This window comes from Amblyomma americanum, chromosome 1 (assembly GCF_052857255.1).
Source record: "Amblyomma americanum isolate KBUSLIRL-KWMA chromosome 1, ASM5285725v1, whole genome shotgun sequence".
Lineage (NCBI taxonomy): Eukaryota > Metazoa > Arthropoda > Arachnida > Ixodida > Ixodidae > Amblyomma > Amblyomma americanum.
This window is the reverse complement of record NC_135497.1, coordinates 118,722,733-118,866,911: the sequence shown is the minus strand read 5'-3', so window position 1 is coordinate 118,866,911 and position 144,179 is coordinate 118,722,733. Positions and strand designations below refer to the sequence as shown.

The following is a 144,179-nucleotide window of genomic DNA, read 5'->3' as shown; positions in this document are numbered from 1 at the left end:
CTTTGTGATCAATAGGAACCGGAAAACAAGGGGCGCAATGTTCCCAGCGTCAACTTAGACGCTGATCGAGAATAGTGCGTAGCTCCATCTTCAGAACCCGAAGAGGTTTGCTTACAGATGCGAGGCTTGTGAGAGGCGCATGCAAAGAGGTTTCTAGCGCTACTTTATTAGAAAGAATGGCCCCTCGCGGTGCCTATGCAATGTGCTTTCTTTTGTGCGTGGAGTAAAAGCCATTCCATTCGGAATGAACAGAAAAGCGCTGAAGAGCAAGTGAACCAACACAGTGATTCTTTGAATGCGTGGGCACTGCCTCTGAGTCCCATCAAAGCACGAACTCTTCCCATGCAACAGCACGAGAATGCTGAAAACGGCGAAGACATCTGCACTTTATTTTGGCATTTTGACATTTTCTTTATGTGTAATAATAGAACATTAGCGCTGGAAACTCTACACTTGAGCACTAATTGACTTTGTTTGAAATTTAATGGTTGCGTCCTCTACAAAAGATATTGACAGAACTGTGAGATGGTGATTCCAGTCAAAGCAAAACTTATACTTGGATTCTGTAATTACGAAGTAATTACGTGTAGTTAGAAAGTAATCCGCAGTCAGACCGCAGTCATACGTCTACAGAGGAAAGCTACACGACTTTTTTAGAAGCTTCGAATTTGAAAAAAAAAAAACATTCGTCCTGGTCCGAGGACAGCCCAGGTCTGTGGAAAGTACGAATTTTTTCGCAACTACGAAATTTCTGAAAAAGCTTCAAATCTTTCCGTTGTGGCCGTATTACTGCTTTCAGGTGCATTCTAATGAGCTATTACTCCCTAACTGAAATCTACTCCACCTTGGGTTTCCCCAAAATACACTGGACTATAGGGTTGGTGGGTTGGTGTAAGACAGAGAACCAAAGGTTACACGTTTTATAGGCCAAGCGTTAAGTCTGCACAGTGCCCCTCAGATTAAATTTTTACAGTCGCATCAGCTGTCGCCGTTTCCTAATTTTTTTTTCACAGTCGCATCAGCTGTCCCCGTTTCCTAATTTTTGTCACGCTACGCCAGTGCGATACGACCAAGAAACTATATTCTAGACAGGTCGCAGCAGTGGATGGCTCCGATTGATCCCGACGCACCTGGATTGTTTGACACACACCAAAATCACAGCTCACAAGCTTCTTTCGCATTTCGCGCCTGTGGTAATGCGACCAATGCACCAGGTAGCGAACCTGAGAAGTGATGCTGAGCAGAAAAAAAGCCACAGCCACTGATTCCCAGCGGCGAGCTCCCTTCGGTGCCATCCACTAATGCAGTGAAAGCCATATCCTTAGTGCCGCCTTCTACGTGAAATTCGTCGCCTCAGATCCTTGCGAATGTTCTTGCCGAAAAACAAAGATCTGCACACACCACCTGATACGTATAGCCAAAAAAGTCCTTAATAATTTCGCGGGAGCGTTCATCTACACTTACGAAGGCCAACATTCTTTTATATGAATTTATGAATGCCTTCTTAGTAAGACTGTAAATTTTAATGAAACTTTTGGCTCTCATTTTATCGCAGCAAAGAAAAAGAAGCAAGCTTTAATCGTTATCTTATGGGCAACGTTATACGCGCACTTGCTACAGTTTGACTACTCAGAAAAACACGAGATAAACGCCCTGGTAGAGTAGCCAGAGGTGTGCACCTTGCATAATGACATAGCGTAGCAGGCGACGCTGGAGCTGAGTAAAGCTGAGATTTGGGCGAGTGGGTAAGCATTCATGGTGGGTCAACAGCGCAACAAAGGCGGGACAAAGGCAAGACAAGCGCTGACTAGCAATTGAGTTTATTGAAGAACAAAGAATGGTAATAGATAGTGAACGTAAACAATAAAGTACAAAAAAAAAACCACAAAAAGGGGGTAAACAACCTATGCGATGTGCAAGTCCAGATTTTGAATTTCCTTGCCACTTATGTCACAGAAGAGTTGCTGATGAACTTTTCTCCAAGATTATGAATGTCACATGCTTCCATGATTTCTCGCGTCACCTTGTTCTTATGATAGAACAGCGCTGCTGTCTTCTTGTACAGAGGTTCGCATTTGCATTTTTTGCAGCGAAACTTTGTCCCAGGAGCCGGGCCATTTTTTTCTGGTTTCCTTTTATGTTCTTTTTCTTATGCGTGTTGCAGGTGCAGGTGTTGCAGAAGGTTGCAGGCAGGTACGACGTCGATGTCGTATTTTCTGCCCCTAGCAAACTGAGTGCCATGTGCAAACAAGTTTCGAAAGCACAACCAACAAAGAAGGTCGGTTGCCTGGTACGACATGTGCCACCTTCCGTTGACTGCAAAGAAAACGTTGTATACCAGATACCCTTCAAGTGCGGTGCCGCCTATGTTGGGCAAACCAGCAGATGCCTGAATAAGAGGTTAATGAAGCCCGAATGCGCAAGAGAAAATTACCCTCTTTGCCATGTTGCCGCTCATTGCACTAGGTGCAAGTGAAAACATGAAAAAGAAAGAGAACATAAGAGAAAACCAGAAAAAGATGGCCCGACTCATGGGTCAAAGTTTCGCTGCAAAAAAAAAAATGGAAATGCGAGCCGCTGTACAAGAAGACATCAGTGCTGTTCTATCATAAGAAGGTGACGCGAGAAATCATGGAAGCATATCGCATTCATAATCTTGGAGAAAAGTGCATCAGCAACCCTTCTATGACATTAAGTGGCAAGGAAATTCAATATCTTGACTTGCACATGACATAGGTTGTTTACCCCTTTTTGTCGTTTTTTTTCTGTTTTATTGTTTACGTTCGCTATATATTACCATTTTCGTTTTTCAATAAACTCATTTGCTAGTCAACGCTTGTCTTGCCTTTGTCCCGCCTTTGTTGCGCTGTTCACCCACCATGGACGCTGGAGCTGCGTCATGAACCTTGTGCGCATGCGCGTGCTGTCGTCTGTTTCACTATCCGGCCTACGGCGATAACCTCACTCGAGATTAACAAATAGTTGGCCGGCTGCGCGTGTACTTCGGCTAGTCATGTTGCTGTTGAAAACGGCGCACCTAAAGCAGCCTGCGCCGCATGCCAGCAGTTTCTCGGTCCGCTGTGGCGTGCCGCCTACATTCTGTGCGGTGTTCAGCACTCGCTGCGCTCACTTCCCTACGTTTCCGTCCAGCACCGGGCGGAGGGTGGCTCGTGGACGGGCGCGCTTATCGCTGCGCCCCCTCGGATGCCGCAGAGGAAGCCAAGATCCCAGCCACACCGGAAGGCGGCACGGGCCATTCTCGCCGCGGACGCCGACAATGTGGCCGTCGATGACAGCTGCGCAGAATATCGCGAGCTGCTGCAGATCCGCGGAAGCGTCCCCGCTACGAGCCGCGACGCGCTCGGCCCCCTATACTGCGCACAGGCCATGTAGGCGAACACGGAGTGAGTTTCGGCGTAGCGTGCTTGGCTGAGAGTGCGCTGAGATGGCGCTTTAAGCGAGCATGCTAAGCGAACATGTTTAATTAACGAAGCCATCTAGCGCTCGCTGTTCTGTCTCTCATTTTTACTGTGCGAGTGCATGCTGTGAGATGAAAAAAGCCTGGAAAAATATCCGCGTTTGAAATAGAATAAGGGAGAAGTTTGGACCACTTGGTTATTGTAAGAAAACAAAATCTCTTTGCGTGCACATGCGTTCACCTTATGCGCAATCCAGTGACACCAGTCAAATCGTGCAGAAACGCTCGAACATGCGTTGCGTGCTTGCCTGCAACAAGCTGCAAAGACGCGTTATACGCCATAAACGCAAGCTTTAATTCCCTTCAAAACGTTACATTCGACCGTAAAAAGGTGTTGCTCTGTTTACTCGCGAGGCCCATTCAGAAAAATAGGCTGTTGGATTGCTCAGTTTGTAATTTAAGCAGGCGGCTTCGGAAGCTATTGACTCTGCAAGAAAGAGAGGTTCTAAACAGGGAGAGACGAACTGTACTTTAATACACACGGTCTGGTCTCCAATGGACTACGACTCCTCGCCCAGCGCTTCCTTGGTGTGTCGAACGAAAAAGGGCGCACATATCGTATCGACCGAAGGAACCTCCCCTGGCGTGCTATTGTATGCAAGGGCAAGGAATGTGGGAAGGGACAAAGGGAATGAAGACTGAGTGAGTCGTGAATGTACACTATTTACCCAACCTCGTGTAATCAACAGTGCGCATGCAAAACACAGCGAGATAACGCCAACTCCACCACTCGTGGTTAGAGAGGAAGGGTCTAAGAGCCATTATTTGCTACAGTGGTGCATCATTTACTCTTTCTGTAACCAGCCGAGGAAATCACCTCGTCTATAGCGCTACAGATAAGCTGAAATATTAATTAGCTGTTTCTGAGCATGCTATTGAACGTGTTAGTAAAGACACTACTGTACCGTTTAATTAAAGCTATGCGTATTTATAATGAATGCCTTGGTTGCTGTGAAGTGAAAGTATTTACATAAGCACCATTAAGAGGGTCATTTAGCGCGCAGGAATCGGATCTGCGGGTCCTTGAACTTTACAAACTTTATCATGCCTACACAGCCAATTCACCTTGGCATTAATTTTCGGTCACAAGAATATGCGTGGCTACCTTCGGAGTAAACGACATTTGTGTCACATGGTTTGAGCATCAACGCTCGTACGCAATCGTCATCTTTGGTTTCATTAAATATTAACGCACCGACGGCAGTCTGAGCACACAACTCATTAAACTGTACATTCGTTCTTCTATCACTGCTGGCCAAAGAAGAGGTCACTGACAGATCCATAATCACATCTCAAAATTTCTGCAAGATCGAGAAATTTAAACGCGCTTACAGAAGTTCCTCAGCTAGCCATTTACTTCTAGTTTGTAGCCATTTACTTCGTTTTTTTGTTTCATGAGGTTTAAAGTACAATAGCAACTCAAGCTATGAGGGACACCGTAGTGGAGAGCTCCGCATAATTTCGACCACCTGGGGATCGTGCACTGACATCGCACAGTACCCGAGCCTCTAGCATTTCGCCTCCATCGAAATGCGACCGCTGCAGCCGTGATCGAACCCGCGTCTTTCCGATCCGCAACCGAGCACCACAAACACTGAGCCACCACGGCGACTATTTTTTTTTTACTTCTAGTGAGCACGTGTGGAGAGAGCGGGTATGTTTTCTTTCTGCAGGCACCCTCATTTGATTTGCCCTCCTGTGAGCCTTTGACCAAGTTTATCTTTTTGCTAACCTGACAAATTACGCCTGTGATGTGTCTCAGTGGGTTACATCCCGCTTCACCTCTTTAGCGTGAGCTAAAAAAATGCCATACATGCTACATGTCACAGTATATCATTTGATAAGTTTTTCTTCACATGACCTGCTAGCTCCGACAAAAGTCCACAGTCACCTCACGAAGGAACTGAGTAGGTTCCGAAACGTCGTGCTATTTAATTTTTGGTTGCGTTATTTTCTAACCAAAACAATATCCCTATTCCAACCAGACATACCTCTGTAGAATGTTTTCTTTAGAACCAAGTACTTCCTTTTCACATCACAAGCTCCGATCTTGCACCAAGTAACTGCCAGCGCTTGCAAAAACGAGAAGAAAAGAAACATTGCCTCGTTTTACCCCTGCCTTTTTGCGGCATGTCGCCTACTGTGTATCAAAAGAAGAGCTCAACAGTACAACAAACAGCACCCATACTGCTCTGACCTTATCCCTCAGGCTCAAATAAGATCGTACGTTTTGCTGAAAATACTGCGTGAAGGCAACCTTTCAGCTCCTACTCTTTTTCAAAATGAGTTGGGCTGACATGAGGAAATCGATGAATAACGGACAACCTTTTTTACTCAATGCATTCAGAGAAGGTTATAAACACAGCGATCTGCAGCTCACTATATTTTTATTTATTCCAAAATACTGCAGGCCAGCATTGGCCCAAGCAGGAGGGGCATGAAAAAACACAAATCACACCACCACGTGAAACATTTCGTGCGACACACAGCCAAAACGAAACCAAAAAGATGAACAGAGCAAAGAGAAAAAATACATGCTAAAAAGGAGGAAAAAAATAGTCACTTCCTTTTTAGTTGAGCAAAAAAGTTTTTAGCGCCTGTTCCACTTTAGGAGAGTTAAAAATCGATTCAGAGAGTGCGATCTAATCTGCTATTGTTTGAGAGAAAAAAACTGTGCTTAAATGCGTTTGTTTTGGCAAAAAGAGGCTGTAAGGAGTGCTCCCTACTATGGCGGGTCCTTCGAGCAGTGGAGCGCCTGAGGAATGAAGGGGGAGAAATGCTAAGCTTACCAGCTATAATTTTATGAAGGAAAGAAATACAGTTAACTTTTCTGCGTGTGCGAAGCAACGGAATGTTATTGTCTTTCATGAGCTGTGTTGGAGAGTCAGACCTACTATATTTACGAAAAATGGAACGTACTGCCTACTTCTGGATGAGCTCTAATTGATAGATATCTTTCTTGGTGTGCGGGTCCCAAATTTTCCGAAGCGTATTCAAGTTTGGACCTGACAAAAGTTTTGTAAGCCAAAAGCTTAATATTTTTAGGAGTATGTTTTAATTTACGTATCAAGGAACAAAGCTTAGAGAAAGCGGCTGAACATATCTCAGAAATATGAGTGCCCCAGTTCAATTGGTTGTTAAGAGTAATTCCTAGATATTTATATTGTGAAACCTCTCTAATGTGGCTGTGGTGAAGGCAATATTGATAATGACTAACATTTTTTTCTCGTAACTCTGAGAAGTACTCTTATCTATATTTAAATCCATGTTCCATTCCTTACACCAGTGACATAATTTGAGCAAAGATTCTTGAAGCAACTGATGGTCTCCAATTGATGTTACTTCTTTATATACAACGCAGTCATCTGCGAACAATCTTATTACAGAGACGGAGGAATGGTATGTATTAAATCATTTATATATATTAAAAAGAGCAAAGGTCCTAACACACTACCCTGGGGAACACCGGAAGTAACAGGAAGGGATTCAGAAAGAGTACCAATCACATCAACACACTGAGTTCTACCATATGCTCTGACCTATTCAATAAGATAAAACAGAATACCAAGTAACTGTAATTTATTAAAGAGCTTTGAATGTGGCACCTTATCAAAAACATTAGCCATATCCAAAAAAAAAGAACATCAATCTGTCCCGAGTTATCCAGCACTCTAAGAAAATCATCAATAGTCGTAACTAGTTGAGTGATGATCGACATACCCTTCCTGAATCCGTGCTGAAAAGGTGACAGAATATTTCTTTCATTTAAAAAGTGAATTATTATGCGGGCCACGATGTGCTCTAGAAGCTTAAAGGATGTAGAGATAATAGATACCGGTCGGTAATTAGTTACGAGTAACTTGTCCCCTTTTTTTATGAATTGGCACAACACGAGCCTTCTTCCAACCTTTTGGCGACTCACTAGTTTGTAGAGACAAAGCGAAAAGTTTAGCCAGATGCTCTGAGATCTGGAGCACGTAGCGCTTTAAAAAGGCATCTGGAATGTCGTCCAGACCATGGCCCTTCCGAATATTTATTTTACGCAGCAAAGAGAGAACCCCTTCTGTGGAAATAACAGGAACTTCGTTAGGATCGATGGATTGTTTGGGTGCATCAACGACCATATCTTAAAGGCTCCCGAAAACACTTTGAAAATACCTGTTAAGCTGTTGAGCTATATCCTTCACATCAGTGACGAGGCTCCCATCTTCACTTCTAATTTCTTTGAAGGCTTCCTTTTGATGACCAAGGTATCGCCAAAATTTGCTCGGATCAGTTTTTATGAATGAAGGAAGGGGGACCTTAAAGTAATGCGAGTTTGATGTAGACAGTGCCTGTGCTAATTCATGTTTTAATTTCTGCAAATACTGAGAAGATAAAAAGGGATGTTGCCTAAGACGTTTAAGTCTCCGCTTCATATGAATTATATCACGACTCACTCAGGGGCTCCGACGCTTGTTTCTAATTTTTCGCCGAGGTACAAAATTTTCGGTGCAAAATAAAATGCCCTTCTTGAGGTGTTCCCATAAGCTGTGGGTGTCACCTTCATTGGTACACATCAACACATCATCCAAATATTCAATAATAGAAGTGTCGTCAGAGCGATCAAAATCACGGACATAGGCAACAGACAAATTTCGTGTACTTTTAACGTGATCAGTAGGACAAGAAAAAAACAACAAATGGTGATCCAAAATACCAGGGTCAACTCTCAATTCACCATTAGAGAACAAATCACTGATAAAAAACAAATCCAACAGAGCATTTTTGCGGGTGCAGTCACACAATTTGGTTAAGGTTTAAGGCTAACATAATGTCCATAATTACATCACTATAAACACAGGTCCCGTAAACTAAACTCATTCTGACATGTAAACACTAGGCGTCCCACGCTCATTTTAATCAGAGAGCCTGAGTTGAAATGAACTTAAGCTTTAACATGTGCAGTGCTTTGTATTTTTACCGCGCAGAGCTTCCCGAGAGAGAAATCCAGCGAAGCATCGCCCAAAGCTCACTAAATGGCTCGCCGAAACGTCAACGTAACTATCCGTGTTTCCGCAGTTGTTCAAACAGTTCCGCGAATAATGGCAAGTGTCAGTTTTAAAACAACAAAAATTTAATTTCCAAAACAGCAGCTCAAATAGGCCGGTCTGTTGACGGTCGATGTCGATTTCAGGTTGCTTTCATAAAAGAAAGCAGTGCACAACGTGTTCCACAACCCAGATCGCCTGATTGCGCCACTCTCCAGCGACAGCACTTAGGGTGCCTCGATGTTCAGATTCGCTACTTAGGGCGATGACAACTGCGGCATTTTGTTGCACAGACTTTATTTTGCGACGCAGCAATATTGTTCTGAAAGGCCGAATTTTCGCATGTCTGCACCACGAAATCATCCAGTAGAGCTGCCAGGCTCAGGAGTCTTTTTTTTTTCAGGTAGTAATTTACAAGATGCATGTCGACACCAGAGCCGCACGCAATCTTCGTGAAACAAAATGGCGTCCCACGACCGAACAATGATTGTCATCACCCTAAACGAACGCGCTGACATAAAGGCATCCTAAGCGCACCGAGAGTTGCCCCTTTTCACGAATAGAGTACAGCATGTGGGAAATTTATAGTGTGCCCTGTAGTAACGTGGCAGAAGTTCTGCCAGTGCTGCTTCCCTAGCAAAACCGAGTCAATTGCTGGTTCTAAAACTAAAAATCGTTCCGTATGTAATATGAACGTGTGCATGCTAGCCATGTAGTTGGCCAATCTCTTTGCTCCACGCGCGAATCGCAGCCTGCGCCACACAACTTGCGCTTTTCACAAACATCAGTTCCCACCTAGACCTTAGCATACCTTTGATTCACTGTTTTTAGACTTCGAGAAAGATTTTGTAAGGTTCCCCATAATCGACTTTTCTTGTAACTTTCGCGCCTAAATCTTCAACACCTAGTCTATAACTGATAACGTAGGTTTTTGATGGGCCGTCATTACTTTGTTTTCGCAAATGACCGCTCTTCTCCACTGTCTCCTGTGATATCTGGTGAACCTCAGGGTTCCGTTATGGGCCCACTTCTCTCGTAATCTACATTAATGACTTGTATAATGATATATCTTCTATCATACGTCTATTTGCTGAAGGCTGTGTTATATACCGACCCAATAACGATAGTTCAGACGCCCTCATTGTACAACGCGACCTACAAAGAGCAGAAAAATGGTGTAAAACATGGTTAATAATTTTAAATGTAAGCAAAACGCCATTAATCTATTTCCACCGCCGCCATTCTTACATAGAACCCACGTATTTTTTAGGTAGTTCAGTAATATCCACTGTAACATTTTATAAATATCTAGAACTTATTTTAACAGAATTTTTTGTGGTCCTCTCACATAGTGAAAATATCTAACAAGGCTAACCGCACCCTCTGCTTTCTCCTGCGAAATCTGAAATTTGCCTCCGTTGAATCTATCCAAAACAGCGCAGCTCGATTTATCTGCTATGACTATTCTTCCTATATACTAGTGTCGCAGTGCTAAAAACTAATGCAAATCTTCCCATTCTAAAAACAAGACGTAAAATAGCCAGTTTCATTCTTTATCATAAGTTTTATCACGTTCCACTTGATAACATCGTTATATCTCCTGCTCACCGCCATTCATCCCGGACCACTCATTCTAAGTCAGTATACCATCCGCACGCGCGGACATCATCGCACCTTCACTCATTTTTTCCACAAACATCGAAAGGCTGGAATTATCTGCTTAATTAAATACAAATAATCGAATACTAACTCCGGTGTTATGACGCCAGACTAGCAAGGACGAGCATCTGCTTTGTATTCTTCCTCGCTACATCATATCAGCTTCGCCGCAGCATTAGTGTGCTTGCAGTGGTGCACGCTTTACAAGAAAAATCGATAAGGTTTATTCTGAAGAAAGCGCAAAAGGGACTGGGACAAGGAAGGCACAAGAAAACAACGGAACAGGGAAAGTTGAAGGGAGGCAAGAGTCAACGTCAACAGACTTATCTAAATAGACGAAATCTGAGTGCTGTCTCATGCACCAATTCTACTGTCGCGGCAGCTTGAATGCAGCAGCGGGCAGCAAACTGTGAGTCCTCAGGTGTCTTGAAGTCACCGAAAAGCCAAGGTGAGGGAGCGCTGTCCTCTAGTAGTCAGAGACTTGCCGGTGCGAGTACACGAAACAATTAGCATCAGCGTACACAGCGCGATCCTTGTTAGTAGGGCCAAAATAAAAGGCGTATATCACGTCATTACATAGCTGACAAAAAACTGTTTGACATCGCCTCCTACAGGTATTTTTATCCATTAAAATATATGATCAAATATTCATTTTTGTCATTTTAACGCTTTCATGGTGTTCAGCGAAGCACCTAATTACACAATTTCAGATTTAAAAAGACGCATTCATTCCGATTTCTTTCTGTTTTGTTTTGTCTTGTTTTTCACGCTCTGAAAAACCTAAAGCTGAGGAAAAGCTGGAGAAGCCTGCGACTACCGCTGTTCGAGAGCTTTCGGCTGATTCAGCGTACCTCGACAACAGCCAACAGGAAGCACCGCGAAGCCTGACGCACTCAAAGAGCAAAAGTATCTGAATTTATCGCCTTTATAGCCGCTGTTGGTGAGGAAGTTAGCAGGATAACTAAGCATTTATGTCTCCATAAGCATTCGAATGCTCTCTACTAGGAAAGTTTCTCATGTTCTCAAGAAAATGTTCAATAACTCATCGCGCTTAGTTGCTTATTAAAAATGCACTTTTATTTTCCATTTCTAAACTTCAGCTAAGAAAACACCTTATTATCACTGACCAAGACGCATACCACCTGTACTCGTGTATGCGCATAAACTTTTTTTGGGTGTGTTTGTGTGTGTGGCTATTAAGTGCTTACATGTTAAACTTTAAATCTCGTGCGAAATTAGTCGAATAAAAATAGCGATGACTTTTCAAAAACGAAAATTATTTTTGGAAACTAAAAAACAGCAATCTCCTGATCAACTGGTGGATTTCGTGCACAAAGCAGGGCGAATAAGACACGGTGCAGTAAAAAAAAAAGAAAACACGTCAGACGCTCTTTTCTGTCTGAAGTCCATTTGGCGCCCATCTCGCACTATTGCTTTCATTGCCTGCGCCTCTTAATTCTGCGCTCCATTCCCAGATTTCCTCGACTGATTTTTCTTTCTTTTAAGGCGAATACCTTTAATGGCTCATCGTTGTCCGTCCGTCCGTCCACGAAATCTGTCACACTATGACGCCATCAATGGCATAATTGCTATAACCCATGTACTCTTAGGAATTACTAAGCAATGGGCGATTAGTAATTAGTTATTATTAACAATTAGTAAATAACAAGAACAACAGTAAATAAAAATAAAATGTAAAAATGAAAAAAACACTAAAAAATTAAAAAGAATAGATATAACTAAATAAGTTTAAAAATAAAAATGAGAAAACAACCAAAGTAAGCAAAAAATATAATTCAGAATATAAAAAATAAAAACAACAGAAAAAAATGAAATGCCTACAGACGCCGTGGAAAAAAGAAACGCGTTCTAGAAAGTTCCATGCTTTCACATTCCTGCACGTAAGCAAACTTGAGTGCCCTCACAATTTTTTTTTACACTGACAACCTTCGCTGCCGCTTTCAACTAGGTGTTTCCTCGGATTGACACAGGGACAGGAAAGATTTTGTTGTAAAAGTGTTTCTGCATTCTGTTGATGCGTTCCTGCCACCTCACTCAGTGCATAAGAGTAGCTCAGTGCTTAGAAAAATAGCTATTGCACAAGGCGTGAACGCTTCATCAAGGCTGGAATCCGAAAGTGCACGCGCAAGCCTAAAACATGAGCAAAACTGCGCACACCTAAATAACGCTAGCCGAACAGACTTCACGCACTGCATAACGGCGTGGCGCTTTTGAATAATTCCCTTTGAGAGGGAAAATCAAAACGGTGCGTTACGAGACACAGGGCAGTGAAAGAGTCCGGATAAATTTCGGCCATCTGAGGTTCGACACTCAATATCAGCAGCATGTACTGTAGGAAGCAAAAGTTGTGCGAAAGCACGCCTAGCTTTTTGTGACATCATTAATGTTCTAAATTAATTGCGCCCCTGTCCCGTCGTTCTCTCCTTTTTTTCTGTCTTCGTCTATTAAGCGCACATTTATTTCAAGGGTTGTGCTTACCACTCGAGCTTCGGTCAGACTTCACTGCCACGCCATTTTTTGCTAGCGCCTCCTGTCAAGAAAGGCGACGAGTTGACTGTTTTTATCAGGAGGCGTGTTTTATTTTTTGCTTCGATCTGTGTATGTCCTGTTTGGCGATAACGCTAAAAAACGTCGCAACAGCAACAATGGACGCTGCGGTGCATGGTATACTTTACTTTTGCTCCGGACAGTACATACGCTGGCACAAGTAAGTGGATTACGTTCCACTGTTTTCACTCCAGTCACGCTTGCCCTGTTTGAAATCAGGAGTCAGGATGTGTTCATGCTCGACACCGCCAGCGACACTGTGAAACGTGCGAACGCACACACACCAGCCCTCCCGAATTTGCACTCGGAGGAACGTGACCGCGCCGTGCTACTTGTGTCTGCGCCTGTGCAGTACTTGCAAGAAATTCCCTGTTCCCGACCCGAACGCCCGCAACTGTCGGCGATCCGCGCGATAGGGCTGCTATCAGACTCATCGCACTGTGGAGGATTTACTGCAGTGAATGAGGCTGTACACCGCGAAATATTTGAGCAGCAGTGGCACCACGCGGCTCGCTGATAGTGTCAGTTTCTCGCGAAGTGGCCAGGAACCGTTTGACAGGCACTGCAGTCGTGCAGAGCCTTGCACATTGTACCCTGTCAGACATTTCTCCGGCACGATGCCGTCTGTTCCGTCAAGAAAAGCGTAAGCACAGCTTGGCCCGATCTGCTTTTGTCCGCTTTCTCTCCCCAACATCTGCGCCTGTTCTGCGCTGGGAAGAGCAACGAAAACAATGCTCCTGTAGTGACAGCAGCAATGCCGCGGACTTTCTTCGTATCACTTACTATGTGCGCGTGTAGGGTAATAGCTCTCAGTATGGTTGGAGCACAATAGACTGCAGTGACGTTACATGGGCAAAGAAATCTGCGAAAGGCACAGTCAGAGAGGGGAAAAACAGAGAGAGAAAGAGAGTGCACTTTTCGCGCAAAACGAGGGCTATTTGTCCGGACCGACGTGTGGAGAGCGCTACCAGCGAGTCCCCACTGAAGGGCGAACAAATTTTTCGGCCTCGAAACATTCAGCAAGGCAATCCTCTTCTGTTTCTCCTGGTCTCCGGGGACGCCGAGAGCATTAGGTTCCCAAGTCGCTCATCCCATCTACTGCCCTCGCCGGCCGGTTTCCTTTCCGCCATCTATCGTCTGCTCAGCCCCTTGGCTCCTCGAGCGACGCCGCGAGCCGCAGCGCTCTCTCCCCTGCCCTTGTCCTCTGGTCAGTTCTCCGTCCCGCCCCGCCCTGCATTTTGCTTCACGGAAACGCATCTCTCGTTTTATTTCTTTTGACTATTCTCTTTGCAGATGCTCAGCGCGCTATGGCCATTCGTCCTCGAGTTTTTTTTTTATCCCTCACCGAAGCTCGCCTGCATATGTATGTTTGTGCCCATTACGAAGACCACTAGCGTCTGCCCCCCCCCCCCTCCCCCTCCTTCCTATTTTTTTGTTTGCTTTTGGATCTCCCTGTTACAGAGCGAGCCCGCAGCTTTTGCAGTTTGATGCAATCGTTCTCTGCTACTGTCATTCTTGCAAATCATTCCGAGTCTCTAAGGCTGATTCCTGATCGGCCACATAATTCAGTATTCAATACATTGTTTTATATGTTATTACTTTGCATTGTTCGTTATGACGGCTGCCATATGCCTTCACACTAACCTCCAGATATGCTAGATGTCGCAAGAAAGTACTCTCGTTTTTCAATTTTTGTTTGAAGGTTTTGCATAACCTGAATCTTAGATGCTTAGCACTAGCCTAACGTCCTATTTAATGAACTTTTCATGTCAGTGATGACCGATATGCCCATTTTGTGCAGTTCGAAGAAATCTTTTTGTGTAAAATATGCAGCCTTTGTAATTTCCGTTCGTCTTGAGTCCCCATACCAGCTGGAAGCAGCAAAATCGAGAGGAAAAGTGTGTACTGAAAAAAAAATTACAATAATTTCTGCAGCAGTATGTGGCGATTCCGGTAAATTAAACCTGCAATCTGAGATAGTTGTGTTGTCAAGAAGTTAACGTGAGAGCCCAAGAAAGAGTTTCTTGAAAAAGGACACCAACTTTTTGAAAGAGGAGGCTGTTTCTATAGGAGTAGAATGTAGATATAGTTCTGTATATTTTCACTATTTTTCCATTCCTTCGAAGCAGGGTGCATTTAGCCTTAGATACATTGATTATTAGTTTCTCTGGCCACTATTCAAGCTCATCCAATTTTGAGTTTTCGGTGTCAAATAGGTCCTGAAGACCTTTGAATTCAAAAAAACGGCAGACACTTATGACTGATTACGTGTGGGAATGCGAAAGCATTACTCTCCCTGAGTGCATTGATACCCCCCCCCCCCCCCCCCTCACACACTCGTATGATATCACGCGGAAATCTGTACGACAAACGGTTGCGTCACAATTTTGGTACGAAAGTCTGGGAAGGCATATATTGAAGGTGCACATGTCATTGGTTCGAATCCATGTCGCAAGCTAACCTCGAACTTTACTAGCGCATGTAAAGTGTATGCAACGATAAATTGTGTGACACCACCCGGAACGCTGTACGACAAACGGTTGCGTCACAATTTTGGTACAAATGTCCGAAAAACTGGCGCCACATGGAGGTCGACTCGTGGCGAGTATATATAGACAAACGACATGAATAGGATTGTCTGAAGGGGCGGGCTGTTCTCGGCTTGCTGTGTGCGTTGAGCCGCCATTTGATGACGTAGCCCTATTTCTCTTGCCATCGCTGGGATTTTCTGTACCAACTGCGAGTACACACACTCATAATGGGACTATAGTAATGCTTCCGCACCGTCGCGGTGGCTCGGTGGTTATGGTGCTCGACTGCTGGCCCAAAAGACGCGGGTTCGATCCCGGTCGCAGCGGTCGAATTTCGATGGAGGTGAAATTCTAGAGGCCCGCGTACTGTGCGTTGTCAGTGCACGTTAAAGAACCCCAGGTGGTCGAAATTTCCGGAGGCCTCCACTACGGCGTCCCTCATAGCCGGAGTCGTTTTGGGACGTTAAACCCTCATGGACCATAAACCAGTACTGCTTTCGCATTAAAATGCTGTTATCATCTGCATAAATGATGATTTGTGATATCATTTGATATGCATGCTGAAGAAAAAAGGTCCCAATAAACTACCTTGCGGAACGCCTCTGGAAATTGCAGCGAGTCCGAGAGATAACCACTGATTCAAACCGCCTGACTGCGGTGTTGCATGCAAGACTGTATCAAAGACGCTGCCTTACCCCGAAAACCATATTGTTTCATTTTCAGAATTACTGATTGATGCGATCAAAATATTTAGGAAGATCCAAAAATATTACTAGTACCAGTCTGCCTTCTTCTAAAGATATCAGACTTTGTGTGCGAGTAGCGCAAACTAAGGGATAAGACCTTACCGGAAACCGTTTTTGAAGCGAAAATCCAATCAACAGGCTATGTTTTCATTCAAATTTATTAAAGCGACTCAGAAGGAATGCCTCAAAGGCTTTAGTAAAAATTGATAGTACTGATGTTTTTCTTTATTTCCTCGTGTGGTTTTTGTCCCCTTTCTTAAAACCTGCTTCAATCCTCGCAATTTGAATTTTGTGAAAAAAAAACAGCTACACTGATATCTAAGGTAAATAAAAATATCAGTGCTTGTAGCGAATGTAGCGTTAAAGATATTGTTGGTTTCCAGGTTTTACCTGGAAGCCAACAATATTTTAACGCTACCATTTTTTAATCCCAGTATTAAACTTTCATTATCATTCAGAGGGTCAAGGATAATAAAGCGTTGATTCAATGACAGATTCATTACACCATTTCCATCACAAGTGTTTTCTGTACAACTTAGAAATCATTCATTAAATGCGCCTGCCAGTGGCTTCTGCTCAACTCAGCCTCATTTACTTTTCGTTTATGAATGTTCGTTGGTGGAAGATTATAGTTTATCAAGAGGTCTAATCTTTTCCACTTAACATCTGTTCAGACTGAAGCAGAATTAAAAAATATTCGCGAAATAATCGCACCTTGTTTTCGTTATGTCCTTGTTTAGACGATCTTTTATGTGTTTTAAAGTCCTTGAAAACACCCGGAACAGGTGTCTCTTGTGTGTTGTCTTAAATATAGTGCCTGTGTTTTTCGCGCTAAGAAGATTAATCCAGTAAGCCCATTACCAACTAGCCCAAATAAATATGTGAAAGAAATGTGTTAATGAATCCAGTAATCGTTGAAGAATTTTGGGTCCTTATTTTGATAAAACACACCGTGGGAAAACTCGCTTCGTATTTTGGCTTCAGAATTTGAAGGAACATGTCATAGGTAGAGATGGGATTATCGTGTCCATGAAATCTGGACACTTTTTGGGACAACGTGAGTGCTTTTAAAGTGCTCTTATTTGCATTTAGCTCAAACAGCAGATTGTCTCTATGATGTTTTTAGCACCGAAACGCATTTTTTAGTTTAGTGAGTTGAATAAAACAGTCAGGACTATTTCTAGGCTGTCCTTGCTTAAGCTGTGTTGTTTATCAGTTAAGATATTCTTGAAGTAAGAGAACTATCGCTCCCCTTTTAGATATTTCAGTGCTCGTTTTACGGCCAAATCGTAAGCTCCATTTTGGTTTCTTGGGGAATGCACCCGCCCTAAATTTCTCTCAAGCGACTTGCGAAGCTTCTTTTTTGGCTTGCAATCCAGCTTCCCTGCGACCGAATCCAGAATTTGAAACTGGGCCTCTAGATCTAGTCCCGCCGTTTCTAGTTTAGCAATGGCGCTTTGGAATAAATCCGTACTTCTCGATGATGTACAGCTCACTGGGAAGTGCGCCGCTGGCCGGCGTTTCTTGCAGCAACTTTGGGACAGCAGAAGGCACGTTTAATTTTCTTGCGAAGTCTTCTACCTTGACATTATTTTCCGCATAATATTTCGCTCCTTTTAGGAATGCGCCACATCGGGTCACCAACGGGTCAAGAAAGAGGCAAAGGAAAATTTAAGGTCGATATGAAAAACGAACGTCGCTATGCAGAATTCGACAGCACTATCTTCCTTTCAGACACAAAAGTGTTTACCGTAGGGTGTATATGGCCCGAATCTCTTCTGCAACGCGGTGCAGAGCGTGTGCAATGCGAGTGCACGCTTTAGGTTAGACTACCTGTACCTGAGACTCTGAAACGCGGTTTTCATACGTGAAGCGTGGTCAGCAGTTGCGACAATCAGTCTTTCATACTAGGCCCCGTCGGGCCACAGCTTATAGCAAGCATTCATAAATTCACGTTGAATCGTCGTACTGTTAGTTTCCTCCACAAAGCTGACACTTAGGATCGCAGGCCGACGAAACAATCCGTTCAGGGGAGACACAACTACGTCAACAAATGGCAGGGATTGGTTGTTTCGTCCATTTGGAAGTGAACTAAGACATGACGTCGGGCTAGTCGGACGCGAACGGCCGAGCAACCACTTTCACTCGAACGCTCTCAATGTTTTCTTCGTAAATTGTTTTGATCTCCGACTTCATCAGAGTTGTCCTGTCAGGGCAGTTCTGTCCAGTCCACTTACAAATGAAGTGCTTCACCGCTGGATGATCCAGCTTGTGAAAGCGAATGTTAGTACTCACTAGTGTTGTCGCGACACCATCGTTGTATGAACGCTGACGATCGCAGAGGTTTTGCTCCTTTCGGAAAAAGTCCGGAATGACTACCTGCTTCCCAGAATAACTGGCTTCTTGTTTCTTCCTTTTGTGAAATTGTGTTCCCTCCTGATCTTGGGCCTTGTTTCGATTATACCGTTCTTTGTTGAGGTGATGTAGATAATTCGTGCAATACCTTCATCTCCCCGTGAGTCCTATTTTGTTTCAATACCTGCTTTTTCCCATTCTTTCAATCGTGCTTGCAGAGAAACCACACCAACTGCTGTCTGGCACCGGTACACTTTCAAGCACAGAAGCAAAGCCATCCAGAGCTTCCAGACCATATTTCGAACTGATGATGATAGTATTGATGGTGTATTGAGCGCCGTTATCCGCAAGCTAGTGTTGCCACAGGAGGGAGCATGAAGGAAAAACAAGACTTCTAAGCGTGGGCAAATTGGATGAAATTGTGAAATTGCGTCCATCCGCTGTAAATCAGCTGCTCGGCACTGTCAACTGTCTCTAGGTCACTTCGACGAGCTTCGCGTCATCTTCTAGATTGAAGCCGAGGGCGGCGTGTAACGACGACAAGAGAGTTATCGGGAAAATGTAGCCATTTGTTTCCTCCAGTGTTAACCTGAGGACGCAGGTTGTGAAAGACTCGTGCTTTTGCAGCGGAAAACACGCTTGGCTCGCACGCTCTAAAAGCGTCCAGCATTGGCGAAATTAGCCCCTCGTTTTCTTATGACAGAAATGTATTAGCCATGGCTTAAGAGTGCTTTGGTAGAGGCGTGTCTGTGAAATGAGAAATTTCGGAGAAAATTTGGACAAGCGGGACAATCTAATTTTTCGAGACAATTAGGAACAAGAAAGTTAAACAAAAGCGCTAATATATTGGTAGGTGTCCACTGGTGCATAGAATTACGGTGATCGGGACAGTTACCAAAACCGGCCCATGTCCCAAAAACCCCAGCTCTAGTCATATTATATAGGTCCATATTTTCATCATTATTTTCTACGACACTGTTCCAGGCGGTTTCTGCAGATTTATCACGAAAAACTGAGATAAAACTGAGTTATATATTGCATAACTATTGTCGGGAGTGGTACCATGCTGCGTATATGCGCTTTCGAACTGAAAAATGTGTGAAGGTGGTCACTGAGATCATAAGGGAACATCCCTGATTTAATATTTTCTGCAGAGGTATTTGCCAGGAACAAATCAACAAGAGGGCATTAATTAGTTGTTATGCTTGTTGGAAGCTTAATTACATTTTTACAACCGTTGGTGTTTGAAACAATATCTAACTTGGTTTTTGCGGAATAATTCATGAGATTCAAATTATTATTATTTATGAAAGCAATAAACGTGTATGCAAACAAGAAAGCGCAGGATCATACCCAACAATTCTGTACAAAAGCATTTTTGAAGGAGAAAGAGTTTATGAACGTAATTTTTTCATCTATTGCAAGACTTCACTAGAACGATCAATATATCCACAGACCTCCCGTCGGCAGGCTTGCATTTTTTTTTGCTATTAACTTTTTGCTGTCGTCAAAAGCGTTCCCCAGTGGTTTTCTATGGCAATCTGAACTGCTGGACGCGAGCGTTGAAAAAACTTTAAAAAGAAAATTTTGGAACATATCGGAAGAATGGACCATTACCTTCAATATTTTCATAACAGTACCTCACAATTTTCAATATTCAAAATTTTTGTCCAAGAATGTTAGACACATGGACCAATTGGTAGGCGATAACATGCAACAATCACAGCGTTATTTAGTTTGACTTACAAAGATTCAAAGTCGTTTGCTGTGAAGGAAAATTTGTGCAACAGTTCACATGTATATACAACGTTATGCCCGGCATTTCGCGTACGATATACAGCCTGTAATAATGTTATTACTTATTAGCTTTCGCTGATGCTTGCAAAAGTATGCAACTCCTATCAGTATTGCAAAAGCCGCAACGGCGCATGGTATGGAAAACTTTTGACCCCGACAGCACACGTGCAGACAGAGAGGTAATCGGAAAGTCAAATTGCCGCCTGCTAGAGGTAGAGGATGCCAGCTGAAAGATTATTCATGACAAAGGCTAAGCCTTGGTGAAAAAAACTAAAAATTTCAAAGGATTTACTGCTGCATTGGGAGGTGGTAGAATTATTTTTAATTTTCGTAGTTAATTACTGCATGTAACAAAGTATGCGTGTGCAGTTTTATTGTTCTTAGCTGTACATAAGTCATTATAATTTGGCTTTTATAATCGGGCAGTGATCATATTTTTGTCTAATAAATGTACCAGTTTTGACATTTATGCACTGTACGGACCAACGGGATGCTAGAAGGTCATAACATATGTCTGATGTTTTCATTGTCTGGGCATTACTGGGTTAAGTACGGTAGTAAAGAAACGTCGCATATCCAGTTAGGAAGGACTGAATTCGTTGAACCTTATCTATCTCCAACATCAACATGAGCTAAAAAAATATGGCGTGGTTATGAACCCCACCACAGTGCCTCCATTCGCTTCACAAAAGTGCCACATTACGACTCACGCGTGCCGGCGTGTTTAAGCTATATTCAGGTGTCCTCCAAGTCCATCAATTACTGAGAATCCGTGTTCGAGATCGGTACAGAGAACGCTGCACAGCGAACACAGTCAGTTACCTAGCCAGCTTGGACGAAACGTTATAACATCATGCATTTGTGGTTAATGCTGAAAGAGAGCTGTGCCGCGGCGCGGCCAGTTCTTCGTCCTCGTCAGGAAAGCACCCCCGCCACAGCGCGTGAGCTGGAAGAAAAAGGCGTCTCTCAGTGGCGTTCCGCTGCTCATAGCTGTGGAATATTAGACCATAAATGATGTCCAAGACGTCCCTGAGTAATGAAACAATACTAGAGACACGGAACTTTCTGAAATTAATCGTATTCAAGACGTGAAAGAGATTATACCAAGCGATTGGAGTGCTTTGTTCGACAGGTGTGTCGAGCAAACACGCCATCAGTACGTTCTCCCTCCGCAGGAACTAATGGTGCGAGCAGCAGCGGTAATGCAGGCATTGCGTCAGCACATCCCAATGGGCGCTCTATCTCCCTTATACGTCCTGCGGATGTCCTGAACGGCTGCAGGACGTCCATAGGAGTTTTAATGTCCATTGGGATGTTGCCGCTCTTTCCATCTTCGAGCGCAGTGACATGCTTCCCCAAACCAGCCGTCCACAAGCCTGCAGAGTGCCCGTATACTGCAACTCACAAGTTTTTGCGGTACAGCGAAAACTCTGCAAGCCGGCACAAGCCGACGGCTTTGAGAAAGTGGTACCATTTGCGTCGCATTTCAATATATACCGTTCACTCCGCTGAAGAAACATTTATGATGGAACACAGCTACCAGTTTATTTGATATTCTCAAGAGAAAAGTCCTCGAACTTCGTGAGAAAATGAAAAAAAATCGTCATATTTCGCACGCAGAGGCAAATTTGGCCCGGTTCTCAAGTCGCAACCTTATTCTCGTGGCTTCCAGTGATTCGAGGCCCGAAATGAAGACGTGCTCAATCGGAGCTTCGAAGTTTTGTCCCCGTTTCCTGTGCAGAAAAAGTTCCTTCACCGTGGCGGCCCCGCCTGTTTTGGAGGCGGAAATCACGGCTGCAAGGCTGAAGTCTACTGGAGTCAAAATAATGCTTAGTGTCTTTCCTGCACATTCCTGCAGTAAAGGAATGAAGCCTCGCATAGCAGTCGCTATAAGGGGAAGGGCGGCTGTGCCAAGCTGCTTTTTCTCTGAAGCACGGAAGCTCGCTTTTGGAATTTAGCAAAGGGTTCATGTTGCCCTCAGGGATCTCTGCGGGCAGGGATCGATCGATCGGGCGCACGAGCCGTCTACGCCCAGCTGAAAACCGACTGTACCGCCCCCCCCCCCCCCCCCCCCCCACTGTAGTGAGTAGTGACACAAAAGGTTATCCAAGAAGCTTGCTTATTGAAAATTTTAGAAGTATGCCAAGCATTTCCTTAGAATGATAGAGGATAAAACACGCAAAACTCCTCCTGACGACGCGTGGCTTCTCCTACTGTCGCGTAAAAAACCTGCAAAATTTGCTTCTTGGCGAATTTTTAAGCTGCGGATGCAGCCCTTAATAGCGCCATGGGTCCAGTTATTTTTGGGCACGATAGATGCCCAAGAAGAAGGTGTACAGCCGCTTTGTGACGACGCACACAACGCTGCTGGAGCTGTCAGACTTCCCTTGTATTCCTGACGGGAACGCGCGCGCCGCCGCGTCCCACTAGCCATTTCTTCTTTCCCGCTGATATTTTTTTTTAATTTTGTGAAATGCGTTCCTAAGCTCATAGCCGCCTAACAAATATGATTAAACGCGTATAGGTTCTACTGTGCTACGTTTTTGGCAATCGCTCAGCGGTTGCAACAGGTACCCATTAAATGACAGGCCACCTTTCTATAGGGGTACATCTTTTTTTTTTTTGCGGATGCATCTAATGATGACTTTTTTGGGCTGCTGACATCAATAGTGCTCGAGGCAGTTAGTCTGAATCATACATTAGGTTTTTGATGAATAAGAAAATGGAAATTTTTGCTATTGTAAATGCTAATGTTGGGATAGAGCCAAGCAAATAGAGAGTTTTAGGTCCACCGTACGCTAAACACATCAACTACCGTAACTGCTCCTGTACGGCAATGGTCAGGCAGCCGTAGCGAATGCATAATGAGAATAGATAGACCCTTGATATTCTGTTTTCATTCCTTTCTTTTACCGCTCTCTCTCCCTCCTGTGAGCATCGACAGCAAGCAGCACGAAGCGAACGGGGCATGTACGCTGGAACTCGTTCACCGCCGCACGTGTGGCGCCCTAGACGCTGGGAGCAATACTACGTGTTTGGCTATTTCTTCTTGTTAACGCGTATAGACCAAGTTGTTTACATGTGTTTCTATGGGCCGCGTTCCCGCCCACTTTTTCATGTTCGCACCCTTGTCCGTATACCTGTTCAGAGATGGCTAGTGGTTAGATTCTTTCAGACGTTAGGCAGCTACCATGTATGGCCGCGCTCAGTCAGCCGCATCGCTCTGGCGGGTCAGGAAGCTCAGCCTACTGCGGTGGGGCCGGCAGAAAAGCGTGCAAAAAATGATGAGAAGAGAGGGAAAGGCTTGAAGACGCTGAAATTCAAATTTTGACTACAGATAACTCAGCTTCTACAAAGTGTATCAAAATAATTCATGCTGGAGGATATTCGTGAAGCGGCGCCCTTCAGCATAACCAGGCATACCGCAACTTCATTAAGGCGAAAGCCTTTAATGGCTCATACTCCCTGTCGAGATCCTGTCCGTCCGTTACATCGCCAACTGGAAGTCACGACAACGGAAGTGGCGTCATACCTTCCGTCCATTACGCTCTCCAACTCGATAAGAAAAAAATCTTTGTGCACGATTGGATTCGAACAAGCCGAGCGTGCTAACGACTATACGCTACTTCCTGCCAATGCATATGCAGGTCTCCTTGTCTAGGGCGCTGGAGAGTGTTTGCGGAAAGGCGTCGAATCAGACGGGTGCCTCCCAAATGCCCTCCAGTGTCTCCAGCATTTAAGATTCCCAAACAATTGCGTACTTAACATCTTAACCGCACATCAGTGACACAAGCAGCAACACCGTGCTGAAGGCTTTCGCCTCACCGCACTTTAGGTCAACAAAGTGGCCCCCTGAATTTCTATAGCCCCTTTCAGAGCCCCTTTAAGCACCGGAGCCACGGTCGGTGGAAATAAAAGGGACTGGAAGAGGACAGCGAGGAGAAGGACAGTCGTCAGCATGCCTGTCTAGAGCGCTGGAGCGGTGTGTTGCGGAACAAACTGAAGTCTTCACTCAGCTCATCTATTGCCGATACGGTGCAATTATCAGGGCAAATTGCGTGTATATACTGCTTTGCTCCAGCGCAAGCGTTGTCTCTATAACCGTATACCTGCTTAAAAATGTCCGTTTCTTTGTGCGACAAAGAGGCGTTAGAGCGCTCTCGACAGGAGTGCTGACGACTGCACAGTGGGCAGCGATAGCGAGAGACGACAGGGGAGAGCTGTGTGCACTGTTAGTAAAATAGAAAAGCGAAACTATTTTGCGCCGCTCGCGCGCGAGAGTCCAGGCACTGTCCGAAGTAAAACCGTGCGCAAGCGGTGGCCTAGTCGTTTAAGCATCCGCATCGAAAGGGAGGTGCGGGGTTCGATCCTCAGTGGCGCCGGGAACCCATCGGTGATACAATGGGCACAAGCTTTCTCCTGGTCTGATGCTCGGCTAATTTAGGGTGAAATGCTTGGGAAATGGGTGTCTGACCCCACCTTGAGTAGAAGTAAAAACCTTGTGCCATGGCACTCTTTGGCCACAGATGCCATTGTGCCATAAAAATCCATCATCATAATCATCATATTTATACATTAAAATACACTGTATATACAAAGCAGCGCGGACGCAGCGTCCGCACTTGAAATAATCGTTCGTGCAGCCCACTGGACCAGCGACCCGGGTGGGGCGCCCGGCCGCATATCGTCCGCAGTAGCCCACACGGAGCGTTCACATCACGCGCGCACTATCTGGCGATGAGCAAGCGGGAAGGCAAGCCCACCTTCCCGATGAACGCACAAAGGCTCATCGTTGTTCTGTCACGGGTGCGCACACTGCCGCGCGGCCACAGGAGCTCCTTAAGACTGTCCGGGGTGATGCCCAGCGCCCTTTACAGCGCGAGCATCTCGCGACGCGGCTCTGCGAAAGCGACGTAGTGCAGAAGCACCTGCTCCGACGTCCATCACGGCGCCCGCCATGGCAAGGAGGAGGGCTGACAATCGCAAGCAAAGTCAACTTCAGGGGGCGCTGCGAATTCGTCGTCGATAGTGGTCGAGAGTATTTCCCAGGCTTGTAACTCCTTCAGAGCTTGAAAGAGGTAAGTGTTGAAGAGCTCCACCGTTGTCAATGGCGTAACTGGAGTGTAGATTAAGGCTACAACCGATAAGTGGACGGCAGATATTCGTAAAAGAGATAAGCACGTACCTAGAAAGTTCTGGAACCATCTGAAGGCACATTGGTACCAATTCGAAGGAAACGCGTCGCCATACACAAGATGGCGACGGTAACATATTCGAAAATGAAGCGGCCATGCAATTTAGTTACGAATAGTTAAAGGAGGCTTATAAAGCGCATTATGGCGCCAGCGGTACACAGCTTGATTCAAGCTGCTACCAAGGGGAGGTTTTTGGCGTGGACATAGACCAGTTAGACTGTGAAAAAGCGTAGAAAGGGATCCCATTGTACACAGCAACAGGTTTGCACCAAATACTAATAAGACTAATTTTTATTGCTTGGTAAAGAAACAAGAAGTGTTTTGTATGGTGTTTTCAGTGCCGCATTGAGAACTAAAGAAATCCTAGCAAGCTGGCAAGAGAGTGGAACGAGTCTGATATACAAAGAGAATGGTGACAAATAATGCATTAAAGGGACCCATATATGATTTCGATGGGCATATTCTAGTGTAACAGATCTGTAGAGGTGGTGTTTGAGGAAATTCGAGTCAAATTTGAAAGCACTGCGTGGACCCTGTAATTTAGAATCAATTTTTTTAAAATCTACTCACTACCGATTATCGCGACACACATCACCGCGCCTCCACTACCCCGATGACGTCAGTGGGCCGAAGGGCCTGTCTGTCTGCCTTGCCTTGCCTTGCCCTGCCCTGCCCTGCCCTGCCCTGCCCTGCTTGCTTGCTTGCTTGCTTGCTTGCTTGCTTGCTTGCTTGCCTGCTTGCCTGCCTGCTTGCCTGCTTGCCTGCCTGCTTGCCTGCCTGCTTGCCTGCCTGCTTGCCTGCCTGCTTGCTTGCCTGCCTGCTTGCCTGATTGCTGGAATGCATTGTCGTTCCTTTTTTACTGTGCCGAAATTCGTGTTGTTTTGTATGGTGACAGTCGCGTCTTTGATACTGAACAAGTGCACCATAGGCTATCAGACTGACGTTGTGGAGGAAGCCAAGTGTTCCTGCGTCGTCGATGTCTCGTACGAATGGAAACATGTTGGCACCGCGTGTATCGATTACTACAGGTAAGGACCTTGGCGCCATATAAAATAGGCCACTTCGACTTTTTCAGTTATGTTTATTTTGCTGCGTCAATGTTAACTATTACGGCACCGCATTCCAGATATTGAGAGACTTGATTGCAGAAATGTTAAGCTCATTATAAAGACGCTGTGATTGAGGCAGGAGAACACGGCTGTAAAAATTGAAAACTCAAAGATACTATTGATGTGTACGTTCCCTCTAAGTCACGACGTAAGGCATGAAGCGTAGCTCCAGTGACGGTGCAAAGATTTATATGTGGGTCCATAGCAGCCAACTGACCGTGTCTGTGTATGTGATTGTTGAGTTTTGCATTTTATGTAAGCTCCACTGTAGAGCAAGCCATAACAAATGCTTGCGTGTTATTCCGCACAGCTCCCACACCTTAAGTTTTTTTTTTCCCCTGCTCATAGCCCAACCTCTCTGAAAACTTCCTCCCCGTTTTAGATCTGAGTAGTCTATGACGCTGAGCGGTAACGGAAGCCTCAATCAGCTCCGAAAGAGTATTCGAGACCCCTAGCTTCATTAGTCCGTCAGTGGACGTGTTTGCGGGGAGTCCGAGCGCGACCTTGACACATTTCCTGCGCCCCAAGGAATTCCGGCCGACAGCTAGAAGCGACGGGGGAAATGGGCTTTTCTCCTGGCGTTCATTGACTGGCGTTTCAATAAAGTTGTTTCTCTCTCTCTGCTCAAAGTATTTCATTATTCAGCACAACTTGAACATTGTCATAGATGTAAACTACAAATTTAGAGAAGTGCAAGAAGCGATATTCAAGAGAAACACACGAAACACACGAAAATCTGATGCATGTGTTAGCTTTCTTGTGTAGCCGATGGGCTTCGTCCAACTGAACTCCATGATCATTGCGTTAATTATGTTCCAAACATAGAAACAAATTTATAATGAGTTTTATGGATTTAAAAAGCTTTTTTTTCAAACACGGAGCGCCACGTTCCTGATCGGCACTAGCTGAACAGCAGAAAATAACTTTGTTAGGGTGTCACGTGTCTTTAACAGATATTTGTTGTATGGCAACCAAAATTTTCTTGAAAAATTATCTGTAACTTTACATATATTTTTTTACAGTGCACCGACGACAAAGAAGAACCTGGCACGTGTTGACGTTCGTTCTTTGAGGCAACAACAACAGCAAGAAAGCGGCGCGCTCACGTTCCTCCGCCATTTGCTGAAGGCAGAGCTGCCAGAGCAACAACGATATTCAGACGCCGGCACGAACGCTGACAATAGGCTTCACGTCGCAGTCACTGGTCACAGGGCTGCGACCTCGACGACGTGTTGAGCAAGTCGGACCACAGTGGAACGTCACGGCGGAACACACATCCCTACTCATACGACGTATGCGTGACGAGCTTCAACGATCCTACCGTGTTCGAGCGCTGCGACAAGTGGGAGACCCTGCTTGCACAGAACTCATTTGGATGTCTCCCGTACCGCGCCACTGGCTGCACGGAAGCAGCCGGTTGCCAAGTCCTTGGTTCGCTCCCCTGGCACAATGGTTGCTGTGGGAAATGTCGGATTAGATTATTCCCAGAGGGGCTGGCCAGGCCGCAAAAAGGAACAGAAGCCAGTCTTCAGGAGACAGCTGGCACTGGCTGCTGAACGCCGCCTGCCAGTCGCCATCTACTCCCGCGACGAGACGCACGACACCGCGTGTCTTATCAAGGAGAGGACACACGGCCTGAGGCTTGACGCCTGGGCCTGACGCCCGCGATGGGCTTCCCAGGGAACGACGCTATAGTGTAGGCGGCTCGGCACATCTTTTTTTTCAATCAACTTTATTCAGCATTTTTTGCCCTGAAGAACAGAAAAAAAATGCTAGGGTAGGAGCAAAAAGCCATAAACTCAGTAGCTTGACGAGGCTGCCACCCCTAATTGACAAGGCCAACAGACTGTCACGTTATTACACACACACACACACACACACACACACACACACACACACACACACACACACACACACACACACACACACACACACACACACACACACACACACACACACACACACACACACACACACACACACACACACACACACACACACACACACACACACACACACACACACACACACACACACACACACACACACACACACACACACACACACACACACACACACACACACACACACACACACACGCACGCACGCACGCACGCACGCACGCACGCACGCACGCACGCACGCACGCACGCACGCACGCACGCACGCACGCACGCACGCACGCACGCACGCACACACACACACACACACACACACACACACACACACACACACATACATACATACATACATACATACATACATACATACATACATACATATATATATATATATATATATATATATATATATATATATATATATATATATATATATATATATATATATATATATATATATATACATGCAGGACTTAGAACCAGCGAAAAAAAAAGAAAAAAGTATGCAATGGAATGTGCAGTAAGACAGGTGCTATATCTGAAATAGTTTTGATGTGAGAAATGAACATGTATCTGTGTTAACTCGTCGCAGACTATTTATACATATGAAGATTACAATTCAACGCACAGAAAATGAAAGAAACATATCTAGCAGGAAAACAAAAAAAAATCGCGTCAACAGCTCCAAAGGGTCAAATATAATCGGGTGTACACAAGTTCACATAATAGAAGCAGGAAAATAGACGATGATAAAAAGACACAATACATCCGCAATACAAAAGCAGTTTGTGTCGGAGAAACATAATTAAACTCATATGTCTTCAAGAATAAGGTATTTCTGCCACTTGTATTTGCTAAGGTTATGTATATCTATATTTTTATTTTGTAGGAAATTCAAATATGTAGGCATGTGGTACTGCAGCATGTGCCGACCCTGATTAGTGCGGGAAGAAGGTATAGACCAGTGTTCTCTGTTTCTGAATATGTAGGGCACTTCTAAAGGTCGATGTAAATTACATAAGTTGAGGAAAGTTTCGTTGTTAGTTTGAACACTGTGTTTGTACTTCATGATGAGGTTAAGTTTATGTATGTGGTGTATGGGGAGTACATTAAACGAAGCAAAAAGTTCTCTTGTATGGGCGTCATATGAGGCATTTGCTACATGACGAATTGCTTTCTTTTGTAATAGCATCAATTTGGTAAGGTTGGATTGAGTTGTGTCCGTCCATACAAGACTGCAGTAGTTAATATGGGGAGCGAAAATTGAATTATAAAGGATTAACTTAATTTTATTCGGAAGCATCGTTCTAAACTTACACAGTACGCCACAAGCTCTTGCCAGGTTTCCCGCCACGCGTTCCACGTGGGCATTCCAGTTTAGATGTTGATTGAACGTCACACCCAATGTTTTTATTTCCTTAACGACTTTTATTTGTTCGGAACCGAGTTTTATGTCGATATCCCGACTGATAACATTTTGTACAGGAGTAAATAATATGGCCCTTGTTTCAGCAACGTTATTTTGTAAACTATTTACTTGAGTCCATTGAGAGAATTTTTCAAGTGTAACATTTGCGAAATCAGTGAGTTCTTCAATACTGGCTGACTGGAAAAAATGCTTGTGTCGTCTGCATAAATGATGTAAGATGCAAGTGTGCTGGTGTTTACTATATCATTTATGTAAATATTAAATAAAACCGGTCCGAGTATACTGCCTTGCGGCACACCTGAAGTGACATTTAATAGGGAAGAGTGAGCTTTGTTAATCACGACGCATTGTTTACGGTGGTTTAAATATGACTTGAAAAGGTTACCAGAAACTCCTCGAAATCCATAATGCTCTAACTTTGTAGATAAAATTTTGTCGTCAATTCTGTCAAATGCTTTCGAGAAATCGATCAGAATACCAGGGTCATTTTGTTATTTTCAAACCCTCTAAGTATTAATTCCTTCTGCGTCAACAAAGCTAATTCAGTGGACATACCTCGACGGAACCCGAATTGCTGTGGAGATAAAAGCTTGTGCTTATCACAGAAACTGGTGATTCGCTTGCATATTATTTTTTCTAGACCTTTGGAAAAAAGGGGTAACACTGAGATCGGTCGATAATTTGAAAAGTTATTTTGATCGCCTGATTTATATATCACTCCTACTCTTGCACACTGCATAATATCTGGAAAGGTACCAGTATGTAAACACGTATTGTAAATGTGACAAAGAGCTGGAGTCAGCAGGTCTAAGACGTATTTAACGGGTTTAATTTCAAGATCATCAATGTCCCGGGCTTTACTATTCTTTAAGGACATAAAGGTAGAGTAAATTTCTTCATCAGTAGTCGGTTCAAAAAAGGCAGATTTAGGATTGGGTGCACCTAAATATTTTTTAATTTCAGCGCTGTCTTGTATAAGTGTTCCCGAGGAAAGATTTGTAAAGTATTTGTTAAACTCGTCCGCTAGGTCCTTCCCTTCTAGTGTTTTAGCATTTACTGTTAGTTGAAGTACTTGATTGTTGCGTGTGCCAGTATTCAATATTTTGTTAAGTTCGCGCCATAGAACATCAGTCTGACTAGTTGAATTGTTAAATAAGTTTTCAAAATACGCATTTTTCGTTTTACGCAAAGTGGTTGTGACAGAATTTCTGTATTTTTTTAAAGCTGAGAGGTCATCTAAGCTTCTTGTCTTCACGAACTTTGCGTATAGTTGTTCCTTTCTCTTAATCATTTTAAAGCACTCATCTGTCATCCAAGGCTTGCGTAACTTTTTAGATTTGTTTACAGTTTTCAGCCTAAAACATGTGTGATAGCATGACTTAAATAATGAGAGAAATATTTCATATGCTTGCTGAGCATTTTGGCACGCAAAAACCGGACTCCATTTTATACTGCTTATTTCATTCCTAAACACCTCTAGGGTCCTGGAACTTATATCTTTGACAGTGTACGAATCGGAGTGGCTAATCTTTCTCTTAAGAAATGTATTACATTTGTAGATCATGTATATAGGAAAGTGATCACTTAGTCCCGTAATTATTCGGCCCGACTTAACACAGTCACTCATATTATTAGTCACAAATACATCTAAAAGGCTCTCTGAATGATCGGTGATTCGTGTTGGCTCTGTTATGACATTGCCACAAGATAAAGGAGTAAGCAAAATTTCAAATTCACGCGAGGCAGCAGTGTTACCCAACAGATTAATGTTACAGTCACCACCTATAATGATTTGCAGCTTATTTGTAATTGTGAAATTCAAGAGCGTTTCTAAAAACTTAAAAAAGCGGTTTATGTTCCCATTAGGTGGTCGGTAAATGACAGCAAACAACTTATTTTCACTTTGAGTTGTTATAACCTCGTAATCAGCATTAATTTCAGAAAAGTCTGGCTGTACAGCACATGCGAACTGTTTTGATACCAGCTGTAGTACACCGCCACCACGTCGGTGGGACCTATTCAGAAAAAAACTCTCGTATCCCGGGAGATTCAAAACATCAGCTGTAGAAGAATACCCCGTTTCGGTAACCATAATAACTTGAAACTTGAAACGGAATTCGGCAAGAAAAATAACCAGTTCGTCGTTTTTCTTTCGCGCACTTTGGGCGTTGCAATGCAGAACACTGATATAACTGTTGCCAGAAGGACAGGTAACATCGTTAGGAGCAGCCATCAAAAATAATCAGACAAGTACAAAAAGAGCAGGCCGTAGGCACTCAGGGAGAGGCGGTTGCATTGGGAGAGGCGGTTGCGCTGCGCATCTTATCCAGATCGGACTCACAATCAATTCGGATAACTCGGGACGTTTCCGTTTTCCGTGCGTAAACCCTGCCGTTCTTTACCCATGCGTAACGCCAGCCCACCTCCCGTTTCCTGCCAATTGTCATCCCAAGCAACTTTTTCATTTTTGGGCACAGATGCTCATTAACAAAGACAGACTGTTTCTCTGAGAAACCTAGTTCATCTGCACCGAACCGAATTCTCCGTGCTTTCTGAAGAATGGCATCGCGCTTAGCGCGGTTGTTGAATGTTACTACAATGTTGTTGTTTCTATTCGTGTTTTGCTGCGGCCTTTCTTCGACAGTATCGTCGTCGCCGTCTTTCTGGTCAGCGGCAGTGCTTCGCACAGGCACCCGGTGGCAGACTTCAACATCTTCTTGCGTTATAGATTCGCCAAGTGCGTCACCAAGCCTGCCAAGAACATCAAATTTTCGTTTTCGTTCTCAGGAATGCCTTTAATCTCAAGGTTTTTTTTCCTCGAGTACTGATCCTGTGCGGTGATCCGCACCGAGTTTTCATTTGCCATCTTTTTTAGTTGTTCAAGTTCTTTGATCAGCCCCTCATTTCTCACTTTCAGAGCGGCATTCTCTTTTTTCAGATCAGCACAGTCTCTACGAAAGTCCTCGACATCTTTGTTCATGTGCTCTAGACTAGCCTTCAGTTCCCTTATTTCTTTGCGCATTTCACGCTTGAAATCAGCTATCTCAGTTCCCATGATGAACAACAAACACGTTTACACTGGTCGTAGGTAATAGCAACTGGCAATAGCAACTGGCAGCAGAAGCAACGGGAAAGACTTAGAAATAGTAATGCAACAAAGTTGCGAGAATTCCAACCTGCGAAACAAGCAGAAAATGAGCGTGTGCTCGGTCCGCTGCGTCCGGTGCCAAGTGTCTCTCGAAGCCGCTGCGTCGTCCTTTTCACAGCCTCGGGTGAAGACGATGGTCACGTGGTCAGACGTAGGGGGCGTCTCCGGCGTCCAGCACAGTCGCACCAGTTCGTCAGTATCAGCTGTTTTGTTTCCCGCTGGCTTGCACTGGATATGAGGCGTATGTGTTCACGTGCGCCTGCGAAACAAGCAGAAAATGAGCGTGTGCTCGGTCCGCTGCGTCCGCTCCTGCGCAGGACTCCTGCGCAGGAAGTGGCCGGGCTTCGTTGGTTTCATCCCGCCATGGTTGTGCTCGTGGCGGTTCGACTCTCACGCATCCAGAGCCTTCCCGAGGAGGACATTGTAGCCGTCGTTCGCGGGAACACTCGGCGCACCTGCGGTGTGCAACTTTACCAAAATGTGTGTACTGTGTGCTGTATTTGCATATGATGTTGCTTGTTAGTTTATGCTTATACATGTTCAGTAAATGGCGCAATTTGATGAGAGAAGAGATGGTGTGACTGCTGCGTGATAGAGATTTATCACAGTAATAGCTGGGAATTCTCAGCCGCCTGGCGCGCAACGCCGTTTTTTGGTAGTGCACCCTCTCTGATCTCGGGCTTGGATTTACAGCTGGTTCTTTGCAGCAGAGTCACAGCTACTTGAAGCTTCAAAAGGCGATTTCGCGAATCACAAGTGTGTTCTTACGCTCTCAGAAGCCGACCAATCATTTTTGGAAGACGTCACCTCAACACTAGCCACGGTTCGTGTTGAGACATTGCATTACGGCACTGTACATCCCCCGTCCGTGCAGCTAAATTCTTTCGAAAGCGCGATTATGCTTCGCTGTGTGGCGCAACGAATTCAGTGCATTTCCAGGCGTAAAAAACAAAACCGCGTATAATCACGGCCGGTTCATAAGCAACGCACCTCGCTTTGCATCAAGCCGCCGTGGCATAATGTAGCTGCGAGTACGTGCAACCATGACCACAAGTACATTCAACTAGGATAGACAATGTAGCGGACAGATGTCTCCGCATGATCTCAGTGGCGCCGCCAGTAGCGGGCCGCTTTCAAGAATCCCCTATAGCCGCAACGCAAGTTTCCAATACGAACTCGGGAGTGTCATGCCATGGCAACAAAAGCTCGTTCAAGAGTAGGCGACTGCAGCGCCGCCACTTCGTTCGCCAGTGGTGGGGACAAGCGCCTAATGCGTTATCCCTGCATGCCGCGCGCTGCACTCCCTTTTATAGTACGCTGTACAACAAGTACACATCGCTCGGCGAGGAGGTCGCGCGGCACGCGCCACATGACCTTACCAGCGCGTATGGTGTTTCCCTCTCGAGCATGAAAAAGAAAGAATACCCCCGTAGAAACTCCGCCCTTACCCCTGGCCGCATTTCTCTATTTCCCTTTTACACCCACTTTTCCCTCTCCCTCAAATGAGGTTTGCCAACCGGAATACCCACTCCCACTGAACTGTCTGCCTTCCTTTCTTTTAAACGTGAATTATGCCTCACAAATGGTTTGTGCAAAATCATTTTTATTTGAAAACAGCCAATGAACAACTGCAAACATGATGCTTTGAAGTGATTTTGGTGCCCTGTCAGCTGCGCATGCATGGCACCCATATTCCACAGGCAGCCGCAAGCCTGCGTGGCCGCTTCCCGACATTAGTGTCAAGGCATCACGTGATGGGTCCAGCAACTCCTTATTTGGTCCAGTGCCTCCTAGAGTGCAGTGCCTGCAGCGTCGGCAGCCGGTCTGTCATCGTTACCCTCCTCTTTTTTTTCTTTCCCTCACTCCCACGACGCCAAACTACCCTAGACGCTCGGCGGCCGCGTTTCTATGGAGCCGAAGATCAAAAGGCGCACTTGTGCTGTGCGATGTCAGTGCACGCTAAAGATACCCAGGTATTGTACTTAGAAACAGCGCGAAGAAATTTTATGTCACGGATGTCATGTAATCGCCAAGCCAGCGGGATGAAAGCGATATTAAATAACGTCGGCGACAATACTGATCCCTGGGGCACGCGGCAGAGAGAAACAAATGATCCGACCGCTTCGCCGCTGAGGCTTAGTGCAAATTTTCTGCCTTCCAAAAATGATTGGACAAAACTACGCACTCTCAGAGGGAGATGAAGCATGTCACTGGAGTTCAGAACTTCTGCATGACTGATGTTGTCATATGCCTTTTCAACTTCCATTGCTAAAACAGTACGCACATTGCGACTGCGGGTAGATGACAAAACTGCAGATGCTAAGACAGCCAATCCGTCCTTTGTACCAATATATGGACGAAAGCCGATTTGTGCTGGGTGATAAAAACCGTGCTGCTCTAGCCACCATGACAATCGTGTGGCTAGGATTTTCTCCGCCAGCTTGCACAGCGTAGGAGTTAAGGAGATAGGTCGCAAGTTGGCAAGGTCCGTCGGAGGCTTTCCTGGTTTCGGGATAGGAATCACGAAAGCGGATTTCCAGCTCTCGGGCACTACGCCATCCAACCATACTTTGTTTATGGTGTCAAGTAGTTGAGGGAGTGCAGCGCTACTCACGTTCTTGTACACCTCGTACTGATTATTGTCCGGGCCGGGCGCTGTTTTCCGTTTCGCATCATTTATTGCAGCCAGCAACTCAGGCATATAGAATGGACACGCAATTCCATCTACGTCGACATCAGACGGCATTTGATATACATGCGCTGGGATGCCTGCCATATTTAAACTAGCGGATGAAGAAGGCACAGCATCGTATTTTGCGGAAAAATTTCGCGCTGCTTCTTTGGCGAAATCATCTGGCGACAAGTTAGCCGCGAAGCATGCGGTTGCCGCTTTGTCAGTCGAACGGTGACCGCGTTCCAGTGTACGGAATGTTCGCCAGAAAGATGCATTCGAGGATTTTGCAGAAAATTGTTCGCACCGCGCATGCCACTGCCGCCGAGAAAGGTCGCGTTCATATTTGCGTACCTTAGCTGTAAGATAGTGCAATCGCGTACGTGCCTGCGACGAAGTAGGGTCTCGCGTAGCAGCCAGCTTGGCATGACGGCGTGCCGCCCACAAGTTAAGAAGGCTGAGGTCTGGTGCCGGTCGACCAACATCAGTCCAGGTGGCAGTTGTAGCACTGTTGAGCGCTATTTGTATGCGCTCAACAAGGACTGGCGAAGAATCTGAGGAGAGATTGTCCATACAGGAGCGAAAACTGTCCCAGTTGATCACAGAACATTTGTAGCGTAAAGGTCGGAAATGTGAGGTGTGAAGACCGATGATGATAGGGTGATGATCACTTCCCCAGCAGTCTGGCTCTATGTGCCAGGAGGGAGTGCCCGGACCCGACCACCACGTCAAGTCTGGAGCATAGGAAGCACGGCGAGTTTGACGCACTGGCCGTGTTGCTGTCCCAGGATGGTTGAGCAACACAAATTGGGCATCCGTGAAGGCGTCCCGCGCACGCCTGCCACAAGGGCTTGAAGTGGGGTACCCCCCATCCTGGTGAGGGGCGTTAAAGTCGCCCACTACTAAAATCGGACACATGGGATACTGCCGACGGACACTTGTTAACCAACGAAGATTAATACGGGAGGAAGCACCACCGGCTGGTATAACGTAAAATGAAACGACCACAATCGTTCCCTTCTTAAGTTTCGCAGCCACTGCCACTACCTCTTGATACGACGTGCACCAGTTTTCGAGCGCAAGGCGTACATGCGGAAAACGTGAGTCCACATACACCTCCGCCTTTCCCGGGGGAGCAGCAGTTTGTACACGACGGTCTATCATTGAAGGAGACATGCAGGCACTGAAGCCTGGAATCGATGGCAAGGTGTTTGTTTCCTGTAGCAGCATGGCCCATACCTGGAGCTTGTGAATTTGTAGTCGGGTCTTGAGCTCTCCCACCTTCGTGGAAATGCTTCTGCAGTTCCACTGCAGCACACCAGCACGACTGGAACTTGCCATTTCTAGTTACTAGCCCAAGCGCTGTAGTATCACGGACGTCAGGTTGGGCACTGGTTGACCATAAACTGGAGCAAAGAAGTCGCAGAGTTGTCCAGTGGCATAGAGATAATCTGGGAAGAGGCGGCAGGAAATGACACTGGTGGGCGGCAGGAAGGCGATGTTGCTGCGCCATTGACAGATGTGGCGGATGGTTCCGCTGCCCGTCTACGTCGAGCGAGCAGTTCACGGTGTTGCCGGAGCTTGGTGACCTCCGCTAAAAAACGTGCGATTTGTTCGTCGACTGCGGCCATATCGTCCTGCGGTAGTTCAGGCACACTGAGCTGCCTTGTTGGCTGTTTTCGGAGGCGTTCTTTTTGCACAGCACCGTTAGAAGGCTGCTGAGCTGAAGGATCAAGCGAGGTGTGCTTAGGGAGCTCCGGCCGCTCGTCGTCATCCCACTAGAGAGCTGCGAACCAATTGGATGTCTGCAATGAAGTTATACTGTCTTGTATTGGCCAATGCTTAGTCATTCGACGACGAGCCTGTTGTGTTGCCTTTTGTTTTGTCGGACAGCTTGGAGATGCTATCTCGTGGTCGTCTGATTTACATAGGCCGCATCGATAAGCCACTTTCCCTTCCGATGTACTTTCACCGGTGGGAACGCCGTAAACTTGCTGCAAGTCCAATCCGTCTTTGTCTATCAGGCACCCCCTACAGGAAAGTCTGAGTGTAAAAATCATTGGCTTAGTGGTTCACCAATCAGGATCAGCGACTGCATGGCTTTCTCAGGCAAAAAGGCAAGCTATTCAGACTTTGGGTTTGATTAGAAGAATTGCCCCCAACACTGGTGGCGCAGGCACGTTCGTTGCACAGCAGTTGGTGAGGGCAGTTCTGCGGCCACGTATTGTTCATCAAGCCCAGTTTCAACATCTTACAAGAGCCCAATGGGATCGCCTTGAAGCCGTGAACCGAGAGGCTATGAGGACCATTACGTGCCTTCCACGCATCACACCGGTCATAGCTTTACAAGAGAATGCGCAGCTCAATACCACTGATGAGCTGGTGCAGCAGCGCCGTGAAGCGCGCAGCCTTAAGGCCAGTCTGTCGCACTCCACATATGCACTGAAGACTTATGCAACGTCACACTCCAATCTTCAGCCGCCAACGCCAGTTCTTCCCCCATGGAAGTTTGTACAGCTCAGCGACAACAAGCCAACAGATAATGGCCGGCCAAAATCTGCTCATTCGGCATCGTTGCTTCGCCAGAAATTTGAGGAACAAGATGCTTGCCTGTCTGAAGGATCCATTGTTGTCTACGCAGACGCAAGTATACAAGACTGCAAAGCAACAACAGCTATCTACTGCACGTGCAGACCTGCCCTGAATCAAACCTCTTGGTTTCAGCTTACGGAACCCCCTTCGTCCTTTTGTGCTGAGCTCGTTGCAGTTCAAGAAGCACTCTTCTCCGTGGCCGACATAATTATGCTCCCTGCGGGCAGCGTTGTCATCCGCACTGACGCCCTTCAAGTTGTCCGGTTGCTACGACGTGTTAGCCGCTGTCCAACGATATGTCAGGACATCCACCGGCTCGCGGCAGGCATCCCGCAGCCAGTACGTATTGAGTGGGTCCCACGGGATCTGCTGATCTATCAAAGCCAGGCAGATTTAGCGACCCGCCTTGCGAATACAAACTCATCACCGCCTCGGCAAACCTCCCCCCCCCCCCCCTTCCGCGGTCTTACCCGTGCAGAGGAGGTTGCGCTTAGGAGGATCCGGGTCGGGGTTGCCCTCCCACCAGCCATCACTCGGAAGTGGCCTCAGTACCGAGAATTGTTTCCTCGGCCAGGGTGTCCGATATGTAAACACGAGGACATTGAGGCCGACATTCATCACTTAATGTGGGACTGCCCAGCTCTCAAGCCTACAAGGATCCGGCACCTGATGGTAGCAGGTTTTTCACCAAGCAACCCTGCTTCATACATTGCCTGTCCGCAGGGACCGCACCATCGTTCTCTACTGGACTTCATCAAGTCAGCTAACCTTTTTCCATTCATTTAATCTCTACTACAACATTCATCACACCTTCATCCATCATTGATGCCCTGGGGCAATAAATTTCGCTTTAAAAATAAAACAGCGCGAAGAAACGCGGACACCACGATGACACGACACACACGAGCGCTGACTCACAACTGAATTTTTATTTTGAAGGAAAGATGCTTAAATAGAAGACATGAGAGGGTGGTTAACACGGCTGCTGCAGCGATAACCGGCAATCAGTGTGGTCGCGTCACAAAATTTCAAAAACAGGAACGAACGAAGCAAGCGACAAAAAGACGGTGTAAAGAGCCGCAAAAAGGTGGTCAGGTGACAGTAACAAAGACAAAACCAATGAAAAATTCCCCAAAAGAGGGGAGAATGCGTTAAAACCATGAGCGACACGGACGGGAAAATACAAGTGAATACATAAAAAAATGAAAGACGTAAAAGCTTTAAAAACGTGCCAAAAAAGGGGGATTAAAAGCGTTTAAATCTTATACGGCGCTGAGGAGGATAAAACAAGATAAAGGCACTACCAACAAGGGATATAATTGAATCTTTAGCTGTAGGTGGCACAAAAGAAACCTTAAGTGTTCATCAAGCCACCCAGAAAATTAAGCTCTTTTTCCGACAAGGAGAGGGATGCAGTGCGCACGCATTGTTCACCAGCATGATGAATTTGGAGGGCTTCGACGATTTCCCTCATCAACATATCTCGTCCTCGGCCGATAGTGGTGCAGCGATTAAATTCAGGGGTGCAGATTCTTTCAGAGTTGTTTTCTGTGGTTTTGCACTTCTTACAGAGCTTAGCCAGGTGCCCAGAAATGGCTGTACTTTTTACGTCGTTTTGATGTTCTTGGAGACGGGTATTGATGCACCTTACCGTTTGACCGATATACCTTTTCCCGCATGACACTGGGGCGGAGTAAATTATTTCTGAATCACAGCGGGCATATTGGCCAGAGTGTGTCACTCTACATCATCGGGTTTCCGGCGGGTTATTCACTTTGGAACAGAGGGCGGAAAGCTTGTTGGGAGCCGTGAAGACGACATCCACGACGGCGCGCTGTGCGACTTTCTTTAGGCGATGGCTGATTGTGTGGAGGTAGAGCATTACCACAACATTTCTGCGGTTATCGTTTGAAGCAGCAGGTCCGACGTGCGGCCGGGGCTTCTTGATCATGGAGCCGGCTACGGATACACTTAAGTAGATGCAAAGGGTAGCCTGCTGTCAAAAGGCTATTGGTCTGGTTGTTGAAGCTGTCGAGGAAGAGATGCTCACATGATTTTTGCAGTGCGTTTGAAGCTGTCCAGGAAGAGATGCTCACATGATTTTTGCAGCGCGTTTTGGCAACCCAGTTTTACTATGCCCCGCTTGACAAGTTTTGTGTGGGCTGACGCGAAGGGCAGGAGTGGCTTCTGGTAAGACCAGCAGGTGTGGTTATCGGAAAATCGGAGGTTCAGGTCAATAAATCTGATTGACTGATCGTTGGGTGTTTCATGCATCAAAGGGAGAGGCAATCATCATGTGAGAATCTCTTCCTGGACATCTTGAACAACCAGACAAATCGCCTTTTAACAGCAGGCTACCTTCTGCATCTACTTAAGTGTATCCGTAGCCGGCTCCATGATCAAGACGTCCCGGCCGCACGTCGGACCTGCTGCTTCAAACGATAACCGCAGAAATGTTGTGGTAATGCCCTACCTCCACACAATCAGCCATCGTCTAAAAAAAGTCGCACAGCGCGCCGGCGTGGATGTCGTCTTCACGGCTCCCAACAAGCTTTCCGCCCTCTGTTCCAAAGTGAATAACCCGCCGGAAACCCGAGGGTGTAGGGTGGCACACTCTGATCATTATGTCCCCTGTGATTCAGAAATAATTTACTCCGTCCCAGTGTCATGCGGGAAGAGGTATATCGCTCAAACGGGAAGGTGCATCAATATCTGTCTCCAGGGACATCAAAACAACGCGAAAAGTACAGCCATTTCTGGGCACCTGGCTAAGCTCTGTAAGAAGTGCAAAATCACATAAAATAACTCTGAAACGATCTGCACCCCTGACTTTAATCGCTGCACCCCTATCGGCCGAGGACGAGATAGGCTGACGAGGGAAATCGTCGAAGCCCTCCAAATTCATCATGCTGGTGAACAATGCGTGAGCACTGCATCCCTCTCCTTGTCGGAAAAAGCCGAATTTCCTGGGTGGCTTGATGAACACTTAATGTTTCTTTTGTGCCACTTACACCTAAATGATTCAATGATATCCCTTGTTGGTAGTGCCTTTATCTTGTTTTATCCTCCGCAGCGTCTTATAAGATTTTAACGCTTTTAATCCCCCTTTTTTGGCACGTTTTTAAAGCTTTTACGTCTTTCATTTTTATGTATTCACTTGTATTTTCCCGTCTGTGTCGCTCATGGTTTTAACGCATTCTCTCCTCTTTTGGGGAATTTTTCATTGGTTTTGTTTTTGTTACTGTCACCTGACCACCTTTTTGCGGCTCTTTACACCCTCTTTTTGTCGCTTAATTCGTTCGTTCCTGTTTTTGAAATTTTGTGACGCGACCACACTGATTGCCGGTTATCGCTGCAGCAGCCGTGTTAACCACCCTCTCATGTCTTCTATTTAAGCATATTTACTTCAAAATAAAAATTCAGTTGTGAGTCAGCGCTCGTGTGTGCCGTGTCATCGTGGTGTCCGCATTCCTTCGCGCTGTTTCTAAGTACAATGCATTACCAACTAGCCCGGAACCTTGCTCTTCTGATACTCAGGTAGCCGAAATTATCCCGGAGTCCACCACTATGGCGCCTATTCCTTTCCTCTTTTACTCCAACCTTCCTCGATCCCTTCCCTCACGGCGCGGTTGAGGTCCCCACCATGAAACTAGTCACTGCGCCAATTCCCTTCATCAGAACCAAGTTTAAATTTTGGACCAACTTCGCATAGACCTTTTGCGCACTTTCTATCACTGGAAGAATTTTCAGCATTGCTGAAAAACTATCCGCGTTAAAATATTTATAAATATCAATCTTCTTAAAGGCAAAACTAAAGGGTGGGGCACATGGTGGGGAAATGTAATAGCTCGCGCCACCACACGGTCCAGAAGATGAGGTTTCGTATTTGGCTCCATGGTATTTGGCTTGGCTATTGGTGGGTGTGAAACGTGATTTCAGCCATAACAATACGGCTCTTCTCACGGCAAACGAAAGAGTGAGACTGAAAATTTCCATAACAGTTTAACACTTGCATGTTAAATTTGCTAAAATGCAGAACGGCAGCGAACCAAGGGACCGCAGAGCACAAAAATAATATTAATAATTAGTGTGTTACGTTTCAAATGTGAAAACAGATTTATGAGGCACAAGCATTTTAATTTTTTTCTAAAACGGAGTGCTGCGCACGTGATCCTACATGATTGGAATGATCGAGGAGGAGGAGGAGATGATTATGATGATGATGATGCCGCCGCAGCACTTCCGTCTTCGTTTTGCAAAAGTCCTATAGCCTAGTGCAGCACGAGTTCTTGGCTGGTTTGCACTCTCCGAAGTCGAAGTGCAGCTGTAGTGCACACTATGGGGGCGCCCATGTGTAGGTCGGAGAAGCGAAGGAGATATGACAGTAGTCTCTTAATAAGATGATAGCAGTCCTTTTTTCAGATGAAGAGGTAACTGTTCGTGGCGTCATAACTGTAAACATAAGCGGTCAAGTATGCGTCGGAATGCGCTTTCCAGTACATATTTTTTTTTTTCTGTGAAACGATGATTTCCTCGAGCTGGTTCATTGCAACACTTGACTGCGATTTTCTGCTTGAAAATTCTTTGCGTGGTTCGGGATTCTGACGCCCTTTGATGCCGGCGGCACGCAGTTGGCTGTAATTTGGTGGCGATGCCAAGGCTAGCAGCCGATCAGGCCTGCACTCGACCATTCGTTTTGGAAGCAGTGAGTGCCAAGCTGCGCTTGAACTGCCTGAACATGTGCATTCTGGCGGCACTGCCGCGAAACTGGACGAAACTAGTGCAACGAGTGCAGCCAAATCGAAGAGACCTTATGGCTCTAACAGCAGAAAATGACTTTTTTCTCGTCATGGGTCTTTAGCAAATATTTGTTGCACGACAAACGACAGTTTCTAAAAAACAAACTGTAATCTTACATATATTATTTACAATGGAACGACGACAACGAATAATCTGCCACGCGATGACGTTCGCTCGAAGAAAGCCTAGCTTAGAGCAGAGTCCGCCTTGCTATGCGCAAGAAAGAAGTATCAGCGTTAGTGACCCTTGACATTGCTAAAGCGTACGACAGTGTTGAATATTCGATCCTTCTCTCTAAATTGGCATTATTACACCCGCCGTACTACATTTATGCATGGATCCGCGAATTTTTAACAGGACGGCAGTTCTTTTGCTCTGACGGTTCCTTCACCTCAAACACCTATGCCCAGACCAGAGGCGTGCCACAAAGTTCTGTACTTTCGCCACTTCTATTCAATCTGCTGATGTGCGACATTCCTGTACACCCTGATGTTACAGTATATGTTTATGCAGATGACATAGCCTTCTTTGCTTCTGCAGCAGACATTCATGCCTTACATCGTTCTCTCCAGGATTACCTCAATGCACTCGAGGTTTGGCTGGATACATTAAATTTGGTATTAAATGTGCACAAAAGCAGCGTGCTGGTTTTGAAAACCAACATGCCTATATATATATATATATATATATATATATATATATATATATATATATATATATATATATATATATATATATATATATATATATATATATATATATATATATATATATACACTATCCCTCGGACTGCATACCTCGGGTAGAATCGTTGAGGTATCTAGGCGTCATTTATGATGCACGTATGGATTGGCGGCCCCACATCAAGACTAACGTTGAGAAAGGTGAGCGTGCACTAGGTAGGCTACTACGAATAAGTAATAGGAAATTTGGCATGCGCCGGGACACGTTTGTACTTCTCGACAAAGCCTATATGTCAGACGCATTTCGGAATTTGGCTGCATACTTTTTTCTGGCTCCTATAAATATAAGCTTCATCCGTTGCTGCTGTCAGAAAGGCGCGCACTGCGTGTCTGCCTAGGCCTCCCTCAATCAGTTTCCGCCGCAATTCTGTACCTGGAGGCTCGTATTCCCTACCTTAACTCCCGTTTTCACCTTTTAACTGTCAGGACTTTTTTGCGGGCATTTGAGTCGGCTCCTGGTGTGGCTACACCTATTTTCGTCTCGCACCCAACCCTCTTGCTCACTCCTCATTGGCCAAGGTTCCGCTTCCCTCAGGTTGTATTTACTCAGAACCTTTTATCAAACATTGGTGTGGATCTAAATTTGTATGCGGAGTTGGTAGGGCGCGTCCCCTGTGGATATTGCTTTTGATTATGTTTTCCCACCAAATGCGAAGCGTCTGCCTGCAAGGACATTAACTGGACTCCTCTTTGATCACCTTGCCCAGTACCCGCAACATACTGCGATTGCTACAGATGCGTCGGGGTCCGACCGGAAGGCAGGGGTTGGTATTTTTTCAGAGTCTCTCTCGTGGAGCTTTTCGGTTAGAGTCCCGGATTACACAACCATATTTCTAGCAGAGTTTATGGCTCCTGGGCTGGCCGCTTTGAAAATTCCCACAATTGTTTCTCAGGTGATATCCCTCTCAGATTGTCTCTGTTTTTTTGGCGCTGGAGTCCACACGAAACGCTTTTTTGAGACGCTCACTAAAGTTTTTTTATTTCTGGATGGGTGAAAGAGGTGCGCTTCATTTGGATACCAGCTCACTGCGGTATTGAACAGAATGAAGCAGCAGAGTTTTTGGCAAAATCAGCTCTAAATGCACCAGTTGCCTGTAGCATCCCTAATCTTGTTCTTTTCGGTATGACTCGATTTCAGCGTTTTCAGTTAATAACCGTCACGTGCAACGATCCCTTACTCTCTGCTGTTGACTACGAACGTATCATGTACCCATGGAAGGCTCGTGCGCATAAAACCCGGCAGTGTGAGGTAGCGATGACACTCATGCGGTGCAGGAGCCCCCGTTTAAATCTACTTATGTATGCGGGTTCAGTCCCACAAACCTTTGTGCAACTTGTGTTAAAGTCGAGACATTGGAGCATTTCCTACTCTCTTGCCGGAGGTTTGCACATCACAGGAGAGCACACCTAGAAATTCCCATTACAAAGTTGGGTCTCACTTTGTCGGTTCCCCTGCTCCCCTCTTTCGACGCGAGCGCCAGGGGTTTTGCATTGCATCAAGTTTGCTACAATTACATAACAGCTACCGGCAGATTCCCTTGCTAATTGTTTCCAAAATTTCCGCATTCAAAAGAGCGTTTGGGTATTTTTATATATTTAATTATATAATTCTCAGCTATTCTCTCCCGATAATTTTGTTTCTTCATTTTCTTTTAAATTACTCTGAAATTTAACCCAAGGCGCAATCATTAGCTTGACACCAGTTTACACTATTCTATGGGTCTCCCCACTGAACCCTGGCCAATCACCCGTCGTGGGTATGTGCCATGTCACCAAGGCAACAACAAGAAAGCGGCTCGCACTCGTTCCTCCGCCATTTTCCGAGGGCAGAGCTGCCAGAGGAACAGTGACGTCCAGCGTGTGCAATACGTCGCAGTCACCGAGTGACAGGGCTCCATCATCATTTTCCATGCAGCTTGCTGTCGAAAGGGCGCTGCACTACACAACTTCCTGGGAACTGGGCGTAGTGGACGCATTCTACGACCACGACGACGTGTTGAGCAAGTCGGACCACAGTGGAACGTGACGGCGGAACACACATCCCTACTCATACGACGTATGCGTGACGAGCTTCAACGATCCTACCGTGTTCGAGCGCTGCGACAAGTGGGAGACCCAGGGTGCTTGCACAGAACTCATTTGGATGTCTCTCGTACCGCGCCGCTGGCTGCACGGATGCAACCGGTTGCCAAGTCCTTGGTTTGTTCCCCCGGCACAATGGTTGCCGTGGGAACTATCGGACTGACGCCCACGCTGGAGTTCCCAGGGAACGGCGGTCTAGTATAGGCGGCTCGGAACATCCCCCTGGACCGAGTCGAACGCGCCGCACTACTTGCCTGCGCAAGAAGAGGCCAGACTTCGTTGGCTTCACCACGCATGAGTCGTACACGGGGCGGTTCTACCGTCACTGATCCGGAACCTGCCCGCGGAGGACTTTGTAGCCGTCGTTCGCGGGAGCACTCAGCGTACCTACGGTGTGCGAGCCGGCCGATGCGGTTTGCAGTTAGTCGACATGTGTATCCTGTACAGCACAGTCGTGAGCAAAAGTGGAGAGACCACGGCTCCGGGCGCTGCTATCTCGCGCCGCACGCTCGCGGCGAGAGTGCACCGACTGACGACAAACTTCACCCTCGATCGCTCTCGCGCGGGTGCTTATCACGCTTGATAAATTTCTAGTACGGCGTTCAGCTACTCTGCAGCTGACGGTCGCGACGAAGGGGTGCGTGCATCGCAAACCGCCTAGTCTCTGAAGGGAAAGTGGGGGGATGCTCCCCTCTTCCTCCGTTTTAGGCGCGCCTTGACGGTTAAGCGTCGATGCCGTGCCTGAGTCGGCATGCTGTTGGAAGACACGCACGGCTTCTGCTCGACGCCCGAATCATTAGGTAGAGACGCATACATCGAGGCGTAAAATGGCAAGGCACTGTGGATCCTCGTTTCCAGCACCCCCTTCAAATAAGTATTAAGAATGTTTGGCACTCACAGGCTCATTATAGCCGTGAGAAAGCAACTATCTGAACGTAACAACCAACTAATACTTAGTGAAGTTGCCATTAACCGCACTTACACCAGCAGCTCGACGCGGCATCGAATCCAGTGATGACACAAAGTCGGGGCGAGCACGAAGTCTGCCATTCTTTTTTTACGGCAGTCTACAGTTGATGACCTGTAGCGGTGCGGAGATCCAGGGCCGCAAGTTGCTTCTTCATCAGCCCCCACACGTTTTCGATGCGGTTCAGGTCTACACCTACTGGTGGCCACTCCAGCCTGTGGTCTGGCCAGGTGCGCTGTAAATGTGCATGGTATCAGAGGCAAGGATGGCCTGGACCCCCTTGTGCGCATTGAAGGCTTCCTTCCTTCCTGCTGCTGCTTCCTTTTCCAGCAGGACCGTACCCTGTTCACACAGCTCGCCTCATGGACACACTGCTGGAAGAGCTGGGCATCCGCACGCTGGAGTGGCCACCAGTAGGTGTAGACCTGAACCCCATCGAAAACATGCGAGGGCTATGAAGAAGCAACATGCGGCACTGGATCTCCGCACCGCTACAGCTCATCAACTGTGGACTGCCGTAAAACAAGAATGGCAGACTTCGTGCTCGCCCCGACTTTGTGTCATGACTGTGTGATTCGATGACGCGCCGAGCTGCTGGTGTAAGTGCGGTTAATGGCAACTTCACTAAGTATTATTTGATTGTTACGTTCAGATAGTTGCTTTCTCACGGCAATAATGAGCCTCTGAGTGGCAAACATTTTTAATACTTATTTAAAGGGGTGTTCGAAGCGAGGATCCACAGTGCCTTGCCATTTTACGCCTCGATGTATTTGTCTCTACCTAACAATTCGGGAGTCGAGTTGAAGCCGCACGTGTCTTCCAACAGCATGCCGACATAGGCACGGCATCGACGCGTAACCGTCAAGGCGCGCCTAAAACGGAGGAGGAGGGGAACAGCTGGCTCCGCTTTCCCTTCAGAGACTATGCGCTTTGCGATGCGCGCTCCCCTTTGTCGCGACCGTCAGCTGCAGAGTATCCGAACGCCGCACTAGAAATTTTTCAAGCGTGATAAGCACCCGCGCGAGAGCGAGGTTGAAGTTTGTCGCCACTCCGGACACTCTCGCAGCGAGCGTGCGGCACAAGGCACCCTATGGGGAACTTGCGCTGAAGTTAGCGGTGCTGATTCTCTTTTGCACGCACGGGATGCAGCCAAACTCAGTGGAGCCCTGGACTGAGGGACCACCCTTTGCTGAAGAAGCCTTCCCTGCAGCGCAGCGTGAAGACAGCGACACGCGAAGCAAGCAAGAAGACTTCTGATCGCCTAAATACTTATGATTCAATAAAAGTTTTCCTATCCTAGCGGTGCTGATTGCAGCGCCATAACACACTGCCTACCGAGAAGAGAAAGCAGTTTTGGGTAGTACTATTAGTACTTTTCCGCGCCACCTTCAGGCGCTTATTGGCGTGAGCCTCCGCGCTCTGTCGAAGGCGCACGTGCCGTGCGCCAACTATCTGGGCTACGCCGAGAGAAGCTAGGCAATGAATGCTATCTAATCGCGCAGAATGTGTTCTCGCGTTTGCAGCGGCCCAACCGGCTGACAAAAGCAGTTTTGAGTCACCGAATGGAACTGCAGTGCCACCTTGGCAGCGCAGGTTCCCAATGTGGCGCTAGTGTTCCTGTATATGCACAGGAACACTATGCAGCACTAGTGTTCCTATATATACAGGAACGCTATGCAGCACGAGATAGCAGCGCCGCGGTGCGGCCCCGCAGCTGCTCCCGCGCCCACAGCCGTGGTCTCTCCCCTTTTGCTCACGTCTGTACATGTGCATCGTATTGGCTTTACGTTCAGTAATTAAATGACGCGATTCGAAAAAAAAACAAGGTATGGCGTGATTGCTGCACGAGATATTTATCGCAATTTTTAGTCTAAAGCACTGCCGCAGTACTGACTATGCAAATGAAAAAGATATTTCGTCGTTCCATGCACTAAGCACGCGGCGCAACGCAAGTTACCAATTCTGTTAGCACATCTACGAACTCGGGTTTGCCACAGCATTGCGTTCATGAGTGGGCGACTGCAGACGCCTCTCCATCTGCCAGTCGTGGGGCAAGCGCCCAATGCGTAATCCCGGCTGCGCGTTACGCTGCTGTACAAGTACAGTGGTGATCAGCCCTGTCAAGAGCGCGCCGACGGTGCTCTGCGGAGCAGGTCAGCGCCATCTAACGTTGCTTGAGTTATGCGTCCCGTGTGCATGAGCGGCAAAAACAGAGGGATGCCTGCGCATCGCTTCCCTGTCCAGCCCCCGCCTTGCGAGTTCGTTTCGTGCTGCCAGGGCCACGCTGCCTGCATTTCTGACGTTGTGACGGTGGCCAGGGCGTCGCCATGTTTCACGAGTGTAACGAGCCGGCCAGGCAATCAGGCGCGAGTGGTTGAGCGTTTCTGGATCCAAGTTCCTAGATCTGTACGCATGCCAAATGCGGTGTCACTTGAAGCTGATAACACAGCGCGAAGACACGCCATTAAACAACGCCTGCCACGCATGGTGCGTGGCGGCAACGCGCTAAGCTTATACGGACAAGAGGAAAACATACACCGAACAGCCAACTAGGCCACATTCTTGCACTCTTAGCCTGGTGCGTGTTTGAAACGCGCTATAATCTGTTATCATTCCCACTTGCATTTGAAACGCGCGACCACCCGATATCACTTGCACTTGCTTGCCTAGCCGCTTCGCGATTCGCGCGAAACGCGTTGGTTTCCCGGCCGCTGTTACACAATATTCAGCGCAGTCCTGGCGGCGTGAAACGCAAACACTAAGAGGAAATGAGGCCGAGAGCCTATGAGCAGGCACTTCTTTATTTTGGCTGCGCATCCGCACGGGACGCATAACCGAGAGCTTAACGTTAGATGGCGCTGACTTACTCCGCAGAGCACCGTCGGCGTGCTCTAGACAAGGTTCCTCACCACTGTACACACCGCCCGGCAACGGGGTCGCGTGACATGCGCCACATGACCTTATGTGCGTATCTGGTTTCTCTTGAGCATGAAGAAAAAGACAGGTCCCCACATATCGTCTCCGCCTGGTGCCCTTAACCCTGACCACGTCTCCTTACTTTTATGCCCACTCTAGGCTAGCCAATCGGAATACTGTCGTGCCTCGTTAACATGGACACTTAGGTTCCCGCGCAAAAGTGCCCATAAAGCGAGTCATCCGTAATAACAAATCATGAATAAAAAAATTTTGAGAAAAAAAAAAAACGCTTTATGGTTAGGGACTGCTTCTCTTCTGCATAGTGGGGGCAGTGAAGTGGAAGTTGCACATCTTGGAAAGTCCGAGTGCATTATTCTCGCCGCCATTTTATTTAAAATCATGCAGTGCAGGTTTTAGCACTTTTTGGAATCCCTAGTGGTCAATGAAATGTGTAATGGCACCTTAGTGTGATGAAATCGTTCACATCCCAAGAACTCTGCACTCTCTCAGTTGATGGCTGCTGAATGTGGTTTTCAACAAAGCGCACAATTTTTTTCGCAGCCATTCATGGAATGTGGCAAATGGAAAAACTTGTTGACCGGGCACCTTGAAATCGCACACATACAAAAAGGCCATTACTACAGCATTTGCTCTTTCGCACTGTTCTTCACTGGTGTTCTGCACCCAAATTGCAAAGGCAGAACATATCTGGCAGAGGCACTCGGAATTTGGTTCTCAATGCTGTCCACATTAGCTGGACAAAAATGCATCCCAAAGGGCTCTATGCAATTTCAACCCACCCACTGTCCGGACGGCGAGTTTTCATATTAGCAAGGCATAAATACATTGAAAAAGTTATTAACACAGCACCACTGTACAATTATTAATATGCCTGCCTTCCTTTATTTAAATTTGCATTTTGCCTCACAGATGGTTTATTTGAGGAAAACAGCCAAGCATGACACCCATATTCTTAAGGCAGTAGCAAGCCTGTACGGCGGCTTCCCCACATCAGAGTCTGGCAATCACTTGATGGGTCCAGCAACTCCTTACTCAGTCCAGTGCCTGCAGCTACGGCGGTCCGTCTGGGCTCAATACACTCTCCTGTTCCCTTTCCTCTCATGCCCCTGGCACTAAACTACCCTCGATCTAAGACGTATGCTTGGCGGCCACGTTTTGATGGAGGCGAACCACATAAGGCCCAATGTGCTGTGCGATGTCAGTGCATGTTAAAGATCCCCAGATGGCCGAAATTATTATGTAGCCCCCTACGAGAGCCCCTAGCTCTTTCTCTGTTTCCCCCCTGCCTGACTCGCTTCCCTCACAGGGGGTTGTGGTGTCCACCTAGAAGTTAGACACTGCACCATTTCCTTTCCTAAAAAAAAAACACAAATTTCAAACTCGGCACACGGGGGCGCCTTTTGCGTGTAGATTCCATCGGAAAAGGCACCTGTGTGCTGTGCGATGTCAATGCACGTTAAGAGTTCTTCAGGTGGTCGAAATCATTCCGTACTGAAGCCGACCACTAGGGCATCTTTTTCTTTTCTTGCTCTCCCACCTTCCTCTCTTCCCTCACGGCACAGTTGAAGTGTCCACCATGAAATGAGACAGCTGCTGCGTCATTTCCTTCCATCAGAACCATAAAATAGAAGGATTAGAACCAAGTTTCAATTTTCCACCAGCTTTGCAGAAATCGACCATGCAGTTTCTACCTTGGAGGTATTTTTAGCATTCGTGAAAAACAACCTGCATTAACAACATTTATAACTACTAATCCTAAAGCTAAAGCTTATGGAGCCACAGCATAGTCCGGGAGAATAGGTTTCGTATTTGGCTTGGCTTGGCTACTGTTGGGCATGAAATGTGAATTTAGCCATAATAACATGGCTCTTCGCAAGGAAAACTATGAAGTAATGCTGTGAAAGTTTCCATTAGCCAAAGTGAAAGCTTGGTAAGAATAATGGAACAAGAAAAGCTGTTGTGCCATACATATTAACGATTATGGAAAGGTATGGGGAGAAAATTCTAATTGCTTGCAAGTCTCACTACCACAAAATGTAGTATGACGCAACTGCGCTTTGTCCCTACCAAATGAAACTTATTAACAAAGAATTTTCATCATTGCTTTTATCGTACTTTGAATTTCAGTCTTAAAATCAGGGTTCTAAAGCAGTTATACTTCCTATATGACTCTAGGCGACTGGAGCAGCAGCAATCGAGCTACTCTGAAAATGTACCGCTATATCGCCAAGTATTGCCACTTTTTACGAGTGTACTAGCGGCGGCGGTAAGCGACGACCGTCATCGTATATTGCGCCAAGAGGAACATGATTTCATCAAGTTACTGCTTAACTGTGCCTTTGAGCAGTAAGTGGATACTTTACTGGCAACGTCAGCGACGCCATTTAGCCCAGAAAAATACCAATGTGCCGTAGACAAATAACGATAACACTGAATAGTCCACCCAGTAGGAGCAGGCCACCTCCCATTAGCACAGCTGTACACGTTGAATGACACTTCAACAACAAAACTTTTTGTGAACAGAAAGCGTCAAGGAGTAGAAGCATTTTACTGTCATGGCAACCCCAACTCTTATAAAATGTGTGCAAACTCTAATGCATTACATGTATGGTATCACCCCATCATCATGCTTTGAATTACGTTAATTTCATCAAGTGCTGCAGAAACTGTAAACAGTCACTGGCTGAGAATTGAAAATAACAGTTTATTATTCAGATAGGCCATTGGGTGTGTTATGTGGTATTACATTAACACAAGTACACACACGTGGCTGCATGCACTCCTTAGCCCTGTGGTTTTGGTGCGAACAGCCAGAATTCCCTGCGCTGATCCCAGACAAGAATTTCATTTCCGAAAATCTAATAACTGATACGGCCACCAGAAATGGCAAACTACAAATCCCCAATTACAATGAGGTGCTTAACTAATAGCTAAATGTTGACTACTACAGTTTAACAATCTTAACAACAATAACAACAGCTGTATTCTGAAGCATGCCACCAGTGCGAATATGTCAAAGAGAACACCCTTCCAACTTAAGAATTTTTTTATATATTACTAGCATCCCTTGGTGAAAACACCTTGCATGTGCTTTGCACAACTAGAAAGACTGTTCATTATGTCTGAGACATCCTTTTTGTTTAAACCTCTAAAGCACTGGCAATTAGCAACAGAAGTCTTACACACACAGTATAGTAGTTTCGACACTGCTCTGGTCATACACATGGCCTGGGAACTTCCAACAAGCACTGTATACAGCAAGTCACATGGAATAAACATTGTCTCATGAGAAAGGCTCGTTTATTCAAGCAAACCAAAGCTTTGATCAAGCTGGAACCATGGCCACAAACTTTTTATTAACTGATAAATTTTATGTACACAATTTTATACTAAAAAAAAAAACCCCTACCATGCAAAGTCCTATTCATGTGCAGATACAGCAAGGCAGCATTTTTAGATAGCAATCAGCTTGTGTCTGGATATCATGCAGATAAGCTTTCCTCTGGCTCAACTCTTGCAGCTAACCAACAAAGGTGACTGAACCATTCCAGTGACAGTTGCCAGGGTCAAGGAATATTACTCCTGAAAAAGAATAGGACAAGGTCGATTAACTTATTACTATGGACAGGAGCAGAAAAGAAAACAACAAAGCTCTCACTAAACAGGAATTTCTAGTTCAGACAGCAAGACAGATACACCACTTTGTAACAACATAGCTTCATATGTAAGCCAGCGAAAAGTATCCATTTTGGAGGACACAAAGAAACAAAGCATGGTAAAACACCATGGTCCTAAGCAGCCTAATGCAAGAATGAAATGAGTGAATGATGCACTGCATAAATATGTACAAGTGACATTTATGATATAAACATAAATCGAAAAAATTAGGTCGCATTTCAAGCATTCACAATTTAATAAAAATTTTGATTCGTAGGCTATGCTGCTTCACACAGAAGAAACAAAAATACAACTGATGGATTCTTGCCCTGCAATACAGGCAAACAATTGCTGAAAACAGATGCAATAACAGTCTAAAATGTAAATGACAGAATGAAAGGTACAACATCGTCACATATGAGAAATGCCACAATGCAAAACATCACACCCATGTCAGGTGCAAGCTTTCCAAGAAAACTAAGAGAAGGAAATGGAATTCAGTGACAAATAATTCCATGCTAAGCTAGCTTTTAGATCATAAATCTAAAATAAGCAACTGGAATCCTCCTAAGAATGCTAAAAATGACAGACAATGCTGCACCCAACTGGTGCAAGAAATTGTATTACTAAAATCAAATTCACAAAATTACGCGAGTTTTGCTATGAAATGCTCCAACTGCTTTGATGCACATTGCTGCCATGCCAGGCACATCTGGTCACATGTGATATGTCCATATGCTGAAAGGTTGTTAAGTGGCCTTTCTGTTAAACAAATGCAATTGGATACCACTCTTCAAAACAGTAGAATGAACTGGGCCAGCTGGCACTTTGATTTAATAAAAAGAAACAGCACATGTCCAGCTAAACATCTGAGGACAAAACAAACAAACAAAAGGAGATAAATGTAAAAAAAGGCTAACACATTAGGCTTTGTGTTATAAAATGCAGCAGTGACACATGACAAAGCTTTGGCAGTGAACAGCAAGCATTTTATAATTTTGCAGGTGCACGGGTCAGGACAATTTGTGACCATGCTGACTCAATTACATGTAAGGCTGCACCAACAGGCCTACCAATGAAGCAACAGATTATCACAAGGTTTCAGCTGAACACTATTAACCTTATCTCTGAGGTGATATAGTCAAGAATTGTATCTCTGTTATAAGCAAGACCAGCTTGTCACAACTCTATATGTCCCAGACGATGTTAATTACCCACGCCAAAACAGACGTATGATAAATATATTTTTCCTGCAGCAGAGTCTCCATGGGAAGCCATTTAAGTTGACCTTCCGAACGACGGGGCAATAGCGTGAACAAGACAAGGGACCAAGAACGAGTAGACACACACAGCACTAACTTCCAACAACTTTATTAGAAAAAAGCACAACAATTTATACATGCAAATATTGCCGTGCCATCACAATGCATGCGCAAAACTGAGTGCGAACGCAGGAATGCAACTTCTTTTTTTGAGAGTCTGACAGAAGGAGTGCGTACACAAGCGCTTCCTAACCTGGCTACCTTTCTGCTTCAATAATCTCTAGTGCGCTTGTCCTTACTTTTCCCAACTAAAAAACACTTGTCGAGTAACGGCCTGCACTTTACACATGCGTTGCTATGTTTCACAAGTTATCCATCATGTTCGTTTTTATTGCTTACGCCGACATACTGTCGCCCACATGAGAGCGAAATCTGGTACCCTACCCCTGCCTTGCATTCAACAAATGGAGTTTGATGTTTCTTTGTGCATTCTTTGGACAAAGGACGAACACATCTGTTAACCTTGCATAGGCTGTTTAACTTTTCAGGGGCAGAAAAAACAACTGACACGTCTATCCGTTTAGCAATGTGCTTAAGATTGTGAGATATGGTACGCAAGTATGGAATAACTGCCATTTTTTTTCTTCTGTCTCTCCAAGGGTAAATGTGCACCAGGTTGCAGCTCAGTGTTCAGCTTTCTGAGCAAACTTTCTGCTACTGAAATCTGAAGGTGACCAGGATAGCCAGCATGCGATAGCCTACTGCACTGTTGTTGCAAACTTATATACATCAAATGCAGACAGGATTTTCGGAAGCTTCTCGTCGACTCCAGCAATTCCTCCACATCTCTGCTCGCACCACCGAGTTCATCTGGATCATGCAGTTGAACTAGCTTCAGAATGCAGTCAAGCTGCAGCCGCAAACAGCTAAGAACCCAATTCATGCCCTCGAACCCCTGGACCTACTTCCCGTTGTCTCATGTCCTCTCTCTAGGGCCGAAGTTCGCAGCTCAGCCTAAGCGTTCGCCAACGGAACTTCTCTCGTTAGTGCACAGCATATCTTGGCATGCACCCCCCAGTGAGTATGATCGCTGCATCTCGGAAGGCGCTGACGTTCTTTCCCGCTCCAATACAGCCCCATCCAGACAACCAGTCAAGCAGGTCCGAACCTTCCTCGAGGAGAGTGGTCTCACGGTGATTCCCGCCGATAAAGAAGGTGGATTTGCAATTTCATCCCCTGAACTCTTCAAGTCAAAAGCTGATAATGCTGTGCCTTCCGTATTTGCTTGCCATGAGGGCATTAAGGTAGCTAAAGTTAAGAGGCAAGCGATACAATTATGTAACAAGTTCAACCTGTGTAGCCTGTCTAAGAGCATTTCAGACGCAGAACAAGACTTTCTTCATGTATTTTTTAGTGCAAAAACCCATAAACCTCAGAGGCCTTTTAGACCTATCGTGTCTGAACAAGGCAAGTGGCAAAGACAGGTGTCACGTTTCTTGCAATGTAAGCTGAGCCTGCTTAAAACAGAAGACCCGTATTTAGAAAAAAATTCTAGCGAAATTCTTGATTTTATGCAGTGGGGTAAATGTGATAACCTTCGTGCTTTCGCCGTCGACATCAAAGACCTGTACACTGATCTGATGCACACTGCTTCATGATAAGTTACTAAAATGTGTTGAGTGTATTGACCAGTTTGGAATCACTGGTTTTCAAAACTCAGCAGGTATTAACGCTAGCAGCTTTTTAGAATTTTTAGCTGAGGTCCACCTTTATCTTGTGGAATGATCAGCCTCATCTTCAGAAGAGTTGAGTTTCGCATAGGCGACTAAGGCTGGCATGCGCCAAGCTCAAGGTATAAGAAATTGTTTTCTGTAGATATTTACAAAGGTATAAAAAAATATGGCAGTGTAGAATGCCTGAAAGGTTATACCCTTGTGCCCAGTATTGAGAGCGAAACAAGATTCACAAATGGCCAATATTAAAGGTTTCAAAGGAGGCTGGGTACCCTCATCAGCCGTCCTTGGCTGGGCAAGGACTGGAGGCCCCCAACCAATAAAAAAAAAAGCCTGAGCCCTTTTCTCAGGAATGAGAAAGTGGATGAGGTGCATCAGGCAAAGTACTGGGTCATGTTTTACATATATTTAAGAACACCAGCTTCTGTTAAAATCTAAAAACGCAGGACATGTCCACAATTGCATTTTCACCTAAGAGCAGTGATGGATGAAAAGGGATGCATTGGTAATAAAACGGAGAGAAGCACTTTTTCCGTACCATTTCCAGTTTCAAACATGAAATTAAAATGTGACTGACTGTAAGTTCATCTCCACATGCACAAACTGGTTTGTCTTCTTTTGTTAGCAGAAAGTTGTGAGTAATGTGTGTGTGGCCTATACGGAGGAGGCAGAGAATGACTTCGTTGAAACGTTTCTGATGCACACATGACTTCCATTCACCAGCACTGGTTTTATTAAGTGTAGCTTGTTATTTACTTCGCTGTCCCAAGTGGAGTGCCAAATTTTCCTTGCCTTACATTGTAGTAATTTCATGCAATCTTTATAGAGCACATTTGCATTCTTTATTTGCTTGCCACAAGCTTGAGCAGCACACAAATCTGCTCTTTCATTGCCCTTTACGCCGACGTGACTTAGTACCCAGCAGAGTTTTATGTTTTTTCTTTGAGCTAGGGCTATTGTAATGTTGTGTATGAGGCCGCCAAGCAGCGGGGTTGTTGCATTTCTAGAATGAACGGCTGTGAGCACACTTAGCGAGTCTGTGTAAATAACACTGTTGGCAAGGTTCTAATTTACTATTTTTTCTATGGCTACACAGACCGCGTAACATTCCACAGTGAAGATGGAAGCACACTGTGGAAGTCTTACTATTTTATTCCAATTCCCGTGTACCACTGCACTTCCAGTGTAAGCGTCTGTTTTTGAACCATCTGTATAAAAGGCTGCGTAATTACTGTAGTTTTCTTCAAGTGTGAGGAATTCTTGTACTATATGTTCTTGCGGAATTTGTTTTTTACGGAAGTCTGTAAGAGTGAGATCACAGATTTCCGGAAAGTTGTACCATGGCGGTAGTGGACCTCGCCTTCGAGAAATGCTTGGCAATACGTCTAGTACGCCAAGGTTCTGGCACATGTCTTCGAATAGCAAGAGCAGTGGATGGTTAGCTTGCGGTTTATTGTTAAAGAGTACTCTAGATGGGCACTCTGTAGCGATGGGGTAACAAATATGTTTGTGTAGTGAACGGATTTTTAGAATCATTGTATAAGCATGTGAGCATGGCTGTTCTGTCTGTAAGTGACGGCTCGTTGGTTTCAACATAAAGACTGTTTATAGGCGACGTCCTGTAAGCACCAGTTGAAAGGCGTAAACCTAAATTGTGCACTGGGTCGAGTCGTTTCAAATACAATGGCCTTGCTGAAACATATACTATACAGCCATAGTCTAAGCAGGATCGTACCACAGGGCGGTAAATTTTTAGAAGACTTGCCTTGTCAGAACCCCAGTGTTTATGTGAAAGGACTGAGTATATTCAGTGATCCGGAAGTTTTCTTTTTTCATGCATTAATATGAGGCAGGAAAGTGAGTTTTTTGTCAAAAGTTATACCTAAAAATTTGTGCTCATTTTTTACGGGCAACTCGCTTTCGTTCAGATGTAGGGTCGGATCTGCCTGTAATCCTCGTTTGAGTGAGAAAATAATGGCTACTGTTTTCTGTGCAGAAAACCGGAAGCCATTTCTGTCTGCCCATGATGCCAGTTTGTTAATTAAGGAATTTGTATTGTCTCCAGTATAGCCCCGATCCTAAGTGACCTCTTTTTAGCCAAACTTGACACAGCCCTCATTGACAGATTAGACAATATGTAGGTTGCCAAAGTTTTTAGATACGTTGATGATTTCTTAATTTTTATTCACAGTGATCCCGATTCCTTTGAATCTAAGGCTTTTAACATACTGCAACTATGCTAAGACAAAGCTTTACACCTCTTGTTCTAACTTTTGAACTGCGGTCTAATGACAAGCTTAGATTTCTTGACATTAGCATCCTCTTTCACCCAGGTCATACATGCTGGGCCTACGAACCTCGCAAAAGCAAGCCTCTCCTGCCCTTCAAATCTGCCCACTCAAAACTGGTAAAAAGAGTGATTGTGAACCTGTGCTTTCAAAATGCCCTCCGAAAATCCTGTCCGCATTTGATGTATATAAGCTTGCAACAGTGCAGTAGGCTATCGCATGCTGGCTATCCTGGTCACCTTCAGATTTCAGTAGCAGAAAGTTTGCTCAGAAAGCTGAACACTGAGCTGCAACCTGGTGCGCATGTGCCCTTGGAGAGACAGAAGAAAAAAATGTCAGTTATTCCATACTTGCATACCATATCTCACAATCTTAAGCGCATTGCTAAACGGATAGACGTGTCAGTTGTTTTTTCTGCCCCTGAAAAGTTAAACGGCCATGCAAGGTTAACAGATGTGCTCGTCCTTTGTCCAAAGAGTGCACAAAGAAACATCAAACTCCATTTGTTGAATGCAAGGTAGGGGTAGTGTACCAGATTCCGATCTCATGTGGGCGACAGTATGTCGGGTCAAACTGGTCGATGCCTCAACGACCGACCGCCTCCGTGAGCACAATCGCAATGTAAGCAATAAAAACGAAGATGACGGAGAACTTGTGAAACATTGCAACACAAGTGTAAAGTGCAGGCCGTTACTCGACAAGTGTTTTTTAGTTGGGAAAATTAAGGACAAGCACACTAGAGAGATTATTGAAGCAGAAAAGATAGCCAGATTGGGAAGTGCTTGTGTAAGCACTCCTTCTGTCAGACTCTCAAAAAAAGGAATTGCATTCCTACGTTCGCACTGAGTTTTGCGCATGCATTGTGATGACACGGCAATATTTGCATGTATAAATTGTTGTGCTTTTTTCCAATAAAGTTGTTGGAGGTTAGCGCTGTGTGTGTCTCTTGTCCTTGGTCCCCTGTCCTGTTTGCGCTACTGCCCCGAAGTATGAACCAACAAGCCCGAATTTCAATGTTTCAAACGAGTCTCACATCAGTGTGCACCGTCATGAACATGAGGTATGACCACCAACCCTGACCTGTCAACCTTTCTGTTTTATGGCTTTTCCCAAACAGAATTCAATCCTCTGCCAGAATCACAAGAATGTCCAACAAAAAGCCAGCAGTCGTTGGTGTGCAGACGTGACTTTGCAAGCCAGGTTTATCAATATGGCTTCACATCACTGGCTTTAGAATAAACTCTACATCTTCATTCATAAACTTCGCTAAGTTTACTAAGAAAAAATAAAATAAACAAAACCTTCAGCAGTAAGCTAACACTTGTGTTGTCTTTTCTTCTTTTGTCCTGTTTATGCACAATTCATTTACTTTATTTCAAATCGGTTTACTTCTTTCACAAAAGCTTCCACCTTGCGCACACATTTATTTACTTCGAAGGTTCGTAATACAGACGACTCCCGATAATTCAAAGCCGCTTAAATGGAATTTTCGGATAATTAGAAGTGAAGAGCTGGTCCCGTCAGTTTTGCATGTAATCCTATGGAAGAAATCGCTCGATAATTTGAAGTCCTCATCCAGTAATATTGTTTATTTGGAAAATAATTTTCAGCCGGAATCCTTGAGATGACCGTCATTCTTTGGTAGAATGTCAAATTTTTCAAGTGCTACAATAGCTCCGTGCTCCGCGTTGGTGTCATCACCATCGCAGCCATCCACAGTGCCGCCATTCTTGGAGCGGCGCGATTATTCATTGCTACGGCTGCCGTGGTTTCTATGATCAGCTCCAGCGGGAGGTGAAGCGGCTGCCGCGCGTGCCCTCCGCGATCAGCTCCGGCCACGCGGGTGTCATAGGTGCACGCAGCGCTGAATACTGGCAGTGGCGAGATTGTGTGAGATTAGGCTTGCAGCGTGCGCAGCGTATGTCGAGGTGTGTGTTGGTCGAGCGCCTTTGTTGCATTGTGCGGATAGCTCGTTGGCTAGGTTGTTCCGGGGGTGATCGTATGCTTCGGAATTGACTCTATGTAGTCGCACCGTTGATAGCCATGGCAAACCGCGGCTCTTATCGCATGCTCGACCTGGCAACAAAAGTCGAGGTTTTGAAGGAAGTTGAGAAGGGAGGTGCTGCCAAACAAGACATTGCGCGGAAGTACGGAATCAAGCCGAACACACTCTCAAACTTCGTCAAGAACAAGCGCACAATAATGGATGCATTTGAGAACGACAAGTTCACGACGTCTTGGAAGCGAATGCGCACCGGCGCTTACCCAGAGTTGGAGAAGGCTCTGCTGGTTTGGATTAGGGAGGCCCGGAGCAACAACAACAAACTTCCTCTCAGCGGAGACATCGTTGCGATGAAAGCCCGAACGCTTGCAGCAATGTTGGGGATCGATGACTTCGTTTCGTCAGATGGATGGCTGACGCGCTTCAAACATCGCCATGACCTCGTTTTTAAGAGCATGTGCGACGAAAAAGCGTCCGTTAACCAGGAAACGTGTGCCACGTGGAAGGACGAAAAGCTGCGTGAATATCTCAGCGAATACAAGCCAGCAGACATCTTCAATGCAGATGAGACTGCACTCTTCCATCGGCTCCTACCAGAGAAGATCCTGACATTCAAGGACGGAGACTGTGCAGGGGGAAAACGCAGCAAGGAGAGGGTGTCAGTGCTGATCGTAGCTAACATGGCTGGCATGGAATGATGTCGCTTAATTGTGATCGAGAAAGCCGCCAAGTCGAGATGTTTTAAAGGCATAAAGATGCTGCCTGTGGACTATGAGTCGAACAAGAAAGCATGGATGAGAGCCGAAATCTTCAAGAGCTGGATAACCAAATTGGACCGCAAGTTTGCTTCTTCGAACCGCAAGGTGTTGTTCCTTGTGGATCACTGCAGTGCACACGTGGATGTGCCAGCCTTGAGTGTAGTACTCCTTGTATTTTTGCCTGCAAACACAACAGCTGTTTTGCAGCCAATGGACCAAGGCATCATAAAAATGTTAAGGTCCTGTACAGGCGGCACCTCCTCGAGCGCATGATTTTGTGTATGGACAACTCCACAAAATACGAGGTGAGCCTGCTCAGTGCCATCCACATGTTAGCGCGGGCATGGGATCGTGTGAAACAAGAAACAATCGCAAACTGCTTCAGGGCTTGCGGTTCTGCGGCAGGTTCTTCGGAGGATGCCTCTGCAATTTCATCGGAGGAAGCGTCAAAAAGCGACTTGACGGCACTGATTTTGGTGATGCTTTCGGGGACGTTAATTTTGAATATTACGTCGCCGTAGACAAGGCGGTCGAAACATGCGGTGCACTGACGGATAACGAGATTGTGGAGATTATTCGGCCCCAGGAAGCGACGATGACTTTGAAGACGAGCCGCAACCTAAGGCTGCCGATGCAGCTGCGGGCCTTGCTCTCGTGGAGCGCTTCTTTGCCGCTGAAGGCGATGCGGAAGAAGCATTCTGCCACATCTACAGCCTGCAGAACTTGCTTTCAGCAGCGCGATTCAGCAAGAAGCAGCAGAAAAAGATGACTGACTATTTTTCTTAGAGAAAATACCTTATTTTGCTACAAATAAAGTGCTGTTTTTGTGTTTTGTGCTTAATTAGAAGTTCGTTTAATTCGAAGTTTTTTGCGGTCCCCGTGAACTTCGTATTAACGGGAGTCGACTGTACGTCAATTGTTGCAAATTGTTGCAATTGTTGCACAGCACTTTGAAACAATTGTTTGCAACAATGTAAATGTTCAACTTTGATTTAGTTGCAATGCCACTGAGTTCAATGTATGCCGTATGGATACAGGCACTTTATAAAAATCCCGACAACCATCAAGCAGGATCAGATAGATCTACTAAGACAGTAATGTACAGTGGCTTGGCCACTTGATGCAAAGCGAGGTGTGGCCAGCAACGTGACGCCGCCGACAATGGGCGAGCGCGTCCCGGTGGAGTTTCGTTGCGACTGCCGTTTTTGGTGAGGGTACCACTGTTCGAAGCGCGCATTGCTTCGTGTCCGAGAGCGTTTGCCTCGTGTCTGCCGTGCACGCTTTGGGCTTTCTGTGCACATGTGTGTGGCAGCCAGTGACTTGTATGGGGCGCGATGCCGTGCAACTGCTGTGCGTCACTGTGTGTCATGAATGCCAGAAAGGACTCAACCGTGAGGTATCACGAGTTCCCCTGAGAACTACAGCGTCGAGAAGTGTGGCTGAAATTTCACACTCCCTCAAAAATGTTGGGAAAAAAGTAGGCGTTGATGCTGTGTGTTCTGCACCTGATCGTCTGGATAGCTTGTGCCGAGCTGTGAATGAAGAAAATGGCAATGTGGCTAAGTGCACATTAAAGCACCAACAGCGCTTCGTCCCTGGTGATAAGAGGGTCGCTTATAAGACTGCTCTGCCCTGAGATGGCCAGTATATAGGGCAGACTGGATGCTGTATGAATGAAAGACTAAAAGAACACTGCTATAAAGTTTCAAAAGTAGTTCCTGGAAACCTCAGAATTCACTGCCAGGATTGTGAATGGGCAAAAAAGAAGGACAAAATGGTGCATGCCGCTGTACCATGAAACAGCAGTGATCGCAAAAAACTGCGACAAAACTGCAAGGGAAATAAATAATCGAGGCAAACATGATATTGAAGCAGGGATATGCATGTGTCAGGCCCCTTCGTCAGCACTGTTGCAAAAAGAGTTGCGACTTCTGGGGGACTGATAATATCTGTTGATTTCCCGAGTATCTCTGTTGTTGTCACATTTTTTTTTTCTTTTTTGCACGCTGTGTATCTTTCCACACTGGTGTCATCTATGTATTTATACTTAGTGGCACAGAAATAAACCTTCAGTTGATAGCGCTGTGTTAGTCTGTTTCCTTCTCTCTTGTGCTTGTCTGTGTCCGCACTGTTCGATACTGAATGTTTTTTTCCCTTTTTCTAGACTACAATAACTTACAACGCATATACAGATTTATATAAAGAGCCAATGTTCAACATGACGCGAAGCGGAAATCTACTGAACATTATAGGAAACAATAACCAGTTCTTGCGATCGCAGGAAAGTTAGTTGCATAACTGGGAAACTCGATAAGAGCTCTTCACAGAAAGATTGTAAACCAGAGAACGTACATGGGCCGTGTGTAGCACCGGGTGTGTCCATCTCATTCCCCGTCCTTGTATCTGCTACAACTGGGAAACATACATGGGTTTGCGAGAAGTGAATAAAAGTTGATCAAAAGCTTCAGGCACACTTACGTACCATATTGAAGCAGAGCCGCTCGCCTGATCGTGCATCGTGTAAACAGCTGTAGCGTTCAGGCGTACACTAAAAGGGGGATTTCCACCTGCTGTGGTGATTTGTGACTTAATTGGCCCTTTCAACGGCGGCTTAAAAATGCAGAATTTAAAGGGAGCTATACAGCGCACTATTTAAGCCCTCAAACAGTCAGCACTGGGTATAACGACGCAGCTGTTGAAGCATTTCCCTGCAAGCAGTTGTCCCCGAGCAGTGGCACCGCGGCGAGCGCACGGAGAACTAGGCCCAAGATGCCGTTTCTGCGAGACCTTGTGCGATGCGTATCAACCGGGCGTGACAGTGGTTTTGAGAACACGGAACATGCAACAAAGCTGCACTTCCTTGTTGGTTAGAGGCATCGCTTGAGATTGAGGGGCACATAGGGAAGGTGGTGCCGGGGAGTGCACAGCATACCCATTCTGTTTGCAAGTGCATTCTAGGCTTCCAAACTATTAGGCTACTATATATGAATTTCGCATTCCAAAAACTATGGTGCCGAACTGTACATTTTCGTGTGCATAAAATGTCAAATTGCTAAGAAGCGCTCATATGCACAAACAAACCAGCGGTGTACGAAGATACAGAAAGAGGAGATGAATGCCATAGCTACAGCAGCCCCCAGCACTGCTTTCACCATTTTAATGAAGGCAAAACTGCACTTCAGCAAGGATAGTAAGGATGAACTAAATAATATTTACCAGTGATAAACTAGCTAATGAGGAAAGAGACAAGCAAGACATCTGTGAAACATTCTGCTTGTGGGCATGAGGCTAGAAGGGTTTCCAAGGTCCTTGATAAATCTTGTCATACTCCACTTTTTCACTGCCCTGGGGAGATTTAACAAAGCAATAGCACAATAAAAATAAATCCTAATCTAAGTGGTAGAGAACAATTAAGACATCTAGCTAACAAATATAGCATTTAAACAGGTAAAGCTCAGCAAACACTGTCTAAAATTATCAGCTATGAACTGAAGACATACAATAAAACAGACTTGGTATAGTAAAACCTGGTTAATTCGAACTCTGTTTATTCGATATCCTGCGTAATTCGAAGGTTTTTGGCGGTCCCAACAGTTTGCATGCAAATTTTGCCGGATAATTTGAACAGCCAGCGCGCCCCTGTCCGTATAGTACGTCAGTTTAAACCATGGCCTCCGTGAATTTTCTGTGCCTCCGTGATCAGCACAAAAAGTACAGTTGCCAGTCTCTGAGGCCAGTATAGTTGCCGGAGTGGCAGCGAGGTGGCCCTTTAAATAAACTTTCTGTTTCCAGTGCTTTGTTGTGCCTCAGCCATCTGCACAGTGCAACCACAGGTTTTGGAGGCTACCTTTAGTTGACAAAGTAACAACCAGGTGCCATTAGGTCAAACTTTTTCTGGTTCCGTTTCCGTTGTTTGTTTGTCTAGCTTGTGGCAGGCACTGCTTGTAGCGTTTTGATCGTTCGGTGCCGCGAACAGACGTGTTCTGTGCTCTGCTAGTTACTCTTGGCCACATGCGCGATGTTGGTGTTAAGAAAATGCCGAAGTACAGAACTCTGACTCTCTGCCAGAAAGTGTGCCTAATTGAGGAGGCTGAAAAATGAACGAGCTCCAAAACATAGCTGGCGGAAAATCACAAGGTGCCTTTATTGACACTTTCGACGACATTGAAGAATAAGACAAAGATCCTCGAGGCCTACGGGAATACGCATTCGACGAAGCGGACAAGGATTCGTTTTCCTACGTATCCGGACGTTGAAGACGCCAGATAAAGTGGCCTCAGCATGCAAATGCAGCACACCTGCCTGTGAACGGCACGCGATGCGTGAAAAGGCCTATGAGCTTGCACTGTGGCTGGGCCATGCAGCATTTTCAGCAACGGCTGGTTGTCCAGATTTAAACATTGCAATAACCTCACGTTCGTGACAGTGTGCGGTGAAAGCAGGAGCATCGACCCAAATGTTGTCGAGAATTGAAAAAAGCACACATTGGCTCCGCTGCTTCAGCAGTACGTAGAACCTGATGTTTACAACATGAACGAGGCCGCATTGTTTTATAAAATGCTGCCAACGAAGATGTTTGCCCCAAAGGATGCGGTAGTCACGGGAAAAAAACAACCCAAGGACAGAACGGTGCGAATATGTCTGGCAGTCACAAACTCCCGCTGCTGATCATCGGAAAAGTGGAGAAGCCTTGCTGCTTCAAGAACGCACGACTTCGTCCTAAGGATGACGTGCTGTACAGAAGTAACAAAAAGGCTTGGATGACGGCAGCGCTGTTCGAGGAGTACGTGAGGCACCTGGACTGTAAGTTTGCTGCACCGGGGGACGAAAAGTTGTTTTTGTTGTTGACAACTGCCCAGCCCACGGCGACATCCAGAACTTGAAAGCAGTTAGGCTTGCCTTCCTGCTGCCGAATGTTACAGCTGTATCGAAGCCTATGGACCAAGGCGTTATTCTGCAAGCGAAGAAGATTTATTCCTGCCATTTGCTTAAAAGGATTTTATTGTGCTATCAAAATGGCAAATAATATTCCGTGGACCTGCTGGATGCCATTTGCCTAATAGTGTACGCCTGGAAGCAGGTGGAGGGAGAAATGATCAGGCGTTGCTTTACACACGCCGGTTTTCCCAAGCAACAAGATGGCAGTTCTGAGGATGCATCTGATGGCAGCTGCACACTGGATGATGAAGGAGAGTCATTGTGTGCGCGCATGACCGACTTCGACGAAGAAAACGGCGGCGGGGGCAACGGATTGAACTTTGCGGACTATTTGAGCACTGAACCTGATGTCCAAACGTCTTATGCCAACTTGGAAGGAGAAATATGTAGCAATGGGCCTTCCAACGAAGGTAAAGGCAATGTTGAGCCCGCCCGAGGACCAGCTTTAGCTGCAGTCATTGAGTCGCTGAACGTTGTGCGCAGTTTTGTGGAATGTAGCGGCGGTAACAGCGAATTGCTGCGCACTGTAAGCAGACTGGAGGACGCAGCCTACGGTGCGGCTAACTACCGCGCCAAGCAGTCACGCATCGATGACTACTTCAAGTGACTGTTTTTCAGGTGAAATAAAGGTGCAGTGTTGATACAGCCACGTTTCGGACATTTATTTCTCATTTTTCGTCCGTTTTTGATAAATAGAAAACCCGGTTAATTCGATGATTTTTCGCAGTCCGACGGACTTAAATTAATGAGGTTCCACTGTACAGTGGAATTCCATTCACTTGAATTCCACACAGATAGCAAATGTGCTCAAAAACTCAAAGTTTAAATGAAAGAGTTGCTCCTGAAATCTTGTATTTGAGGTTGGCGCATATATACAGTCGAACCTCGTTACAATGAAACGGTTTTAAAGAAACAATGTATGTAACGAAGAAATGACGATTCCACTTGGAAGCTCGGTGAACACGGGCTATAACGAGGTTACGGCTGTAATGAAGTAATCACTGAGACCCTTCAACTTTGTTATAACGAGGTTCAACTGTAAAATTTTCCATAGGCCGAGTCAGTAGAATGAAAGGTATGCTACCTCCAAATTCTTGCATCTAAACATGGCTTTTCGTAGATCTGCCAGTTTCATGAATGAAAGTACTTATCAAAGAGCGATGTGCAAGTCCGAGATGTCAGCCCTAAAATTTAGGCTATCATAACACTGCAAAGAGCAAGGCACATCCCTGATGATGGCTCGACAGTACACCGAAACTAGTTGCCAAGCCAGACTGTGTGCCAAACTTCACAAGTAATGACATCACATACTGTAGTCTGACTGCTATTTGGGTTACACTGAGGGCATCATGAAAGAAAATTGCATATATATTAACCCCAGGTGGATGATGTTCAGCACTGCAGGTAAGTAGTTATTCTTCCTGCTTAGCAAAATGGAAGCAGCATTCAATGAACTACAACGAGGTTGATGGAACAGTGCTCAAGAAAAGTGGTGAATCAATTGTGGCCAGTGAAGAATTGCACCAGTGCCCAAAGGTGCTGAAATTCAACAGTGGTGTCACTACCAGTCCTTCAGCTTTACAATACCCTCCAACTTGCCCCAGTTCTGTTCTCAGTAAAAGTGACACATTCTTTTTATCTCAGCACTAATTTATCCCTTTGGCTTTCTCACAAGCGAAGCAGCCACTTTTGAAGGGGCTTGTTACGTTTCGCCTACGACGCGCGGTATAGCCGGCGCGGATGCAACGGACGCCGGGGCTTCGTTCAAAGTGGCGGTCATTTTGGGCCCGTTCTTCGCTGCCGCAACGCCTCCCGCCAAGCGCGTCCAGGCAGGTTTCAATGCCACGTGTCGTCGTGTGTGCGTGTGTGTGTGTGTGTGTGCATGTTGGTGCCCACGCTTGTCAAAGCGCGGCAGCCGGGGAGAGGAGCTCCCCAACTGGGAGGCGAGGAGGTCTGACCGGCGCCGGCCTGGCGGACGCGCACGTCACGTCTGAACATGTCAGAGCGTCGCCGTATCGGGCGCCTCATCCCAAGCCGTTCCTTCTTGCCCTCGACTCCATGGTTATAAAGGGAGCTGCCCCGGACGCCAGAGAGACTTCGATTTCTTCCTTCGAGTAACGTGGTCGCCCTGACCGGCTGCTCTTTTGCGATGCCAGAATAAACAAGTTGTTCTGTTGCCAGTCGACTCATCCTTTGCCGGGACCTTCGGATGTTTCCAGCTTTGCCCCAGGCCGCCAGGCCAATGCTACCCTTGGGGCTTGCAACCCATTTGCAACAACTGGTTGCCAGCGGTGAGATCCCGACAACGGAGGCCAGCAGCAAAGATATGCGGTCAACTGTATGCTGAGCAGCACAACGACCATCCGGGAGCAGTGCAACGAGCCCTGTGTGATGACTGGTTGCCTGCAGCGGAACGACTGCGCTGAATTCTTGGCCGCGAGGTTTGGTGAGTGCGGGACTTTCTTCTTCTGAGTTTTGCCAGGCTTTTGTTAGTGTCAGAAACAGAGCTGGTAACTGTGTTGTCGTTGCTGCCGGGTTAGTTTGCGGCAAGACAATAGTAGGCAGTAGAGAAAGCAGCATTCGGAGCAGCCATGGATTTGAAGTCGTTGCGCAAACCGAAATTGCTGGAGCTTGCAAGAGAGTTGGGTCTGGATGTCTCAGACAAAATCAGAAAACCAGAACTGCTAAGGGCTATTCTTGAGTTGGAGGCTGAGGATGACGAGCTGTCGGAATGCCTTGAGACCATTGAGGAGAGGGAGCAAAAAGAGAAAGACGAGCGCGAACGTAAAGAGCAAAAAGAGAAAGACGAGCGCGAACATAAAGAAGAGCGCGACCGTCAACACGCTTTGGAAATGAAGCGTCTCGAGGTAGAGATGGAACGCGCTCGTAATGGAAGTCAGGCACACGGTGCAGGAGAACGGGTATCGTTCAAAATGACTGACCTGATGCGGCCGTTTAAGCTTGGAGAGGACATTGGTTTGTTCCTGGTTAACTTTGAGCGAACGTGCGAGAAGCAGGGGTTCTCTCAGGAAACGTGGCCACAGCGCTTGCTCACTTTGTTACCCGGCGAGGCGGCCGACGTAGTCGCTCGCTTGAAGAGAGAGGAGGCAGAGGATTTCGACCAAGTGAAATCGAGTCTGCTAAAAAAGTACAGGCTGTCAGCGGAGGCGTTCCGTCGGAAGTTTCGGGAAAATGAAAAAGGCAGAAGTGAGTCATATACAGAGTTTGCCTACAGGCTTATGTCAAACATGCAGGAGTGGCTCAAAGAAGAGAAAGCGTTTGGTGACCACGAGAAAATTCTGCAGTGTTTCGGGCTAGAACAGTTTTATAGTCGGTTACCTGAGAACGTGCGGTACTGGGTCTTGGATAGGCCAGACGTTAGTACAGTGGCTAAAGCCGCCGAGCTAGCCGAGGAGTTTGTGACGCGTCGGGCTCGCGGAGCTAAGGACGGTCAAAAGGGTGAATTTGGCTCCAAGTCTGAGAGGCCGAAGTTCACACCCATGAGAGCAAGGGGGGACACACGTAGTGCGGATGCGAGTGAAAGCAGTCCGACCGAACGTAAGGAGACGGCGGCAGCCGAAGCCGAACGCAGAAAGCGGTTCGAGACGAGGCAAGCGCGCGTGTGTTATACGTGCCAGAAGCCGGGCCACTTTTCGGCGCAGTGTCCAGAAACAAAAACAAAAGTTGTGTGTTTGTCATTATGTAGCACTGACGAGAACATGAAGCTTCTCGAGCCTTACATGCGAGACTTCCTCGTGAACGGGAAAGAGTGCCGAGTGCTTCGTGATTCCGCAGCTACAATGGATGTAGTTCACCCCTCTTACGTAGAACCCGATATGTTCACGGGCGAGTGCGCATGGATCAAGCAAGCCTTGGAAGCTCATAGCGTGTGTCTGCCCGTAGCAAAAGTGCTTATTGAAGGACCTTTCGGAGCACTTGAGACGGAGGCCGTAGTGTCATCTATGCTGCCCCCCCAGTACCCGTACCTATTTTCGAACAGGTCCGATCACCTCCTGCGCGAGAAGGGGCTTTTGTTTGGTGAGGCTAGCGTTCAGGCCTTAACCAGATCGAGAGTTCGGGAGCTCGCTGCAAAGGCGGTAGTTGCGGGGCCGACGTTGTCGAACAATGAAAAAGGGTCGGAGGCGCAGCAAGCTGATATTCCGAGCACGTCAGAACTGGATAAAATTGAGCCTGTAACGTTGAAGGCATCAGGTACTGGAGAGGAAATGCCCGACACGGGAAAGTTAGAAGAGCTTCCGGTCGAGCTTCCGGGACTAGGCTCAGTGACGAACAGGGAAGACACTGATCAGGTCATTAGTGACTTAATAATTAAAGCACTGCTGTCGGCTGAGCAGAAAACCGAACTACACCAACTCTTACAAGAGTTTCAAGGTCAGTTCTCTGATAGGCCTGGTAGGACTTCTGTCCTTACTCATGATATAGAACTTACCTCCCCAGAGCCAGTACGATCCAAGGCGTACCGGGTGTCACCCCGCCAGCGCGATATTATGGAGGCTGAGGTAAAGAAAATGCTACAGCTCGGTGTTATTGAGGCGGGTGAGAGTGATTATACCTCCCCTTTGATTTTAGTTGAGGTACCGGGCAAGGAACCTCGTCCTTGCGTCGACTACCGCAGGCTTAATTCCATTACTAAGGATCAAATTTATCCGATCCCTAACATCGAGGAGCGCCTTGAGAAAGTTAGTAGCGCTCAGTTTATTTCCACCCTAGATCTTGTCAGGGGTTATTGGCAGGTTCCACTTACAGAAGAGGCTAGTAGGTATGCGGCGTTCATCTCACCAATGGGAACATTCCGTCCTAAAGTTTTGAGTTTTGGTTTGAAGAACGCGCCATACTGCTTTTCAAGCCTCATGGACAAAGTGTTGCGGGGACAGGAAGAATTCGCTTTACCGTATTTAGACGACGTAGCGATATTCTCCGCATCCTGGTCTGAGCATATGGCACACTTGCGGGCAGTGCTAACCCGGCTGCGCGAAGCGGGCTTGACAGTCAAGGCTCCCAAGTGCCAATTAGCACAGGCCGAGGTTGTCTACCTCGGTCACGTGATTGGACAGGGTCGTCGCCGCCCCTCTGAAATAAAGGTGGCCGCTGTGCGAGACTTCCCGCAACCGCGCACGAAGACCGATATTCGGTCGTTCTTAGGTGTCGCCGGCTACTATCAGAGGTACATCCCCAGGTACTCCGATATCGCGGCTCCCCTGACGGATGCTCTAAGAAAAACAGAGCCCCAAACAGTCGTCTGGGGCAAGACAAAGGAAAGAGCTTTTAGCGCCCTAAAGAGCGCCCTAACAAGCCAGCCTGTGCTACGATCGCCAGACTACACAAAAGGGTTCGTTGTTCAGTGCGATGCTAGTGAGCGAGGCATGGGCGTTGTACTGTGCCAAAGGGACAATGGAGAAGTGGAACACCCCGTCCTGTATGCTAGTCGTAAGCTGACCTGTCGTGAGCAGGCGTACAGCGCCACCGAGAAAGAGTGTGCGTGTCTCGTGTGGGCCGTTCAGAAATTGTCATGCTACCTAGCCGCCTCGAGGTTTATCATTGAGACGGATCACTGCCCTCTCCAATGGCTGCAGACCATCTCTCCCAAAAATGGCCGCCTCCTGCGCTGGAGCCTCGCTTTGCAACAATATTCCTTTGAGGTGCGTTACAAAAAGGGGAGTCTCAACGGTAACGCCGATGGCTTAAGTCGAAGCCCCTAACGTAGGAATCCGCCTCAAAGTTGTTTGTTACTGATGTCTTCTTCCTGAGGCAGGATTTTTAACATATTGCTTTTGTTTAGTGTTTCAAAGTGATGACGTGCTTTCTAGTGCAATTTTCTCATTTGTGGACGCGTTCTGAGTGCTGCTTGACTACTGTAAGGAACTAGGCAGTAGTATAAAAGGGGAAAGAGCCTGGCAGAGCTTAGTGAGGGTTGTCTCGTACTTGCCAACTGAGCGGTTGCGTTTCGGCGTAGTTCTAACGCTTGCTGGGAACGAGCACAAAAATGGCAACTCTCCCGAAGTGACTTTGCAGTGCCCTGTGTGGTCCTGAACCTGAGAACGAGGCCTTCTCTGTGCGCTGCGCTCAAGCAACGTCGAGGGACGAACGACCGGTTTCGATTACAAGCATCATCGAGCAACATCCCTCTGGACAGCGGATGCAGTCCCCTGAGTATCGGGATCTCCTTCTCCCGGCGGGGCGGTCTGTTACGTTTCGCCTACGACGCGCGGTATAGCCGGCGCGGATGCAACGGACGCCGGGGCTTCATTCAAAGTGGCGGTCATTTTGGGCCCGTTCTTCGCTGCCGCAACGCCTCCCGCCAAGCGCGTCCAGGCAGGTTTCAATGCCACGTGTCGTCGTGTGTGCGTGTGTGTGTGTGTGTGTGTGCATGTTGGTGCCCACGCTTGTCAAAGCGCGGCAGCTGGGGAGAGGAGCTCCCCAACTGGGAGGCGAGGAGGTCTGACCGGCGCCGGCCCGGCGGACGCGCACGTCACGTCTGAACATGTCAGAGCGTCGCCGTATCGGGCGCCTCATCCCAAGCCGTTCCTTCTTGCCCTCGACTCCGTGGGTATAAAGGGAGCTGCCCCGGACGCCAGAGTGACTTCCGATTTCTTCCTTCGAGTAACGTGGTCGCCCTGACCGGCTGCTCTTTTGCGATGCCAGAATAAACAAGTTGTTCTGTTGCCAGTCGACTCATCCTTTGCCGGGACCTTCGGATGTTTCCAGCTTTGCCCCAGGCCGCCAGGCCAACGCTACCCTTGGGGCTTGCAACCCATTTGCAACAGGCTCCACAGCTACCGTGTCGCACCGTGAGAAATGCTGAGGACACCCTTACTATTTTGCAACGCTTCCGTTTCAACGCTCCTGGCAGTGTGTGCACGATAAAGCAATGATGGAAATGTAAAACACAGTTGCTGTTGCGCTGTTCTCATCTCAAAACCAGGCGACCATTACGCAGTTTTTCAGCAAATTTACCATGATGGAAGTGAGTCTTGACAGTTTTATCCAGTCTTTTGAAGTTCGAATTAATGGGCTTTCACTGAGTACCATAAAGTAGGTGCATCAGGCACTGGTTCGGCTTGATACTGTACATCGTAATGGCAGTACTGATGGTCTCAAGTTCACAGAGCTGAGTCTTCAATGCTTAGCACTCGCAAATCAAGAACCAAACAAAGCACAGAAGCAGATGCACCCTGTAGTTAAATACAGTCGAACCCAGATATACTGAACCCGCATATTTCGAATTATTGGCTATATCGAACACAAAGATTATCCCCTAGAAAATACTATGTAAAAGTATAGGAAAGTTGCGTAGTATATCGAACTTTAGTTTCGCCGGCCATTCGATATTTCGAATGACGCACTGGGCCCCTGGAAGGTGCGCTTTCCCGAAAGACACTCGCATCTCCAGTCGCACAATGTGCGGCACAGAGGCGAGCGGCAATGTTCACAAGCCATGCCTCCTTGGGAAAGAAAGAGAGAGAAAGCCGGCCAAACCGGTCGTAAGTGAGGGCAGCGCCTTCCTCACTGGCGAGGCAGATGAGAAAACTGGAAAGAGCGAGGCGGTGGTTGCGCCCACGGCGCCCCATGACTGGCACAACTAGCACCAACGGGGCATTTCCGCTGAGTTTTCTCCCTCTCTGTACTTCATTCCCCTCTGTGCCTTTGTCATTCCTTCGCTGACTCCTCAATCAATGCCAACGACTCCATCGGCCAGTGCAGGGCCTGTCGCGTTTTTCTTGTGCGTGTCTTGTTTCAACGCACCGATTGTAGCGTGCGTGACTGCTGTCATCTAGTGAGCTATGGCATCTACGGACGTAAAAAAGAGCAAGAATCTGGACTTCGCAACAAAGCTTGCTGTGATCCGGCATGTCGAGAATATCTTTTCACCACAAATGGTGAAAAGATAATTAGCCTTGCATTTCCCATTTCCTCACAGCATGTTCAAAAAGAGCCCATGCTGTAACATGGCCTGAAATTGTCACTTTGGTCACTGCTTACACAAGCTGTTCACAGAAAGTTTTTTTTTATAGGGGTAACAAGTGGTCTTCCTAGTGCTCTGTAGTTTTTCTTTCTAATTTTCCTCTGCATCAGCAATAACTGAAGAGCTCAGTCAATTGTTTATTCAATATTTGCTCATCAAAGTCACACTCACACTTACACGGTTTTTAGCAAGACCGCATAAAAGCCACCTCCGAAGAATACACATTATTTTGAGGCTTCATGCCTGCATGTCACTGCAAAATCCTAGAACTCATTCAACTTACTGAAAGTGCTGCCTGCAGGCATCAAGGAACAGGCGGTGTGAAAAGCAGTCATTTGTTCAAGAAGCCCACTTAGCAAGCTCCAACATTTCTGGATCCTCTTCATGCGCCTTTGCTGGCTTGGATGGGGCTGCAGCTGTAGAGGAAAATGAGTATCACTGTAAAGCACTCTACTGGTCACATATTAGAATAACGGCCTTCGTTTAGACGGTGGTGTTGAGTGAAACATTTCAAAACAGCAAAAATACTGATCCATGTTGGCTGCTGCAACTCCCACAGACTTAAGAAATGACAAGAAAACAAAAAGTTGCCAAAATGACTGCAGTGAGTAGTCAAAGGCTTACGCCCTGCACATTCTATAGTTTTTCTCGGTGGCATGCGCTAGGAGCTTCCTTGGTGCTAATGTTTTTATGCCAATACCATTTTATGATGAATAAAATTACCTTTTGCTTAATTTTAAAGCAATTTTGATGGTTCGGTGAGTTTTTTGAGTACCTCTGCTCATAGAAAAACTTCACCTTGGTTCCAAAGCTGAAGTTCTTGGTTCCAAGTGGTTTACCATAGTGGGACACTGCAGCATTTCCTGTTTTTCTATGTGACAGACGCTACAAAACAGGCAGCAAAGCCAAGTGAATGTTCCTGTAATGATGTACAGCTACCTAAAACTATTATAGTAAAAGCTGGTATCAATCTTTCCAGTAAGTGAAAATGAACTTGTTTTACGTTAAAAAGTTTCTATACTCTGACAAGCAGGCAAAGGACTGTGGGATTTTATCTTTGAGCTTTGTTTCCTGAACTTGACATTTTTAAGGTCAAAGCAAAAAAAAAAAAACTTTTTAAAACTAGGCCTGTGAAATAGTAGCGGCTTTTTGGTTTAAAGAAAATTCGAAGCGAATAGTAATTTTCTTAGAATAATTTCGCAGCGAATATTTCGAACACTTCTGGCACACAAAAAAAGTTGCTCAGCACAACAGGCATTTTCAAAATCGCACATTTTCTAACACACAAGGGCATTACATAAAAAAAAAAAAGGGAATGCATTGAAGCTGTGTCAGCCCCCTGCAAAAACTGCCATTGGAAGTTGGGAGAGTCGACCTACATGCACAGCAGATATATTTGTGGGGTGTGGGACCTACCTATGAGACTCCCGACTATTGGTATTAATTGCAATAGCATCATTACGCAGCTGCTGCTCTTTTAAGCAATACTTCCATGATACCTGCTAGGTGTACTGAGTGTCCAGCACCACCACGCATCAGGCGTCGGAAAGCGGCACCCATCTCAATGTGCCTCGTGCTAGCTCCCTGTCATGCTCACACCGTCAAGCTTTATTCACGAATTTCACATGCAGAAGAGTGACTGTGGCCCTTGCAGCCACCTCAGACTCTTTGCGTGGAAGTCAAGGGAGCAGCGCGTCCTCCGATTAGAGAGATTTAGCACAGCACAATTCACTGCTGCTGTCGCAATCCACTTCCCCGGGCAGCCACTGTGCATGCACAGATCTTCTTGAGGGTGCTGGCCAGCTGTTTGCCCACCTGCCTTATCGGTACCAATCAGCGCGTGCATGCTGGCAGCACGCTATGCCAAATTTCTCTATTGATGCGCACCACCGTGCCGTTTATGACATGTGCACGCCTCAAGTAGTGCAGCCACAGACACCTGGCAGATACAGCTCGGGGTGCCGCGCCCCCTTGTGCTCGCATCTGTGGCTGGCATACACACAGGAGTGCAGGCACAGGCGCAGAGTTGGGGCTCTAGTTGCATGCGCGCAGCAATGTCATCCCGGAGGAGATACGCCGAACCGGAACCACATGACGCAAGAGTTCCAGAAATGTTATTCACTCAAGATGAATTCTTCAAGATTTCAGATACCAAATATTCGGATCGAATCTAATACTGAATACTTTACTATTCGACCGAATATTAGAAATTATTGAATAATTCGCAAAGGCTAGCTAAAACATGTCAAGCTAATACTGGTTATAAAACAGCAAAAGTATGCCGCACACAATCAGTCTTCAATCTTGAGCCAGTTTCAAACATCATGGACTAGGAACTAATAAATCATTACATACACTGTTCCCATCTACGAAACACAGGAACTAGTAAGGCATAATGCAAAAAGCATTGTCCGTGTGCATGTAATAAGGCAAAACATGTTATAAAACTATGCAAGCAACTCCTTTCTCTCGTTAACTTGTGCTCAGTATAAGAAAAATTAACTTAAATACCAGTTCCAGCAGTTTTAATAAAAGCAATACTACTGTAGACCAAGGTCCAACTCTGATGTAAATCTGATAATGTAAGCCTTTGATGTAAACCAAGTATTTGTGGAAGCAGTCACAACATTTATTTCTGCATAAATGTTATATATTCCCGGGATTCTGGAGCATAAGCAGACAATAAATCTTAAAAGATTCACGTTCTTGGCTACAAGTAGAAACAGGATGAACACCAAAACATTTTACCACTGACTGCTCCATGGCAGGAAGGCTAGTGTTGTTGTGTATTGTCTTTTTTTTTGGGGGGGAAGGGAGAGTGCGTCTTCCACGAATGGCATCGTTTACTACTGCCTGCGTTTCTCGTCACCCGTGTGCCCTCCTTTGAGCTTGTGTACACAGTTTCCTACGCTCGTGTGCGCGACGGGGTGCCATTGGGGACCGGAGCAGTGCGGGGAAACTCCCAGTTTTTGGAGTGCTGGTGTCTGGCCCGGGATCAGGTTTCGACGGCGGCGCCCGGGAGGCAAGTTGGGCAGCGAAACGGCCGGGTGCAGCGGAAAGCGGCCGGGGCCCCTCGGACTCTTGGCAAGACAGTGGCTTCTTAGACGGCAAAGAAGAGACGTTTGTGTCGGGTGCTCTGCCTGACCACTCTTTGTGTATCCATTAAGTCAATACAGTTTTCCTGTCTGTTTGTTAAAGAATGCGTCTCCGAGTCATCAATGTTTCCTGAACATTCACCGTCGCACGATTCGACTCTCCCACAAATTTCACAAAACAACATGGTGCCGAAACCCGGGAACTGCAATCTCCAGGACTTGGAGAACTTCTGAAAGCTGGGACCAGGCTGCGACGGTAACGGAGAAAGTGAGTGACGCCACAGTCCTTTCTGCGCAATCATGCAGAGATCAAAAGAAAAGAGAACAGCGCGTCGACAGCAAAATACCAAGCTGATCAACGAGGCCAAGGCAGCTTTGGGCACAACAGACATCGGAACTAATCGAAAGACTTGCAGCCAACAACGACGAATTGCTTAAGCTGAACGCCGAATTGGAAGATTCCGTTGCTGATGAAGACTTCCTCTTCTGAGTTTGAGACGGTCATGCGGTACGAGGACGCAGCCAGGGGCATGCTTGGACAGCTCAAGGCAAAAGAAGCTGAAGTGCTGAGAGCTCCTCGCCTATTGGCTACACAGCCAGCAGAGCCACCCCAATGAGGAAGCCAACATGGCGGCGGCGAAGCTGTTCACCGCAGTGCAGTCAAGCTGCCCACCCTTCAGCTGCAGACCTTCAACGGTGAGCTTCGACAGTGGCGTGGTTTTTGGGAGCAGTTTAAAGAAGCCGTTGATGAGAATGGAAACCTCACAAAGGGAGAAAAGTTTCATTACTTGAGAAGCCTTCTGAGCGTCATCGATAGCCGGATTACAGGTGACAGGGGAGTGGTACGACGATGCCGTAAACATTCTGTCCAAACGCTTTGGCGACAACCGACAGATTATCCAGGAGCACCTTGCCCATCTGAGACCGCTACCGTCCGTAACATCATTGGACGACGTGCGAGGCATGCGGAAGCTCGTGGATCACGTTCAATGTCATGTGTGCGAACTGAATGGGTTGAAGGTGAGCTCGACCACTTATTCTGCCATGATGATAGACATTCTTTTGAAAGCCCTACCTGCTGACATCGTCGTTGGCTATTATAAACGGCTGGCCAACACTCCGGAGTGGTCGTGTTCAGCTAGCGACACTCAGAACGGTGAGGCTACATCTGTCACGAGCCCTTCAGACGGTGAGCTGGAACAACTTCCAACTTTTTTGACAGTCGAAGTTGAAAGCCGGGAAAAGAGCGGTATTGGCAGCAATAGAGACAACCAGCGAGTCTGACAGGAAAGCGAAAGGAAATCGTTGTCTCTTCCGCCGACGTCTGCTGTACTGCACGCAACTTCCCAAGTAAGGAAACAGTGCTTTTTCTGCGGCTCACTTACTCACAACGCTGCAGATTGCGACAGTGAAGTAAACAGGGAAAAAAACTTGCAATGACTTAAAAGGGACAACCGCTGCTTCCGATGTACCTTGAGAGGACATCGTTCGAAAGACTGCCGCCGCCGACTGAAATGCGGGAAGTGTAGCGGCAGACGTGCTATCAGTGTGCGACCCAAACTGGAAGCCGAAGAAACTAGAGGTGACTCCAAGATTGGATATTAACACCTTGCATACCAGCAGCCGAAATTCCATCAACAATGAAATTCTTCTGCAAACCTGCCGGCTTTGGGCTATTGGAGAAGGTAGGCGCGGTTACATTCGAGGCATCGTAGATGGGGGAAGTAACCGCACTTTTATCCGTGAGGACATCTCTAAATCTTTAGGCCTCAAAGAAAGTGGAAAGACCTCTCTCCAGCTGAGTACCTTCGGGACAGCCACATCAGCAACAGAAAGACGTCATCTAGTAGAAGTGCATCTTCGCAGCCAGTACAGTGACAAGGAATACATTATAGAGGCCATTGAGATTCCTTTCATCAGCAACGACATAGTCCAGGTGCCTGTTGAAAACGACTTTGTCAGAGCAATAGAAGAGACAGGACGGCCCATCGCGGACAAGCTTCTATTGCCGAGAATGCCAGTGGTATTCGGAATTGGGCTTCTTATTGGCGCTGAACACCTGTGGAAATTCACGACGGGAGAAATTCAACGCTCCCAGCAAAACGCTGACTTGGTTGCCCTGGGGTCGGTCTTCGGTTGGATGGTTCAGGGTCCGATATCCGTCCATACCTCAGTTGACAATTCAGCCAACTTCTGTGTCCTCAGGGTAAGCACAGTCCTTGAAAGCACTGAAAGACTTGTGAAAGGCTTCTGGGAATTGGAAAGCATTGGCATTATGGATCATACCGGAGGGCCGAATGAGGCAGCGGAAGCGATTGTGGGTCAGTTTGAAAGAAACATCAGAATGAAGAACGGCCGCTACGAAGTCGCCCTTCCTTGGAAAGAAAACAGTGGACAACTTTGTGACAACCGCTCACAGGCACTAAAGCGACCGAAGAGCCTAGGGAAAAGAATTCAGCGCACTCCGGAATTTGGCGCGGAGTATGAAAGTACAATGCGGAGCTACATAGATGTGGGCTACGCCGAATGTGTAACACCTGAAGAGCAAGCCACCGATCAGGTTTATTATATGCCACACCACGCTGTTTTGCACAGTGGCTCAAGAACGACAAAGCTATGCATTGTCTTTGACGCCTCCTCACACGAACAGGGGTCTTCCTCCCTGAACGACCATTTGGAGAAGGCGCCTTCTCTCTTAGCGGATCTAGTCAAGCTGGTGATTCGTTTTCGACTTCATCAAATCGCTTTGACAGCTGACATTGAGAGGGCATTCTTGCAAATCAGTGCCTGAAAAGAGGACTGAGACTCCCTGCACTTTCTCTGGTTTAACAGCTTGCCTTCAAAGGAAGAACTTGATCCTGATGTAGAAGAGTGGCGAATGAAGCGTGTGCCGTTTGGCACCGAGGCTAGCCCTTTCCTGCTAAATGCCACCCTGCAATATCATCTTAAGACAGTTGAGGAGCCAAAGCAGAGAATAGCTGCGCTTCTGGCGGAGTCGTTCTACGTCGACGTGTTGCTTGGAGCAGACACAGAAAAGGATGCGGAGATTTTCGCGCAAGCCAACGATATTCTTGGAGCTTGCGGAATGAGTCTGCAAAAGTGGTAGTCGAACTCAAAGCGCTTGCAAGACCTATTTGCGTCGCAGGAGGGCCGGGATGACTCAACTGTAACAGTAAAAATCCTTGGCCCTATTTGGAATTCTGCAGAGGATACGATCACCGTGGCCACCAAGTCTCTCTCAAGCGTTTTGGACAGAGAGAACAACTGCAAAAGACTTGTTCTACAAACCATCGCCAGAATATTTGATCCTCTTGGATTGCTAGTGCCATTTACCATACAAGCCAAGGCACTCTTTCAGGAATTGTGGCAACGACACATTGGTTGGGATGACAAATTGCTCAATGATATTGTCACGAAGTGGGAAGACTGGAAGTCGGAGCTAATGGACCTTTGTTCACTGACCGTACCCCAATGTGTTGCTACAGTAGTTCAACCGCAGAGTGTACAGTTGCACATCTTCTGCGACACCAGTCAGCGAGCGTACGGGGCATGCGCCTACCTGCGACTAGAGGACTCCAACGACAGCGTTCACACGGAACTCATCTTCGCGAAAGCGAGAGTTTCACTCCTAAAAGGTATGACTCTTCCCCGACTTGAACTCATGGGTGCACTGATAGGTGCTAGAATAGCCAAGTTTCTGGAAGGCTGCTTAATGATGTATGCCGGTCGACTGAAAATGATTTACTGGACAGACTCCAGCATAACCCTTCATTGGTTGAAAGAAAACCCTTTGCAGTGGAACCAGTTTGTGAGAAACAGAGTGACCGAGGTTCAAACCTGCACAGAGAAAGACAAATGGAGGCATTGCCCCGGTTCACAGAACCCCACAGATCATGTGACACGTGAAGCGACTCTACAGAGTCTTCAAGGAGACCGACTCTGGTGGTTCGGAACGTCATGGCTTTCAGAGAGAGAGGATTCTTGGCTAGCTCTGAATGAGAGTTACGTCTCAACGACTGAGGAAAGTATGGAAGAAAGGAAAGAAGTAAAGGTGTTGCAAGTAAGGGCATTTATGCCGAACTTGGACCTGGCTCACTACAGTAGTTTTTTCCGATTTTTATTAAGGATAACTGCCTGGGTGTTCCAATTCATAAGTGCTTGCCGGAGTCTGTCAGGCATAGTTTCTTCTTGTCTAGCAACGGAAGAGGTAGAAAGGGCCGAAGCATACTGGTTGAAAGTCGTTCAGGAAGAAGCATACACGGATGACATATCCCGTCTTGGCCAAGGACTCTCATTGAAATCTCAATCAAGCTTACAGAAGTTACAGCCTATTTTGGACCCTGAGGGACTGCTACGAGTGGGAGGGCAGCTGCACTTCTCTGACGAGAATGAACAGGTGAAGACGGGGAGGATCGTCGAACTGATCCACGGAAGAGATAACCAAGTCCGAGCGTGTGCTGTTAAGCAGACCAACGGATCCACATTGCGAAGGCCAGTACAGCTTCTCTACCTCCTCAAGTTGTGTGTGTAGTGCTGCCACTGTTGGGGCCGGCAGGCTGTTGTGTATTCTGTCTTTTTTTTTGGGGAAGGGAGAGTGCGTCTTCCACGAATGGCATCGTTTACTATTGCCTGTGTTTCTCGTCGCCCGTGTGCCCTCCTTTGAGTTTTAGTTTGTGCGTGTGTGTGTTTCCTATGCTCATGTGCGCGACGGGGTGCCATAGGGGACCGGAGCAGTGCGGGGACACTCCCCAGTTTTTGGAGCGCTGGTGTCTGGCCCGGGATCGGGTTTCGACGGCGGCGCCCGGGAGGCGAGTTGGCCAGCGAAACGGCCGGGTGCAGCAGAAAGCTGTCGGGCCCCCTTGGACTCTCGGCAAGACAGTGGTCTTTTCAATGGCAAGAGAGATGTTTGTGTCGGGTGGTCCGTCTGACCACTCTTTGTGTATCCATAAAGTCAATACAGTTTTCCTTGTCTGTTTGTTAAAGAATGCGTCTCCGAGTCGTTACTGTTTCCTGAATATTCACCGTCGCACGATTCGACTCTCCCACAAATTTCACAGCTACAGTGAAAGCTCGTTAATTCGACCCCCGTTAATTCGGACAATCGGATAATTCGACCTGCACGCATGGTCCCTACAATTATATATAGGAGTCTATGGGGCAAAACTCTCGTTAATTCGGACAAATTTTACCGCCCATCGGTTAATTCGACCTAGTTCCACGGCCCGCCAAGAGCGGCGCTACTGTGAAGTTGGAAAAAAAGAATGTAGCGTAGGCCATCCGTACGGTCATCGTCATCAGCAGTGCGAGAGAGGGCGAGGGAAGCAAGGTTAGCAGTGGCCGAAGCACCCGCTGTCTTTCTTTGTGCTTGGTTGCCTCTTGCAGTCGTGCTCAGTCGTCGTGTTAACCCTATCTTCAGCAAGTCTCGTTTTGGCGTGTGTCGTCGTTGCCCCGTGTTTCTTGCTGCTACGATCGCGGTTATTGAACCCTAACACGCCTTTTCTGGATATTGCGTGCTTTGCCAGCGTGTTTACTGTGCTGTTTTCGAGTGCGTAGCGCGCCGTGCCTGCGCGCCTCGCCATCGCGTCCTGCTCCGATGGCGACACCGGCAAAGCGGCCGAAGTACAACCAGGCGAAGGACCTAGCCACGAAAGTGGAAATATTGAAGGTGCTGAAGCATGGTGTTTCACGCTCTGACGTGATGGTCAAGTATGATGTTAAAAGAACCACCTTGGCCACTTACGTGAAGAATGAAAACAGCATTATGGAGGCGTTTGACAGTGAAGCCTACGGTGACAAAAGGAAACGACTGCGGACTGCGGCCCACCCGGAACTCGAAGAAGCCGTAATGCGATGGATTAGAAACGCACGTGAGGCCTACCTCCCTGTGAGTGGGCCATTAATTTGTGCCCAGGCTGAAAGGTTCGCCACAAAAATGAACCTTGAAGAGTTCAAAGCTTCTGAAGGTTTGCTTGCTCGCTTCAGAAGCCGTCACAATCTGACTTTTAAGAGTGTGTGTGGCGAAAGAGCATCCGTGGACGAAGACAGGATCGAGGAGTGGCGGATCACCGGGCTTCGTGAACACCTAGCTGCGTACGACGCTCCGAACATATTTAACGCCGACGAAACAGCGCTTTTCTTTAAAGCACTCCCGGATAAGACGATCCCCTTTAAAGGTGACCCCTGCACAGCAGGGAAAAGAAGCAAAGAAAGGGTCACTGTGCTACTTGCCGCTAACATGACGGGAACAGAGCGTCTGCCTCTCCTAGTGATCGGAAAGGCTCAGAAGCCGAGGTGCTTCAAGAACGCGCGGCGCCTTCCGGTTGAATACCAAGCCAACAGGAAGGCTTGGATGACGTCCAGCATATTTCAGTCCTGGCTTCATCAAATGGATCGCCGTTTTCGAGCTGAGAAACGGAAGGTCCTCATGGTTGTGGACAATTGCAGTGCTCACTGCAAGGTGTCGGGCCTGGAATGGATTAAGCTTGTGTTCCTCCCGCCGAATACAACCGCAGCCCTTCAGCCCATGGACCAGGGCATAATCCAGCATATAAAATGCAAGTACAGAAAGCATGTATTGCAGCGCATGCTTCTCTGTATGGAAGCTGGGAAGAAGTACGACCTTACGCTCCTCAGCGCTTTGAACATTCTGGCGCACGAATGGGACAACACGCCTACAGCAGTTATTGCGAACTGCTTTCGGCACAGCGGTTTTGTGCAACCGAACTGCGGTGTGGGGGAACTGCCGACAGAAGCAGCTGACGCAACCACAGAAGACGACAGCTGTTTCGACAGCGTTTTGCCTCCTGCCGTGCGGCTCGCGGATTACGTGTCCATCGATGATGGTGTCGCCATTGCCGGTCAGCTGACCGAGGATGAAATCATCCAAGAAGTGACAGGCGCCAACAACGACGATTCGTCGGAAGATGACACTTGTGAGCACCTGCCCCAAACGCCGAAGCGCACGGTGAAAGAAGCCGCAGAAGCCTTGTCCGTGCTGGAAGACTTCTGTGAACAAATTCCGGATGGTTCGCGTGCCGCGGAGCATCTGGCAGCTGTTAGAGCTATTGTAGCCGCTCAAATTCGCCCGAAAAAGCAGACGACGATAACAAACTTCTTTGCCAAATAAAGGTATGTCATGCTGGGGCAAATTTCATGTTTTTTGTGGTTCATTCGATATTTCGACATTCGGTTAATTCGACAATTTTTCGCGGTCCCGTCAGTGTCGAATTAACGAGCTTTTACTGTAGTAAAGAAAGAAAGAATGAACTGTTTGAAAGTTTTTGTTAAAACATACAGCACTAACAAAACAATTTTTATGGACAAAAAGTATTAAATACATGTTATCGGACTTCAGCACCAGCTACGCTGTACAGTACTTGCAAATAATTACTTCCAGGAAAAAAATTTCATCAGGTGACAAAACTCTTCATCAAAAGACTTTGAAAAAGAATCAGATACCTTTAAATTATAGAACAGAATGTCAAAAACACCACTGCAAGTACTTTGCACACGTTTATCAAGACTTTGTTCCTGACCGTCAAGGAAAAAAAAATAAAGAAACCTTGATTTCAATAACAACTTACGAGTTTTACTAGGTTCTGCAGTAGGCACCTCAGGAAGGTCTTCCGCAGCTGGCCCAGCCACATCAATCAGCTTCTCATCCAGTTCCTGTTGCTCCAAGGTCTCCAGCTCCTCAAGCAATTCGTCCTGCACAAAAATGTGGCACAAACGAAGTAAATAAACTGAACAATCTGTAACTACATGTCAGGAGCACTTCCATTACATAGCTTAAATGCAGTGCCATAGTTCAAGCACTGTTTCAAGCAATATGAATTGCAATGAGAATTTCTGAAGCATTCCTTAATATATGCTGCCATAGAGCGAATATATAATATGCAGATAAAAAAAACCTGAACAATCACTTTGGTTAAGGCAAAATTCTAGAGGCCCGTGTACTGTGCGATGTCAGTGCATGGTAAAGAACCCCAGGTGGGTGAAATTTCCGGAGCCCTTCACTATGGTGTCACTCATAGCCAGAGTCGCTTTGGGACGTTAAACCCCCATAAACCAAACCAAACCTCCAGCAAGAAATTTTTTTATGTCTTTTGCAGAAGCCGAGTTATATGTATCAAAATTTTAACTTCAGTGTCTTCGTGCCTTTCCCTCTCCTCTTGTCACTTTAAGCACACTCAAAGGTCGGCGCTCCTCCGCCGGGAATTTCCTGGGAAGCAGAGCTTCCTGACCCACTGGAGCGATGCTGCTGACTGGCCGTGCCATGGTAGCTGAGCGATGCCTGAAAGAATCTAATCAACAACCCCCACTGAACACAACTGCGCAGGAACGTGCGATGGAGGAGGGCACGAGCATGCAAAGTCACCGGAAAGAACTCGCCAATTTTCGCTTGTGATTGTTGGTTCCGTGCTGCGTATAGAAGTGTATTATTTGGCTCTTTCTATGCATGCTGGCGGATGACCAGCAGAGAAAGACGCATTTAGGGCTGAGAAAGTTGAATTAAAAAATTTTCCCAACAGTCGACTCAGACTCGTGAATAGTATTTTTTCGGAACTTAATCGAAAGTTAATAGTGTAGTTAAAAACTGAATCAAATATGAATGGAATATTCTTGTGATTAATTCGATACTTGTGTGAATATTCGTACAAAACGAATATTCATCCAAAGCACTAGCGGCGACATATAACTCATGGAGTTAAAGCTGTAGCTCTCGAAAAATGCAACACTGATCTCCACTAGAGGGCCCGCAGCAAGAAGTCTGTATACCGTATTTACGCGCATAATTTGCGCACCCTTAACTTATCACCCGGGTTTACAAAAAAACATTTTTTGCTCGCATATTTTACGCACCGCGCTGCGCTAGACCACCATCATGCACGCGAGCTCTACCCTATGGCTCTACCCAGTAGCATTCGGCTATTCCACATGTTCGTTCGGAAGGCTTTTTGAATATTTTGTGCGCTGGGCGTTCATGGTGGTGTCAGAGGCCGCTGTTACAATCGCGGCGGCACCAGCGGCATCGCCACTCGGGAACGGCCAGCAGCGCTTCCGGGGAGGATCAGCAGCTGATAGAAGAGCCAACTCCGCTGTTTGTTCGGCTTATGCATGTGACTCGACTGCCGGCTACGCTTTTCTTGGTGGCTCTGACGGCTTGTGTTTGGTTGTTCGGTCGTCTCTTGCGATGGGATATCACAACTATACAGAGAGTTTCATACTGCTTGTCAGCGTCTTATCACGGCGCGGAGCGGCGAAGCCAGCGAGAATAAAAGCGTGCGCACAAGTTTGCCCATAGACGACAATCGTTGTGTCGGCAAACTTGTGCACACGTGGCTATTCTCGCTGGCTTCACAGCTCCGTGCCATGATAAGGCGCCGACAAGCAGTTTGGTCGACGCTCGCGTGGTACTGTTAAAGAATTGTGTGGTGTGATAATTGATTTATTGATTCGCGGTTGCTTTCCCGGACAAAGTTGCGAAAGCAAACTTACGGAATCCGGAACTACCGAACAATTGGCTGGGCTGCAAGCGATGACGCTGTTTTAGCGGTCTTATTCAGCTTCGTGCATGCACCTTCATGCCATCCCGCAAGGAGAGGGGGAGGTGCGCGGCCTTTCATTTAATGTGAACTTTTTTCGGGGGGCGGCCAGCGTGGGGTGTGGGTCCGGGTGCTGACGTATACGCAACATACACTATACCTATATTGCGCGTTATGACCTTTGTGGAGTTTTTTAAGTCGCGCTCGCGAAATCCCCGCATAATTTGCGCACCCCCTTCTTGGAGCCCTGATTTCAGAATAAAAAGTGCGCAAATTATGAGCGTAAATACGGTATTAACTCTCCGAACGCCATGTCATGTACATCGAAATATTACCCGTTTGCTACCAATGACGATGGTGAACAAACTAGCATCTCAGTTGACGAGTGGGATCAGAGCTATGAGCCCTGGTCTCTGATGTTGGGCATGAAGGCAGAGTTTGCTGAACGTTTGCAAATCCTGTTGTATCACCCGGCCTCGGAAGCCATACGTGTGATCATCACGAATGCCACCACATGTATGTGCCATGTCCCAGCGCTGGACCCACCATTTTGCGCACACCAATCACGGCAGTGTGTTGTGCGGAGTCAGAGTGAGTACTGTTTTTTAAACAGTCGTTACAACATGGCCTATTCAGACTTCGTGGCTATTGTTAGAAAACTATTAGAAGACTTGAGATCATATTCGATTCGTTCAAAATAATTTTGAAAATGCACTATTTGCTTCATTCAGCAAATCCAATAGAAGAATATTCGATTCAATATTCAAAAATTTCAAATACAACCTTTGTCCGCAAGGTTTCGAGACTGAGTCCATTAAAAAAAATGCGTTTAGCATTGAAATAGTTTGTTAAGTACCCCTTCAAAATAGTCTCCCTTGTAGTCTATACACAGCTTCCAACGCTTCTTGAGGTCTTGGAAACAGTTGGAAAACGATTCTTTTGGCAGGGCTGTCAGCTCCTTTGTCGTGGCCTTGAATGACCTCCACGCTCCCCATCCAGCGACCTTTTAGGGCTCTCTTCACACGAGGAAACAGGAAAAAATCGCATGAGGAGAGGTCCGGCGAGTATGGTGGATGGGGAAGTACAGTAATGCTGTGCTCGGCGAGAAATTTTGTCACGCTGAGCGCAGTGTGCGGCCTCGGGTTATCGTGGAAAAGGCTCCACTGTCCAGTTGCCCATAAGTCAGGGCGACGGCGTCGCAGCGCGTCACGCATGTGTTAGAGCACGCGGATATAAAACTCCTGATTCACCGTCTACCCTTGTGGGACAAACTCGTGGTGTATGACACCTCTGGCATCGAAAAAAACTATCAGCATCGTCTTTGTTCTCGTCTTCTGTCGCCGCACCTTTCTCGACGCCAGAGAGCTTGTGGACCGCCATTCGGCGCTCTGCCTCTTCGTTTGAGGATCATAATGAAAACACCACGTTTCGTCTTCAGCAATGATGCTGTCGATGAATGCAGCATCCTTCTCTGCCTCGGAGAGCAAATCAGCGCTCACTGATGCCCGCGTGTCCTTCTGGTCCTCTGTGAGGGAGTGCGACACAAGTCTGGCATTCAGCTTTCGTTTACCCAAGTTCTCACACAATATTTGGTGCCATGTTGTCTAACTAATGTCGCGAGCATCTGATAGCATGCGAACTGTAATGGTGTGGTCTTGCTGTACGATTTCCCTGATCTGGGCCACGTTGTTTTCATTCCGTGAGGTTGAAGGGCAGCCCTGCCTTGTGTCGTCTTCCAACGACGTTCTCCCCGAAACGTACCTCTTGTGCCACTCGAAAACTCGCGCCCGCGAAATTGTCTCGGTGACGTAAGCATCACGAAGGAGCTCATACGCCTGTGTGGCTGTCTTGCCAAGCTTTGCACAGAATTTTATGTTTACACGTTGTTCGAGGTGGACGTCCATCTCTCCACATTCACTTACAGTACAATGCGCAGACGACTGGTGACAATGCATTTTTCTACATGTAGTGCCATATAGCGGCCGTCACAGCAATTAACGTAAATAGCTCAGGCTAGCCCGAAAGGATGGCGCCACACATACGTGCCAACATTTGTTTTGGGGAATAATTTCTAGAGAAGAAAATAAATCAGTCTCGAAATTTTACGGACCAAGGTTGCATTTGCACACCCCTACCCTACACCGAGAAGGAATGGTTCTTGCCGTTTTTGGAGCAAATGGCGGAGTAAAGTAGCCTCAAGGATTCATATCCAACAAAAATTTGGTTTTGACGCATGCAGTTTACTTGCGAAATCAGCCGGTGACAGCGACACCTGTATTTTGTTTTTCGTCTTATCGAGCTTTTAAAACTCCATTTTCGGAGTGAATGGTCACTTCATCGATAGAATGCTGTAGTCTAGCAATACAGGAAAACTTTAATTTGTCCTCAGTGTCGTTTTAGTTCCATAGCAGAGTTGGACAAGCCAGGCTCATCATAAGCAGACGGTTATTTCTGGTTCAGACAAGTCCAGCATGTGCCCGACTTGAACAGGTAAAGCTGCTGCGTACAACAGCTTCATGCAAGCCAACAGAGTGATATGCAAAGCGTACAACGCTTCACCTTCTCATATCTCATAGCACTCTTCATGTTGATATTTTGACGACGCTTTCCATCCCCATTAAAAGAATGTTGCATGTGAAACAAACGCACCAATCGTGACCAACTGCAGCTACCAAAATCCTTGAGGGGCACCACTACAGTTTTTGAATCGAATGCAGTTCTCTGGCTTAACAAACCTCTGCTCTCGATAAAAATGAGATATGAAATCTTGGGGACAATACCATAAAAACCCGCATATAATATGAGATTTTTTTCCGAATTTTAGCATGTCAAATTTCCACCTCGTATTATATGCACATCCAAACAATTTTCGACCAAAATCCGCAGTTCCGGTTTCATTATTATCGAGTGTCATCACCATCACACTTCCAGCAAGAGGAGGCGCTATCTAGCGGTGGTCTAGGCTGGTAGTTTCAATTTTGATGCCATTTTATTTCACTACTACGCTGACATAACCTCGCGACGTTTAGAACGATCGCACCTCACATGGTGTCGAAACTGCGAAAGCAGCACTCGGCTGCTTTTAAAAGGAAAGCAGTTGTAGCTGCCAAACGTATCGGCACCTCATCAAGTGCTGCTACATGGTCTGGATGAGGTAGGGAGAGCCTGTGGTTAATGCTACCACACACAAGTCTCTCCAGCCACGCTGTGCAGTTGGATAGTGGACGCTTGGGCCAGCATTCTCAAGGAGCTCGCTGGTACCGAAAAAGTGTTTCTATGGAATGATAATCTCGGAGGACAGCAAACCCGATGACGACGATCCCTTAAGCTCTGACTACGGGCACTTCCAAAGCGTGTGCGCCATGTGTGCCAGCGCGTATGCCAGAACCGGACTGCGCATGCTCGCGGTGCAGGATGCGAGTAGGCACGAGCACGGCGTATCTTTACGCTCTTGGGCTACACACGTAGTATCCTGTGCGCCGGTGTACACAAAAGATCAGATGGCATTCGGCTTCTGGAAAGTCTTTGAGCTGACTGCCTTTCCTTACTCGCATTTAGGCAAATTAAAACTTTTTTTTTCCGTTTTTGCTACCCCCCAATTACACCTCGTATTATATGAGGGTCTATATTTAACATGGGTTTCAACGGCAGTCTCTAAATCAAGCTACATGCAGTATTTGCAATTAGTGTCCCTTTAAGGCTAAACAAGAACATTCTGCAGCAAGGAGAAGTAATTCTATAACAAAATGTTCCTGTTTATTTTCTGCCATAACTATCACAAGAAAGAGACTTTAAAAAGAAAAAAAGAGAAAATAGAGAAGTTCACTGCTGCCACCTGTCATCACCACAGTTATACAAGCTCACATCGATAAACGACAAGTTTGGAGTAGTGTTATTTCGACACGGCGGTCTATACAAAAAAAAATATAAAACTGGAAGGGACTGCACATGATAGAGAATCTATGACGCTACATATGTGAGGTTTGCAATCTTCTTTTTCCCGCCCTTTCTAATTTATGCCTCTATAAAACATTCTAGCAACAGACTAAACATACTGCTACAATGGATATAAGCATCACCAGGATAAATAGTAAAAGACTGCTACATTGTTTGACTTCTTTAACAAACAATGCAGAAAATTTTCCTCACTATATTTTTTTTCCTTTCCACCACACACTTGGGAGGAACTCTATCCAAATTACTCAACATCGTCCCACTTAATGGTGCTGCATTAAGATAGCATTATTTCCGAACACCTAATATGAGGACTAAATAAGAGACCTGCATTTACTGATAGTTATGAAGTTCATTACATCAGGCTTTTGGCAGACTGCCTGATATCAAGGAACAGCTGCATTATTTGCACAGACACACTAAAGCAGTGCACTACTTTAGCATGTTGAGCTTCGGTACATTCTGAAGCCACTTTTGGTTAGTAATAGTGGATGCAACCCTTACCTCATCAACATCAGTGCCAAATGCAACAGGGTTAGAAATGGCCTCTGAAATTTCACTGGCGATCTCCTGTTGCTCTTGTACTTCATCCATAAGGTCATGCACCTTGTCCACATCCCTACAAGAGAAGAGCACATCAAAGGGACTCACTCTGGCATGACGAGACAGCTCAACATTTAACACTACTGATGGCGCTGAAGGCATGTTCTCCCAAGTTATAACTAGGTCTTCATGACGGATTTCCTCAGTATACCAAAAGTCCTGCCTTGAATTATCATGCCACTAAGAATATAAACAAGCTTCAAAGTCAACTTCATGACACTACAAGAAAAAAAAAAAAACAATTCTGACTAGTAGCAAGAGTCGTCCATTTGGCTGCTCTATGTTCAATGCAATGCTGGTGCTCATCTCAACATATGCAACCAAGCCTCAACGATGAAAACTGACTGCAATGGTAAATAGTGGGTCATTCATAAAACCAATTTTTGAAGGGGCGAAATAAACTACTCATAAAAGGAAAAAATAACAAAAAAAAGTAAATGAGTTCATAATGTGCCTAAATTAACGAAATGAATAGGCTGCTGATGTGTAATCTGATGCATAATTTGTGGAAATATTTCATGCTGTTTAAAAAGTCTACGGTGGCCTGCAACATTACACAATAGCATAATGCTGTGGCACATGGTGTCCTCACCAGAAGCTAATTCTTTCGTTCTTCCACATCCTCTCCCGCACTTTTGGCTTCCTAACACATCCTGGTAAATTGCAGTTTCACCGCATAGTTGCCTACAAGATTGTATGGCACAGAAACTGGCTTATTAATGCATTAGCATCAGAAGGGTCTGTGCAAGAAGAAATGGAGACTGCCATCATGCATGACATGGTGCAAACCTTGAGGCATCACAACCTGCCTGCCATGGCAGGTGGCAGTTAAAGTAATGATCGGTCGCAAGACGTTGCTCGGGAAGAGCAATGTGGGTCTCACAAGACCCACTGGTGGCTGTGTTCAAAACACAGGGCACAGGGCAGTGGCGCATTGCTTAACTGCTGTATCACTGCACCAGGAGTGGTATGAGGACTCCTAGCGATCTATGAATGTAAAGTAGAATATGACTAATTCTGCATATATAGGCGCTGGCTACAACAGAATCAGCAGCAACAGAAAATATGAACACATTCAATTCGATCCACCGAAGATCGCTTAAGTGTTTTTTTCTGTCATACTGTGTCATTGTTGGGATCAATGGTGTCTAAAATGAAGCTTTGTATCCAAGGGACAAGGCTTACAGGAAAAGTCTTTAGGTGGCTCACGAAATACTTGTGTGTTGTTTCAGGTATTGCAAAGCATGATACAAATGAAAACTGGAAATGTACAGGATACAGCCAGACCATCCTATTAACAGTACTGCGGTAAAAAGTACAGAAAAAGCAAACAGTACTAATAAGTGGCTAGTGACCAACTCACATATTTTCGTGGGCATTCTTGAGGGCCTTGGCAGCAAGGGACATAATCTTGAGGACTTCAGTGTTGGTGCTGGCATTTTCAAGCGCCTCTCGCTGATACTCAATGGTGGTCAAAGTGCCATCAATCTGGGCAAGCTGCTTTTCATACCTACGCTTTCGCTTAAGAGCAGCAAGAGCGGCTGAAACAAAAATCATTGGATATCAGGGTCATCTGTTAAGCTGTAGCATGCTCTTCGCAATTTACTCACTCCTATTTTATGGTGCAGACAGGGCTCTTCCTCGTCAGAATCGCTACGTGATGATTAAAATTGATGCAATCTACTCCATTCGTTAGCCATCATTAAAGGAGGATATGGCTTGCATTAAAGATATATCATGCAGTTTGCCATTGCCAGAACGGAAGAATAGCACAACCCAAGCTGTGTGGTGTTTTATTTCTTCATACATTTTGTGATATCAGTTTTTCATATTACAAACAAACCATGCATACAACACTACAACCATGCCACCTGTTACTTCCAGCATGTTTTACATAGTTTAGTTTAGTTTAGAGGTGTTTAACGTCCCAAAGCGACTCAGGCTATGAGGGACGCCGTGGTGAAGGGCTCCAGAAATTTCAACCACCTGGGGTTCTTTAACGTGCACTGACATCGCACAGCACACGGGCCTCTGGAATTTTGCCTCCATCAAAATTCGATCGCCACGGCCGGGATCAAACCTGCGTCTTTCGGGCCAACAGCCGAGCGCCATAACCACTCAGCCACCGCGGCGGCTGCATACATGTTTTATATGTTATTTGTAACTTGCGTACTTAATATAAAGTTTTAAACAGCAGCAAGTAGTTTCTGATGCATGAAGTAATTTGTATCATGAATAGGTGTTAACGCACCACACAGCAAGTACAGGAAAATTTGCAAAGCTGACACCACAGTGCTGAAGGTTCACCTTGCGCTACTGTGGAATGCTCTACCTCAGGAGACTCGCATACTGTGTGGCACTACTCTGCCTCTTACTCAAAATTAAGGCTTCTGTTCATTGGACAGAGGATCCTGGTGCATGAAGCTAACAGTAACAAAGAACATATCAAATATTATGGCTCTGCACCAAAGCTTTTTGCTGCCTTTTTACTTGCTGTCTCACTTCCTGACTTCACCTATATCAGCTTACTCAAATATAATAGTTCACAGAAATGAGCCTGTAAAACTGAACTGTCCCCTAAAATAATGGTATGCGCAATCAACACATCCTTGGTTTGGTTTATGGGGGTTTAATGTCCCAAAGCGACTCGGGCTGTGAGGGATGCCGTGGTGAAAGGCTCCGGAAATTTCGACAACCTAGTGTTCTTTAACGAGCACTGACATCGCACAGTACACGGGCCTCTAGAATTTCGCCTCCATCGAAATTCGACCGCTGCGGCCGGGATCGAACCCGCGTCTTTCGGGCCGGCAGCCGAGCGCCGTAACCACTAAGCCACCGCGGCAGCCAATCAACACATCCTTACAGCACCTGATATTAAAATAATAAAGTACTATGGAATTTAAAAATTACCCATCCAGAAAAGAATGAGCAGAGCTCAGTAGGTAGAAAAGCTCAAGACCTGTGAGCTCAAACGCATGCAACTCCCATGCCAGTACAAAGTGATCTACTACGGTATATATTTCATGTGTCTGTCTGAATCAGCAATAAGAAGTAATTCCGTAATTTATGATTTGTGGGGTAACATCACGAAGCAACACACTGACTATGAAGGATGTCGTAGTGGAGTGCTCCGGATTAATTCAGACCACCTGGATTTCTTTAACGTGCTCCAACATCGCACAGCACACAGGCGCCTTTTGAGTTTCACCTCCATCGAAAAGCAGCTGCCACAGCCGCGACTGAACTTGGGACCTCCGACGCAGTAGCCAAGGGCCCTAACCACTGAGCCACTGCTGCAGGTAATGAGGTGCCGTCAACTTCAGTGTTTGATAGTTGTTCTCACTGTAGAGTCATGTTTACCAGCATTTCAATTACACATAATGGTTCGGACCGAAGTGCTTTGTGGTTCTGCAAGAGTGCAGAACCACAAGGCATGTACTGCGTTCTCCTAGAATAAGAGCAACAACCACCAAACTGGTCACAAGGGGAGTGCAACTCTCTTCTTATCAACACCAGTGACCTAGTGTACATCCTCATGTACAGGACATAATGGGATCAAATCCTGATGTCACTGAGAACCTTTAAGTTTTTCTAGCAAACGTATTTGGACTGGTGCTTGCTTGTCACAAGAAACAATTTGAAAAGTGGCCACATGGTTGCTCAACATAGACCAAAGACAGGCTGGAAAGGTCCCTCACAATATCCACCTGGAATTTAATGCAGATTCATGCAATGAAAGGCAAAAAGGAAGTTTTTGCAGCTTAAATTTTTGTACTTGCTGCAAAACTCCAAACCTGCATTCAATTCCAAATACACTACTGCAGTTGCAGCACACCAAACACATCACCTCAACACCACTTCGCTAACCCAATACCCTGCTCATACTAGTTTACTGGGTGAATGAGGTTTAACATCCCAAAGTGACTCAGGCTATGAGGGACGCCGTAGTGGAGGGCTCCGGATAATTTCGACCACTTGGGGTTCTGTAACGTGCACTGACATCGCGCAGTACATAGGCCTCTAACATTTCGCCTCCATAGAAATGCGACCGCCACGGCCGGAATCAAACCCACATCTTTCGGGTCAGCAGCCGAGCACCATAACCACTAAGCCACCGCCACAACCATACTAGTTTATTCCAATTTTCTTTCTTCCACACAGTTGGTGATTAGAACCACTTACCAAATATTCTCCATTCCCTATTTTTCATATGCAGCACTTGCACACCAATTGAGCCATTTTTTAAATGTTTTTTTTTTCTTTTCCTTTCAGTACCAGTGTACAGGGTCATCCTCTCTTAGTGCAAACACGCGAGTGCGTGGCGGCACTCTTCGGAGGGCCACTGCGTATGACACGGCCGTGCATTGAAGCGAAGGTGGAGATGACGCTAAGCACCACCTCCAGGTCCATCTTTGCCTCTGGAACTTTGCTGCAATAAGCGGTCGTGTTGGACGCAGTAGCCTTCCAATGAGCGTGACCATGCGCCCGCGTGTTCGCATTAAAGAGTGGATGACCCTGTACATGCCGCCCCTGCATTCTGTTTGCTACTCTTGCACTGGATTTCAAATGAACGGTAAGTTTCTTTGTGTACTGTAGCCCACCCTGTTCGGGCCCATTAATGGCAGTATTTCATTAAATAAAGACAGCTGCAAAGGTTTTTACGTAGTATACTAAACTACCTCCCACTTGAACTCCAAGTGAAGCAAACTTACAATACTGAGAGCAATACTGAATCTGACAGATCAGATTCAACATTGCTACCAAATTTATTGACAATAACAGCACAAGTCATCTTGGCTGTCAGCATAACCACGAGTGGCATGCAAAGCAACAAATGAATCATTAAAATCAGCCACAGTGCAGCTACAACGCTATGCAGGATAGCTAACAGTAATTATTATATAATTATATATCTACTACTCCACCTTAGGGGATTCGGCTAAATACTTTACCAACATGCTAAGCAGTTGAATAAGCAAGAAATTGCAGTACCAGAGCACACAGTTGGGCCATCACATACTTCTTACTCAACACGTTGAAGGTTCACAGCATATCTATGCACATTATATTCCCAATACTACTGTTACATTAAAGCATTTAAGGAAAACTGCCCATAGCACATGTAGCAATATCGCGGCTGCAGGTCACCATTTACCATGCAGCAAGTCGCAAATGATCCTTTCATTTAATGGCGGGAGGAAAACAGTCAGGCTGACCACAAAATACCCAATAACCTGACAAAATATGATCCCAACCTGGAGCCTGAAGACAGTAACCTTAGATTTGTGAGACTTAGCAGCAATTCTAGGAGCAGAATGCTGGCGAGATTTCTTATTAATTCCGCAGGCCCAACGAAACACGTACAATTATATCAATGACACAAACATCGACTCACGCATTAAGTGCGGCCACAAAATGACAAACAGTATTCAAGCGCCCGGGTATATTACATGGAAGTAACTACCCTTAGCAACAAGAAAACGTGCAGCCTCTCCACTTTTAATAAGGCTTCGTCCATGGCTTAACAGCTGTTTAATGCAGCACGGACGCGGTGATGGAAACGCTACCCGAGCTTTTCATGACGAGATTTTTATTAATCCACTCTCCACTGCCGGCAGCTAACCTCACCACCGTTAGGTTGATCCTGACCGCATGAACCCGTTTCCGTATCAGAGGTGGTGAGTCAGATGTGGTTTGAATTGCAACAAGATCAGACAGAAGAAAGCATTCAACCATGAAAAGCGTGGTCACATACGCATTACGAAAGCAAGACCGACTTCCTAAGCACGTGATGCAACATAAAAGCTCCAAATTGCGCATTGACACTCCCAATGAAGTTACAAGCGGGCGGCAACGGCGTGCCAAGCATCTTGACAACGCGATGACACAACGGCCGAGATAGCCCCGTCCCGTGCCAATACATAACTGCGGATCGAGACCCGCCTTACTCACCTCGCTTATTCTTCGTTCCGTGCTTTTTGGCAGCTTCTAATTCCATTTTGACTTTGGACTCCAGAAAATCCTGCTTCTTATTTAGCATTTCTTCGATCTCGCGCAATCTTTGAATCGCCTCCCCTGGCGAAGGTGCTTTTTCGCCACCTTTACCACCACCAAACATTTTCGCAAAGAAACTCATTGTGGATCTAACGCAGTCTCTCTGCTCAGGAACACAAGCGATGACACTTCAACGCTATGAAGAGTAAATCGGCACGTTTAGCGAAAGCCTTGCTCTAAAAGAGACCGCTGTATCGTTCAAGGACTCTTCCTACGCTACACCTAAAAACTGCAGCCAACGTACGAGCGAACGTCTCGTATACCAATTGGTATTTCATCACTGTCAGAAAGCTACAACGTCCAAATGCAGCAGTTATTTTAATATATATATTTAATTTAGAAAACCTCTGTGAGCTCATATTGACGTTTAAGCGTTGAGATGTAAAAAATTGATATTTTCATGTTGTTAGTGTAATGTTAGAATGTTGGAATAATTCTTAAAGAATGAAATAAATAATTTCACAAGTAAGCTTATACAATGTTTTGCACACGCAATTAAGTCACATTTAATAGGTCATAGCCAACGTGGCCAAGGTTTATCATAACATATGCATAATCCGTAGCAGTTTCGTAATAGCGATCCGTCATGGCGGCGACCGTCCACGCAACGCAACGCCTACTTGGTCCACGCCTTTCATAGGGTAGGGACCCTACCTTTCGTGCCGTCACGCTTTGCGCCACGGTTGGACTTCTGGAATAGCGTTGGCTAGTGCTCTTCTCGTCCTCGTACACTCGTTCTGGTGGCGTCATGGACGCGTTCGACGCAGTTCTCTTCAAGCAAGGTGCAGAAGCAAGAGTTTATAAAGGCACGTATTTCGGAAGGGCCGCAATTTTTAAGGAAAGGTTCGAAAAAAAGTACAGACACCCGGACTTGGACAGGCTTCTGTCGGTCGAGCGCTTGCGAGCTGAAGCCCGCGCTTTACGAAAGACTAGAATGGCTGGTGTGCGGGTGCCACCAGTGTATTTCGTCGACTTGACATCGAGAATCATTGTGACGGGATATGTCGATAACGCCGTGACTGTTCGCGACAGGATTGTTTCTCTGCAGTCTGAAGAACCAGCGACTGTCAAGGAGAGCTTGGAGTTCCTGATGGACAAGATTGGCGAAGCTGTCGCGCTTTTGCATAAGAACCACGTCGTCCACGGTGATCTCACTACTTCCAACCTGCTTGTTCAGCGTCGCGACGGAGAATCGCCGCTAATATATGTCATCGACTTCGGTTTGAGCTTCATTAGTGAGACAGCTGAAGACAAAGGCGTTGACCTGTACGTCCTAGAAAGAGCGTTCCTTAGTGCTCATCCAGGCATTGAAAGCTTCTTCCAGCGATTTCTGAACAGCTACTCGAAAAATTACTCTCAAAAAGCAGCGAACATCTTGAAGAAGTTTGGTGAAGTAAAACAGCGTGGGAGAAAGCGTACCATGGTCGGCTGACCCTTGACATTCATGTGGGATTTGAGTTAACTTTTTCATTTTCCACAAAAACGAACTTCGCCTGACGTGTCATACTGTGCACATGTACAAATCTGAAGAGTAAAAAAGTGCACAAACCTGAAGAGTAAAAAAGTGATTATTATTAGTGTTTTGGGCAAGCAGCAGTTCTTTCTTGGCTGCCGCGGTGGCTGAGTGGTTATGGCGCTCGGCTGCTGGCCCGAAAGACGCGGGTTCGATCCCGGCCGCGGCGGTCGAATTTCGATGGAGGCGAAATTCTAGAGGCCCGTGTACTGTGTGATGTCATTGCACGTTGAAGAACCCCGGGTGGTCGAAATGTGCGGAGCCCTTCACTACGGCGTCCCTCATAGCCTGACTCGCTTTGGGACGTTAAACCCTCATAAACCAACCAAACCAGCAGTTCTTTCGGTAGTTGCTCAAAAAATGTAATGAGACTGTGAAACCTTATTATCCATGACAGTGTCGAATGTTGAAGTTTTCAAAATACTTAATTTAGCATAGCACAGACAAATCAGTGGATGGGATGTGCGTCACACGGACTTCACCAGCAGCTTAACGCCCCTTTCACTACAAAAACTCCTATGGATTTTATTGTTTATCTGGTGCAAAAGGAGTGCACTGGTCATGCTTTCTTGATTGATGTGGCGAACTTATTGTACTTCTCTCACAATGACCTCTTTGCTGCAGTCAAAGCCCATTTTGTAAAATGTGGCACCATTTCATTTCTATGTACAAATCTATGTCATTATTTTATTCTTATCTGAACACAATATTTGTGTGTTTTCAAAACGTGCATTGGATTCAGTGAGACCACATTGACAGAATAGCATGAAGACAAGGAACTTGGAGAAACTTAAAACACGACTCAACGGCACTTATGTTGTGTCGGTTTGCCCCTGTGTCCTGTCTTTACACTATTTTCACAGTGTGATCTTTTACCAACTAGCCCTATTCCGAACTGCTGTCAGATATTTAGTGACATGGCATCTTCATAAATTCATCAGTGGCTCCTGTTTTTTTAACATCTTTGTCTCTGTTGTTGATCATGAGATTAACAGTGCATAAAGAGTGGTAGCATTTTAACGTAGTTAAGCCAAGGAGACGTGCGAAAGCATGTGTGTAGCCTGGTTGGCTCAAGGTTTTGCTTTGCTGGGTCATCAGCACGTCTGGCAACGACATTAGTTCGATAGTAGTATTAGTTGAAGACTAAGTGCAATGCACAGCGCGCGAGCGTGTTGCAGTTTAACATGAGGCGTGATCTGCTGCGGCGATAGCATAGTGCTTTCGTGCACAGGCCAGCGAAGCTTATCTGTTCGCACTGCCATGGGCTCGAAACCCAGTTGTGGCAATATTTATTTTGTCTGTTTATTTACTTGTTTATTTACATAAGTATGCTATGTCGCCATTGCTATTTTCTTGGCACAAAACCACATGCATTGCAAGATCTTGCTCAGGGTCTACCCATCGAAATAATGCTTTCTCACTAAAAGTTGATTTTTGGGGCCTCCTGGTAATTCATAATTGGAAGATGGATATGTAGGTAGGCGGTCATGCAAAAAGACTAATTGCACTCGTCCTTGCCATTTGGCATCATCTTGTGTCCCCGTCGGCCTGCAAATTTGTTGCCTAATTGTATTCGTTACCTACACCTTTGTCAATGAAAGTGCTCTCAGCATCTCAAGATTTGTAGACAACTACCTGGTTGTTCTTGAGCAAATTGTGTATGAACCTAGGCAAGGTGGAACCAGTTTTAGATGTGTGTCAACAAGACTGTAAACTTATCTTTTGCCTGTGACGCGCATAAAGACAATATATACGCTCTTAGGCATCACTGTAGCCTTTCAGAAAAAGTGTGTGATGGAACTCATGAGAAGCAAAGAATTATTGCCATACGATTTGGCTTGTTCTCTCTAAAGGTAGCAAAAACAACCCTGTACTTCAAACCAGCTTTTCCACGGTCATGCCACTGCAATTGCTGAAGGCAGTTTTTGCTCTCTAGATTACAGGGCTACAAAAAGCGGTGCACCCACCATATCTGCTGGTTACAATTGCCAAGACTTAGCTGCAGAAGACGAAAAGTCTCCAAACATACAAGGTCATGAGGTGAAGTATAACCAGTGGTTGTTACTTACGGTTTCACGATCGCAAGAATGCAACCAACAAGCATCATATGCCAGATGTTTTCTCAGCACCCTTGAAATTTGCAGAACACTATCCTCACATCATGACAACAGGAGAGTACAAGCTTGGGTGCAATGAGAGTCATTCCAGGTCTTGTCTAAGTTGTGTTGGGGGATCTAATAAATTTTTCTCTCATGCAACAACGTTTACACTGAACAGACTGGGAGGTCTAAATGCCGGGATATATGAGCATGACTTGTCTTTAAAAAGCAAAGTGGATCGACATGTCCATTGTAGCCAATCTCGGATTAAACAAGCTAACACTAAACTCTTGGGCAGAAGCAATGGCATTGCTGCTGAAGGCTTTCTTTGACCATAAACAGTTGAATCTGCATTAATGACACGTCTTCATGGTTTCAGTACAAAGGTTTTTCTTGGCAGCATGTGTATAGATAATTCGGTTTTGTTTTGTTCCCGTGAGCTTACAAAATGTAAGCTCAAATTGTTTCCCAATAGCTGTTAGGTATGCTCCATCTCGCAAGTTGTCTGCAACACTGTGAAGGCTGCAGCGATTTGAGCCAGCCAGAACTGCATGTGGTGCAAAACTTGTTCCTCCACATCCCTCACACCACACCACCACATCCTTCACACCACACCACCACATCCCTCGCACCATCCCTGAGATTGAAAGAGCACGTGTCGAGCTTCTGCGTGCAGAAGACTTGGCTGACTTGGCAGGCACCATGTTTAAGATTGGTGTGCACCACTCCGCCGCAACCTCTGCAGTGCTGTGTGCATGCAGACTTTCTCTGCTAATTTAATCAGTGAATGAAACCTTCACTATAATTTAGAAACACCATCCTGAATTACCTTTTTAATTACTGCAGTAACTGTGAAAAATAGACACAACACTGCTAAAATATCTGACAGACTGTTTGTTGTCTTTTTTGGTCCTAATTGGATGAGAGAGCTCTACTTTTCAAGTGCTGCAAACAACTTCTGATATGAAGTATTGGTAGCATCCCACCCACTAGCTTGCACTTGTTGCCTGTGCTGTGCTCAATCGCATATTTTCATTGAAAACTATCAATCAGTTAGCCTAGAAGGGAACAGTGTGCAAACATTCAAAACGGTCAGAGTCAACATAGCCAGAAATAAAAAAAATTTACTGTGAAGTCGTGGGATATGACCATCCCCTAAAACATATAGCCCAGTCTGGTTTGTGGTGCAGCTTTCTGTTTTTTTATGAAAGCACTGAAAGCTAAACCTCTAATAAGAACCTCAGCAATTTCATTTCATCTAATGTACAGAGGTCCTTTTACAACAATGAAAGGCTGACGAGATCTCGGAATGGGTGCTACAAGTTTCGGTCCCAAGTTTTGTGGTGCCTGATGTCTGCATGAACTGGCTGGGGTTCCCATGAAGAAGTTTCATGAGGCTCTCGCATCAAAGCGTTCGCACATCATGTACATGTGGGGTAGCTGAACACCAAATTTGCTGTGGCCTATGTTGGCTGGATAATGCTGTTTCACCATTTTTATGAAAAGTAGGTTAGCTTTGGCTATGTAGCAGCTGCAAGCCACAAGACGTGTTCTTATCAAAATACATTTCAAAGCAAGGGCATGAACACCCATCACTCTAAAGCTTGTGGCCCTTGCATTTCAAGCAGTGTCAAGTATCAGCTGCACTTGGTGGATCTGCACTGAGGAGGAGAAGGGAAACACTTTTATTAGCTAGCTGTCAATCTAGATGCCTAGAATATGAGTAGTGAGCAGGACCACTGCTTGCTATAGGTCTTTGTTAAAGTCTGCTAGCCAGGTGGCCCAGTTACGGGGAGGGGGATTGGGATAAAGGGGGAGAGGAAGTGACGGGGCAAGAGAAGAAAGAGTTATCTATTGTTGGTGCAGAAGGAAGGGCAGTCAGGGCAGTGGGGGTGCTGGTTAAGTTTGTATAGTATAGCCTAGGAGGGGTTAGGAGTGATCGGAATTGAGTTTTGCGGTATATGCGAGTTTCTCGGATCATGATGGACAGATGTGGCAGTGTAAGTTTTGTTAGTTGTGATCGCATGTGTTTGTAGTGTATCTTGATGGTCTTCTTCAAGACCACCCTCTCGTCCACCGTTGGTGGGCTTGAGCATGAGATCACTGGCACTGGGTGGGAAATTTCACAGGTGAGCAGATGCGTCAGCTCATTACCAGTGATCCCCCTATGGCCAGGATTACACTGAAGGGTTTCAGGGTATGGTTGCAATTGCATGAGTGTGTCATCTGAGGCCGTGCAGAGGTCTGATGGAAAGTTTCTACGGTGGAAAGCTCCGAACGCCTCCTGAGAGTACATATAGCATACATAGGCAAAGGAAAGAAAAGAATGGATAGCCTGGATAATGCAAGTAGTTCTAGCTGAGAGGATGAGATGACAGATGGTTAGATGATTGCTGCTGTAGATCTGCTGGCAATTTGAAAGGCATCAGAATTGAAGACAGTGTCACGATCAACTGACAGCAGGGTTCCCATTGCCTCCCTTACGACCAGACTTATTAATGTGAGCAGTAAGTATGTAAGGTTCTTTTGTGAAATTAAGCACCAGTTAATTCAACGGTTATGACAACTATAAATAATCTAAACTTCATCTTTCAAAGCCCATGTTCTTAAACTGGATACATTACCTTTCCTTGACTTTTTTTGGTTGTTTGGAAAAAGTTCATCCGACTCATAATTTTACTTCTTTGTTCATTACTTTGAATGGGTTATCTCTTGGGATATCAAAGTTTGTATATGTAGAGGGCGCATAGAAAAGACAAACACAGCATGACCTTACTGTTCTGAGTGCTCTTTCTCTGCATTCTTCAGTCACAGTCGTAGTCAATGACCACATGATTCAGGTTTTCACCCCCTTATTATAGTGGGCAGTCAGTGCCCAATCATCAGGTCATCAATATGTGTGTATGCGCAGAGCTTTGTAAGGCTTTCAAAAAGAAATGGCGCGCAGAATTGGTATTAGCCTACTATCTCTCTGAAATGGCTTCTATAATAGAATTGAGCTGGTTGAGCACAAAAAATTTTGTATGTCATTGTTATCTCATTATTGGCATTAAGTATTGGCTTTTATGAAGTGCCAATCAGCCACGCAAGGAACAGGAGCTCACAACTCAGTATAAGCTCTAGATAAATATTGTCTTTACAGTCCACTGCATATCAGTGTAGCAATTTCATGAATGACTGCATCACAGATACTGCCTATCTTTTTGAACTCGCTTTTGTTTGAGTACAAAACTGCATCATATGTATTGTTTTGAGAATTCAGAAGTGTGAGCTGTAATTTATCAAGCAAATTTATAAATAATATTTTATAGGGTCATGTGCACTCAGCTTACCTGGCTATTTCCCTTAGCAGAGTAAAAGCCTGTTCTTTAATTCCCTTTATGTTTTATTTCGGTTCTCTTCATTTGTATTTCAGTTATAAAATGAAAGCAACAAACTGCTTATTTATGGTTTGATTCTTTTATAGTGTAACTGTGGTGTTCAGTTCCTGTGTACTGGCAAGTCAAATTGCAACTGTAAAAACTGTTACAAGTGGTCTTGCTTCGCTGTAGTTTAGGTAAACATGTTTTGTGCGATGAGCCATGAAAAAAAAAAGTGGCCTACAAGAGGACACACTTCTTGCGGAATATCCACCTGCTTTTCAGTTTTCTGTTGAAAGTATGCACAACACATCAGTAACAATAACATCACCAGAAATATTTCCCACGAATGAAGCACTTCAGTCTGTGAAAAGGTAAAGTTTGCGAGATGAAAACCACACTATTAGAGCAGAGTTAGCTGCAGTATGGCAGGCTCCTTGGCGTGCTTCACCAATATTATTACAACCTATGTACTAAACATGAAATGTAAGCCACCTGCAAATCTCAGGCAACTGAGGAGCCATGTGAAGATGAAGGAAATCCGGCGTTTTCACACTGCCGGTCTGCGTATGTGCACCACTCCCCCTTGAGCTGCACTGGCTGAAAACGAACCACCTGCTCCTACTGCGCATGTGCAGTTAATGTTAGCGACAGGCGCATGCAACAGATGGCAGCAGCTGTCAAGCACAAGTTTTCCATTTCGCCTTGTGAAACCGGATCGTGCCTGCGGCTCCCACGTGCGTTTGCTTTCTACCCGTAATGGACAGATTTTCTCTACTCCCCAGAGGGCGCCACATCTTGTGAAAAACGTGTATTCTTGGGGCCTCTAAGCTTGGTTGTGCATTTCATGGCTTGGTGATGAAATAGGTTCAAAATGCACGGCGAGATGTAAGTACATTCAACAGAACAATGTATTTTCTTTTGACAGGTTTAAATAATGCGGACCAAGGGCCAGATTACGCAACTGTCAATTAGGAAAATTGTCAAAAACTTGTCACAAAGGTTTCAATAAGCCTCGCTCCTATCGGTCGGTCGTGGCCGGCGGCCATTTTGCTTTTTTGCGTCATGGGTGGCTGCAGATTACGTCACGGGTGTGGCAGAAGTGGTGACGTTGCACACCTAATTATGCAGCCGCTAGCTGAAAGTTTTTTGTCACAGTTTCGAGGCCGTCAATTTGACCGCTGCGTTTGTGACAGAAAATGGCGGCGGTGTACGCGGCGATACGACGTGCTGCGACTGGACCCAAAATATCCGGTGTAGTCGGTGAGGCCGCAGTGCGATTTTCGGTCACTGCTTTCACATGCAACACCGAGACAACGAGTTCGGTCTGAGGGACAGGCAAGGTTTCTTGATGTTTGCATAGGCAACCCATTATTAAACGCGACAGAAATGGCACACGTAGGAATGTGTTGATGATTTTATGACCAGCGTATTTTTAGATGCAAGGCAATATTTCGAATGCTTTGATTAGAATAAGCAGTTTTGGTTCCACCGCGGCAACAGCTCCCACGTGACCCCACGTCGCACGCTGTCTCGGCGATCCCCAATGGTCAGTCGCAGAGCGAACACACCGCCGCTGCGACTGAATTCCAACCGGGCGGAACTCGATCGCAAGCCGTCTGCGACTAGACCGACGGCCCTCCCCAGTCGCAGACCGACAGAATTCGCAGTGTCGCAGGCGAAAATCGCATGCATGTGAAACGGGCCTAACCACCACACAGTAGCTCGATTCCAGATGCCGCGCAAAAAACAATAACACGGCGTGAAACAGCTGCTTTCGTGCAAAGCGGCCTTTTTACTGCCGTCAGCACACCCCCGCGGCACCTAAAGTTACCCACCAGCCAATTAATAGCACAACTTCGAACGCTTTTTGTTTGCTTAATATTTTCGAACTTTAATAAAATATTAGTTATTTTCATCGCTGCTTATTTTCATTTCTTTTCACAAAAAATTTAGCAGACGGCCCCTCGAATGCTCTCGGGGCGCCGCCCTGCTGTAATTGGCTGATTCCTCGTTGCGTCATGTGGTGACGTCTCATCGTGTCGTCATTATGACGTCACTCAACCGCATGGTTTCGGTTTCGCTTTTCCTAACTGCACGCCATCCCGCGGCTGCCATCAGCCAGTCGCGTCGTTTCGAACGATGCTTGGTGCGTCACTGGTCTTAAATTTTTATTTTGGAATGACATCGCGCCGTTCTAACAACTGCTCATATTTTCCTCACTTGCACGTGATTCTTCCGTTCTTCGAGAACGCTGAAACGCAGTTTACAGTACATGCGGTGAAGCATCCTCAAACTACGACGGGGCCGTTTGTGAAAAGGCGCCACTGTTACTGCGTCGCAGTGCGAAAATGGCCGTGGAAGCCTTTATGATTTGAAAGAATTCTTCGACATTCCCGACTGTGCGAAAAGCAGAGCACGTGACGAAATCGCGAAAAATCGTCGTTGTCACTTGGTTTTTATTTGAAATGTAGACAACTGCCGTCCGGGCGTTCATTAGATAAAATTGCTGCAACGATATCGGCCTTCAGCTGTTTTTTGAGCGCCTTTAGATAATTCGAACACTTTTTCTGGTTCCTTGAAGGCCGAATTACCTAGATTTCACTGCAGTGATAATATAATAGTGCACGGTAGTGTACGTGCAATATTCTTCTGTTGTACAGTGAAACACAATTTGTTAACTTTGCTGGTTATAAAGGCTTTGTATTTGCATAATTTCTGCCTTAGCAACTGTTGCAACTCCTAGTTTTCATTTAAGGAAGTGTTCCGAGGCAAATTTGTAGCTGCGCCTGCACAACCGAAAGCTCGAGCATCATCTGTCTTTATCCTAATCTACTGCATACCTATGAGTGCACACATTTGTAATCATGTTTATCCGCTTATGACAGTAATGTTGCCGCAGAACCTTGTGGAAGCACTGGATGGATATGAGGAAAGTGGGCCTTTTCATTCGCAATATATGTTTTCCTTTTTTTTTTGCATGAAACAGAAAATAACTTGTTGTCTTTTGAGTGCCACTGACCATTTTAAATCCCGACGTCTTGCTTTTCGCTTAAATAAGTGCATTGAATACCTGCAAATTCTTTTCCTTCTAACTATGTACATTACTTTATTCTTTTGAACAAATGAAAATTCCTCTTTGAGGACAGTCATTTTTCTTTCATGGTACTGTCTGCAACTGCGATGATGATGATGACGACGGTGATGATGATGAATTTTCATCGCGCAAGGGCATCTGTGGCCAAAGAGTGCCATGGCACAATGTATTTTTGTTTACTCAGGTGGGGCCAAAGACCCCTTTCCCAAGCATTTCACCCTGAATAAACCGGCACCAGGCCAGGGGACAGCTTGTAACCGTTGTATCACCGCGGTGCGTGCCCGGCGGCACTGGGAATCGAACCCCGCACCTTCCGCATGCAAGGCGGATGCTTAAGCTACTAGGCCACAGCTGCGGTGTCTGCAACTGCCAAATCATATTCAGTAAAAGCAAAACTGGATGGGACAATTCTTATAAAAGGCTCTTCTATGGCTATTTATAATTTTTAATGAGCAAAACAAAATAAGTATCTTTAAGGCTAGTGAAGTAATCCTAACTGCATCTAAGTGCATTTGCTCATTTGTTGCTAGGTTGTAAGCAAAAAATGAGTGCTCATATGTTTTCTCCTTAACTATTTTCTCGGTGTTGACTACACCACGCGTGGCACAAATCACAGTTTTAAAGCGCCCTTGAGTCAATTTTGTGTAACTTTATTTCACAGCACAAAACCAGTACAACTAAACAGCTAAGCAAAATTTGTTGTGCCTAACACGCCAACTCTATTTTTTTCTGACTATTGCAGATATCAGAAGAGTTGAGGTGTAGTTACATGTGTCGACCTAAGATGTCCTTAATGAAGAAGGTTCTCTTTTGTGTGTCTAATCCCATGGAAGCTGCAGGTCGCTGCTCAATTCCCAGATGGTTCTTGGCCACAAGTCGTTGTGGCTTTGACCGTCCCAGAGTTCGCCGCAGGATACGATTGATGGAAGATATGCTGGGCAAGGAGTCTCGAGGGCAGACCCCATCAAAGAGTAGTCGCTCACGAATCTCCCAGGCAAATAGTGCACCATTCTCTTGCTTGTATTCGCGGATCTTGCGAATCACCAGAGGAGTTGAAACACGGGGCTTGCTTCCACCTGCAAGAAGATGCCATTGTTTTGGCTATTCGCCTTTTTCAACGCTCTCCTTTTTGAAATAATGCACTACTAGGGTAGATTTAACCTTGTACAAGGTACAAAAAACAGCCTTAAAATAATTACGTGAGGTGAACACTAAAGCTGATGAGAGTGAGTTGTGAGCAAAGCAGAGTTTTCGTTGAGTGAAAGGTAAGGGCAGGGCTATATCACTCCTTTTTCCATCTTTCACTATACAGTAGAACCCCACTGTTATGTTCGAGGGCACTGCGTCTTCTCGACTGCTACTTTGTTTTGGGCCAGTCCCACTGTAGCCCCCACAAACACCCATGCAGTACAAACAGGTCTGTTATATCGAGATTATGTCAGCGTTCCCACACGGTAAGTCGATAATGCCATCGCACGCTGCAGTGTTTTACCCCAATTCGGCATCTTAACAGTCTACGTTTACAGCACTCGGCACGGGGATGGCACGTTGGCCGGGGCTGCCGACACTCCATTGGCGCTTGACCATAGCGACGTCCCGCTCGCTTCCAGGCGATGTGAATTTTGTTGCGGCTGTTGGTGCAGTTCCTCCACCGTTGTGACGTGAGCGCGAACGACTGATGGCGCAAACACGAAACTACGTAGCGAGAAACAGCGTGTGGGCAGCTACGAGATACGGTTCCTTGGGTTGGCTCCGGGGCTTTTGTAGCGAGACCTACATTACGGTAGCATTTCTTGCCAGGGTGGCGGGCCGCCATGCTGTCACGTGGTGCAGAGCAGATGCCGGCGACGCGGCGCCGTGGCTGATCACGTTGTTCATCACGTGGTTTGTCACGTGACCGAGTTCCACTCAGCCAGCTGTAGCTATCGCGTCACTCGAGGTTTAACCATAGCTAAACCGCCGCCAATTTTTGCTTATGCCACCAACTTTTTCCTTTTCACTTGCAGCTTAAAAGACAGCTTGTAGATTCTAAGAGACGAGGATAGTATAGGATTTAAGCGGCCGCCATGAAAACAGTGCATAAGTGCATGCCTGCCGCAACCCTCTCTGTACGCGCTTCCTCTTCGTTGCTGCCTCCCTTCTACCGACAGCTGCCCGGACAGACGGAAAGTCTTTGCTGGGCGTTTAGGACGCTCTGCATGCGAGAGACACAGAGTCTTTAAAATTATAGAGACGCATGTTGTGCGTGTAGGAAAAAAAATGCAATGGAAAACGATGGGGGGGTGGGGGGGGGGGGAGGATTTTTCACGCGATATGTTCGGGTACATTTCTCGGCTGGTATGTTTTTTTTCTCGCCTTCGCGTGAAGAACGAAGTAGCGGGGTTCTACTGGATTAATTCACACACAATTTTAAACTGCAACAACATTGTCTTGTCGTCTGTGTTGCATAAAGGCACTTAGTGGCAACACATTGGAAGTGCAGAGTGATGACTCAGTTACAGGTCATAATTTATCAACTAATTCATTATTCTTCATAAACTTTTACGATTACGTGAAAAATAGTGCGTAGGTTGCGAAAAAAGTAAAACTCGGAACAATCATTGTCAAGGTAGTCGATGCGCAGTTTTTTTTTCTTTCTGCACTGGTACACTCGTTAGCTGAAAATATTAACATGCCATTATGTAAAACATGACAGACATGTACTAAAATACGTTTATGATGTTCCACTCGATCAAAAATGTGGGCGACTATTCGAAACAACTGCATGCAGGTGGCACATGAAGTGTTCCAAGTTATTTTTTTTTAAAATCTAGACATATTTCTACGTGCAGCACAACGTAAGATGAAATGCAACTTCGACATAACTGCAGAGCTAAAAAAGACGAACACAATGAAAGGAAAACACTCACGGTACGGATAGATGAAATGCAACTAGCTCAGGGAGCTACCCCATCCCCCTTCATTTTCTTTTTTCTTTCATTTTCATGCAAAGCCCTTTTTTGCTCATTTTTGTACCTGAAAAGAGCCTTAAAAATGGCTCATAGAACTGAGCACGCTTGGCATGCGCACTTTCTCATATATATAAAAAAGCGAGAGGATAAAAACGAATCGAAATAGAGAGCAGCGCCATGGTCTTTTGGCCACGTCGTGCTAACGTGGTATCCGGTATCACTGCTCCCGGCACTTCGCCGTACCTTGGAGCCTGCGGTGTTAATTCGAAATCATTACGCACGCCTTATAAAAACTTCACAAAACGATTCAGGACGTGCACGTAGGACATGTATGAAGTTTTGTCAGTGCTCACGCTAATGTGTGCCTTACCACAGCGCGCAAACTCCGAGCGATGTGGCACTACAGCTGCAATTGACCTCGCTAGTGAGAAGTATAGATCGGCGGACTCACTCAGGAGTCAACTCACTCGGGCTCACTCAGGAGTCAACTCACTCGGGCTCACTCAGGCTGACATGCAGATCATTATCTGAGTCGTGAGTGATTTCGGACTCACATTCGGAACATGATCTGAGTCGAGAGTCCTCGCTCATGCTCGCATCATGATCTGTGTATTTCGCGACAATGGTGTTTAGAATTATTTTTTTCCTCTTCGTTTGCTGACTGCAGAGGGTATTAAAGGTTTACTGCCGCGACCAAGGAAGCTTGAAAGTGAGGCGGCTTCTCGATGCCTGTGGGTGACCGAAGAAGAGGATTCCGTGGAAACGAGGAAGATGGCGTTTTGTCCCATTAGTTTACGCGGGTGTGGTAATGAGACGTGGTAATGAGCCGCATGTGGTTGTGTCGGAAGCTTTGACTGGGCTTCACGGTGACTCTGTGCTGGAGCAGGGGGTCCCTTCTCGCGCATCTTTCACACACATTGAGCGCATTCTCACGCTAATGTGAGTCGCGAGGCGAGATGAGTGAGAGAGCCCAGATTAGTCGTGAGCCTAATTAAGTTATAGTTCATGAGTTCGAGTAAGTGAAGCTGGCCAGCGTCTCCCTGGAAGACCAGGAGGCACTGCTCATTATCGCCAAGAAGTCAGCAGAAGCCACTGGGGCCCTGGACCAAGGGCCCCACCCGCAGAAGCTCCATCCGCCACTTCTGCAAATAAATGTTCATTCATTCATTCATTCATTCATTCATTCATTCATTCATTCATTCATTCATTCATTCATTCATTCATTCATTCATTCATTCATTCATTCTGTGAGTGTGAGTGAGTGAGCCCGTATGTTGATCGAACTTTTGCGAGTGAGCGGCTGAGTGAGCTTTGATGACTTTGCCGAGGTATGGTGAGAAGGGCTAAAAGCTTCGCCCTCAGTGCAGCTTCAGAGTAGCAGCAAGGTTTTGCGAACTTACTGCATACGACCCGGTGAATACGCTGCGATTAAGCCCACACTGACATGCGTACCACTAACGAGGTCAAGGGGGAAAAATGCTCAACAAATTCCAAAAGCCTTCTTTGCTTGCGTCCGTTTCAGGAAATGACCAGTGAATTATCCTCATGTAGAAAACAGAGCATGCTCTTAGCAACTTTAGGGTTTCACTCAACGCTTGATGTCACTTGACCGACGTCTGGGTCTTGTGCGGAAAAGGCGAAATATCTTACGGCGGTTAGCCACTTATGCACAGTCTCTTCTGAGGAATAATATGTTCAGGATTTTTTAGCCACCTGATATCTCTTAGCGCACTGAGATGCGTAAATCCTGAAGATGCGCCTGTAGGTCTCGGCTCGGTGTAAATTCACTAGCAACGCGGAGCATAGTCACAAAAGCGGTAAATCCTTCATTTTCTTTACTTGGTGATTTTCCGACAGTCTTGTAGCATGGCAGTCTGTACGAATTAAAGACAAAACGTCACGTTCCAAGTACCCTCATTCAAAACAACGCTGCCATTCTGCCAGCTGTTGAGCATAGTGGGAGTTAAGAAACCGTAGTCTGATATCAACCACAACTGGAAAGGAGATGGGGCGGTGACTTGAGGTCTGCCGCTATCATGCAACTTAAAGGGGCGGGCACCGATGGCTCCAGGCAGGATGGATCCGGTCTCGGTAAAGCGCGCCAGGATCTTGGAGACGCATCCGTGAGAGACGAGTAGCTGGCGTGAGATGTCGCATGGCCGGTAGCCGAACAAGGCCAGCTCCAGGATTCGCAGGCGCACGTGGAAGGGTAGCGGCTTGCCGTTGGCGAAGCTGCCGCCCAGCTGGTTGACGCCGCCGCAGCTAGCCGACGACGGCTCCCCGCCGCTCCGCACTCCGGCACCACCGCGCGACGCCGCGCCTGCAAAGAGGGCTGGCCGTCCATCGCTTCCATTGTGCAGTACAGAAACGCGCCTTGTGCGAGACCGTACATGAGAGGAATCGCGAGGACCCGCGCGTTTTGCGACTCTTCAGACGTTACGGCGTTTCAGAAGTTTGCAGCATCCAAATGAATGATGTAATGTATTGACTAGATGAGATTTTCTTCAGTTTAGGCCCTATTTCACAAAGAATAAAGAAATAGGAACTCTAGTTACTGAACCGCGACGACTTTTCGCAAAGTATACCAAAATAAGCAGCAGAATTCATAAAAGATTTCATGCGGAAATAACGCCTACGAGAACATCAAGAAAGAAGAATGACGTTTCTGTTGACATCTTACATGAAGTTGCCATATTAAGCAATCGCTTTTTTTGTGAATTTTGTCCGCTTAAAACACTTCATATACCTGCCACGTGCTTTCTCTCGCTCTTTCAGCAGACGTGGAAAGTTTTAATGCTTTAAAGTGAAATACTCTATTCAGATACATTCGATTTTTTTTAACGAAGCCTCGACTAATGCTGCGGTTCTGAAATTGTGCCTACATTCATGCCTTCCTTTATCTGCAGCAGACTGCACCCGAACCCATACGGGGTTTTCATTAGGACGGCGTCTCTGCAAAGTCATGTGTCGAAACATTTAAACCGTAATAAACGCTTTACCTTGAATGTATCAAGCTTACTGCACGGTTTACAACAAACCATTGTTTACAAGTGGCTTGGAGAGCAGGATTTTTTAAGACGAGGCGCCATACGCGTGGACAGCGTGTAAAAGTGGAGCCGCAGTCACCATAGCATTTCGTCAAGGTAGTCTTGGCGAAGAAAATGTAGTAGAATATATTTCGCACAGCGAAACATATCGATATGTTTTGGAACAGCATGTTCACAGATGTCGCATTTTGTCTTTTGTTGCGTACAGGTAAGAGCAGGTCTTTTGATTGCCAAGAAGATTGTTCAAAGTAGCTTCACAGCATAAAGGCTATACGTGCAGTGAAGCCAGCTTTGACGAAAAACAGGAAATGTGACTTTCGCTCTGCACTTCAGGAAAGCACACAAGAAAGACATTTTACCCACTAGCTTGGGTTCAGAGAGCCGTTAAGCCGGATTCTATTGTAGATTTTTTTTGTTGGAGGTTATGAAAGCCAAATCCGTTCCGTGGAACGCCGATAAGCTCACTGAACTTCTCTGAATTCTGTAAGCTTATCGGTGTTCCAGTCACCGTGCTCTTGTGCGGTCGAGAACGAGAAACGTCGTGCTCGCCTCTAATTCATGCGCCCAAATTGGCTTAAATGCACTTGAATACGACTCACGCAAATGAATTTTAAGGCAGTGCAGCATGCAGGCTGAGTCAGCGACAGTTTCTGATAATGAAATGGCAGGAACAGTTCAAAAGTTTTTTGACACCTCATAATTAAGACTGGTTCGATTCGCTGATCAGGAAGACAATTCGCGGTAATGATATACCTAACTTAAAGATGGCATGGGGATGTTACGAACTCTGCAAACTATTTCGATGGACGGGATACACAAAAAATATCGGTAAACTGTGCGATGTCATTGCGCGTTAAAGAACCCCAGGTGTTCGAAATTATTCCGTAACTTTCCGCTACGGCGTCTCCATAGCTCATATAGAGCTTTTGGAAGTTAAACCCCGCATATCGTACGAATTCAGAAGATATAGATAAATGTTGAGCTGCTACAAAAATTTTGCTATTGAGGTCTTTTTTTCTACTTTTTTGTTCATGTTGGTGGCTCTGCTTGGTAACATGCGCTTACATGTTCTGATTCCATGCTTCCAAGAGACCAGCCATAGAAAGAGAAGGTGACAGCGCACAAGAGTGTGAAAAGCTTGTCTTCAGGTAGGTAACGTTCAAAGGTCTATTTTTTTGCTCAAGATGTGAACAGAATACAGGACAGAATGATCTAGCTTTACTTCTGGCCTGCCGAGGTGGACCAGCTTATTTTCACAGACTGAACCAGACAAAGAGTGACCAATTGGAAATAAATATCCTTGAAAGCACTCAAAAAAAGTGCGACAGGCCTCAAGACTTCTGCACGTTATAGAGTTAAATTGCAACCCACTGGTTTGCTTCATACAGCGATCTGCAAGCGGTTCACTAAGGTGTCAGAGAAATGACAAATAAAATCGGACACAGCAACCCGCCTTCAGTCTGAAACATGCGTTTTCCTGCTGCAATTTTTTAAACTTTTCACGTTCCAGGAACATGCTTTGAAAACATGTGGCTCAGGAAATGTTTCTCTTTTTACATATGACAATTCATGTTGAACAAAGCGCCGTATTTAGTATTAGCACAACGCCAAACATATCTACACACAAAATCGTCATAGTGGAGCGAATCACATCACCACGAACTTTTGCTGGCACGAGAAGTTTTGTCAGCAGATATGTGACCCAAATCTACATGCTGCTTCATCAAATGAAAAGCGAAAGCTTCAGGTAAGAAATGGCCTATAATTCTTCCAACGCACAGTAGGCGTCCTTATTCTTTGTTTAAACGAAAAGTCAGCCGTTAGCAACGTGTTAATACGTGCGACGCAACACGAGCCCAGAAAGTCTGGTAACAATGCATGCGCGCTATATTCATCATACGCAAGCCTTACGCGCTCAAGTCCCTCGAGGAGAAATCACTCCTTCGCAGTCTTGCACGCATTCGCCAACCTGGCGCTTTTCTCATCCGATAGCCCCACGTCCCGACTTTAGGTAGCTGCGCTCTATTTATGTCGTTGACACCTAGAAGTGGGCCTCATTGCTCGAACTTATGTCTAGATTTCCATGTCAAGGCCATTGATTAAAAAACAATTTTTTTTTCTACTGGATTGTGTAATGGTAGTGTCTTGCTCGTTGAAATCAACTCTGAGACCGCTATCTCAAAGCACAGGCGTGGGCAGTAAAGCCGTACTGATCTTACTGATCAGTGCCGGGTAAATCTAGTCCAGATCTGAACTGACTGACGTTCACAACTCGGTCACCGTTACGGACTGACCGCTGCCCACATCACGGCAGCTACCGGACCACACAGGGCATCACAGGCTAGCTGAAGGTTAAAATGAGCGTGTCTGATCACAGTGCGTCTTATTTGAAGTGACCAAACGCCCACATTATTAAATTTTCGCCACGATGAAGGAGTGATGTTTCCGAATCATTTAATATAGGCTTTGATCCCACGACAGCGACATATAATTGCTAGTTTCTATTGGAACGCGTAATGTGACCTCATCGCGTCCTTCCTTGTCAGATAGTTTACAATCGTTCCAACGGCCACTATTCAACAGAAAATGGGGAGAACGGCCTGCCAATGATGTAGTACCCGAAAGGTGGCGGCCAGCAGAGCTGACTGCTGTCCTACGATCAGAATGTTTACAGGTTCTCGCGATTTTTCGTTTTACATCACCGAAATGCTTTTCCGGCAGATACCATCTGACACAAATCCGATTCCCCGCGAGCTGCGCAAAAAAGCAATCATAAATAGAAGTGCTCAACCCAGACGTTGTTTTCTGTCTTATAATATTCTGCACAAACCCTACCGGTACCTACTAATGTGATTCGGAGTAGAATAGCAAAGATGGACTGCCTACATCAGTAACTTTACGTCGCGCGCCAACCTACTAAGGCTCGCCTTATGCTAGACTGAAGTTGAAGAAGAGTGTCTGTTATTAAATATTCGGTAATTTTAAGGCATCACACAGCAGAACTGAGTAGAAACGGCATTCGGTGCGAGCATGTAACATGATTCGATTCTAAATACTGTGACGTTTCAACGTGTGCAGGGTTACTGAAGCACTTCGTTATTTGCGACAGCCTCAAATTTTTCACATTTGCGCAAGAATAAATCGGCGCGCCGTCAACTCACACCTCACCCCCATTGTAAGCAGCAACTTTTTCCTTCAGGATCACCTTCGCGACACACTAGAGAACAGGACGAATAGGCACTTTAAAAGCTATAACGCACGTTCTTACCCAGTTTTTTTTTTGCGTGAGAATAACGAAAACAGCATAAAGATTGTCACCTTTGTGAACTGCCAACACGGGAAGTTGAACGGCTACGAGGAGCACGCATAACTATATCATTTTCAACGGGTTGCAAAAGTATACAGACACAAGTGGGAGAGTTGGGCCCGTGCGTTTTTCGCGCTGCCAGGTCAATGCGTAACCTTTAGCCAGTGTACGTAAATGCAAATAAAAAAAGAAGGAGCCCTTATAAATGCTCCACCGACAGTAAAGGAAGTTCACAATGAACGTTCCAGTTCAAGAAATAAGCGAAGAAAAAGCAGTAAAGAAAAACAATTTCAGTCTGAGGTTGGATCTGCCTGGTGGGCACTCAGGCAATTTCGTTCATTTGAGGAAAGTCACCTCCGCATAACAGAAAAATTAAGTAAATAAAGCAGTTACGGTCGTGATGTAGTACTAAACTGACAGGGGGCATCCTGCTTCAGTGACGCTTTTTTATGTGTACTCATGCGTGTCACACATTCCAGATTGACAAATTAAATCAAAACATACAAGCAATGTGAAGTATATTTTGTTTCAGAGCTCAAATATTTTTCACTGTTTGTGCCGCATACCTGTGGAAAGCGCACGCGTTTTCGACAGGTAGGTTAGAAAGAGTAAAGAAGAAATGCCCGACCAAACTAGCGGTTCTACTGGATCGAACCCAGCAAGACAGTGGAAGGCATTAGTGCACATCTCTGTGTATGAATGAGACAGTAAATCAAAAACCGCCATTTTAAGTTGCGAACGCACTAGTTACTTTGGTTTCGTGCTTCTCTCATGCACGCACTGAATTTAGCAAGCGCATTTTTTCATTGAGAGACAGTTTGAAATCAATGATAACGATAAATAATACGGTGCAGTTTTCTAGTTAAACAAATCTAGGAACTCATTGTCGAATTAACGCGGCTTTCACGGCCACCATTCCATGCGGTGGCGGAAGACAGGAGGCAGCTAAAGCGGTCACCGTCGCTAACACGCACACGCAAATTTAATCTCGCCTACACGACGCAATTTTGCGGGAAAACACTTCGCTACCTGAAGAAGTATTGAGCTGGAAGTTTTTTTTTTTCGGTGGTCGTACAACCATGAAAAAGCCTGAACTCAGCGTGCCACAAACGAAGGCGGCCGCTGACGCACGCCGCAGGCGTCGCTCGACAAGTGCGCGCGCGCGCGCAGCTCACCGTGGCGGCCGGCAGCGGCGGCGGCGGGCAGTGCTCGCGCAGGCTCCGTGGCGGCCGACGACATGTCCCAAACAAAGCGCCAATAGTGGGCGACATCTTTCCCTTATATAGGGGGCCGGGACGTGGGAAAGCGTCAGATGCTGTGGCTTTCCATCTGGCCGCCGCGGAGGGTAATTGGATTGAGAAACTTTTCGCATTCAGCGCCTCGGAACAGATTTCCTGCGCTGCTCCGTCTCCGTTTCCTTCGATCTCTCTCTTGCTGCTGCCTTCGCCGATGGTGGGTTGTAATTCGCTCCTCCTTTCTTCCGCCCGGGGAGGACCCGTCGGGGTGCCGAGGTTTATGGTCCGCGGGCCACCGGGCTCTCCTCTCCCGCAGACGCGCTCCACTGCGTGACTCGCTCCCTCCCTCCGGCGGCGAGGGGCTGCCGGCCCGAGATGCGGACCTTGCACGGACCGTCGTCCACCAGCGTGCAACGATCACGAGGACCGTCGTGGTGGTCAAGAGCGCGCGCTCGGGTGCACGTTATGTAGGGCTGGCGCGCTATTGCGAACAGTTGCTCGCGTCCGTTAGCGTCGCCCGCGTGCATTCCGATCGAGCTGCTTCGAAGCCATTGCTTATAACGAAGATCGCATTAGTATGTAGGACGGACCACGTGCTTGCGCAACGCGTGTAATACCAGCGAGAACTTTACGGAAATTACTGACATAAAGACTTTTATAGTAGAATTCGTTTCATTTTCTTGAATGTAAATAAAAAGATTAATTAAGCACGCATGCTTCCAGACAATTCCGCGTCTATTGGTGCATTTTTATTTTCTGTTGAACTGGTTGAGACATGGGTATTTTTAACTTTTTCAAAAAAAGACCCTTGATTATTTCCACCCCCAAATCAGTGCTTGTGTTAGCATCTAGCGGCTGAATATATTTAACAACAAAAAAAAGGGGGGGGGGCGGGAAGATAAGATCTGTCGGCACATCTTTGCCCTTGCAGTCCTGCTTCGCCTAGAGCAAAGATGAGTTCTCACAGGCGCGGATAACTCAATTTAACCAACCTAAAGAAAGGTTACATCAAAGGATGTGGCTATGGACAATACAGTTCATTTTCCCTGTCTGGTTCGTCGACGCAGACATATATGTGCACTTCCGTAAAAGAAAGACGGAAAGTGGTTACGCGGTTCTAATACCTACATAAACAAGCGAACCGACTGAGCATATTTCTGAGTGAAATGAAAGAAAGTGAAAGCAGGGGTGTTTGTTATTTCTTCGTAAGATTTCCATTTCTGTCGGAAGAAAGCCCAATGGTCTAGCTCTTTTTTTCCCTTTCCTGCCTGTCCTCTTCTAGTTTCTACCAATGACAACATGATAGCATTGCGCAAGTGTCCGCGCTGAACGTTTGTGAAGGCGGTGTGTGCTGTGAATTGCACGTACATAGCGAAAAGAAAAGCCGCGCCAGTGCTGAGTACAAACTGGACAGGGCAAAAAAAAAAATGAATAGGAAGGAAGCAAGTCGCACGCTGTCTGTGTACCGTTTCAGAGCAATGTTCTTGCTACGCGGCCCCGCTGTCCACCGCCACCACCTCTTTGATGCTTCTTACCTGGCGGTTCACTGTGTTGACAAAGACCGGACGGCACGGCCGCCCAAGAAAAACTTCTCTCTTCTTGACGCGAACTGGCTCAATCATCCGCGGTTTCCCCGCGCATCTCTTTTCCTTTCTTGGCGGGCGGGGGGCGGCGCCAGATACCGCCGCCGCGCAAACAACTGCGCCAATCCCCTGGCGGACCGGACTCATCCGGCGGTCGGATTAGGCAGGCACGCGGCCTGAAAGAGAGAGGGAGGAAGGGGCCACAGCGGCCGGAAAAGAGAAACCGGCAGCCCCCAAATCCGCCGGTGGCGCTCGCGCGCGGACGCACTGGGGAAGATATTTCAATTTCCAGAAGACGGCCCGCCGAGGAAATTGCGGCCGAGGGAACCGGGATCGCCACCTCCGCGCGCTGATCGTCATCTTCCGGCGGCGGCGATCCGCACCCTCCTCCACCCCCTCCGACCTCCCTTTGCCCGCCCCCTTGTTCTCCCCAAGTGGGTCGGCGCGACGCGTCTTTCGCGACAACGTGATGGAATGCGCGCGCGCACTAGATCGGAATGAACGTGTCACACGCACTCGAGCGCATGTCGCAATCTGAGAGCTTAGGTCTAAAACGATTATGATTCGACCGGCAGTGTGCGTAGAGAGAAGAGGTGCGATATCGTCGAACTCACGAGCCTCCGAGATTCTTAGTACGGTTTCCTTAGAGCGTTATGGGACACAGAGCGCAACTACAAGGACGGACTACGTATAACCACACGATGAGCGCTGCAGACTTAAACAGCACGAAAGCTGTTGGAGTCCTTCGTAGTATAGTTACACCATGTGTCATAATCAATCTGTACCAACTGACCCATTTAGCATGTTCACTTTCCTGAAGCGACAGCGGCCTTCTTTAGCTGCCACCGATAGCGATTGGCCCGCTAGGCATCGTGTTCGGGGCTAGTACCGAGCGGCCACGCAGGTGGATGATGGTACTCGCTAAGGTTCTAATAAGGAATATTAGTGCAGCTTGCATGGCACTCTGCTCAACAAATTGGCTTCTTTTATTGCACGAGTTTTACTTCCACCACCTCGCCATTTTAACACTAGACCACCCCCACGCAAGGCAGGTCTAATTTACTTGTTAAAATTCGTAACATTTTGTAATTATCCCACCCAAGAAGCGCAAGTGTTATGAAAAGACGCGAATTTTAATGCATGAATGATTGAAAATGGACGGGGTAGATCTCTGCCGGAGCATTTCTTTCCGCAAAAGATTCCACTCAGCTACCTAGTGGTAACCAGTGGCCACGAAACACTTGTCTAGGCCGAAGTCACACGATTCCTGACTGGTTCCTACAGTTCCGCCGAAAAATTTTTACATTTCCGTCAGCGGCTTTTCCACATGTATGTCGGAAAAGTAAAAGAAATATGTAGAGGCAATCAAATGGAATGATGCGAAGGAAATGCTGTAGCACGCTTCTTTCACTCGCCAATTTATTTCTATTCTCATTGTATTGCAATGCGGAGTTAATTGTCTCTCAGCCCATATTCTGTTCTAATTCTGATTATATTCCAAATCCGACTAGGCAGCTAAGCAAAATGTGTCACATTATTAGATCGCGGCGAATCTTCATAGCACTATCGACCCAGTGGTGCAGCGGTTAAGCGATGCACCACTGCACAGGCAAGGGGTTGCACTGGCAGCATGCGAGGCGGATGCTCTACCACAAGTCAGCGTTGGCCCTGCGGTTGAGTATCCGCCCCCCCCCCCCCCCCCCCCTCGATCCTCAGCGCCGCCGAGTGCCCACAGGTTTTCTAATCGGTACAAGATTCCCCCCCCCCCCCCCCCCCCCCCCCCACGCCTGGTGCTCGGCCGTTCCAGGACGAAGTGCATGGGAAAAGTGTCCTGGGACAAACCATTGCTTTGACAGGTTAGTGACTTGTTCTACCGTCAAACAACTTACATTCGCCTTGTGCGGTACGGCCCACTTGTGGCCATTTCTTTTTTCTCAGTCGCCAAGTACGCCGAGCGCACCTTACTGCCCCTCTCCTTGTCACCGTAACACAGCGCTTGCTGCGTACTTTCCCTTTTACTTCATAGCAAGCCGCGCTCGTCGTCAGTCCAGCGATAGCTTCTGCTTCTTTCGCTTTTGCTTTCCATGCCTTGCATTCCCCCCGCCTTCTTGCTGTCGTTGCAAAGCAGGTGTCTTTCCAGTCCACTCCTGTCGCCTTAAAGCAAGCTCACGCACTCCGGGCGGTCTTAGCCCTGATCATTCCGAGGTGGACATGCTGCCTATCTTTCCACAACACCGTAAAAATGGCAGAATAGAAAACAAATGCACAGATATAAGGAAAGCGTACAAGATCACCCTGGGATTGCCGAGATCCGCATTCAAAGAAGTGGTCCTAACCATGGGCGCACACTGTACCTACGAGGCACACAAAGAGGCGGTCAGAGTCAGACAAAAACGCAGACTGGCCCTCAGTTAGACAGGCCGCAGAGTCGTAAAAAACCTGAAGCGGCTCCCGTCACAGCAACCCAACCGAGTCCCCAAATCGAAACCCTACCAGTAATAAAGACGAAAATACAGAGTCCTGCCGATACCCAAGAACATGGACACGATTCATAACGAAGCGCGTAGAAAAGCCAGAGCACGGAACATTCAAAACACAGTTCGTGAAAGTACGAATCTCCTCTTCACTGGCGCGAGCAAACAAAGATGGACAGCCATCGCACTGGTCACGGACAAACACAGCAGTGAGCTAAGCAGTACCACCATAAAGGGCAATATCCAGGAAGTAGAAGAAACCCTCTCGCCCTAGCGATAAAACACGCGAGCTCGACAGGGACTTCAGCAGCGATACTATATGTGATTCCAAACACGCATGTCGGACCTTCCTGGACGACAACGTGTGCAGTCATATCATGAACACGAACCGGTCAGAACACCGCTAACAGTCTAATCTGGTTCCGAGCCCACGAGACTGTAGTGGGGAACGAGATGGCGGATAGGCTAGCCAGAGGGCACTTCTACCGGGCTCCTGACACGCTGCCATCCAAACCAGAAACCACGGGCTCATCAGGAAAGTTAATAGGAGACTATAAACTAAGCGTACGCTGACATGAAGCGCCACACAGAAACCTAAGCAGACAGGAGGCTGCGATCTGGAGGAATATTCCGGCTGGCACCTTTCCAAACCCAGCTAGATATAACAATATTCTAACAGGATCAGCGGTTAAGCGATGAGCTACTGCCCTGTGATGGCAAGTGCTGCCACCGGTGGGGCTTGTGCGAGCCAGGTTGTCCTTCCCGAGAAACCTTTCGCAACCAATGATTAATTTTATTGCCACCTGCCACGGTGGTCAGTTTGCTCACAATCCGGTGAGCATGTTGTGAGGACGCCGCAAAGTCACGTGACCTAGGTGGCCCACCTATGTTGCTTCTCCGGGGATTTTTTGCCCACAACGCCGACAACGATGCCGAATTTTCTGCAGACTTAACGCTTTCGCGTTAAAACTGACAAGTTCCCAGCGCGAGGAGTGGTCTCTGGCGCGTTACGCATGATCTCGGACTGCCCCGAGCAACTTGAACGAGATTCATATAAAGAAATGAGCCATTTACAATGGGAAAAGCGGTTGTCCCACTCAGGTCTTCCCCGTAAACGACAGCTGATAGGCCAAGCCGGGAGAGCCCCCTTCGACGCTGGTTCCCCGGGATTGGGAGAACCACCCGACTAAATTTCATTGACTTAATCGAGTTTACTGTTTCTCTCCTGGAGGAGGAGGACTTTAATGCATACAGGAACGGTCTACCTGATTGTTAGCCTAGCATGCTACTCCAGGTCAGGGTGAAAGAAGAGAAGAGAAGGAAAGGAGAGTGAAAAAGAGTGGAAAAGGGAAAAAAAGAAAGGATGAAAGGTTAAATCAAGCATACTCAACACCCACGCGCTCACAAGCACAAATGATTATGAAAGGGTGTTCACTAAACCCGTGTCCCTAAGAAAAACTAATAATGCTTTTGTCCCTCGTGCAGCCGGAGGCGCATCGCTCCAGGGTCCAGTGACATGCTCCAGGTGCACGGTGCCGCCCTGGCGGAGTCCTAAAGCACTTAACAGTGCCTTGCGATGTTTATTAAAGATTTGGCAGTGGCAGGTCAAGTGCTGAAGATCCTCGCGCGCACATGTCGGGCATAGAGGGCTACTTGATGCACCAATTATATGAAGACAGTATTTAGTGAAGGCAACGTCTAGATGGATTCGGGGCAGGCAATTACGATCACGTCTATCTAAATTGCGTGGCGTGCGGAAGTCACAAGTGGCGTCGATACGAAAAAAGGGGTCTGTATTCACGCTGGGGAACACACCACAGAGAGCGCTGCGTCTGCCGGATTTAGTAGCCAGAAGTCTCGCGCCATCACTACGAGAAAAGGGTATGGGTAGGAGCAAGGAGGTGTCACCATGCGCCTACCTCGCTGCACCGTCAGGGTGATCGTTGCCTGCGAGGCCGCAGTGAGCGGGTAACCACTGCAGCACAACACGGTGACGTAGCTCACAGGCGCCAGTGTGTAATCTGTTCAAGTCTTCGACGATCTGCTCATGAAGGCCTCCTGATGTCTTTATCGATTGTTTGGTTTGGTTTGGTTTAAGGGGGTTTAACGTCCCAAAGCGACTTAGGCTATGAGAGACGCCGTTGTGATGGGCTCCGGGAATTTCGACCACCTGGGTTTCTTTAGCGTGCACTGACATCGCACAGTACACGGGCCTCTAGAATTTCGCCTCCATCGAAATTCGACCACCGTGGCCGGGATCGAACCCGCGTCTTTCGGGCCAGCAGCCGAGCGCCATGACCACTCAGCCACCGCGGCAGCTCTTTATCGATTGTAGTGCAGCGCGAAAGTCACCGAAAATAACCTACGCTGTTGGCGGTTGTTGCACAATGTAAGTGAATGCTGCTCTCAGAGCAGCCAGCTCGGGACACTGCAGAGTCCAGGATGTGAGTCACCCGAATGCACGCCTTAATCCGGTGCCCAAAGCTACGGGTTTTAAGTATGAAATGCTTATAGCTCCCCTTCTTGGCAAACTCAGAAGAACATCATTCTGGAATCGCAGCAAACCGGAGGAAGAACATACAGGGAACTTTGCCAAACTTTCCCTTCGAACGGTTGGCAGCTTAGCGTGTGCTTAAGAAAGCGGCGCGGCGGGTGCAGAAGGGCGTGGCGTGGCATTCTAAGGCTCTGCTATCGAGGCGAAGATCGGGATGCCGCCGGTGGCGCTAGATGCGGTAGAGATATTTCATCTCCACGTCGCCCGCAAGCCGCGACGCCCGCCAACATGGAAGTGACGCAAATGTCAAAGATGCGTACGCGTGGACTCCAGCCTATGGCTAAGCAACTTAAATACCCGGGATGTCCATAAAAACAAATGCAGGTGGCGGAAAGGGCGGGCCGCGCACTATCGCGCCCGAGCGGCACCCCCAATGTAATGGTTGTATTTGGCTACAGGCTTGTGTCATTGACTCGTGACTGCTTGCCTCTCTGGCTGATACTTCGCTTCATCGAGGCCGACGGTGAACGTTGCGTGATGTGGCGTGACACAGACGAGACCCATTTGAAGAATGCGTAACCCATCCTATATACTGCACTGCGCCGGTGCTGCAAATCATTTCATGCTTACATCTATTCTCGACCACGAAAGAGTCTGCTATTTTTTATCAAGTTGCAATGCAATACAATGCAATGTAATGCAATGCAATGGAATGTAGTGCAGTGCAATACAATGCAATGCAATGCAATAATACAATAATAGAATCTTTATCGTGCATAAAGGAAAGCAGAATACTGATGGCAGGTCTGCCAAAGCCTCAGAGGGCTTGACTGGCAGTGCCTGGCAGCCAGGTCACAGAAAATTGGAGAAATCTATTAGCTTATTGACGAATCGGAGCGAAATGTTGAATTAAAGGTTATAAAAAGTTAATTCAAACTTTAAAAATTCTAAGTAGTTTCTTGATCTCACGTCTTGTATCTGCATCTAACGCAAGCGCTGGCAATTTATTAAATATGGCTGCAACATAATATTGTCGCGTTTTTCCGTACTTAGGCGCAGTCTTGGGGGTCGCGTACGGTTATTTAGATCTTGGGCAGCGGGCTGGTGTATACCGTGTCTTAAAATAGTTATTCAAAAAGTGTTTAATTGCAGCACTTTCTTCAATCAGAGAAGTAAAGTTCCGCAAATTCAACAACTTTACCACATTTGTGCCTTTCCTTGGACACAAATCGTATGCCATTGTGAACAACAGTGGAGGTAAAATTGAAATAAACTTTTCAGCCCCATATGAGGGTACAATGACCATGCACAGTCAAACCATAACGCAGCACACTGAAGATTAAAGCATGGATGATAGTTTATCACACGGAGATTGGAATAAGATATCGTATATTGTATAAGGTACAGGAAACCACACGCCACCTATTACAGAGGTGGGACAAATGCGAGTTCCATAAAAGACCACTATCAAAATAACACACGATATTTAATAAAATATGCATAATTAACGGGTTGACATGTGCATGTATAACAGTCAGATGTAAGGATAACGGTTTCATAGGCAGAATTTTTTCATGGGGTTATGGAAACATACAAGTGGGGTTTAGAACGGCTGATGGTTATTAAATTAGCCGCAAACCAGTCCATAACATCTCATTACTCAGTAGGGAGCTATGTTTATCAGAGCAATTGGCTGCTCAAGGTACAAGAACCGTATAATTGACGCATTGATATACGTTTTCGCCTACTGCACGGGCCAAATCATTCACATAAATGTGAAACAGCACGGGGCTTAATATTGAGCCCTGAGGGACACCAGAATGAATACCTGCAGGTAAAAACGCAAAATATTTCCAGCTTTGCACACTGTTGTCTATTCTGGAAAAAGATAGTTAATGGATTCAAAAATGATCCACGAAGGCCTAGCAGAGACAGTTTCTGTAACAGAATATCATTACAAACATTGTCAATTGCCTTAGAGACATCCACGAAGAAAGCACATGCTACCCGGTTTCGAACTAGTGTGGAATTTAATAGATCATATAAAGCTTCTAACAGTGTTTGCGTACCTTTCCTGTGTACAAATCTATACCGATCAGATGACAATACACTCTGCTTACCTATAAAATGTGTCACCGTAAAAGAAAGGTGTTTCCCCGATATTTGAGCTATACAAGGGATTAGCGAAATAGATCTGTAATTTTCAATACTTTTGCGGGCACCTTGCTTATGAAGTGGAAATACAATCGCACTTTTCGATCCAACTGGAATCACACCACCAGCCAAAACAGAGTTTAAAAGAGATAGCAACACATGTTTAATTGCGTCAATGTTAAACACAGATGGCCGACCTGTTATCAACCCCGAAATGCTTCAAAATAAGAGTGTCGCTAATAGATCAGAACAACCTTAAGGATACTCAACAATAGACAATACGCACACTATCTATAAGGTCGTATAGAGTAATACGCAGAATATAACCAACTCCTGCACTTTACTGGGTATTTCAGGTTTTTCGGTGCAGATTTTTCTCTCTGTTGCGCACTTTTTCACTATTGCGCTCTTCTTCACTCAAAAACTAAGTGTCACCACACGCTCGATACACCGCGTTTTGAGGTAAAATACTTCAGTGTCCGGGGAAGAAGCCGGAGTCGTCAAAATAAACACGATCTTCTTTACTGCAGCATTTAGTTGTCATATCGAGTTGGTTTGTTTGCAGCTCACTGTGACGCAGAAATCCGAAAGTCAAACTTCAGTAATAAAGAATAAAGAAAATGGCTTTATGACAAAGAAAATGCATAAGTAGTCGAAGAATACAAGCACCGATTCCAATGCTTGGTAACAACAAAAACGCAAGAGAAATTAAATTTTCTCGCTTTCATACGATTCAATCTTGCCCGCACCGGAGGCTATAGCCCTTGTTGATGCACATGAACAAAGCTGCAAAAAAAGAGAAGGATTTTGTCAAGGTGTACAAATCTATCGCTCCCTGCTTACACGACGGCAGCCGTAAAGATGGGCACAAAGAAACGCCCTGCCTTTACTTCTCGCTGCGCTCAGGTAAGACCGACAAGATGGATATGAGAAGAGCAAGTTAAGAACAACCGTAGTATACGTCTTCTTGCGACGTACTGATTCCGCCCACCCTGCTCCTTTTCGCCATTTCTCTCTCAACTTACTTTCTTGATCGAGGTGCTATTTACTTTGCAGTAACGGGTGTTCCGCTTAGAACGACGTTAGTCGGCTTTCGGGACCATAGTGTCGTCGTTGCCCCTCTCTGATGGCTCCAGTGATGTGCGGCCTCCTGACACTAACGGTCGCTTAAGACACACACCACCACTTCTGCGCCCTCCAGCGCAGCTTTTCTTCGTCTGCAGGACGAGGTTTCCATCCGACGCCCACTTCTTCACCGCCACCCACAAGTACAGGACCGGAGAGCGAGGTTCAAACGACACGAGAGCAGTGCACCCTTCACGTCGCCTCGTCCCGAAAACCTCCTTCAAACCTTGCATGAAAAGGCCGATCATAGTTGGCGCCTGCTACGCTTTGTGCGTAAGCGGCTGCGTGCATGTGCAACCACGATCTTTGTCACACGTCATCACTTACGGCGCTGCTCAGCGGCCCCGTGACACCGTGATCGTAGGACCTTCTAATCAGGTCAGTGGCGACGGATTGCGGCAGCCGAGGTCTTTCGTTAGATTCGGTTAGCATATATTTATTTTTAGCAATTTTGTGTGTGCACATCTGCTTTCGTGCATGCAGCAAAATGTAACTGCTTAAAGTGCACGGACGTATATAATAAAAAGTTAGGACTCAAGTCCTGCTTTCCGCAAAGGCTAACATGTTAGCATTCTGCTTAAACTACAGGTGCGAGCAGGTAAATGCTGCTTATAGTGCGCTTTTGGACCAGCCCGCCGTGGCGCCTCATGCGAACAGGAGCGCTTTCGTTCAAGACTCCAAGTATCCCTAATGGAACCCCAGGAAAGAGCGCTGGAACGAAGAAATAAGGATAGTCGATTTGCGTAGTTAGGCCAAATGCGAATTGGGCGCATGCGCGAACAGTTCAGTTTTCCCTTCGGTTCCAGCGTGCAGATCCAGTGTTCACGGATGGCAGTTGCCCGGATATCGATAATGGGTTAATGTCCATATATGCAGAATTGTTCATTCCCTACATTAATACATCCCTGGGAGTCTTCCTAGCACTCCTCACACAGTGGTGGAGCAGTCTGGCGATGCGTCACTGCCCTTTTATGGCAGGTGCTGCATAGGGGGGACTTGGGTTGCGATTCAGGTTGCTATAAGCGAGCAGCCTCTCACGATGAACTGAGCTGCCGCCTGACACAGTGGGCAGGCAGGACCATGCTCTTCCTGCCCACCACTGGATAGGCAGGTGAACAGCCTGCCACAAAACTGGGTTCAGACGGACGGACGGACGGACGGACGGACGGACGGACGGACAGACAGACAGACAGACAGACAGACAGACAGACAGACAGACAGACAGACAGACAGACAGACAGACAGACAGACAGACAGACAGACAGACAGACAGAAAGACAGACAGACAGACAGACAGACAGACAGACAGACAGACAGACAGACAGACAGACAGACAGACAGACAGACAGACAGACAGACAGACAGACAGACAGACAGACAGACAGACAGACAGACAGACAGACAGACAGACAGACAGACTATTATCATCTTTAAAACACACTCGCTCTTGTGATGAGGCTCCAGTGAACTGGCTTGACGGAAGTTGCCAGCTAGCTCGCGAGGCGTTTCATAGGATTTCCTTCGCCCTGGCGGAATCCGACAACAGTTGCCAGTCTAGTCCATCCTACTTCTAGGCTACCCCACTGCAGGAAGACATGCTTACATATCCGCGCAGTGTTTTGTTGCCATGCTTAGACAGGCACCGAGCTTTTTCAGTGAACAAAACTTTTTTCACTCGCTTCGTTTATGAAGTGTACTCGAGATTTCGAAGCTCTATTGGGCGGCAGCGCATCATGGCCAGCGGATCCCGCCGCGCGCCCGATCCAGGCGGCCGTGCTGCGCATCTCACTTGGCGTTCCCTGGAAGGCCGGACCACGCTGAAGTGCTTCGAAGTGTTTGGCGGCATCTAGCGACCGCACATCCTACCCGACGACTTTAACTCCTGTGCACAGAGTGTCCGAGAAACAATTCTAAGCGTTTTACAGCGTCGACCGCGCGTCCTACACGATGACAATGAACGTGGCACGATGCGTGAGGCACTTCCTGCATGTACGGGGTGGCTCCCGGAGCATTTCGGGGCACGTCACAAATGCAGCTCTGGCTGTGATAAAGCTGCAACGTTTTCAAGCAGTCTCTATTTAGTCATCTCGCCAGGATATTGTACATTAAAATCGGATAAAAGTTATCTCTGGTACGGTGTCTTAAAATGAAGGGGCTCTGAAAGGAGCTCTAAAGAAGTTGCGGTATGCCTGGCATTAAACCTTCTAATCCGTGAGCGTACATATGGCGAGAGATAAAACAAATTCATTGGAACGACGGTATAGAATACATTGCCAATAGAATTAAGGCTTTCCAGGAATTTTAAGCTCTCTTCAAAGTTTTTTTTTCGTACAGTGCAGTAAGGATGTGATTTCGCTATTTTATTTGCCGGTTTGGCTTTGCCCTGCAATGGGTGTAGTAAAGCTGATGATGATGATAATGATCATTTTGTTCAAATGTTGGTTTGCACTTTCCTTACGCATTTGCTCAAGTGCCTTGTTTATCATGACAGCGGACGCTGGATTATTTCGCTGACTCATTTCAACGCGATAGCCTTAGATGCCTCGTTCCCCATCAAATCCGGTGTCGGCGTTGTGAGCAAAAAATCACGAGCATGACTCTGGCAGGTGGCGTCCAGAGAGAAAACTAGGAGGCAAGTGGGCCACCGACGTCACGTAACCTTGTGGCGTCATCTCAACTTGCCCACTAGGTAGTGGCAGTTAAATTAATGATGAAGGCAGGTAAATTAATGGTCGTTCGCTCGGGAAAAGCAACCGGGGTCGCACAAGGCCCACCGCTGGGAGCACCTGCCATCGCAGGGCAGTGGCGCATCGCTTGACCGCTGCACCACTGCGCCAGGAGGGGTGTGAGGACTCCCATGGATCTGTGAATGTAGAGTAGAGAAGATGTGCATATAAGGGAATTCACCCATTACGCTATCGTGTCATACCCTTAAGGCGGAGCTTAAGTGTTCCCTGCAATTTTTTGCTCTTTGAATTTGGATGAAATCTAAGTTTACACATTTATTACGCGCTGGCCCAAATATCTTCTTTGTATTGGAGCGTATTCTAGCCATGTAGATTATAGGCCCAAATATTTTGTGCAAATTTTTCTTTTATGAGGAAATAAAGCTTCCTTTGATTGACGGATTGAAAGCGTATCACGCGTTGTCGCGCTTCATACTTCATCGCCAACTTGAACGTGATGTGAAGGAGGGCTGGACTGTACGAACACATGCCCCGCACTGCCACACTACTCGCAGTCCATGATGTGACTGGGCGCGAGTGAAATCTAGTGCGTAATCTTGCGCTTTAAAACCACTTGAGTGACACTTACTGCTTCGGACATCGTTCAGGAACTGGACCGAGTAGCAAGATATTTCACGCGTGTTTTATCAGTTAGGTCATCGCAGTGTGCACACACCTTAACGCCTTACGAGGGCAACGTTGTAGGCCATTTGGTAAGACACAACGAGTAAAAACCGCAACAGACATGGGACGGAGGCAGGCGACAAATCAGGGCTATAATAAAACTGAGATTTTACTGAAAAACATTATGGTTTTTATAGATAGATTTCGCGTGTGACCCTATAACGAATAGTAAGAATGGATAAAGACATAAATAGTAAAACAACAAAAGATCTTTGGCGATGACACCTGCACGTGGAAGTGAAGAAACGAAAAAATGAAACGGCTCAACATAAATGACACTATTCGCACATGAAAATAATAACAAACCAGCTGCGAAACATGCAAGACGACAACCGCACGTGTAATTTAAGACATCAAAGACCGCAGCATAAATGACACAAAAAGCTCATAGAAAGGAAAGGAAAAAGCAACGAAAAGGTTTCGTGATAAGGAAATTAATTCTTTTTGGAGGATAGAGACAGAAGTCGAGCTAACACATTCATTGGGTTGCACACGTAAGATGTGAACTTATTCAACAATCTGTTTCAAGTTGTCCCTTTCTTGTTCCTATAAACTGAGCATGGCAGAACTGTGGTACAATCCCTGACAACTGTGGCAGTGAACTGGCAGACTTGAACCCCCTGCCTCCTCTAGAAGACACGCGTAAAGTGGAATTTAGCTGGAGCACTATAACGCCCGGTATTTTCGGCTTCCCGGCCCGTCTTTAAGAAGTGTCTCAGCGTAATTTCGGAAAGAGCGGTTATCAGTGAAACATGAAAGATGCTCTTGGGAAGACGGTGGGCAGAGGATGGTTCCCTACAGTCTCTCTAGCTTGTCTGTCTCTGCCGCCAGCGGAGCCCTGGACTAGGGCCCCGACCACCCGGCTCCTGCAAATTGATCACCAAAATAAAAGTTTTTTCTCGCTCTTTTTCTAGCCTGAAGCTGCAACCGTTCCCTTAATACAGTAACTTGAATACACGCTAGGAAATATTTACGCTTAAAGAAGAAGGTCACCGTATTTTTCTCAAAGGAACCCCCTTCCTACCGCTCATAAATCTGCTATCTATATGTCGGGAAAAAGTCACATCAAATCTCGTACAGTGCCCTGCTTTACCGTTTCCGATTTTTGCGCAGCGGTACAGAATAGTTGACGATTTCGTGCGATACAAATGGAATTTGTTCATAGGAAGAGCACCGCCATGGTACCGAGCTCAACCTCTATCGGCAGTTGCAGCAGCTAGCTTAGATATGCACTCTTCCTGGGAAGAGGAGTGCTAATAAAAAATTATTATTCCAGAAACGGCTAGAAATAAACAGTAACTACAAAAATATTCATGAGATCTTTGTGTGTTCGCGTATCAATGGCTCCGCTTTCTGCGCTTAGCGAGTTCTTTTTGTACAAGTGAGCAAACTGTACGAAGCACTTTTAATAGTAAAGCACAGGTTTTTATGTAAGCGTACACTAGCGCCACGCAAGGAGAAGCCGAAATCGAGACGGAGCAATAGTTCGAGATATTCACAAAGCCTGTGACTGCATTCATTCATTACTTGCATTATGCCCCAGATATTTATTCCTAGATTCACTTACAATGCAGAGAACAGTATTTACTGATGTTCACACTGTCATCACCAGCATCATTATCAGCCTGACTACACCCACTGCAGAGCAAAGGCCTCTCCCATGTCTCTCCAATTATCCCGGTATTTTTACTTCTGCGCCCACCCTATGCCCGCGAACTTCTTAATCCCATCCGCCCACCTAACCTTCTGCCGCCCCCAGCTACGCTTGCCTTCTCTTGGAATCCACTCCGTTACCCTGAAGGACCAACGGTTATCTTGCCTTCGCATCGCAACGCGAGCGCTCTCACGCTTTTTGAGCGACACGGACCTTGTCTCGCGTTTGTGATGTCAGAAAGTGTGCTTTTTTCTTTTTTTTAAAACTAGTTTTTCATCTGCCTCCTCCCATCATCATCGTCCCCCATCGTGACCTTCTTTCATCTCCTCTTCCCGTCCCCCAGAGCAGAGTAGCAGGCCAGATATTTATTTTTCAGGCCAACCTCTCTGCTTTTCCTATCAATAACCCCCCCCCCCTCTCTCTCTCTTGCCTTCGCATCACATGCCCTGCCCAAGCCCATTTCTTTCTCTTGATTTCGACTTGGATGTCATTAACCCACTCTGCCAGCCAAAGCTGAGACTGCAGTCGTGTTCTCTCTCTGGTTCAGCTTCACCCCGCCGCAGTGACCCCACCATCACCCGCTTTACAGTGGCGTTGCGTGATCATAGAGTGACCTCTGGTTCACTTCACTCTGGCTAACAGCCAACGATGCCTGTTGTACACTCGGCGCACTTGCTTGCACGTTGGTGTCCCGGAATCGCTTTGTTACGAAGTGTGTGTGAGGCCTGGCATCACCGCCGATCAAGCACGTGATTGCTGCTGGCAATCGACGCCTTAATCTCCCTTGGGTGGTATTCTATCCTGGGTCCCATTAAGTTCCCTAAACACCATGCTTATGCGAACCCTTTGATTAAAAGGTGCGAGGACGAGACAAGGCACGAACGACTTGACAAGTCGAGACAGATGGGCGAGTTGGTGTGCTATCGTGCCGATTCTCGCTGCGTCCCTGTCTTTCATGCTAAAGGGAAGAATTGCGGAGCATCAAGTAACGAGGACAGCAGGTTCTGGGCGAGGTGGTACTTCCCGGTTCTTGCAAATAACAGCGCTGACAGAGAACGAAAGACGAAAACAGCCCCTGTGTCTAGTGTTTCGTCTCTCGTTCTGCGGTTGTATGTGTGTTGTATGTGTGTATGTGTAAGCTTACATTCAATGCGAGGGCGCATTGGTTCACCACGTTGTCAAAAATAAACCCCAGACATCCAATGCGTACGCCTAGAATCTTGTCAGCAAATCAGGCTCATCATCAGCAGCATCATCATAGCGTCACCTATAATCACCTTCTACGCTTCGCACCGTTCGCGGCTTTTTCTAAATGTTATATCAGTTTTTTTATTTCACCAATTATAAACTATAGAGCGATCAGGAACAGTTGCAGTTTATATAGCAAGGAAGAAATTCCTGCACGCGGCAGCATCCATCCACACCGAAGAGGAGGACGGTAACGCGATTCCGCAGGTCGCGCGCATCCGCGAGCAGCCAGGATTCTCGTCTCCGCTACGAAGACGTGCCAACGCATCTTGCTGTGGCAATGTTCCAGCAGAAAAGAGCCGCTGGTATCACACCATCCCTGACGTGTTCTTTGTGAGAAGCTGGCCTGTAAAAGAGTCGCGTTACAAGACCTTCGCCTGCCGGTAGCCGGACCAGGTAAGCGGCAAGACGTAGGAGAAATCCTGGCCGTGGCGGCCGCATGTCGATGGAGGCCAAATGCCACAACACTCGTGAGCTGAGCGACATCGCTGCGCTTTCAGGAACCCCAGTGCTCGGTCTTAACTGGTGCACTCCATTTCATATCCCGTGTGCAACTTCGGGACATTAAACCCCAAAGTAGCATATGCCGTACCTAAGCGAAGCAGCATGCTGTCTGCCGTCTGCCAGCGACTGGAATCCGTAATTGGATACGTACGCGCACATTCAAGAGGTACAGTCAACGACAATAGTTTGCGGGATGCAGATTCACTGAACATAGTTTTTGTGTTGCCTCGCTGATTAGTTTGCTGGCATTTTTTTTAGGCAAAGTTCGGTGTCCTCATGTGCTTCTATGCTTTGTGTTAACCTCCTTTGCTCGATCGCACAGCAAAAAAAAAAAAAAATTCGCAACCTACATCCTGTGAAATTTCCTCAATGATGTACGTCGAGATGTCAGCCCCTACATGTTACCCATGCGATGGTGTGGTCTGCGAGAGTATAATAAGGGCTGTAAGGCATTCTTTATTTTAGCGGTACGTATTTGGGAAATTTCTGAATGTCTGGGCTTTTAGTGTCATCTGTTGCCATGGGATGAAATCACAAAATAAAATGCAGCTTGAGTTCGAAGTACGGGATACAAGATTCACGCAGATAAGACATTGCAGTACAACGCCTCATGTCTCAGACTGTCAGTATATCTAGTCAAGGTCAGAGGGAGGAAACGTTTCTCGATACATGTAGCACTGCTGTTAACATGTGACGACCAGAGATTGGGGCCTCCACTCTGCCGCCCTGGTGAACCCAGCCCGGCACAAACCAGCGACTGGAATCCGTATTTAGATATGCACGCGCAACGCGCACATTGGAGAGCTACAGTCAACGACAAAATTTTCTGGGATGTGGATTCACGGAACATAATTTTGGTCCTGCCTCGCTGGTCAGTTTTCTGGCATTTACTTCTTTTAGGAAAAGTTCGGTGTCCTCTTGCGCTTCACTGCTTTGTGTTCACTTTGGGTGCACTTAATGATACTTTAGAGGATTTAATGGTTGCACCCTCATTAAAGGTACTATTTTTCCATAACACCTTTACGAATGCGTGTTGGAAGGGTGCTCCACACTGATCCACCCATGAAGCAAAGGCCTTGGACTGATGTGCGCCATCTAAACTTTCATCATGTGCACTCTTCCGGAAGGGTGCTCATCTCTGCACCATTTCAGCTTACCGAAAAGGGTGTTCGTCTGAGGACACCTGATTTCCACCCTTAAGGGTGAGAATTCCCCTCGGCCCTCCCGGCGCCCCTGGCTCTCACGGCGGTCTCGGCCCTCCCGGCATCTCCGGCCCTCTTGGTGCACCGGCTCTCCCAGCACCTCCGGCCCCTCCAGCACTAACTGCCCTCCCGGTGTCCCGCCCTCCCAGCACCTCCGGCAGCTCCGGCACCTCCGGCCCTTCCGGTTCACCCGGCCCTCCCGGCTTTCCGGCGGCTCCAGTGCTCCCGGCGCCTCCGGCGGCCCCGGCACCCCCGGTCTCGCCGCCAAAGCCGCCGGTGCGCGGAAACCGGGGAATCAGAGTCCTTCGGAATGGCTGGCCTATAATTAATAAAGGCACCGTCGATCAGCCAGAATGGATGTTGTGACGTCGACAGCGCGCTTCGCTACCGCAGTCAGCGCGTCCCAATCGGATGGCCAGATGTAGTCGCTTTAAATGTCTTGTAATCGCAGCTACTTACGCTCTTCGCGTTGTCGTAAAAAAAACGCCTAAAGATGTGAAGCACATCGCGCGCTTTTACCGGAGCGCTTCTGTTGCAGCCAGTTAGCGTAAAACAGTTTTGTTCCGCAAAACTGGGAAGCAGCTGAACGAGAGCGTTAAAAAGTGCTGAAAACTGACACTTTTACGAGAGCGCTAGCGGTCGCTACTCAAAACAAGGCCCCCTGTGATTGTGCTGTGCCGTGGTGGGGCCAGAGCAGAAGCGCCCAAGGCCTCGAAGCAGCTTTACGAGGCCAACGAAGGGCCCCATGGTTGGTCTGCTACTTGTACAGGGTTTCTGTCCGGCGTGCTGAGCGATCCGCAGCAGCCTCTCAGGAATAAGTGGGATGGGAGAGGGGAGAGAGGGACTGGGCCTGCGGTCGGTTCCCGAGTGGCAGCCGGTGGGGCAGCACGAGCTCGAGCAAACTCGGCAGCCTTTCGACTTGTACTTATCAGGAGTCTTGCTTATGGGCGGACTGGACCTCAGAATACTGCTGCGTTCAGGTAAAGGGCGTCAACAGTAATGACTATTGGCATTCTTTCCGTTCATGTTCTGCCGTGCTGAAAGACGCCACACGGTTAAGGATCGCTGTATGCTGGTTGGCCCCATAACAGAACCATGAAAATCCCACGCACGTAGCATACGTTAACGCTACGCTTCTAGTCATGGGTGCGCGCTCGCTTCGATAACTACAGCTACATGGCTGTGTATTCTAAACGATCGACTATCCCCACGACTTGGCCATGGGGTGTTATGATGTCACAGGAATCATGGGTGTTTCATTCCGTCCCTTCAGAGGGGCGCTCGGAAACGGCCGGCATGGGAGGAGATGTAGCAAGCTGTTATTCTCAGAAGACATTGCTTTTGAACGCTGCGACCACTGAAACACTGAAACGAGCGGACCACAAAACCCTGCAATAAACGGGTTGAAAAAATCTGTCAGCTGCAACCAAATCTCTTCGCAATGGCGCCTGGCCTGTTTTGGAGACGGAAATATGTTACAGCGCTAGAGACTTAGTAAAAATAATGACAAGCGTCTTCCCTACGAAAGATACGCGGCAGCGGTACATTTACAGCGAAGAAACGGTTGCTTGAAAGAACAACACCAACACTGCCGAAGTAATGTCGACGAAGCGTTGTCTTGCGGCGTCGGACAACGAGCGGCACCATGTGGGCGAAAACAGCACGAATTGAAATTTCAGCAACAGTGACGCCATCGCAAGTTATTCCGCATTTCTCCGACGAAGTGAGGCTGAGCCTGAAGATCGCCGCTGTTTTAATCGGCGATTACCTCACCATTTTAAACACCCGTGCAAAGATGTTTTTAAATACACTGCTCGTAACCGATGAGAACGTCATATGGCCCATGTAAATGTCTGAAACAGTTGCTCGACACACTGCTGTCGCTGTGTTGAAATCCGCTATAGTCGGCACACAAGTTTCAGCATCAAGTGGAGTGATCTCTTTTTAGGAGATGACTTAACATCCCAGCCTTCAGTCTGGTTTTCTTGTCTCATTAGTTAGCAATAGTGAAGTGTTTTTATCTTTTTACAGTCCGCTGTCTATGGCTTCAGCAAGACACAGTAAAGATCGCAGAACGAAACAACCTACCTGTAAATTCTGTACGACATCCCTATTTTTCTTCATTTGCCATATGGCAGTGAACCGCATGAACAGTCATTCTCTAGTCCTTATTCCATTGAGAGTTCCATCAAATTAACTGAAATGCATGTTATCAAGCATTGAGACAAATCAGCTAATATACAATTTCAAGCTTAGAATGTAGATCAACACCTTACTTGGGCACAGTCTCGCCTCCAGGGGCACAGAATGAATTACAAACACCACAGAACAAAGCATGAAGTTTGTTGTACATTTACAATAAATTTACTTCAACCAGAAACACTCACGCTTTTTAAAAAGACGGTGGTGTCAACTAGCATCACAGCTATTTGCGGAATTTGGGAGCTTCATCGAAACTGAGCGCTCCCACACAGGCTAAAACCACAATGGGTGCGTGCGTGTGTGCCAGCTGGGCAAAGAGTATAAACTGAAAGCATAAACACGGTAAGCCCGACAGAGGGGCAGCATTGAAAACGAGGCTACTGCGAACAGCGGGCGATCAACCAATGACAGCGATCTGAAGAGACAGGATGATGCGTTAGTCAGCCATCGTTATTGTTATTCAGTAAACAGGTGGCTTTTCTAGACAATACGTGATTTGTTTTAGTGATTTTGGTTTTGTGGTTCTTTTTTTCGTGTTTTTGGTTGCCTCGGCTCTCCTAGCTGCTATCGGGGAGTAGGGGTTTTTAGCTATTGATATATATGTTGTGGTCCTAATATTTTATTGCGGGTTGTACGATGGTCATGTCATTAGCGGTTATAATTGTTTTTTTTTCTGAGTAGGAAATGTAGTTGCCAGTCAGCGCTGGTCAGTGTGTTTCCTCGTTCTCAGTCCTTCGTTTGTTCGCGCTATTTTCTAATCAAAATGAACAGCGATCTGAGACGTTTATAAGCAATCGAGGAGACCCTCCTGGCCCACCCGGGCATGTGGCGTGCGTCGCCTGCGCAAATGAAACTCCGCTTTCTGCGCTGCCGCCGTGTCAAGGAAGCGCACAGACAGCTGGCTCACATGAGAAGCGGTCGCTTCATCTCTACATTCTTACAACGTTGTAGAGGAACGAAGACGAGCGTGCCGACCTACCGTAAAAAGTTGCCGCGAACGCTTCGGTCACTCTCGTACCATGCTGGAGAGCTTAGAAAGCGGCTTGATTGAGTCTGTCTCGGGGAAAAAAACGTTGTTCAACAGGAATTCATAAAGAAATAAGCGCCACATTTCTCCAAGTGTGTGTTTTTCACCGTACTAGGGCAAGCCCACTTATACAACGAACGCAAGTGGCGTTACCGTCAGGTTCGTTTTAAGTGGACTGAATTTAGTTCATTGGAAGAGCACTGCATCGGTACCGAGCTTAACCTGTGTCTGCAATGGCGTCAGGCAGCTTTAATAAGCACTATTTCTGGAAAAAAGATTGTTCATAAGAAATTATGATTCCACAAATGACTAGAAAGACGATAGTAACTACAGCAATCTTCATGATACCTTTGTTTGACCGCGCTTCTATATGACTCCACTTTCCTCGGTTTGATGGTCCTTCGCGTACAAGTGAGCTAATTGGCAGAAGGAGCAGGCGAGAGCATACCAACCCACTCGAAGCGTTTTATTAGCAAAACAGGTTTTTATATATACGTACACTAGAGCCACGCAAGGAGAAACCGAAATCAATACGAAGTAACAGTTGACGATATACACAATGTGAGTGAATGCTGGTTTGGTTGGTTTATGGGGGTTTAACGTCCCAAAGCGACTCAGGCTATGAGAGACGCCGTAGTGAAGGGCTCCGGAAATTTCGACCACCTGGGGTTCTTTAACGTGCACTGACATCGCCCAGTACACGGGCCTCTAGAATTTCGCCTCCATCGAAATTCGACCGCCGCGGCCGGGATCGAACCCGCGTCTTTCGGGCCGGCAGCCGAGCGCCGTAACCACTCAGCCACCGCGGCGGCATGAGTGGATGCATTCATTCATTACTTGCATTATGCCCCTAGTCTTCATTCCTAGCTTCACTTGCACTGCATATAACTGTTTTCACTTATGTTTGCCAGACTGTCCTTACCACTTGGCAGCCAAAGCTCAGACCGTAGTCGTGCTCCCACTCGCGTTCAGCTTCACCCCGCAGCAATGACCCCGCATTTCAGTGGGTTTCCTCTGACTGTCAAGTGGCCTCTGGCTGACTTCACTCTACTTAAGAGCCAACCCAGCCAACGATATTCCTGGTGCACACTCCGCGCATTCCTTAGCCGTTGGCGTCTTACGAAGCCTGTGCAAGGCCTGGCATCACCGCCGATCAAGCACATTATTTCTGTTGGTAATCGACGCCTTCATCTCTCGTGCATGGTATTCCATCCTCAGTCCACACAAGTTCCCGAAGCACCCAGCTAATGCGAACCCTTTGGTTAAAAGGCGCGAGGACGAGACAGGGCACGAACGACGGGACGAAGCGCCTCATTGCCCTTCATGTTTTATCTCGTACTGAAGCCCCAGTATAAATTTAAACACGAACTGAAATAGCTAGAGAAGCTGCTGTGCTATCATGCCGATTTTCACTCCGTCTCTGTCTTTCGTGTTGCGTGTTTTCTTTATATGAATTCCTGCAAGTCCTGCATGACGCGACCCCGTCAGCGGTGATGAGATCTTCCATTCCATTTCTTTTCGGGGGATTATAGGTTTTTACAGATCAAAAATCCTGCGCGGAATCACACATTAAATGCTAGTGCGCATCTGCTCGCCATGTGCATCAGAAGTAAATCCCATTCATCTGCTGGGTGCGCCTAGATTCTCATTAGGCAACTAAAATAATAATAATCATCATAGCATCACCAATATTTAATTTTTACGCTTCGCATCATTCAAAGCTCTTTTTTTCGTGTGATATCAATGTTTACGTTCGACTGACGATACATTAAAGAGCAATCGAAAACATTGGCAGTTTCAGCAGCAGGGAAAAAAATCTCTGCACGCGGCAGCATCCATCGACACCGAAGAGCAGGACGGTCACGCGATTCCGCAGGTCGCGTGCATCCCGCTTCTTCAGGGTCTGTTGCAGGACCACCTAAGGTCCTATCCCTCTCATGCTCTTATTGCTACTGATGCCTCGCAGCATCGCGAAAAGGCAGGTGTGGGAATTTTTTTGTCTTCACTGGGTTGGTCTTTTTCTCTCCGTCTTCCTGACTTCACTCCAATTTATCTGACTGAATTATTAGCAGTAATCTTAGCCTTACGAAAATCAGAAACTACCGTTTCATAGGTTGTGGTTATGACGGACTCTCTGTCCATTTGCTCTTCATTATCCTCACCCACTGAGTCTCGGGTATTACGCCTCTTTAAGTTCCCGATTCCGCTTCATCTAAATTCGGTAAGGTTGCTTTGGGTACCAGGTAACATGGGCTTTCACTTAAATGAGGTTGCCGATTCCTTAGCAAGAGCCTCTCTCTGCGGCCCAATTGTTGATGTTCTGCCAACCTGTGCATATACAGCTGCGGCGAGGTTTTGCAGCTACACAATATTTCAGGAATTTGCTGCCTCGGCTCTTATATCATCTTCCAAATATCAGCATCTTCTGCATCCTTAGAGTAGCAAAGATTCGCGCTCGCTCAGACTAGAGGTCTCTTTCACGTGTCGGGTTCCCCTTCTAAATTTCTACCTTCACAGATCTGGCCAGGCGGCTTCCCCATTGTGCCCTTTTTGTGCCGAACCTGAGACAATAGATTACTTCCTGCTGTTCTGCCGCCGCTTCTCTCATTTGAGGAAGCGTCTTTTGCAAATTCCGTTTCATCAACTGGGTTTGCCTGTGTCCTCCGCGGTTCTTCTTTCCATTGGCGCTTCTTTGCTTGGACGAAACGACAGGAGTGTGCGCTCTGCTGGGCAAAATTTCCTTCAAGAAACGCAGCGACTTCCATTATAATATCTTTTTCCCGCTCTCAGTCAGTACGACATTGAAACATTACAGGCATTGTATACTATTATGCATATTAAGCCATTGTCCCGTCTTCGATCTCCAAGTTAACAGGACCCCTGTCCTTCCGTCTTCCAATCTATCAGCCTGTATACATTCCATTACCACTCCTTTTCCCATCAAAACTTTCCTTTATCCAGCAATTAACCGCCTGTGTCATGGCCACTCCCTCGTAGTGGGTATGTGCCAGCAACGTCTGAGGCCTTCCTTTTAGCCAGGAATCGCGTCTCCGCTGCGAAGACGTGCCCGCTCATCTTGCTGTGCCAGCAGAAAAAAAGGCGCTGGGAGCGCGCCATCCTTTGCGCGTTCTTTGTGAGAAGGCGGCGGACAACCGAGTCGCGCAGGAGACCGTCACCTACCTGCACCCGGACCAGGTACGCGGCCAGGCTTAGCAGAAATCCCTGCCGCGGCGGCCGCATGTCGATGGAGGCCAAATGCCAGAGCGCCCGGGAGCTGAGTGACGTCGCTGCTCTTTCAGGAACCCCAGTGGTCGGTTTTATCCGGCGCACTCCATTTCATAGCCCATACGTGTGCGCCTTGGGGATGTTGAACCGCATACAACATATGCCGTACCAAAGTAAAGCAGCGTGCTGTGGGCCATATTGAGAGATCCGATAGGAGCTGAGCACGGGCCCGCACAGTGTCTGGCGTTTGTCATTTGATACGTGGGCGCATTTTGAAGAGATACGTCGAGATATCAGTCTCTGCGAGTGACCTGTGCGAAGGATAATGATCAGGTCTGCGTGAGTCAGCTGGCGGTTGCAAGGCATTGGTTATTTTGCCGATGGGTATTTGGAGCAATACTGCAGGAATAAGCCTGGGCACGCGGCGCAACACTTTTCAGTGATGCGTCCGAAATAATCCAAGACGCAAAATAATCAGGCCTTCGCTTCGAATAGCGGGTTTGTCAGATTTTATTCGCATTCGAGCGATAATAATTTTTTGCAGTTTCTACCTGTTTATTGCATTCTCCCATACCCGTCGCGATGGCTATTTTTTTTTACACTGCCGTTCTGCTTATTGGGCTCTAGGTTTCGCGCTTTCGAGCCGGATCACAGAGGCTGCGTTTCGACGAAGACGAAATTCTTAGTATACCGAGATTTTGTTGCACCACGGATGCGGACTGTGTGCTAAAGATGGGAACCCTAGAAAGTCGAAGTGAGGAAAGTAGAATGCGCCGACCGAAAGAAAGGATTGGATGACGTTTCGGCTCCCCCACGGGAGCCTTGTTCTCCCCCCTCGGGAAATTGTGAACAAGGCTCCCGTGGGGGAGCCGAAACGTCATCCCATAATTTATTTTGGTCGATACATTCTACTTTCGTCATGAACCATCCCGAGCAGACGGGTTTCAGTCAGACTCTTTACTTGAAGACAGCCAAAATCCGGAACTGTTTATCACAGCGTGGCTTATATCCGCTCCCTCAGCTTTTGCATGGAAGTAGCCACTGTATAGTAAAATTTGCTGCTCTTAAAGATAATTCATGTGTAGCGTCACCTAGTCAACACGAATGGGGTTTTCACGAAACCTAATTGAAAGATGTTGAAGATTAGTGTACCTGACGTGCCGCTGCGGTGGCTGAGTGGTTACGGCGCTCGGCTGCTGGCCCGAAAGACGCGGGTTCGATCCCGGCCGCGTCGGTCGAATTTCGATGGAGGCGAAATTCTAAAGGCCCGTGTACTGTGCGATGTCAGTGCACGTTAAAGAACCCCAGGTGGTCGAAATTTCCGGAGCCCTTCACTACGGCGTCTCTCATAGCCTGAGTCGCTTTGGGACGTTAAACCCCCATAAACCATAAACCACCAACCGTACCTGACATAACGAAGCGTATTTCACCACTTAGGTCTAGTGGCAGCTATGATTTTCGTGCAGGAAACTACGCGACCCTGCCGACTTTTGAAGTATCTAAGCGCTAGCAGTTTTCCCCAAACAGCAAAACGCGAGAGGTGAAGGCGAGAGATGAGCCCTGAGATTTCTACGTACCCTCTCACGATGGCGAAGACTGGGGATGCGGACCTCCCGAAGCCGGCTTCGAGAAAACGGCGTACCATCCTAGCAGCGAGA

General features: G+C 46.7%; 2 protein-coding genes and 1 pseudogene across 4 annotated transcripts; 1 reads left to right on the top strand and 2 right to left on the bottom strand.

The window, feature by feature from the left end:
* Window positions 1–53,016: 53,016 nt before the first annotated feature.
* Window positions 53,017–97,859, bottom strand: shrb (charged multivesicular body protein shrub). 3 transcript variants are annotated; one of them, XM_077646668.1, is made up of 7 exons: window positions 97,510–97,851; window positions 92,921–93,098; window positions 91,459–91,573; window positions 85,039–85,162; window positions 74,644–74,776; window positions 64,655–64,783; window positions 53,017–53,320 (listed from the first exon to the last, which is right to left on the bottom strand). In XM_077646668.1, the coding sequence occupies exons 1-5, from the start codon at window positions 97,691–97,693 to the stop codon at window positions 74,700–74,702; spliced, it is 678 nt and encodes a 225-aa protein (XP_077502794.1). In that variant the 5' UTR covers window positions 97,694–97,851; the 3' UTR covers window positions 53,017–53,320; window positions 64,655–64,783; window positions 74,644–74,699. The 3 variants fall into 3 exon arrangements, with proteins under 3 accessions (XP_077502794.1, XP_077502793.1, XP_077502795.1); XM_077646667.1 differs by lacking the exon at window positions 64,655–64,783 and having other exon boundaries at window positions 97,510–97,848; XM_077646669.1 differs by lacking the exon at window positions 53,017–53,320 and having other exon boundaries at window positions 64,580–68,074; window positions 73,160–74,776; window positions 97,510–97,859.
* A 319-nt stretch (window positions 97,860–98,178) lies between these two features.
* On the top strand, window positions 98,179–100,956 carry LOC144113541 (EKC/KEOPS complex subunit TP53RK-like). Its single transcript, XM_077646666.1, has one exon. It carries the CDS (start codon window positions 98,360–98,362, stop codon window positions 99,041–99,043), a length of 684 nt encoding a protein of 227 aa, XP_077502792.1. The 5' UTR covers window positions 98,179–98,359; the 3' UTR covers window positions 99,044–100,956.
* Window positions 100,957–108,444: 7,488 nt separating this feature from the next.
* On the bottom strand, window positions 108,445–118,223 carry LOC144113373 (paired box protein Pax-1 pseudogene; annotated as a pseudogene).
* Window positions 118,224–144,179: the final 25,956 nt, after the last annotated feature.

Excerpts from the sequence above, each read along its gene's own strand:
- shrb (XM_077646669.1), bottom strand. The coding sequence starts at position 97,693 with ATGAGTTTCTTTGCGAAAATGTTTGGTGGTGGTAAAGGTGGCGAAAAA. Across the intron at positions 93,099-97,509 it reads CGGAACGAAGAATAAGCGAG|CCGCTCTTGCTGCTCTTAAG; the intron begins GTGAGTAAGGCG and ends TTTTTGTTTCAG. Across the intron at positions 85,163-91,458 it reads TTGGCACTGATGTTGATGAG|GACGAATTGCTTGAGGAGCT; the intron begins GTAAGGGTTGCA and ends ATTTTTGTGCAG.
- LOC144113541 (XM_077646666.1), top strand. The coding sequence starts at position 98,360 with ATGGACGCGTTCGACGCAGTTCTCTTCAAGCAAGGTGCAGAAGCAAGA.